Source organism: Pleuronectes platessa, chromosome 5 (genome assembly GCF_947347685.1).
Source record: "Pleuronectes platessa chromosome 5, fPlePla1.1, whole genome shotgun sequence".
Classification (NCBI taxonomy): domain Eukaryota; kingdom Metazoa; phylum Chordata; class Actinopteri; order Pleuronectiformes; family Pleuronectidae; genus Pleuronectes; species Pleuronectes platessa.
This window is the reverse complement of record NC_070630.1, coordinates 17,377,827-17,522,005: the sequence shown is the minus strand read 5'-3', so window position 1 is coordinate 17,522,005 and position 144,179 is coordinate 17,377,827. Positions and strand designations below refer to the sequence as shown.

The 144,179-nt window shown below is 41.0% G+C and overlaps 7 protein-coding genes across 8 annotated transcripts in view; 4 read left to right on the top strand and 3 right to left on the bottom strand.

Annotated features, from left to right (window-relative positions):
- The window catches only part of LOC128440635 (P2Y purinoceptor 3), an 18,706-nt gene extending 2,862 nt beyond the window's left edge, over window positions 1-15,844 (bottom strand). Inside the window, exons 1-3 of one of the 2 annotated variants that reach the window (XM_053423406.1) lie at window positions 15,545-15,844; window positions 1,000-1,436; window positions 1-839 (exon numbers count right to left, since the gene is read on the bottom strand). The exon at window positions 1-839 is cut by the window's left edge and continues 2,862 nt beyond it. In XM_053423406.1, coding sequence (XP_053279381.1) covers window positions 167-839; window positions 1,000-1,436; window positions 15,545-15,637 — 1,203 coding nt within the window. In that variant the 5' untranslated portion in view covers window positions 15,638-15,844 and the 3' untranslated portion in view covers window positions 1-166. Of the gene's footprint in view, window positions 840-999; window positions 1,437-10,221; window positions 10,477-15,544 lie in introns of those variants that run through there. The other variant, XM_053423407.1, reaches the window with a different exon arrangement.
- Window positions 15,845-24,298: 8,454 nt separating this feature from the next.
- Window positions 24,299-51,633, bottom strand: fam168a (family with sequence similarity 168 member A). The gene is made up of 8 exons (XM_053422223.1): window positions 51,434-51,633; window positions 35,361-35,468; window positions 34,558-34,649; window positions 31,763-31,843; window positions 28,810-28,955; window positions 27,966-28,152; window positions 27,625-27,751; window positions 24,299-27,400 (listed from the first exon to the last, which is right to left on the bottom strand). Exons 2-7 carry the CDS (start codon window positions 35,420-35,422, stop codon window positions 27,639-27,641), a joined length of 681 nt encoding a protein of 226 aa, XP_053278198.1. The 5' UTR covers window positions 35,423-35,468; window positions 51,434-51,633; the 3' UTR covers window positions 24,299-27,400; window positions 27,625-27,638.
- Window positions 51,634-52,905: 1,272 nt separating this feature from the next.
- kbtbd3 (kelch repeat and BTB (POZ) domain containing 3) lies at window positions 52,906-59,292 on the top strand. The gene is made up of 10 exons (XM_053422222.1): window positions 52,906-53,230; window positions 53,575-53,860; window positions 53,966-54,131; window positions 54,966-55,148; window positions 55,711-55,884; window positions 56,175-56,450; window positions 57,128-57,370; window positions 57,463-57,753; window positions 57,842-57,991; window positions 58,537-59,292. The coding sequence occupies exons 2-10, from the start codon at window positions 53,586-53,588 to the stop codon at window positions 58,657-58,659; spliced, it is 1,881 nt and encodes a 626-aa protein (XP_053278197.1). The 5' UTR covers window positions 52,906-53,230; window positions 53,575-53,585; the 3' UTR covers window positions 58,660-59,292.
- Window positions 59,293-59,833: 541 nt separating this feature from the next.
- On the bottom strand, window positions 59,834-61,422 carry LOC128440278 (sarcolipin). The gene is made up of 2 exons (XM_053422946.1): window positions 61,156-61,422; window positions 59,834-60,705 (listed from the first exon to the last, which is right to left on the bottom strand). The coding sequence occupies exon 2, from the start codon at window positions 60,566-60,568 to the stop codon at window positions 60,473-60,475; it is 96 nt and encodes a 31-aa protein (XP_053278921.1). The 5' UTR covers window positions 60,569-60,705; window positions 61,156-61,422; the 3' UTR covers window positions 59,834-60,472.
- Window positions 61,423-67,245: 5,823 nt separating this feature from the next.
- Window positions 67,246-78,768, top strand: alkbh8 (alkB homolog 8, tRNA methyltransferase). Its single transcript, XM_053423582.1, has 12 exons — window positions 67,246-67,387; window positions 68,182-68,315; window positions 68,447-68,547; window positions 68,720-68,851; window positions 69,171-69,266; window positions 70,027-70,131; window positions 70,756-70,826; window positions 72,710-72,816; window positions 73,024-73,184; window positions 74,029-74,309; window positions 75,550-75,699; window positions 76,336-78,768. Exons 1-12 carry the CDS (start codon window positions 67,250-67,252, stop codon window positions 77,077-77,079), a joined length of 2,220 nt encoding a protein of 739 aa, XP_053279557.1. The 5' UTR covers window positions 67,246-67,249; the 3' UTR covers window positions 77,080-78,768.
- Window positions 78,769-81,512: 2,744 nt separating this feature from the next.
- cwf19l2 (CWF19 like cell cycle control factor 2) lies at window positions 81,513-98,015 on the top strand. Its single transcript, XM_053423321.1, has 19 exons — window positions 81,513-81,612; window positions 82,582-82,692; window positions 83,117-83,239; window positions 83,469-83,585; window positions 83,752-83,871; window positions 84,063-84,156; window positions 85,494-85,609; window positions 86,167-86,683; window positions 86,814-87,051; window positions 88,136-88,244; window positions 89,499-89,600; window positions 92,078-92,206; window positions 92,628-92,765; window positions 95,226-95,438; window positions 96,425-96,541; window positions 96,690-96,845; window positions 96,962-97,042; window positions 97,202-97,303; window positions 97,726-98,015. The coding sequence occupies exons 1-19, from the start codon at window positions 81,520-81,522 to the stop codon at window positions 97,864-97,866; spliced, it is 2,817 nt and encodes a 938-aa protein (XP_053279296.1). The 5' UTR covers window positions 81,513-81,519; the 3' UTR covers window positions 97,867-98,015.
- Window positions 98,016-104,134: 6,119 nt separating this feature from the next.
- On the top strand, window positions 104,135-142,788 carry gucy1a2 (guanylate cyclase 1, soluble, alpha 2). Its single transcript, XM_053423592.1, has 9 exons — window positions 104,135-104,458; window positions 111,421-111,482; window positions 112,259-112,383; window positions 114,842-115,740; window positions 125,686-125,898; window positions 127,854-128,126; window positions 131,109-131,252; window positions 137,931-138,085; window positions 138,204-142,788. Exons 1-9 carry the CDS (start codon window positions 104,135-104,137, stop codon window positions 138,421-138,423), a joined length of 2,415 nt encoding a protein of 804 aa, XP_053279567.1. The 3' UTR covers window positions 138,424-142,788.
- The last annotated feature ends 1,391 nt before the right edge of the window (window positions 142,789-144,179 follow it).

Below are 144,179 nucleotides of genomic sequence, written 5' to 3'. Positions count from 1 at the left end.
TAGTGCAAGTCAAGACTTAAAAGATAAACCAGTGTCTCTAAATCCATTAGATCCTCTGAGGAAGGTGCACTTCATCGTTACAGTGAAAAATAAAGTCTTAGCAGAATCCTAGGATCCATCACTGGTGAACCACCAGGCCTGCTGCAGAGTTGGACTTTAAGTTCACTCACACACTCGTGCCTTTTTCCCTGAGTGTGGTGACTCTGAGCACAAACCTCCGGGTGCTCTGCCGGTATCGTGGCTGCGTGAAGTAGAACAGGATTGGGTCCAGAAAGCTGTTCATGCTGGCGAACGGCCTGGTGCTCTTATATATGATTGAGAACAAGTTCCTGGTCTCGCACGGCGCGTTGGGCAGGGTGCGTATCACCAGGTACATGGTCTTGGTGAGGTGAAACGGCAGGAAGCTAATGCAGAAAACCACCGCCACCAAGATGATCATCCTCACCGCCGTGTCCCGCTTCTCCGCACTCGCCATGGAGACACCCTGGTAGGACACTGGGCGACAGAGGATGTGGGCCATCCGGCAGTAGCACGCCATCACGCCCATGAAAGGCAACAAGAAGCCGAAGAAGGTCAGAGCCATACCGTAAGGATAGTAGGCCAATGAGAGCTTCGGCGGGCTTAAGTCGTAACACACAGTGCGGTTGCGCTGGATTCCCGTCTCGGCGTAGTAAAACGTGGGTGCGCACAGGATGGCGACGACCAGCCAAACCCCTCCGCAGACGCACCACGTCATCTTGCGACTGCCCCGCTTGTGCCACATCGCGAAAGGATGGCAGATGCCCACGTAGCGCTGCACGCTGATGCAGGTGAGGAAGAGGATGCTGCCATGTAGATTACTACAAGAGGAAAATGGAAAAGAATAAAACAGATTGGTTAAATCTGATCAAACTACTCGACCAAGTTTTCTAATTTCAACTGTAAAGGTCATAATAAGCATTACTCTGAACACTCAGTTGTGTAGAGATAATAAGCCAACATTCGTTTAAATGATCTCACCTGTAGAACTGAAACCTGACCAGCTTACAGGCAAACTCCCCGAAAGGCCAGTAGTCATGGCTGCCGTAGTTGTAAATGAGTAGAGGAAGTGACATCACATACAGAAAGTCGGCTATGGCCAGGTTGAGCATGTAGATGTTGTTCTTGGACAGATTGGGCCTCGTCCTCCATATCTTCAGTATGACAGCGGAGTTGAGAGGGAGGCCAAGCAGGAAAACAAGCGTGTACACGGCAGGGAGCAGGATACGTTTAAAATCTTCCTTATAGGTGCAGCGGAGGATTCCGATCCCACTGAAGTTGCCGATGGTGATGTTGAAGCTGGCCGCTGTGAAGGGGTCTGTGGGGAGTACGCTGGTGGAAAAGGTGTCAAAGGAGAAGGTTTTGGAGATGAGCGTTTCCGTAGAGAGGGAGGCGACAGGATTTGGCATCTTCTCATTCTGGAAGAGAAACAGGGAGAGAGAAAGGCAGGTTATTATTAATATAATGTAGTATAATGTAATACAGTACAATATATCATCCATCCATTATCCATACCACCTTTGAGGGTGCCAATTTGGTAATATAATATAATAAAATGATGGAAGATATTCCCATTGAAAATCTAATATTGGATTAAATGGATGTTTAAGTGCTGACGAAGACAGAACGAGAAACAAAGACTTTCCACAAGAGGGCACAAGAGATAAATATTTGTTTGATTCACACCTCACACCTTCACATCTCATAAATCACAATGAGGCCATCACTGGATTTTATCCACTCGTCTAACTGCTCAGTTACTTACTGTTTGTAAAGGTGCAGCTTTAATACTTCAGAGTGGGGGTATCCCAGTTTAGTCAAAATGCTGTGATTTGTGACTCTCAAGTAAATAGTTTGTATTTATATAGCGCTTTTCTAGTCTGATGAAGACCACTCAAAGCTCTTTACAGTACATTTTTACATTCACCCATTCACTCACACATTCACACAGTGCATCTATCCAAGCACTTAGTTACGCTATGGGGGGGGGCATTCAGGGTTCAGCATCTTGCCCATGGACACTTCGGCACGCAGCTGGGTCAGACTGGGGATTGAACCGCCGACCTTCAGGCTGGAGGACAACCACTCTACCCCTCAGCCACAGCTGCCCTTCGTAAAGAATAGAGAGCAGCTGGTATTTCTGGCCATATATATATATATATATATATTAGGTCTAATTTTATAAAGCCATTAGACATAATATAGCTGTTAGTTACATCTTTACACCTCATGTCATGATGGAAGCAAATCCCAGTGAAGTCAAGTAAAATCTGAGTTTGCAAAAACACCTGCAGCTATCTTCTTGCTGTGAGGTAATAATGCCAACGACCCCCTGCAGCTTTATATTATATTGAGTCTTTGAGATGTCATGGTGAAGTCATACTCATGTATTTTAACCTGTAGTCATAACTCTACGAAATACCTCATTCCTTTAACACCTGCAAACACTGTGTATTTACCAGTAGCAGTTGCTAGAAAAACTGCAACTCGATAAATAGTAACATCTGATAAAATAAGAGACAGCCCATTAGATAATATTCATTTTATCCTTCCATCATTTCAAAAACACAGTAGAATCTGGACAGCTGCATGTTTTGCAATGAGAACCGCTGCAGACTGTCTGGACTCCCACTCCCAATTCACAGTGTCTGGAACACGCTGCTACACACAATCTTAATTACTGCTCCCACCACCAACATCATCCATATCCACTTCTTACAAGGACGCATGTTGGCCAGTGAGCGATTCACTGTAAGCCACTTCCTCCGCAGCCTTGTCAGACTGTGACTCATGGAATTTCACAACTAAAATCTAAGATCTCTGTGTGTGGGGTGTGTATGAGCGTGTACACCTGTAGTGTCTCGTGCAGCTGCTTCAAAAAGAGTAGTTCTGTGTTGTTGTTTTTAAGAAAGCTTTGTGTGTACCATACATTTTGATGAGAACAGCAGTGACGCATTATTTCATAAGTCCTGATAGAGTGGTTGAAAGAGGAGCAGAGTTACAGTGCTTCATAAAACATTTCACTACAGTAAACCAGTGAGCACAGAGGATTAACAGAGAGAAGTGCTCGGCTTTATTTACTGATGACTCACTTATATTTACATGTTGGTGCATCTTTCCTGGTTTAAGAATAATCATAAGATAAACTTTCTGCACAATCTTTAATCCCCATGATGTCACCACACTCAAATAATTAATCTTTGTGAAGTCTGAGTAACACATAAATCACAGCGTGCGTCTGTCTTTGTGATGGTGAAGGAATAGTGACAGAAGGTGGGCTGCTGCATGTTTAGGCCTGTATGCAGCACACTCACCAGCTTCCAGGTAGGTAATGTGATGAGAACAATAGAGCCTGACAGCGAGGGTGTTTTGAGGACATTTGCCGGTATTGATATTTGACCGATATATATATTTAAAAAACTGGCAATGACTCCTAGGATGACATTATCAAACCAAAAGAGATGTCATTGAGACTTTCGATTTTACAGTTACAACAGGATAAATATCTATAATAAAAGGAAACATAATTAAAACTAATTATAGATGAACATCAACCATAAATGTAACTTATTTTTTGTTTTGATATTATTATTATTGGGTATTGATTAATTGGAGAACCTAAATTGACCGTAGGTGTGAATGTGTGAGTGTGAATGGCTGTTGGGGGGGGGGGGGGGGGGGGGGGGGATCTGATCTTAGTTTAATAAAAGTTAAATGGCAAACACGATAATGCAGAAATATGTATTTTTTAAAAAGGCAAGGAAATGGTTCATTAGGAAATCACAACTTTTCATTTTGCCAGATTTATGTCAAAACACCAGATTGAATATTTGTCAGAAATTTGAGGTAGAATTGTTTCCAGTGCTCATTATTGTTGCCTTGGCTCCATTGTTTAAAAAGTCCTCTGTAGAAGGATCGATTATTTTTCTAGCGAGACAACTCCAATACCTGTGATGTTTCTGAAATAACACAATGATGCATAAGTACAAATACATTTTTGCTCCTAGGCAAAGAATGTTAAAAGGAAAAAGGTTCAAATGAAAGACACATGTTCCTCAGTGTAGTTATAGTCTTGACTATTTTTAGATGAGATAATAAGTAAGAACATAGTGTGTTTGTGGGTGTGTGTGTGCGTGTAAAGAAGTAATTTCAAGCCACATGTTGACTCCATCCTGACACCGAAGCCAAACAGTGATTAAGTTATTGCTCGCTGACCTTTGCAGGAGTTGATGTGTCATTGAGGGTGTGAACGAGTCATTTTTAATTTTGCTCGATGACTGGGTGCAGCTTTTCCTGCTTACATGGTTTTGGTATTTTTGGCAGCTTTCCTGAAATGTGTAATGTATCTGCTCTCTAAACCTTTCTGTAGAAAGTGACGCTGGTTCCACTGAACCATTTGAGTTGTTAGGCAGTATTTAAGATTTATGTATAACAGGTATTAGAAGAAAGATTTCCACAGAACAAATTAACTAAATGGTCAGTCAAACATAAATAAAGCAACAATTATATATATGTAACAATGCAAATTGTGTATATAACCAGGTTGCATTATAAACCTATTTATGAAGCATTTCGTTGCCTCTGTACCTGTACTCTGTGTAATGACAATAAAATTGAATCCAATCCAATTAGAAAACACAAAAGACATATATCTAAATCCAATTTAGTCTGGTCAATGCCCCATCCACTAACATGGAGAAGGCAGGATATATGACTGCAGCCAGTCACCACAGGGCCATCCAGACTCATTGGCTTCACTTTTGGGGAGCTGTCATGTCGTCCATCTTTGTAGTTTATATACAGTCTGTAGTTAGACCTGTTAGGTTTAGTATGTGTCGTGCTAAATTTTTGAGTGTTGGTTCTAAAGTGCTACACAGAGCTTGAGAGGACATGTTGATTTAGGGCAGTTAAAGATAATTTTCGCTTAAAACATGTTCAGTGATGCTTTGCCAATATTAACTTATAATAATTATCTATTGGGAAATGGATAATTGACTGCAATATAATAATGAACTCCTTCATCTTTGTGCCAAGGAGTAGGAGGCGCTCCTGTTTATAAACCGATATTTACCGAGTTTTTCTCTATCATTGAAAGTACAGTGGCTGTCTGGGGCCAAACATGTAAATGCAAGGAAGAGCTAATATGGCCTTCAAAGACAGACAGCCATTTATTCACTAACGTGATGAACACAACTCTTCTTTGATTCTCTTTGATGATGTTTCCTCCTCCTCTCTGCTGTCTCCTTGTGCTCATTACAACACCAGACGTAAGGCTCACAGTCAGGACTACTGACACCTAAATCATTCCAATAAAAAATAACCTTAACTAACCCTCTGAACTTGAACTAGTTCATTTTAAGTGTGAACTGGCTCAACGCTGCAAACAGCTACTGTACACCAGTCAGCATTGAGAGGCAGAAGTAGTAGGGCTGGATCATTACACTCCTGTGACCAATCCTGCATGAGACTGCGGTTAGGCCCGCCTTTCTCATTAGCATAAGGACACTGAAATCAAAAAATAAATCAGGGAATAAATCAATAAATGTTCAAATATATTTAAGACATTTATTTAGACATTTCTGTTGTTATTAACTTATTAATTTATTTATTTCTGTGTTAATTTATTTATTTTCTTTTTTATTTATTTATTTATTTCTGTATTTATTTATACTTAAGTCATGTATGGTCCTCCATATAAAAGCAATGTAATATATATATGTATGTCTGCAGTCAAAAGACTACTGGAGAATGCGGGCATCGTTCTGCTACCTCTCGCATGCTAAGCGAGCGCTCTACCATTTGAGCTAATTCCCCTGCCCACTGTCAAGTTCATACGACATCAATTTCAAATTACCTATATTGCAGTCAGCCACCAGAAGGCGATTGAAGTGCTTTGGCTTCACTTTTGGAAGACTTCATGTTGTCCATCTTTACATACAGTCTGTAGCTTAGAATTGTTAGATTTAGTGGGTTGTGTTAAGTTGTTGTGGGTTGGTGATATAGTGCTACACAGAGCTGAGTAGGAAACGCCACTGTTTCCCTAAACAAAATTTAGATTTTTTTGTCTGTCCATGAAAGGACAGTGGCTGTCTGGGGCCCTAAATGTAAATGCAAAGAAGATCTGATATTATACTTCACATTACCTGGAAAGACAGACAGACATTTATTAATTAACGTGGATGAACACGATCTGAAAAATAACGTGTTACTGCAAAGCAGAAGAACCATATGGCTGTTATGTGGGAAACAGTGAAAATTCTACCTGGAGAATGCGGGCATCGATCCCGCTACTTCTCGCATGCTAAGCGAGCGCTCTACCATTTGAGGTAATTCCCCTGTCCACTGTTTAGTTCATAGGACATACATTACCAATGACCTATACTGCAGTCAGCCCCCAGAGGGGCGATTGAGGTGCTTTGGCTTCACTTTTGGAAGACTTCATGTTGTCCATCTTTACGTACAGTCTGTAGCTCAGACCTGTTAGATTTAGTGGGTTGTGTTAAGATGCTGTGGGTTGGTGATATAGTGCTACACAGAAGCGCCACTGTTTCTATAAACAAAATTTGATTTTTTTTGCCTGTCCATGAAAGTAAAGTGGCTGTCTGGGGCCCGAAATTTAAATGCAAAGAAGATCTGATATTATACTTTACATTGCCTGGAAAGACAGACAGACATTTATTAATTAACGTGGATGAGGACGATCCGAAAAATAACGTGTTACTCCAAATCAGAAAAAACATGTGGCTGTTATGTGGGAAACACCTTGAATCTCTTTTTAACTTTTATATCTGTAGAAATCATAGGTAAAAATCCTCTCACCCTTTGAAAGCACTGTACTTTATAAGTCTACAGTCAAAATACTACCTGGAGAATGCGGGCATCGATCCCGCTACTTCTCGCATGCTAAGCGAGCGCTCTACCATTTGAGCTAATTCCCCTGCCCACTGTTTAGATCATAGGACATCAATATTAGATGACCTATCCGGCAGTCAGCCCCCGGAGGGCGATTAAGGTGCTTTGGCTTCACTTTTTGGGAGCTGTCATGTCGTCCATCTTTACATACAGTCTGTAGTTAGACCTGTTAGATTTTGTGTCTTGTGTTTAAGTTGTTGTGTGTTGGTGCTAAAGTGCAACACAGAGCTGGAGAGCACATTTTGATTTCGGTCAGTTCAAGATCATTTTAACTCTTTAAACATGTTCAGTGATGCTTTGCCAATATTAACTTATAATAGTTTTGTATTGGGAAATGGATAAATGACTGCTATATAATAATTGTGGACACATTTGTATTCTCTGTAGTAGGAGGCTCTACTGTTTATATAAACATACATTTTTTGCAGGTCCATGAAAGTACAGTGGCTGTTTGGGGCCCAAAATGAAAATGCATGGAAGATCTGATATTATACTTAATATTGCCTGGTAAGACCGACAGACATTTATTAATTAACATGATGTTGATGCTGTTTTCACAACATATCTGTAGAAATCACAGGTAGAAATCCTCTCACCCTTTAAAAGCACTGTACTCTATATGTCTGCAGTCAAAAGACTACCTGGAGAATGCGGGCATCGATCCCGCTACTTCTCGCATGCTAAGCGAGCGCTCTACCATTTGAGCTAATTCCCCTGCCTCCTAGTCCCAGAAAAAACAGTTTATCAAATCTCACACTGCTGGAGACACCTATGTACTTTGTCCACGTCCCACCCACTGTCCATTAAAGTAGAGTGGCTGTCTCCTCTCTGTATAAAATGTTAATGCCAGGAAGACCAGATAGCAAACGTTACCTTGTCTGAAAAGACAGAGAGAGATAGAGCCATTTAATCATGAAGATGATGAAGGATGAAAGTATTCCTTCATACTGTTTTCAGTAGAATGACATAGATAGGAATCTAAGCACTGCACTATATGTGTCTGCATTAAAAAAGGACTACTGGAGAATGCGGGCATCGATCCCGCTACTTCTCGCATGCTAAGCGAGCGCTCTACCATTTGAGCTAATTCCCCTGTCCACTGTTTAGTTCATAGGACATGCATTACCAATGACCTATACTGCAGTCAGCCCCCAGAGGGGCGATTGAGGTGCTTTGGCTTCACTTTTGGAGGACTTCATGTTGTCCATCTTTACGTACAGTCTGTAGCTCAGACCTGTTAGATTTAGTGGGTTGTGTTAAGATGTTGTGGGTTGTGTTAAGATGTTGTGGGTTGGTGATATAGTGCTACACAGAAGCGTCACTGTTTCTATAAACAAAATTTGATTTTTTTGCCTGTCCATGAAAGTAAAGTGGCTGTCTGGGGCCCGAAATTTAAATGCAAAGAAGATCTGATATTTTACTTTACATTGCCTGGAAAGACAGACAGACATTTATTAATTAATGTGGATGAGGACGATCCGAAAAATAACGTGTTACTCCAAATCAGAAAAAACATGTGGCTGTTATGTGGGAAACATCTTGAATCTCTTTTTAACTTTTATATCTGTAGAAATCATAGGTAAAAATCCTCTCACCCTTTGAAAGCACTGTACTTTATAAGTCTACAGTCAAAATACTACCTGGAGAATGCGGGCATCGATCCCGCTACTTCTCGCATGCTAAGCGAGCGCTCTACCATTTGAGCTAATTCCCCTGCCCCCTACATTCCATAAAAACACTATCTGACATGCTGCAGGACTGTGGGTGTAGACTCTAGGAGTAACGTTACACTCCCCCTGCACTTAGGGTTATCTCTCTCTCTCTCTCTGCTGCATATTTTCTAGCCTCAGTCTCGAAGGCAGGGCTGCATGATTATTTATAATCCATGACTGCAGGAATGGGACTGCACCTCAGGACAAATATAGGACATAAACTACTGAGCAAAACAGACACCACATGTAGAGTTTAAATGATAATTCAGCATTTGGATATGGTGAAATCATGACAGTCACCGTCAGTGTAAATTATTACATTAATTCAAGGTAAAAAATCTTGACTTATTCCAATAAAGTATCCCCTCCCAGCACAGGGTGAAGTGTTTGGTTCAAAAAAATACTTCCGGAGTCTCAGGGGTAAACTTTGCTAGAGCAGAATCCAATTTAATTGAAGTCATTGGTGGGTCCTTCTTCAGACGTAATAAAACAACAGAAAAACCATAACATGCCTCCATACTGCCCCTGTGCTGTCATTTAAGTGACTGCAAGCCCTGACAACGAGGTCATTCCGCATCGTTGTACTGAAAGGTAAGAACACGGAGCTGATGGGGGATGCATGTTTTTAATTGTTGTTATAGATATTTACAGAAGGACAGATGCCGACACCGCTGTGTTAAAATAGATTCCTGAATATTGGCTTGCTATCTAAAATCCCACACAAGCGCGGGAATATCCTGGTTTGTTTGGTTCAGTGCAAGTGCTCCTCTTCACAGCAATATGGCAGAATCTCGATATAAAGGAGCTTCTGTAATATACAGAGATGTAAACAGAGGAGCATCAGCTAAATGTAATAATAATAATGAGGAGGGATGCTGCTATGTTGAGGAGAGAAAGCCAGAAACCATTCATTGCTAATTATTCTCCCTTATCTGAACTGCTGCGTCCCAGGGCACACTAATCAATGATTCATGTGCACTGCTCCTCACTCTCTGGCCTTCTGCAGAAATACAGCACAAATATGTGCACTGACTCACGCAGACAGGCTAACCGGTTTGTTTAATTACTCTAAGGAATTATGTTTTTAGAAAAAAAATTGAGGCACACAAAATGACAGACATAAAATGAGCAGGAAGGAAACTAAAATCAGTATCTGACATACGCACCATAAAAATTAAATATATGATTTCATTACCCAGCAAAGACAGAACACACACACACAGCAAATATCAAAGCTCTTTGTCTTGATTAAATAAAACATGTATCTAATTATCTTAGCTAATGTGCGGCAGGCTAATGCAAGTCTATGAGGCACAAGGAAAGGCGCTTATAGGCCATTACACATGAGACATTGTAAATGAATCAGCTGGAGCAGAAATGGAAACAATGATAATGGGTGAGTCTGGTGTTCAAAATCAGCACACGGTTTATCATATGCTCAGAAAGAGAAAAAAGTACCGGTTGATGCATGAAACCCAAAAGCAAAAAGTCAGGCGTGCTGATAAACGACTTGGAGAACAACACACATATGATGCAAGCAGCAAAAGCATGTACGCTTAAAAAATTCTGTTTTACTCACTGATCAATTTCGAAAAGAAGATGTCCAAAAGCTTTTAAAATAAGGGAATTGCTTCCCCTCCTGTGGTAAAACAAACTAAATGTGAATCCAGTAACGTCTAGTCCACTGTACAGATGGACAGGAATTCCCTGAGGGGGTAACATCGATCACACGCAAGGCTGCAGGTGACAGTAGGCTGCACTCCGCTCGTAATGATTTGCCAGACGTTGTGGACAAAAAGGTGGGGATGAATATTGCTGTAAGGATTTGGGGGGAGGACTTCATGTGGCGTGTTGCGAGCTCAGGCTGTGAGTCTTTGTCAGCTTGTTTCCAAACACAGGGGAAGTGAATGCAGCTCTGATGAAACAAGTCTAACACAGACAGACAGGACAGTGGAGCATCGGTCAATGAAACCTCGATAATACACCACAAGGTTCCTTCATTCATTGAGCCAGGACTCCTGTTCATGTTCACTGGTTTCTGTTTGAGTAATAGGAGGGGGGGGGTACCTTTTTATTCTATATTCTTTGCAATAGCCTCTCAGTAGCTAGAGATATATTCATCGTTCCAATTTGACACAAAATTATGCCGTGATAGTGGAAACTTGCAGATTTACGACTTGTTTCTTTTATCAAGTAATTTTAAGGGGATTTCATTTGCCTGGTTTCCAGCCAGTGTGGATTCTAGTCTGATTATCAAGATACAGTTTCAGCCTTTATTAGACAGTTCACAGAACTGGTGGCTGGCTGCAGTACAGGTAATCTCACATCCTTCATGTAACTAGGTGGGACATGGAAACAAGTAGTTATCAGGGGTATTAGCTCAAATGGTAGAGCGCTCGCTTAGCATGCGAGAAGTAGCGGGATCGATGGCCGCATTCTCCACTAGATTTTTAACTGTGGACTACGGTGACCAAGAAAGCTCACCACAATGAGAACCAAGAAATGCCTTTTTTATTAAGAGAACTTCATTAGTTTGAAGTGACATGTGCTGCAAAAAAGTCACAACACAAGCAAAAATCTTAAATACAAACAATATGTGGGACTTTTTACAGCACCTATGTTGTGTTGAAGTAGTTTTGCACATGGATTTTCTATTTGCATGCATTTCCTTGATATGCATTGAGCTTTCTTGGCCACAGTTAAAAAACTGGAGAATGCGGGCATCGATCCCGCTACTTCTCGCATGCTAAGCGAGCGCTCTACCATTTGAGCTAATTCTGTTCTTCCTTGCATTTACATTTTGGGGCCCAGGCAGTAGACAGCTACTGTACTATGCAGCAGCTTGTTGGTGTGTGCGTGTGTGTGTGTGTGTTTCTGAGATAAGCCTAAGTGCAGGGGGAGTGTAACATTCCTGCTGCAGGACTGTGGGTTTTGACTCCTGCAGCGTAACATGTCAATATGTGTTTTTGTGGACACCAGGGCACAGGGGAATTAGCTCAAATGGTAGAGCGCTCGCCAGATTATTAAAGACCCCTTTCACCCCAGCCATAAATATTTTTGCCTGCTGCCGTCTGGCCGACGGTACCGCAGCATCCGGGCCCGCACCACCAGGCTCAGAAACAGTTTCATCACCCAGGCCATAAGACTTTTAAACTCCTCTCCGTGACATATTTGCATATTTGCATTATTGTTGTTTTATTTTCTCTTCAGCTGTTTATATATATATTTAGATGTATATACTTTATTTTCTATTTCCAATTTAAATTTTGATATTCTATTTCCAATTTAAATTTTGATATTCTATTTTATTCTATTTTATACTATTTCTATTTTATTTTATTTTGGAGGTTGTAATTACTTGAGCATTGCTAGAAGAGAGCCTGAGACTCAAGCATTTCACTGCCAGCGACTGCTTAATGTTATTGTTGTGCATTTGACAATAAAAAATCTTGAATCTTGAATCTTGAATCTTGAATCTCTTGAATCTTGCTGCAGGACTGTGGGTGTTGACTCCTGCACCGTAACATGTCAAGTTGTGTTTTTGTAGACACCAGGGTACAGGGGAATTAGCTCAAATGGTAGAGCGCTCGCTTAGCATGCGAGAAGTAGCGGGATCGATGCCCGCATTCTCCAGGTAGTATTTTGACTGAAGACTTATAAAGTACAGTGCTTTCAAAGGATGAGAGGATTTCTACCTGTGATTTCTACAGATATAAAAGTGAAAACAGCATCACAGAAGAGTCGTCTCTCATCATGTTAATTAATAAATGCCTGTTGTCTTTCCAGGCAATATTAAGTATACTATCAGATCTTCCTTGAATTTACATTTTGGGCCCCAGACAGCCAGTTGAGCCTCCTACTACAGAAAATAAAAATCTGTCCACAATTATTATACATTATTATACATTATTATCATTTATCCGATTTCCAATACAAAACTATTATAAGTTAATATTGGCAAAGCATCACTGATCATGTTTAAAGAGTTAAAATTATCTTGAACTGTCCGAAATCAAAATGTGCCCTCTAGCTCTGTGTTGCACTTTAGCACCAACACACAACAACTTAACACGACACATACAATCTAACAGGTCTAACTACAGACTGTATGTAAAGATCGACGACATGACAGCTCCCAAAAAGTGAAGACAAAGCACCTCAATCGCCCTCCGGGGGCTGACTGCTGGATAGGTCATCTAAGATTCATGTCCTATGAACTAAACAGTGGGCAGGGGAATTAGCTCAAATGGTAGAGCGCTCGCTTAGCATGCGAGAAGTAGCGGGATCGATGCCCGCATTCTCCAGGTAGTATTTTGACTGCAGACTTATATAGTGAAGTGCTTTGAAAGGGTGAGAGGGTTTCTACAGATACAAGAGCACTTTCAGCAAATAAGTAAATGGAATTGGATGAACGACATGATAGCTTCCCAAAAGTGAAGCCACGGCATCGAAATCGCCACCTGGTGGCTAGATGCAGTAAACGTCAAAAGTCCTACCTCCTCCCTGTTAGTGGATGGGACTTCATTTTGTAGATCAGCCATGCAGACAAAATATTAACTGGACATCTCCTGGCCATTTGATTATCTCTTGTTTCTGATTTACACCTGTCTATCATTAGAACTCATACTTGTTGATGAAATCGCTATATTGTTCCAAGGAATGCACAAATATGATTTAGTTCAGTTGCTGTGTCGACACTTAATAAAAGAGAAACATGTTTTCCAACATGAACTGATGCGTGTTGCTGAAACAATGAACTGATGCGTGTTGCTGAAACAGCTGGGAACACACCTTTCCTCATTTAAATAAAAGTCATGAAAGGCTTAACAGAGGGGTAACTATCAGTCAGCATGTGCCCTGTGGTGGCTGTCGTCATGGGTTTCTGGTGCAGAGACATGTGAATGCAACTCGGGTGAAAAGAAAAGCAATGTCTGTCCTGACTGACTCCCCCAATGGATCTCTCACCATCTCTGAGATTTATACAGTATTTGTAAACATCAGCTCTGGTCTAAATCCTATTCAATCCAGAGAGGGCAGATTTATCTTCGTACATTTGCATCAAATCACCGGTTTTAGGGAGCCCAGTGGCTTCAGATTATTTACTCTGTCAGATAATGCAGTGCACTTAACTTTGTCCCTGTTTATGTGTCTCTCAGCCCAGCCATCACTGCCCCGTCTCTGTCTATGTCTCTAAACCAGTGTTTCGTTAGACTGCTCCCAGTCAGACAGACAAACACTCACAATAGCTCGAACTCTGCCTGGCAGAAAGGAATCTTCTAAGAAAACACAGTAGTTGTGCCAAAAGTCCCATGGTCTGTGTGCCAGCTCTTTACACATGACAGCAGTTGTTAACCATTCTGGGTTATTACCACAGTGATGGGACAACGCTAACATTTTTCTTCAGCATTTTACACTGGTGCAGGGGCAGAAATTGTGTATGTGATGTTACATTAACCAAATGTTCCTTAATAAATTGTTAGAGTAATTTTTTCAAGCATTAAAGGGATGGTTCACTGAAAAATGAAATTTCACTCATTATCTACTGCAAGCTTCGCACAAACACACGCATCCTTTTAGAGGTATTGACACCTGCTATGTGCATTGCGCAAATAAAACCCAAGTGCCCTGAGGCAGGCTACACTTCACCTTGCATCTTGCCGACAGCACGTGGAATCTGGTTGTTTCACATTCTTTACTAGAGCAACATGTTCCCTGAGGTTTCTGCATTATTTGAATGCACTGAAAAAATCTCCAAACCAAAAGTCAAATAACTTGTTTTCAGCTGCACACAAGGACATAACTTTCGGTGGAAAATTGGAGAGGTGAGGTCAAGTGGCATGGTTAAATACTCTGGATAATTTCTAAATGATAATTTCTTAGCAATGAATAATAACTTGATATGCCTTAGAAATAATCACCATTAATATGTCAAAACTGCTAGATAATACCAACTAGCTAGTAGCCAAAGTGGCTACGATAAAATACGGTCGGAATAAGTTATTATTTTGTATTTGCATCAAATAACACTGAATCAAGAAAACCAACCATTAATTATTATTATTATATTATTATTTTTCATGCTTTATTACAGTCAATAGTTCTCATTAGATGTTTTAGACACAAACCCAGCCAAATCTCCGGAGCTTTAAATTGAGGGGTATAACATATTCATTTTGCTGCGGGGATTACGTGTTTGTATTAACAGCATATAACACTGGCGTCGGCACTTATCACCAAAAGCTCTGATGACATCTTCGTCAGTGTTTTCTACATGTCTAGACCCTCAGTTTCATTTGGGGGTTTTTGTATTCATTTTTCCATCCGTTTTGTTTGTTTTTTCCTCATGCTCACGGTGAGTCCTGCGGAGGATCTCCTGCTTTATTCTTACATCGACTCATTCGGACACTACCCGGAGCATTAACTGGGGGGGGGGGGGGGGGGGGGGGGGGCCTTTCAATCGGACAGTTGCATTCTCATATACAGCCAGTGAGGAGATTATCCGGAGTTAAGTGCACGTCTAGAAGCAACTATACAGTGTTAGGATAATTCAGGAGGGTAACAACACCCCCCACCCCGTAATTTACACCCATGTGTGTGCACATGTCAAATCTTCCTCCACCACAACACACAGATGTTTGTGGGAGTTCAGTCCCAGATGTTGTGTTTTTGCTTTATTCCGTTTCTTTAAAAAGCTTTTCTTGGATGTGTAACATTTCAATACATGCAAGAGGTAAGAAGGTGTTTAAAAAAAAATATGATTAACACGTATAGCTGACGTGATAAGAGTGGTGCCCAGTGAATACATCATGTGCGTTGGTATTAGTTTGAAACATGGCCCACAATCCTTCAGGGTTTAGTAAGAAACAGGCAAGAAACTGTAAAAAAGAAGAAAACAAACTTACCCTGAATGTCATCAACTTCACTGGCAACATCAACAAGTTGGCGTCGCAGCCATGGCAAAGTCGTCCTCCACACACACACTCACAGACACACATACAGTCACACACACAGAGACACACCAGTCCGGACCCGCGAGGAGTCAAACAACAACACTGAAGGAATCTCACGCGAACGCGGTTTGATATCACAAACACGAGCGCGTGTGTGTGTGTGTTCCCGGAAAAAAATCCCGGAACTATTCTACCTGCTGTGATGCGGCTCCGGTGGCTGCACGCGCTCTCCTCCCACTGGAGCTGCAGCGGGGAACCGGACAACGGCTGCTGCCGCGCACGCGCAATGAGTCCTCTGCGCCGCACACATGTCGCCTTTGTCTAATGTGAATGTTTCAGCACACGTTGTTATTCATCTGAGGGGAGAAAGCTTTCAGTTGTGTCAGAGCAGTGTTTCTGACTGGCTGAGAAGCAGGTGTAGTGTAGCAGGGGCTCAAACCATGGCCGGATTAGCAGACAATAGACCCCTGCGGGCACAATCATGTGAGAGGCCCCCACCACCCCCCAACACGCATGGGAGCAGCTGGGGCTACATCCACACCGCCATGTTTTCATTTGAAAACTATCGCTGTCCACATGAGTATTTCAGCTCCATATCAGTTTTAAACCCTGTCCATTTGAACACGCCTGTAAACGCATATCACCTGACCACTCATGCACTACTTTGGAATTCAGCATTTAGATGTAAATGGCTTGAATAATAGCTTCTTTCCTTGGCTAATGCCAGACGTTCTCTTTCAGAGGAGGCTCATTTGATAGGAGCCACCTCAGAGCTCAGGGCTCGGCCCTCGGAGTGACCTCACGGCCGAATAACCCGAGAGGATAGCATTCTAGTGCAAAGGAACAATGGTTAAATTAGCCAACTAGCCATTGTTTGCAAAAACAGTTCATAATAATGCACTACGTGGTATTTCAAGACACTATGTAGTATAACAGTAATTGGACAATCATATGACTATGATAAAACTACAGTTTTCACTAATGTTGATAAACGGAAGGGCCATCTTGGATATCAAAGTCTGGGATGGTGAGGTTCCTCCGGCCTTCGGAGTGGAAATTCCGAATTGAGGTGGTGCTCCAGTTCAAACTTCCAGCTCGCAGGTCGGAATTTCCAAGGGTCATCATCTTTTTGCAACCGGTGAAGACACCCTCTGCTGGTCATTCAAAATTATACACAAAACAATAAATGTTAGAATACAGGCACTTCCACAATGGCTTCACTTTCCGACCGAGGAGTTTATGTCCATTTTAATAAACAGTCCATGGTGGGGACAGTGATAGACTGAACTCTCGTCCAATGTTTGCCAGAATTGTCTCCAGCCCCTGTATAATAAACATCAAAATCACAAAGACACGAACTCAGTGACCTCAGTGTTATCTGCAGCTTCCGGTATTACCAGAAATAATATTTTCTGGCAGAGGAACATGTCAAGCCTCTGTGTATTGACCCTGTGTGGGTGGGCTGAAGGCGTGCACCCCCACAGGGTCCTCCGCGAATGATATCACGTGCTAAATGTGAGCATCTCTGCTCTGACCCTCACCATGGTCCGACATCTTGGAGACTGATAAATGATTGTTTGCAGCTCGTGAAATTAAACATTGGCAACAACTGGTAAACAAGATGAAGAAACAGAACCAGACTCCATGTGTCACTACATCTGTTGTCTGGATTTTATGAGAGTTTTATTATGCTCTTATTTGATTTTTGCTCTGGGTCCGGCTCCCATCAGGACACATCTGATAAGCTGCGGCCATAAAACTGATTCCTCTCAATTTGGACAAATAATTCCGAGATGTGGCAAAGTGCAAACTGCAGTCAGTGACCTTAAAAGAGAGTCCTGTTGGACTGTGAAGATGAATGTCCTCATTTAATTAATGAATGTCAATTCAAAGAAAACTTTGTATTTATAAAGCCTATTATTATAGATAAAAAATATATATATCTTGACATATATATATATATATACTTTCATATATATATATATATATATATATGAAAGCTCTGTTTATAGATTCAAATCTGTACAATCATTAGGAAATAACTATTGTTTACATAAATGACGGGGCTGATTGATTTTGCTTTCTATGTGGCCATTCGATACATAGATGGAAACTATCACATATTATATATTGATTCCAAAGTAGGTGTAGGTCTCCAGTAGCTTCAAACACACATACAGTGCAAGAAAAGCATTTAAGAAATATGGTGAAAGGCAAGAGTAAAATGTTGATCAACAAATTACTTGTCATAAATAAAGAAATACTAAATTGAAGTGAGTAAGATTTAACAGCAGAACCAAACATAGTGTGCATAGGTTAAAGTGTGTATTTAGGAGGCAGTGCAAGTTGTCAACACATTGGCAGTTGTTATACCAAAAAAGACGTAACTTAAGTGAACATGAAAACATGCCTATAGGAGCAAAAACAAAAATAATGTGAACAGTGGCTAATGTAGCCAGGGACATTAGCCACATCCAAACACATGGCCAGGTTTCAACTCCTCTTATGGAAACCTACAACAGAGGTTATAGTCGTGTTTCGGATCCTGGTCAGGAGATTAGGAGACTAAGAAAACAGTTATTATAACTATTATACCATGTCTGTGTTTTCGCACTCTTACTTTTCGTCCTCAGTGTTGTGGCTGGTGAGTCATGACTGCCCAGAGATCATCATGTTGACTTTCTGTTGTGACTTTGAGCTCACAATGAACCCATCCTTTATATAATAACTAAACTGATGGGCCAAAACCCAAAGTTATTAAAGAGAGAGGTGACTCTTCCTCCTTGACTCTCCTCAATACTTTCTTTATGACTCACTGAGTGTGAATGATTGATTTGAGCAGACTTCCCTCTCTGCAGCCCTCCGGGCCAAAGTGTGTATGCGACCTGAGCCACTATGAATGCTGATCAGACGATATTCATAGTGCATATTGAACTGCAGCAAATCTCACTGGTGCTTTGTTAACCTTTGACCATACACAATATTTTGCACAGGTTAGAAATTGATAACATTTTATTCAGGAGGTTCTAAACATTAATATAACACATAAAAAGACATATAACACATAACAAATGGATCAATCTTATTTCCTCATGTCCCTGGGAACATTTATATATTAAAGAAGGTTTGGCCACTCAAGATGATTACATTTCCAAATCCCCAGTGGGATCACACAGTTGACAAACATCCAGCAGAACTCTTTTTCTGAATTGGCTCATTAATCATGTTGAAACAGAGACGTGTCCGGACTGGGAAGTGTGCAGCGATTTTTTTCCCCATAAACGCGTCACTCAGAGCTTACTCAGAGTATTTCATCAGGATCCTGGAGTATAGTGCAAGAGTCTCTCTGATCCACACAGACACCTCCACCCTAATTTGCTCCGTGTCCTGCAACAGCACAGCTCAGGAAAGATCAAACTTTAGTCTATAAATGGCCTGTTCAGTGGAAGTCGTCTTTTCTCAATGTGTGCATTTCAGGGTGGAAAGTCATATTCTGTAACTGGCGTCACGGTTTTGTCCTCTCACACTGTTTTGATTAGGTGACACCGTGAACAAATATTTGATTATGCATTGCTTACCACTGGACTCATCTTAATGACATTAATGTGACAGTTTCACAGGAATTTATTCCAGCGATCGGGAGCCAAACCAAACAGTGGCCGTGGGTTTTTCCACCAAAATACTTTTCCTGCAAACAGACGAGCATGAGGTCCACGTCTCCCACCGGAGCTCTCTTCAACTCTTCATCGCAGACATTGGAGTGTGTGGCTGCCATTTGGTGTTACAAAGCTATCTGGTTATTCTGAATAACGTTTCAATAGCTGTCAGAGAGAACTGGCTCCTGTCGAAACTAGTTCTGGTTGACGTGGGTAGTTTGACCTGTTTTTAATTAATCAAAGAATGTTTGAAACTCTCAGATGACCCCAACAGACACGGCGGCCATTGTACTCTTGCATCCCGCTCACGGAGGGAGGCTCAACTGCTGTTATGATCAAAATAATGTTGCACTGCTGTGATCCAGGTTTATAAATCATTTAAACAGAGAGTCTGACAAACTGTTTTCGTCTCACAGGTGCCTAAAGATGGGCATAGACTTTGTGACTTCAAAAATGTTGTTTAACTTCACTTCTAACTGTAAATCGGCCAAGATGTAAAGTCAAAGCTCATGATTGATGTGCTCACACTGAGCGGCCGGACAAGACCCGACTGCTCCATTGGCCCAGCTATGACCCAGTGTTTTTGTGAAAGAGGAACACAAAGTCTGTGTACACAAACGTATAAAAAAAGAGGCATAGGCATAGTGAAGAAAGTATGTTGTGGCTAGTTTATTGTAAATTGATCCTCATCTCCAATCAGATTAATGTACTTTATTTACCTATTTTATTACTTGCTTAGCAATTGCTTCCAGCCATAAAATACATTTCCTACTTTTTTGTTTTGCAGTTTCACGCAGACACAGTGAGGGAACATGTCCAGATTTTGAGGGAACCAACTTGTTTCTATTCTTCAACCGTGCCAGAGCCTGATGGCAGCCGATAAATATATCTGACATGGAAGAAATTCATCCGACTGTCCGACGTGTGGTGGGGAGCACCGGATCTCTCCAGGCTCCCCAGGCTCCCCAGTGCACTGCAGCATAGGGAAGCTGAAAATTGGACTCAACAGATCTGCTTACATGATCACTAACAGACAATGATTACCAACTGATGTTAGCATTCAACCACTGCCTACACGAGGGCTGTTTTTGTATTGAAATATCAATGCTATCATAGACATATTGTGAGTAAAATGTACTGGATGAAATCAAGCTAGCAATGAAATGCTAACTGTCTTCCTGGCTTAAATTATTCTGTCTCAGTGGTGCACTGACTTTTCTTGAATGAAATAATTAATTCCCACATAAAAAAAGTGTTCTTAGCAAAGAAGTGGCTCAAGGCAAATGTAAGCTGATGTCTAATGGTAGCTAATGAACTATCGAAAATGTCATTTCACCTTGAACATGGTCCCATGTTGCTCCAGATTGGAACCTTCCATTGTTTTTAGTGTTTGTCTCATTCTTATATAAAAAAAAGAAGCAGGTTTTCACTTCTTTTAAACATCAGATGTGTATCCTCCATGTGTTGCCTATTATTAGAGATATGAAGTAAAACACTGAGCCAGTGGCAGCACAGTGTACAAGAAGTGGAAACAGCATGCGTGTCAAATGCTTATAGAACATATAACAGCATTTCAATAGAGCATAAAAACAATTAAGTACTAATTTATCAAATCAGCTTTTTATTTCCTGCCCTTCAAAAGAAGTCAATACTGTGATCAGAATACTAATACTACTTGGAAAAGTGGCAACATGTTGCCATGTGATCTGTCATGCAAGATCCCATTGGAGGATGAACGAAGTCATTAGTTAGTAATGGACCAATGAAATCATGTTTGTAAACTCTCATTACCTTTACTACTGTTTGACACATTAGAACTTTTGTATGTTCTATTGTTTTATAAATAATACTCTGACTTTTTGTGGGACTTGATACGAAGGGAGATAAAGAAAAAAAAAACTTTCCAACAGTGAACAGTTTGTGAAGACTGAACGTGTGATTCAAACCTGTGAAACTGTAATTTTACGCATTTTCAGAATCTTAAAATGCCTTTTTTTTAAACATTTGTAAATAATTCAATATTCACACACAAGTTGGTTTATATTACACATGAAGAAATGTCATATTAAAAAACCTACAATCACCACGAGACATTCAGACATTGCTTGCACAGCACATTAGGATAAAGATACTGTATGAGGATGTGTGTTTGGTGGGGCATTGTCCATTAGAGGTGTGTCTCTGACTGTGTGTGTGTGTGTTTCTGTGTGTGTGTATGAGCAATGGGTGCTGTTGCTCAACCCAGTCGGATGTCTGTTGATGGCTCCAGAGAGAAGTGAAAGAGTGAGTGTTCTTTTTGCCGTCAGCCATGAAGGAAATAATCGGCCCCCGTTCGTCTATGTCCAAATTGAACATTTCAGCTACTTACCTTCTGCCAGCGTTTGTGTCCTCACACCAACCGGTTCATGAAAGGGAGCAGAGAGCTGGAAAGACGGCAGGGATTGATTTTAGCTTCCAGCGAATTGGACTAAATAAAACCGGTATCTGAGTCATCTTTACAGAAATCGTTACACAAGCTTAACATCAGTAACATACATGCAGATAAATAATAAACATTGGAATAGTATCAATTCTGAAATAAGGACAAAAGATTGGCTTCCTTTTATAGGAAAATTTTAATAGTTATTCAATGTTCTACATTTTACAGTAAATATACAATTACAAACTTGGCTTAGTTATAGTACTAAGATCACTAACTGATCTTAAAAAAAAAAAACCTCAACAAAAAAACATTTAAAAAAAAGAAAAAAAAAATTAAAAACAGATTTACACTTCATATCACAAGCCTGACGCAGGTCCTTCACTCTGGACCAAATAGCTAACATACAATTCACTTCTCTCAACGCTGAACAGACGTTGGGCTTCAGTTTCGAACACAACCTTACGGTAACAGATATACCATAGCATGTGCAAACTGGGTACCAAACTAAAACTTCCAAAGATGGGGTTGTTCCTAATACTCGATCCAGGGCAGATACAAGTATGTTTCGGTTTTTTTGTTTTTTTTTGGAAGACAAGGAATTTCCACTTTTTGCATCACATTTAGTGTCAAATTAAACTTGGAACTGACAAATCAAAATGAAAATAAAAAGCTGCAGCAGAACATCAACGACATTTAAGAGCCTACTATTCACTGAGATAGTAGTGTTTTAATTTATACTGATGGGAAAAGAGAGAACAACTAAGACTTAGCAACTGCAAGGCAAAAGAAAAGAGAGAAGAGAGACAGAGGGGAGGGAAGGTGGAAGGAAAGTAGAGTTGTAAATGTTTCCGGATGCATTTCCACCATCAAGGTGAAGAAGCGCAACATATAAACAGACTGAAAAAAAGAAAAAGAGTATTCCGCTTAAAAAATTACCACCTTTAATGTTTGGAAATGAGAGAATAAGTAACACGAAGAAAAAAAAAGGACCTGCGATTAAGACAACTTTGCAATTCCCCCCCTTAAACACACCAGAGTGTTTTCAATTGTTTTCACTTAAGTGCAAATTAAAACTTAAGAGGCGAGGAATGGAGTGAAATAAGGGAGCAGTTTCACCACCCAGGAAAAACAGAGCCTGCTGATTAGGGAGACACTTACAAATTCTACTCTCCCAGAATGCTCTGCGGGGTCTGCCTCTCTACTGAGCCGCCATATTAAACTGTGTTACAGTTTTAAAGAGTGTTGGTCCACAGCCTAGGAAAGAAAACCCCTCTCTTATCATTATTAACTCAAACAAAAATCAACTTCTCCTGCATGAATCACACTAAAACATATTTGGCTTCTGATAAGTCCAACCTCCAAACAAAGAATCTTAATTTGACACCAAATTGTGAATTATGTAAATGACTGCAAAATAATTTCCTTTATGATTCTGGCTCAAAGCCTCAGACTATGGTGATACCACATCTAGACTTTGTCACCAGTGACACCTAGTGTTCAAAAAGGCTCAGTGGAATATCACACATGCCATAAGTACAATAGATTATCACCAGTAAGTTAAGCAATTTAACAACCTTTGTATAATTCGGTATAACGTTATTTAGATGGGGGTGGTGAGGGTTGCAAAGGTCAGACCGAGACGCACAGGGAGGCCAGAAACATGAGAGCAGGGGGCTGAAGGAAAAGAAGAGAGGGAGCAGAACAGATGATCTGATGACATTGTGCATCCCTCAATGTGGCAAAAATGTGTTTGACAGGATGCAAAATGGCCTCTGAACAGGAGTTTGTGGCACAAAGTGAAAACAAGAGAGTAAGAAACAGAAAAGTGAGACTGGCAATATGCATCCACGACCACGTGAGAAACAGGCAGCGACATGAAACACATTCACAGGAAGCAGGACATAATAAGGACTCAGATTTAACCAGTTTACTGAGAAGAAACTAATATTAACTGAACAATAGTTGGTGAAATATGGCACAGAACAAAGGGCATGGAGGCTGAGGGTTTCTGAGACAACGTTCGGCTCATCTTTGTAGTGGCAAAACAGAAACGGACAGCGAGGAATGGTTACCCTTTTTCACCCAGCCAAAAACAAGACGATCCATTTCTGTTCTGTCGTTCATCCTTAAAGTCTCAAAATCTAGGCAACAATCGTAAAAATGTGGGAATCTCAACAAGGCCCAACTTTATTTACAGACCTTGTGTTAAATAGATGAGATTGAGAATTTATAGTTGTATTATTACGAGAATAAGGTTGTAATATTACAAAAATAAAGTCATCATTTTAGGTTATGTGCATGTTAGAGGGGGAATACCAGAAGATCAGCCTGTTTTGTACTTTCTCAAGAAGCAATGAGATTCGTTCAAGATTTTGGATCCAGGAGAGCAACTCCAGGAAACACCCTGGTTCTTCTTGCTGCTTATTTCTTCTAGGTCTTTATTATCTATTTATTCAGACGTTGCCGCATTATTCTTATAATATTATGGGCAATTTTCTCCATACGGCCTTATACTCCATTCTTAATACCCCCCCCCCTACCACAGTGACAGATATGTATAGGACAGAGATGCAGAAGAGGTAAAAAAAAAATGTAAAAGCACAAACAGTAGCTGCCACACTGATGCAACCATGCTTAGCTAGAAATACATTACTGTACCACTTGCTGTATAAATATACTGCATTTTTTTTTTTTTTTACTTAGAGATCCAATGCTATAGTTAAATACACCTGAATATTATGCATACCCAATATGCTTAATTGACCAGAGGGAAATGAGGAAAAAAAACAAAAATAACGTTTAAAAAACCTAAAACAAATGGAGAGTACTGACAGAAGTAGTGGTTAGTTAAATAAATCCTAATGACAAGTAATTTTACTGCTGTCGCAAGAAAATCTAGCTTCTGTATTTTCTCCGATCCATACGTGGTGGGAACGTTTGATGACCCTCGTGTCAATAACAACCACTTCATGTCTTCTAAAATACAGGGGTCATCATTTAAGATAAGGCTTAAAGATAAACAGTTTCCATCCGACAGCAACATTATTGAGTATTTTCTTGAGAATTAACCTACTAGTGTACAAACATCTGGACTAAGAATACCTCAAAACACTCGATCTTATTGGTTTATATTTAAAAATTACAATATAAATTGCTTCTTCCTCCCATTTGCACTACATTGCCTAGGTACCTGTAACTTAGCATTAAATTGAAGTCCTCAAGTTCTCTTGTGTTGTGCAATATTTCCTCACAAAGTTATTCATTATCCCACATTTCTGATATGTTCTACTCTTCTTAGCAGTTAAGTGTAATAATTATTGAATGGAGGCTGCTTACAGAGCCTGTGATCCATATTTAGAGATTACAACAATAAGCATTTTATTCAAAAATCAATTCAAAACGCTGATAAAATAATTACTGTGTTAAACAGCTGGAGGCATTCCCTCGTTTTATTGCATTATCAAACCACTTCATCTACATACCAGCACAGTAAATGCTTTTGCTAAACCAACCTGTCCTCTACAGAAGTTGTGATTTGATCTTTTTTTATTTTTTATATACTTTTTTTGAGTTTTATTTTTATTTTTTTATGCCACAGGCCTCCCCTGATAATCAACCCCAGCACCACCACAACCCCGCACCGTATATGTCCTCCAGCAAAGGACCAATAAACAAGACTCAGCGAGTGATCATCATACTATAGGATGTAGACACCTTAGCGTGAACAAAACCAGCTGTATATGATCAAGCTCTCACTGGCTGTAATATTGTGCCCATGAAATGACTTTTCATAAAATAAAGGTTGTTGTTGTAAAGAATGAAGAGCACTGTTGAAATGCAGTCAGTAAAACCAAATATGTGTAAATCTCTGACTCCGGCAGAATAAACACGGTATACAAAATAATTTTATTTTCTCATAATACTGCTTAAAGTCTCAAAGTGACTTACTGGCCCCTTGAAGGTCGCGTGGCTCTTTACCTCCTGTCAAGAGAAGCCAACTGGGTTCAAATGAAGTGACAGAGACGCAGAGTCGTCACAATTTCAAGCTCCAGCAATTAAAACACAAACAACCCTGCTTTTTGATTGCAGTCTATTTTTGGCTCTCGATCAGCAACAGAGTTTAAATTTGGCCCCAATTTCTGAGAATTCCAAGCTGCGAATACGACACAGACCAGGTGTATACAGCCTCCTGACTTCCTTATGTAGCACCTGATCCATTAAATCTAATTTGTTCGGCCTTTTCAGAGCACTGCCAAACGGATTAATGGAGTGAATCCACAGAAACACATTTGAATGGTGCATTTTAAATTGAACAATCTGTCTTTTCTGTTTGGTTATTAGTCCTGGTCTGGAATCGAGGAGGTGGAGGACATGAAATGATCACAACGAGAAATCAATACATATTGTGCAAAAATTGCAGAATGTGACAGCAGTTTCTCGCAAGTAAGATGTTACCAACTCAAATGTCTTGTACTTTGAAATGAAACAACTGACTGTGAACGTCATCACCTCCTCCTCCTCCTTCCATGGTTGCCTGCTCCTCAGTTTTGTCCTGCTTTCCTGGTGCCAACACAATCCCTTTAAACTCCTTCTCTGCTGGCTGTGTCTGCAATCCACACCCCTAGAAACCCGTGTGTATGCTTGTGTTGGACTGGGAGGTGCTGTTCAGTAAGTGCCACTATGTGATCATGTGTTTTCCAACACACTGCAGGAGTCAGTGTGTGCGTGTGTACGACCACCCATGCTGTTGACACGGTTAGAATTAATATTTAGCTTTTTCTTAATGCGTTCACCTACGCTAACCACAGTAAAAAAAGCTTGAGGACCCGAACAACCCTGACATGTTCTCTAGCTCTAGGTAAAGATTCCATTTGTGTCACAGCATACTAGCCTGCATAGTATGCAGCATGAAGAAGGCGGTGTTTTCTTCTGTATGTGCTAGGTGCTAAGCTAACGTGGACAGGCTGGGACACGCACCTGGGTGGGCGATGGGCAGCAAGTGCTCTGCTCCTAACAACACAGCAGCTCACATGGAGAAGAAAGGACGACGGTGACTGACAGACTACGGCCAGACAGACAGCTACATGCTGGAAGACCACCGAGATTGAAATAAAAAATGAAACAAATCAGATAAAATAAAGGATGAAGTGGAAGGAATGACCAAGGTAGAAAATAAGAAGTCTACAGGAAAGGTTAAGCAAACCAGTTGAGTGTGGTAAAAACGAAAAATTAAATAACCCCCCCCCCAAAAATCCTAATTATGTTAAAACCCTGTGCTGATATCTAGTCGTTAGAAAATTTGGCAGCATAAGTCAGTAAGTCTTTGTAGTGAATGATGAGAGATGATAACAAGGAGTAAGTGCCCAATATTATCCAGCCAACTGAGCAGCAGCAGGCGGGACCACACACACCAGCACAACACAGAAACAGGAGCAACCGACACCTGTGATTGGTCAAAGAGTCCTTCTGGAGTTCCCGAGAAAAAAAAAAGGAAAAAAATAACCCATACAAAATAAAGTAATGACTGTTGGCAAATGAATAGAGAAATAAAAAAATAAAAGCAGCTTTTGAAAGAATGTTAAGAGAATGTCGCATAATAACAACAAAAATAAGGGTAAAGTGGCTGTTGCACTTTAGTTTTGTTCTTGCAGACAGGTGCGGAGTTCCCGTGGTTACCAGCGGGAGCCCGTGTAAGATTTGAGCAGTTGCATACGATGGTGGACTCCAGACCTGGAGAGAGAAAGAGAAGCAGATGTACACGTTGGCGATGGATTCAAAGAGCGCCTCGGGCCTCTGAGGGGAAAAGAAACGTGAGGGAGCAGTTTGTTCAGGTCAGAGAGAGACAACGGAGGAACAAAGAGAGGAATGAAGAGGAGGAGTGGAACAGGAAGAGGAGTGAAAAATGAAGTTGCGAGGAACATTTCAACGAAAACAGCGGCAGGGCAGACACTCACATGATTGATGGGCTCTACCAGTGAGGTGGTACGTAGCTGTACCCAGGTGTCCCTTGGGGCCTGTAGGTTGGCACAGTAACTGGGTGTCCTCCCATTTGGGGGTGCTGGGGCGTTGTCAGCAGGGTCCCTACAGGAAGTTCACAACGTTACTACTACAGGCCGACCTCTCACCACAGCCTTTACATACACATTCAATGAGTAAACATTTCTGAGCTCAAGTAATAAACTCAAGAACTAATGAAAGACTTCAAATCTGATGTCTTGGCAGCGGGCAGGACGCTGCTGCCTAATTCTGTCCATGTCTAAAAACTGAAGGAAGTGTCCTCTGCGCTGAAACATACCTGCACTCATCGCCATAGTTGTCCCTGCGACCATTCCCATGGCAGCCATGCCATTGTTGCGAGGGTTAGGTACAGGGACCGGGGCCGGGTAGAGGGCTGTGGAGGGCATGCTGTTGGGCTGCACAACAGTGGTGTGATGGATCACATGTGGCTGAGCCGCATACACAGGCTGGGTGTAATACGCTCCCTGTCAAAGTAGAAAAAGAATAAGGTTTGTGAATGTTTGTGTGTGTATAGTTTTATTATATAATATAATGGATTTATCCCATAGAAAAAGGTTCTAGTGCTAATGACCATTTTCTACTGCAGGAACAAAAGAAATCAGAACAAAATCAGCTAATTTAATAATTACTTTGGAGATTAGCATGTTACATTTCTCACATTCGACTACTTATGCATCTATGGTTTTCTTCTTATATTTAACATTACAAGAAGTAAAGCATTGAATAGAAAACAAATGTCCCTATTGTGTGAAAATCTCAACCAGACAAATGTCTAATATGCTGCAAATTCAGGGCCTTTGTTGGGAGATGTATCTGGACAGTTTAACAGACTATTAACCAAAGCAATTCTTTGGTATAAAACCCATCATTTGCATTCAAATAATGTTTCACTCTTGATAAAACAAGTCAAAATGCTTTTCATGTGAAAATATTGCATAAACGGGTTGCCGTCAGAATTGTAAAACTGCCTCATCTCACTGTATTAAATATAGTCTTTTAAAATGACATTGACTGATCAGACACAAACTTATTTACTGATAGTGCTTCTGTTTAGTGGCAACATCACAAGCCTGATCGACTTTTCTTTCTATTATTTTCAGTGCCTCTTTCAGTGTCCTTACCTGTGCGTATAGGTTCTGCTGAGGGTAGGCACTGCGGATAGGGTACATAGCTGTTGGGTATGGGGTGGGGGTCGGGGTGTAGGGAGGGGGTGCTCCATTTGACTGAGTGGGTGGCACTTTGTATTGGGTGCCTGCTGAAGCGTATCCTAGCAAAAAGGAGAAAGGAAGAAGAGAGAAATAAATTTGACACTATAACTGATGAGATGTTTTCTTAAACCTGCAATAAGTGATTTACAGTGCATAAAACCCCCCCAAAAAACATAACATGAGTATTGTCACCTTTTGTAATTCAGAGACGGTATTCTTAAATGTGTTCTCTGCGCTGTAAACTAACCTATGACTTATTCGATAGATTAATGCTGGGTCTAATATCACAATTACCACAAAATGTAAAAATATAATCTGCATTTATGGGTTGAACATGGCTGATGACACCACACAGTTTTTCAAGTAGTTATGGAAATTGGATGGCCAACGTTTTAGGAGACTTCAGCCAAAACCTAGGTGAAGTTTTAATTTAAAAAATTCCAGGAAAGGGAAAAGTGTTTTTATTCATTTGTGAAGCCGTTTAAACTCTTTAGCTGCTCTAGCATGCTGTTTGGTGCTGGGCACGTTCATGCACAAGGTTTGTTAAAGTTCACGGGAAACAACTTCCTCAAGTATCACGATGATGGTGAGAGGATAAATTAAATAAAAACATTAGAAAAAGTGAGTAAATAAGAAGTAAATAGTGAGTAAATATATGTTTTTTTAAAAATTATAATTGCTTTTCCTATGTGTGTTGTATTTATTGTTTTTTTAAGTTTCTATGTTCATGTATGCGCCTATTACCAGAGTAAATTCCTGGTAGGTGTAAACCTACTTGGCAATGAATACTTTCTGATTCTGATTTATGGCATTAAAAAATAGCAATGAGCTTTAAGATACTGAATTACTATTATCTTTAAATACAGCACACAAAGAGAGGATCAGAGAATCAGTAATAATCTGCATGTTATGAAAAACTGCTGCTCTTATATATGGATAGACTGTAGGCACCATGAAGTCTGGGGCAGTGCAGTGGCAAGTAAATTTGTAAAAAATACATTAGTCAGACTAATTTAAAACTTACATGTGAAATTACCCACATTTAAACAGTTTATCTGAGCTTTCAACTGTATGTTTATTATTTCAATTTGGCACAAAATCCACCAGATGGGGCACTGGTGCCGCCTTTTGATGGGAGGCTAAAACAATAAGGCTGAGAGTTAGTGAATCTAAAAATGGCTCATTTCTCCAGTAACCAAGGAGCTTCGGACCAATCTAAAAAAGGTACAGAGATATTCTCTCTAAATATGATTGTTTCTTAGTGCAGCTTTCATTTAACAAATAATGCACATGGTTGAAAAGTAAAGTGTTCTGTTATACAGAGAGGGCATCTGGTTCGGACTCAGTTCATGTCTGGGCTCTGCTCTCCAGAGTGCAGTACTTTTGAACGGCCACTAGGAGGAGCCTGAAGGTCAAACATGCTACTAGCTAGCTGCTGCAGCAGAGCTTATGAAAGCTTCCCTCACACAAGGACAAGCGAACAAAGAGATGCTGGAGCTGCTCTGTGTGTGTCTAAAAGTGTGTATTTGTGCATACTCTCATACACATTCTTTAACATGCATGCAGGGCACTAGAGGACAATGGTGTGTGACAATTACACGAAAGCCCTGCTGACAGAAAACAGTTTGTCTATTAAATGGTCTTGAAGAAATGATGACATTGATCAAGACACAGTTCTAATCAGACCACATCCAGCTCGTCTGAAAAACGGAAACAATTTAATTCTCCATGTATTTAACAAGCCCTGCACAAGGCAGAGAAATATGAATTGCAGACAAACAGCAGCAGCAGCCTTAGGAATGAAGTTGAGGTGGTCTGTTGGAACAAAGCTGTGCGAGCTTCGACGGAGCATACCTGATATTTTGTTAGACTTCCAAAAAGATAAAAACACAACTGGGGGAGGGGATGAGAGGAGAGAGGGGCTTCAAAAGCAGAAAACTACAAACCCATCCTGCCTCGTTACGACACTTAAAATTCAGGAGGATGGGGAACAATTCAAGGAGGTATTTGCCCTCCTGTAAAGAACATTTCATGTTTTATATATTCATAGAAATTAATACATTCCAGGTATGCTGCCATTTAGGTGCCAATCTTTATGGTTTCCAATACATATTTCAAATCCATTATTCGAACAGAATTTTGAAAATAATTTATATTTTTTATTATTGTTATTTATTATATTATGAAACTCAAAAGGACCAAACCACCACCAAGTTCCCAATCTCTATTTCCATACTTTGGGTTTGTTGTTCTCTCCTCTCTTAAACATAATAACCATTGTTATTGTGCCCCAAACAATAACAAGATTCTGCAATTTATAGATTTTTTTTCCATTAAAAATATTAATCTAGGTTTTGAAATCTGTCTTAAAAAATGTCAGTACTTAGAATGAGTTTATATCACTAACAGAATTATAGTCCTTGATAGTTATTTTGCCCCTGAAATGTGCTGTTATCTCAGCTGATTTTTCTACATCATAATCAAGTGATGTAGTGTTACAATTGGGGATTTTGTGAAGTGCAAATAAACAGACAAACAACAACTATGGACAACGGTCCAATATCTACTGAACAGACAGCTTGCAGAGTAAAACATTGTTGTAGTTGAATAATTTAAACATCATTATTAGACTGTAAAATCATTTGCATACATCATTGTGTCTGTGTGACGCCCTTTACGACAATACCCTACACTCTGCTGTGTGTGTGTGGGTTGTTTCTCTTATTTGCATTCTTTGAAGAAAAAAAAATGAAAAAAAATAAAGAACATCCCACTCATTAACTCTACACAAATTAGACATTTGCTCCCAAGATATTACCTTTTGTAAGATAAACAAAGCCATCAAATGGTGTGTGCCAGAGCTCACCTGGTGGATACCCAGGACTACCTGTTTGATACAGGTTGGGGGTATAGGTGGGAGCCGCGGCAGGATACCCTCCTGGATAACCTGAGTGTCATCACAGGAGAGAACACATTAGAAACCAAAGCTTAACAGAGAGAAAACACAAACACAGATTTGGATTCGAGCGGGATGTGCACAGATGGTGCTCATTAAAAAACATGTCTGCACCAATGACATAGTTGGTTCAACGCGCCTTACATACACCTGCCAATATGGTGAGGGTGGAGATAAATCGAGAAAGATTTGCAAAGCACACAAGATATGCCAAGGGGCTACACACACACACACACTCTTGAGTCGCCAATTACATGCTAAGCAGACACGCTGGTTTTTGACGTAAGAAAATGCTTCCACTAATATAAAAAAAAGGTACAAGTTCGTCAGAATGAGATAAAGGAGGAAGGGGGAGAAAAGAAGGTAAAGAGATAGAATGAACCAACACTAAGTGCTGCTCACTGCTTGCATTTACTTGTAGTCAGTTTCCTCAGAATACAAGCTTTTGTTATATCTTTCTTTAGCTGCTTTAGTCAAGATGTGGACAGGTCTAATAAACAAGTTTCAAAGGTAGTCAGCAGTGGTCAGAAACCAGGATAAGATAAGATGCATGTGCACCATTATGACGGTCACTTATGGATTACTCCAGCTAGTAAAAATGGGATTATCAAAACTGGAATATGGGTTTATCCAGGATACTGACCTTTTCATGCTTAATACAGTAACGGCCACTTCCAAAAACCTATAATAACCGTGATACTGATTTGCATGTGAACACAGTTGCTGATTTACTAGCGGCGCATTTCTGGAGCTATGACTGAATTGGTTCAAAATCAAATCTATGTTAAGATTACAACCAATTGTGCTTCAATATTTCCCTTCTTCAATACATTATTTCTGGTGATTGGCTCACTCTCTGTAGTTAAGAAATGTTTGGAGTAGTTTTCATGAGTTGACTTCATTCAACTCCGTTCTGCACAGATGGAAAACAATTTTTATGAAGCAGCTTATCGGTTAAATGCGTCTGTCTTGAGAGGTTTCACATCAATGGACATATGAGATGGACTGTTTACTGACATCATTGACACACTTGCTGCTTCTCAAACTGGGTCAACACATCTGTCTCCTGGTTTACAATTGAAGGTAAACAAAACAGGCTGCATTGGTAATCTCATTTTATGCATCCAATCTCCTTTTTATAAACTCATTGTAATCTAAAGACACAATTTGTAATCTAAATATGAATTGGTCCCGAGTCACCTCTAACCTGCAGTTCTAAGTCTTCTCTCTCCAACACTCCACGTTCACACAGCGAGCCTTAGCAAGTGGCTATGATGGAGGGACAGTGGGGTTGTAGATCTTAAAATAACTTGTTTTGTAACTGCTCTATGTTTGAAAGCATATCAAAATCAAGTACTGTTCATCTCAGCTTCGCACTAGACATGTGTATTGAAAAGAACCCAAGGGACTGCAGTTTTCAATTTGGTGCGATTAAACGAGCAATACGTTCAATATTAATACACTTTGAGAAAACAGGCAACCTACACTCTTTAGCAGCAGCTGCTAAATAACATCCACATAAATTACGTTGCTGATCATAACAAAAGCGTGTGTTCACGTCAACGATAACCCATTCTCCAGTTGAGGGTTCTGTGTACTGAGTCAAGCTTAACTGAACTTTGAATAAACAGGTGCCAGCTGTTTGTGCAGCAGCTTCATAGTTCTGTCGTTATTTACCGCAGCATGCTTCTGCGTTTTCACGGGCCCGCAAGCGCAAGAGCCCTTCCGGGCCCCTCACGTGCTTATGTATCTCTTCTTACGTGCGTCGCCCAATTTTTCTAACTATACAACAAAGCGACGCGAGCCTCACGCAGCCCGCAAAGCTTGTGATTGGTCTGCCTACTACATCCCGTCCGGAGTCTAGTTTCCGGTTTCATGTCCCATAATACCGGCAGAAACAACGGAAGATTTAGAAGAACGAATATGGACCAAATAGAAGAGCACTTGGCAGAAGAGATCCAGTAGTATGATCGCTTGTTTAACCCGTCACTGACTGGCGGATTTGTCCGCCAGAAAAAGGCTACGAGGAGCCGCAGTGGGTCTGTAAATAAACAATCGACGAAGAAGAAAGAAGGCGTCTCTAAGGTCGTCTTCGTCCAAAAACATTACTCCACCTAGTGTTCTGGAGGGGAATTGCTGTATAAGACGCGCAGCGCTTGGGGAAGGTTGGGGACGCATGAATGACAAAGAGTCCTGCGACACAGCTGCGTGAAACGCCGCCGACGCAGTTTCAGAAGCATGCGCCAGCCTTTACTGCAGGTCACTCTTAGGTTCAGAAAGAGAGTTGCAAGCAACATTTCCACAGTAACAGGCCATTACAGACAAATATATTTAGAACAGGTTCTCTAAACGTCTAATCCTGATACAGAATCACAGAAGTGTTTTAGTTGATTGAGGTGAAGCTGTTATTGTGACGGATTTCATGTCAAACTTCAGCTACTGGTTATTTTTATTATGATTTATCTGCACATAACTTTCACCAGTTATCAATATATTTTTTAGTTTTTGGTTTCTGATCACTGACTTTACCACAGTATCCACATCGATCCCGTCTGTAACTCATCAATATACACATTTTTGTGATGAGCAAAGTTGTTGACTGCATTTCCTCCTATGGCAGCCACTTTGTGCGCACATTTAGTAAACAGTACGGGACAATCTGGATATTAGTGGATGAAAAATGTGTATGTGCTGATTAGTCTTACCTGTGAACGCCATGTTCTTTGGGTTTCCATAAGGGGTGCCAGGCTGAACAGGGCTGTAGACTGGATTCATAGCTGAAGATAATCGGTTCTTACTGAGAGAGAAAAGGAAATTGTCGCAAAGAGGAGAGAAGAAAAATGGAGGGGAGAGAGACGTAAGCCACGTAAATTGGAAAAAAAATTGTTACATCTATCAAGCATACATACGCACACACCAATCAACCACACACATTAATCCCAAACTCAAGATTCTCAAGGCGACATCCAGCTGAAGGATTTTGCCAGCATGCAACAAAAATCAAGCACCGTAAATCCTCACCCTCAAGTAGGCTCAAAATAAGCTTGTGTTTAAAATCACAGACTATTGACTGGATTTTTTTTCTGTCAAGTACTGATAGAAAATCAGAGGAATGCAAAAATCCACTGAAAATGTGTGTCTGGTTTCCTGTAAGGTGTTAAATAAAACCAGCCAAATGTTGCACACCTGCAAAAAAAAAAGAGGCAGCAGGAGCTCTACCAGCCTGGTTCCCTCTACAGGGTTGAACGAAGGAGTGGCCACTTAAAATTTAAGGTGCTGGAAATGGATGGGGGGAGAAGTCTTATTAAAGATTTGTTTAAACTACATCTCCCATCAGGTGTCTTTCCCCACAGGTCGCACGATGGCGATGAATGAAACCTCAAAGTGCTATTTCAACTTACCTGTTCATTGAGAATATGGGCATGGGAAATGTGTGTGCATGAGTGTGTCTTTGTATATATGTGTGTGTGTGTGTGTGTGTGTGTGTGCATGCGTGCGTGCCCCGTACCTCTTGTGCGTGTCTGGTTGATACATGAAACTGAATTTGTCTGTGGGATGCCCGCTCGCCATTCTTGCTGTATGCAAATGAGGAAGGAGTGGAAGTGGATATGCAAATCTGAAATTAAAACAGCGAGAGGTCATGATTACAACGAACACAGGAAAAGGGATAAAAAAAAAAAATTTTTTATAATAACAGCAACAAAAAGCAAGCACCAGTGCAACAGCAAATGGTTAGTGATAGCAGCAGGGGAGACAGTGATGTGAGTAGTTGAGGTAACCGGTGTTTAAACACCAATAAATAGATTTAATAATTGGTCGTGAGGGAATTTTTTACTGCCAAAATAATGTCCTGCACTAGCATGTTAGCATCTTTAAGCTGATAAAACAGAAATGAAGACATATTTTACCCACGTGTATGTATATCAAGTCTATATGATGCATGTCTGAGTCAAGTGAAGCTAAAGTGTGTGTACTGTGTCTAACGACTCAAAATTCACAGTTTGGTTCAGACCTCAATTTTTGAGCCACAATTCAATTCTCAATCTTATGGTTATTTAATCTTAAAATGAGGATCACCAGGCTTGTAATTTATATAACGTTAGGGTCAGGGTCATTTGGTCTTTAGTATCACAATAATTTTTACTGTACAAAGCGCACAGCATGAAATAAAGAGTTCGAACTTAAAAACAAAAAACTACGTTTCTGAAAAAAGACAAATTACTTTTTTAACTTGTGTCTGAAAACTCATTCACATATTTTACTGCATTAAAATGTTAAGAGTCCATATACATGAAAATATTAAATATATTGGCCGTAAGATAATAGTGAAATGAAGCTCAAATTCAACATATTTTTGACTAGAGGGCGACTTTAAAATGCATATGAGAGTGTTTAAATCTAACTCATTCATCACCGTTGTATCACTGTTTCGGTCTCGGGTTTAAGAATCATTATACATCTTGTACATGTATATGTGATGTGCTGTACAAAACATTGAATACAAGCAGCAAAGAAAACGTCGAGAGCCAATGAAAAAGCACAACGCACCCAAGTGAGCGTACATGTGACGGGAACAAAATATATGTACAAAAGGAAGCAAAGTCAAGCACCTGGCCATGAATAAGCAGGATCCAGTACACACACACACACAGCGTGGAACAGCTGAGGAATATGTAGAGGCAAGGTGTGTGTGTGTGTGTGTGTGCGCGCGCTGTACGTTTTGACTTCATTTGTATCCTGTGTTGTACAAAGCAAATCACCCAGTCATCATGTAAAGACAATACAAAAGGAATTGGATTGTACCAGAACATGAGTTTCCATCTTAAATCTAAACTGATGCATCCTGGGCTGGTGTTTCATAGCCACTTATTCTGTACATGATTACAGCATCACTGTCACCATGTCTGGCATACACTGTACCCTGGCAATGCCAAACAACACAGACTGACACTTCAAATTAGTCAAAGAATCTTTTCAGCACTGCGTCCAGCAACATGACGTCAAAACGCCTGGAGTCACTTGACAACTGAATACCAGCATTAACATGTGGGTGCCGGTGCTTTCTAGTCGTTTTATGCATGAATTCCTTAAATAAACATATGGATGGACCAAAACATTAACAAGACGACATCAACACCTAATGTAGCTGGAAAGTATGAGGGCAATGTGCAAAATTAAGGACCCTCTCACGGCAAAACACAAACTGACATTTTCCTAACATAATTGCATCGTATTTGCGTGCTGCGTCATGTCAGTTGATTTTGTGTTTGACAAATATGTCAACTTGGAAGGACCAGGGAATTTCCCCAAAAGGCCAAGACACCATTTCAAGTCTCAAAAAGGCTAACGTGAAAAACGAGGTGAGTAGTGGTGAGGGTCTGACTAAAAGAATTGAGATATGTCCCTGAAAGCAAAACATTTTCCATAAGGGGTCTGATAATGGTCACTCTTTACACCAATTATTTTTGTAAGTGTGATGGCCAATGGAGAAACTCCCAACATTCGATGTACAGTCAATGGTGTTGTCTCCATCTCTAACAAACAAGCGTTCACACTGGATCAAACACACACACACTGGATAAAGCGGTAGACCGTGGCCGGTCGAGCCAATAACACGAGCATCAACTATGGTTCATTACTAAAATTCATATCTCATAACAAAATAATGTCCCTGGGGAACTGATTTACCGATTGTTGAACACAGCTCAAAGTACAATCCATATTAATCTACTGCATCTCCTCTGCTTTAATCCCCACCTCCAGCTTCCTGGCCTCACAACTTTCATTCCTCTCTGCTGCTTTTCTTCAATTATTTTGTCATTAGCTTCCTCCACCTCAGTAAATCAGTGTCTCGACATGCAAACAAAGAGTTTAATTATAACCAGATTAAAGCAAAAGCCACAGATTACTGCAAATGCCACATAAAAGAACAGTTTAGAAATACAATCCCTGATTTTCCCAAATGTCAGCCATGCTCACAGAGCAAGCTCAATGGAGTTGATCGGAAAATGTATGTTCAATGACCATAATAGAATAGAAAGCCTTTATTGTCATTGTATCGGCAGAATACAACAAAATCTAAATTGTTGCTCCAGTGATGCGTAGACAACAGCATTAAAGACAATGCACTAAATCCAGCGTACTTAATCAACAAACACACATACTGTATATAATACTAGAGGTGTTGACATGTGACCTGTATCTGATTACATATCTGGTCATTTGGCCTATATAACTGATATTTAAGAGTTTGGTTTCTTGATGTTATTCTCCATTTATCTCCTTTCAGCCAACATTGTGACCTGATCTAAAATGGTAATTAGTTAGTTGGGCTGGTGGACTGCTCAACTGGAAGATTATCATTAATTTTTGTAAGGGGATACTTGTTAATATCTGCGAGCTTTACATTGCATTTTATATGCATGGGATTTCCTAATCCAGATAATGTATCCAGGTTTATGTCACATTTGCATTTTAAGATATCTTACAACTATTTTGTAGTGCATTTAAATTGCATAAATTATCAAGAGTCAAACCGAAGTAACATGTAAGAGCTGCAATCAGAATATAATCGTAATCCTGTGTTTGTTCACATGAACTCAAGGCCAATATATGCTTCTCCGAGTCCGTTACGGACGGACGGACACTTTTTCATTTATAGTTCTACGAGCCTTTTTGTTGTGAAAACAATTCACAGCAGAACAGTAGTTGGCGCAACGGAAGTCAAGCTTAGAGAAGCCTACCTCATGAGGTATATAGAAGAAGTCCACGCTGGTTTATTTATGTCCTCCCGGTTCCTCACACACAGTGAACGATGGCAACTAACAGAAAAAAGCTGTTGATGACGCGACAGTTTTTGCTGAAATAAAGTGACACCCAGCGGGTCAAAATGCTTATGTTATCGTGTCTTAGCGCAGCGGTTCCCCAGTGTTGTTTCCAAACTGCGTTGCTAGTTCAACAGCCGCAACAGCTTGAAGCTACACGGAGGCAGCTAGCTTTCCCCCCAGCTTCCACACACAGTCAGCACGGACACCCGATACTAACTACTAACAAGTGTTTGCTTCTAACCTGACGGTGTTTGAGAAACAGTGTCATGACAGCCGTTGGATTAAAGTCAGCAGGTTTTTGCGCTGTTACCACCGCAGTTAGCATGGTGGCTAGCCCAGTTATGAAAGTTCGTTATAATCGTATGTGACCGTACACACATGCCTTAAGTGCTCTAACCAGCCACCGTCAACCGGACAACGCCGCTGGCTTAACACACTTGTCACATTAATCATAGAGTCGTAGTTGTGATTTAGGTTTATTGTGATTTAGGGAATGAAATAGGAAGTTTGAGGTCCCGAAATGATGTCGTCCCGAAATGCTGGCGTTAGCGGACCAATCACAGCCAAGGGCTATCCGTGGGCTCTCCGCCATGTAGTTAGAAAAATCAGAGCTGTCCGAAAAGCTCTCCGTGGAGCCCCGGAGAGGCCCGGAGAGGGCGTTCCACGGCAAAGAAGGCGGTCCTATCTGTCCGTGTCCGTCAAAACGGAGAAGCATAAATTGGCCTTCAGTCATAATGTGCCTGTTGTAATGTGTAGAGTGAGGGAACAATGGCTTTTAACCGAGACAGGTGGCTAAGCTAGCCCCGAGGCCTACTGCAAACACACACATACCCAATTACAGCTGTGAACGAATAGAAACAGACGGTTTGTCTGAAAAAAAACACTGCGTGTTTAGGCCAAGGTGATGAAAAGTGAATGGGTGAGAACAAGAGGGGCACATCAATGTGTCTAATGAAGGTGTGTGTGTGTGTGTGTGTGTGTGTGTGTGTGTGTAATAGGATGACAGAAAAGCATGTGATGAGTAGGAGTGTCAAACCACAGCTCCCTTTGTTTTCAGGGGGAGGTGGCGATGAGGTGCATCAGGCTGTCGAATAAAACCCCTTTCTAACAATAAGACCTTCTGTTCAAAAGACCACTGTGATTGAAGAAGAGCATTCTCCAGGGGACATTCACAATACAGACAGACAAAGATGGGTTGTATATTTATTTGTAGAACAGAGAGTAAAGGAAAAGAGTCTACACATCTCCATGGTGTGAAACTATTTTTTTTGCTTAAGGCAAAACATAAAACGAGTAACAACTCAACATACGGCTGTGTGCCTAGAATGTCAAAATTAAATACGCACTTACAGTCAAGTAGCAACTACTGCGGACCACTTGAAATAGATTTGGGGTCTGCATTACATAAATATTTATGTTATTTTATTACCTTTTTTTTGTTAGAAACCAAACTGCCATTTTGGGAAAGCTAATATACACAATGAGTCAGATAATATCAATTCTGTCTGTGTAGAGTGGGCAGTTATTCTTATCTTATATCTATACAAGTTTCTTGTTTTAGGGGTTAGGCAACTATGATTTTCATTATTCAAAAATATTGTTTGTTTCGGTCAATTAATCATTTATTTGGTTAAAATACAGATATTTTGACTTCAAAAGAACCAACTATGACTATCGATTTTTTCAATCAATAATCCACGGCCTCATCAATAATTAAATTAAAAGTTTAAACACAAAAAACTCTATCATGCTCTGTAATGAAATAAAACATAACAGGAGGAACAATGAAATGATAAAATGAAAGCATTTTTTTTTTAATGACACTTTGTCGGTGTCTCGTGGCCCCCTTCTGTAAAACCTGACATCTGTTTTCTCAAACTCTCTACTTGATACAAACACGTCGACTTCAAAGATGGTAGGTCAAGCTGCAGAGTAACATCCCTCCGTCAGTACAAGGACAGCTGGACTCCGCTAGTGAAGATGAAACTGCATGTGATGTGAAGCACTTTCATTTATTTGCCGATAGCATTACACATCTGCGAAGGTTACGAGGCTGATCCTAGATGCTGTGCGCATATATAAATTGAGGAGGGTAGTGTTTTTGGTAGCAGCCTTTCAATACAAGATAACTGTTTTCAATCATGGCTCTCCACACTTGCAAACATGGCTTTTTCCACCCTATTAATGGAGACGGAAAAATGTTTTTGTCTAAACTTGACCTCTGGTCTTAACAGACTTAGCAAAACTCAATCGTTTTGCCTATAGATATTGTATGGTGCTGCATTAGGTACCGAAAACAACCGAGCTAACAATTACTTTTGGATTAAATTGCCAATTTCTTGTTTTAACAGTCCAAAACTTAAAATGCTACATTTACTATCTAAATGACAAAATATCATTCAATACTCAGGAGCAAACAAAAGTATTTTGCTGGATGAAAAGGCTCAAATGTTCATAGTTATTTTTCTGGCTGCCCAAATCCTGGCATCAGATTGTGTTGTAAATTCTCTCCTCGTCTCACACATGAACAAACAGCGACCAGGGATTCATTCATCACCGCTGGCTAACATTATTAAAGAGACCTAACAGCTCCACGGCTAAACCAGAGTTATTTTTCAGGACTTTGTTAAGCTTAAACTCGATTAGTGGGACTTCATTTGGGCTGAACTCACAAGCTATAAAGCCTCAAGGCCACGGTAGAGAAATATACAGGGGCTCGATAACCTGTATGCTAATAGACCTGGGGGTTTTGTGTCTGTCTGTCTGTCTTTTAATGTTTTGTGTGAAAGCAGTAAAGTGACAATCATATTTTCCATTGTTTCAGATCTCAGGTCATTTATGTCTGCATATGTTGTTTGCGTCTAAGTATGTGCACATTTCAAAAACAATAATGTTGGTTCCACTCTATAAAAGGGAGATTCTTGCAGCCTATGGGGAGCAGAAGTGGTATTAATGAGGGAGGGGGGGGGTTGGTGATTGTGAAAGAATAAACCACCGAAACACACACACACACACACACACAAAGGGCTACCATTCCTGGAGAACATGTACAATGCAACACAACCCCCACACCAACTCTATCCTCCCACATAATACCTCAGCAGGCATCTACTCTTTAAGCAACTAATCAAAACCGGTGGGCGTTATCACACTTCAGCACAGGAGAGAATAGAACTTAACAGCTTTTTTTAATCCTCCAGAAGGAAAGCATTTCACTTGGGTCATAGGACACTGAAACAGAGAGAGAGAGAGAGAGAGAGAGAGAGAGAGAGAGAGAGAGAGAGAGAGAGAGAGAGAGAGAGAGAGAGAGAGAGAGAGAGAGAGAGAGAGAGAGCGAAACCATTAGACAATAAACTGCTGAGTGTAATGTGGTGTGGCAATAGTGGGGTTGCTGCTATAGATTGTGTTACATGATGTTCATGCCCAACAGCCCCAATGTCTATTTAATTTGTTATGGGTATAATACTCGTAAGACATTGGTAGCGCCTATGTTCTAATATTAAAAAAAACACTACTTTGTAAAATACTAGTTATTAATCGTCAATTATAAACTGAAAGAGCAGTAATAAACTGAGTCACGGCGATTTCGCGAAATTAAAGCGCATACTTAGCATCGTTCCAGTATTAACCTGATGCCAAAATTGAACCTAGTAACATTGATTAGGTAATCTACAAACTTTGTGAACTAGAGAAGGTGGCAGTCTCTGGACGCACACTCTTCCACACCTACAAAATGGGACATACAGAGGGGCAGGTGAAGGGGAAAACTGCCTGTCTGACGCAGACAGTAGAAACTAGGGATGGGCATTCGATTAAATTGTCTTCGTCGATCGTCGGGAGAGTTAATGACGAATTTTCGATTAATCATTAATATTTTCAAGTTCAAAAATTCACTATTTATAAGCTACATTAAAATGCAGAAATGCAAAAAAATCGTGTTTCCTCATTGAGATCTTTATTACAAGATGAACAAAATATGCGCTGCGGTAATCTTAAGCAGCGGAGCCGACAGCTAGAAGCCGGTGCTACTAAACACAACTGACCCTCGTTTTTTTTCTCCAAAATAAAATAATAATAATAATTTAAAAAAACATAATGTTAAACAACAACTACAAATATATAAATACTTAGGTCTGACAGGTTTTGCCAAATGTAACTCAAAACTATCAAACAAGGTACGGAGTCGAGAAAGCTTCATAAAAATAACCAGTTACTCACATACAACTTCAGAACCAGCCTACAGATTTGTGTTGAGAAAGATGAGCATGTTAAACTGCTCTGGGGTCAGACGCGAACGCAGCCTGAGGGGACTGACGTCGCCGTGATACACAGGTAGCTCCGTGCTAACTTGGCTAGCCTGGCCGCGGCTCCGGTGTTTGCGCTCCCCTCGTCCGTGTCAGACAACGCAGGCTCCTCGTCTCCCCCAGTCTCTGGGAAAGCTTCGCAGTGTTGGCAGTGAACCAAGTCATTTTTTAACTCAAAATGGTCCCATGCAACACTTCGCCGTGACCTCTTCATGTTTACTTTGGAAATGGAAATACACGGTAACTCGCAGCCAGTCGCAGGTAACTGAGTAGGACTGTGCCGTTTTTTTCAAACACTGCCCCCCGTGGTCAAATGTGTAATTAGCGAATTCCTCGATGAAATTCCTTTCATCGAGGAAATTCTTAATGATCAATTAATCGATCGTCGATTAATTATGCCCATCCCTAGTAGAAACTGAACGAAAAATGTTATGGTTCACCTCTGACGCGGTGGATTTTCTCTGGGTACTGTTCTTGACTAGGGCTGCAACTAACGACTATTCTAATAGTCGATTAGTCATCGATTATTGAAACGATTAATCGACTAATCGGATTATGAATGACACAAATTCTCAATTGCTCTTATTTAGCCAACAGCTTTTAAATTTAGCTTGAGGTTGTTAAGACGCATGTGATGACTGAAAATAAAGACAATTAATATCGATACTTCATGCAAAAAAAAGTATTTTAATCAACTTTGCTGCACATTAGTGTACCGTTGACACAAAAGCAAAGAAAAATATAGTTTTTGTCCATTTAAAACCAAGGACAGGCAAAGTGATAATAGCAACAAAAAAAATCTAATTTAAGTTTCCCTTTTTCTGTGAACCAAGAACAGGAAAAGTGCTGATACTAAAAATATATTAAATTTCTAAAATCCAATTTTCTTGTTAACAAAAAGGACAGGGAAAGTAGCATCAACAAACGAAACTACAGTCTTCTTTGGACTAAATAATTGTAATTAAAAAAGACGTTTGTCAGGTACAAGGATAAGATTACGCTTTTAAACTCGTAAAAAAAAAGTTTAAACCATATTTTTTGTAATGGATTCTAGAATCCTGCGCACAGGTATACCTTTATGTAGCAAGCTAGCTAACAGGCTATTTTACCAAGGTGAGTCTGCATCGTTTACGTTACGATGTCAAACCTCCTCCTCCTCAAATGCGCGTGTCCGCCATCCCGCTCGGCTGTACGCGGGTCCGACGAGCGGACCAGCATTAAGCGGGTCCGGTCCGCTCGTCCGGCCCGGCTGTAAGCGTTCCGACGAGCGGACCAGTGTACAGCGGGTCCGCCGTACACATAATGCAGGTAGTTTTTTTCGGGCCATGTTGAGGGTGAAGTTCTCCCGAACTATGGTCTTCCTGTTGCGCGATGCTGTTGCAGCGCACGCCGCCATTGGCCAATGTGTTGTCACTACTGCACATGCGCGACTTTCTGAGATAGGAAGGAAGCGAGATGGCTCACTCCTCAGCGGTTTCCATCAGCACCTCATCGACGAGTATATCCGTCGTCGACTACTTTTGTGATCGAATTTTGTCGACGACGTCGACTAATCGTTGCACCCCTATTCTTGACTGGTCAATGCGTTTGTGTGTGAGAAAGAAAGATTGACAATGGGGCATAGAGCACTACATAGATCTCTTCAATGAGCAACAGTGTAGAGCACTAAGTTTGAGTTCTTTTATGTTTTTATGAGAAGTGCCAGACACATTTGGAACATAATGAAACTGTTGGGACAAATGAGACTGGCCGGCTGCCATAGTTGAGGTAATTAATGGGGAAAACCGCAGACAAATAGGATTATTTTATTTATTTTATTTTTTAATTAAATTGTAAGGCATATTTTAGTATCGGCTTACTGTACTGTAAATCTGAAATTATTGACACAATTCACCAGTTGGTAAGACAAGTTATTAATAGATTTTCAATTAGGTACGGGGAAAATGTGGCCATTTTTCATTATCTTCTGATATATTAAATACCAGACAATCACCATACTGGGAAAAGAACCGGCTGCATGTTGGTAATGAAAGAGGTTAGTTGCGGCACTACGGGGCCACCAACAATAAATCTTTATTAAAGCCCGAGGCTTTCTCTGTCACACGAAACATTCATGGCTAACAAAGCAGCAATCAAAGTCAAGAGTTTAACACTCAACACCTCAGCTACTCTGCTTGATCAGGACTGTGTGTGTCGTAGTGTGCAAGAGATTAACAGCAACCTGGCAGAAAGCAAGCCAGCAAGAACTGTCTTCTGATTCAATTTTTTGCCTTTATGCCCCTTTGAAACCAGTGAGAAAAGCAGGGCCAGAAAGAGAAGAATGTGAAATATTTCAAACCGTTATAGATTAGGGTGAAAATCTTGAGTGTAGGATCCCTGCACAGCTGACGTACAAAGGAGAGCTTTTACATCAGCAATCTTCCAAATAGCATGATATCTAACAAAACACAGGCCTCCAGTAGCGCCTGCTATTTCAATCAGAGCTGACATCCATAATCAATTCCAAGACTACATCCATCCTGCTGTAATATTAAAAGGCAGTGTGATGGAATCAGAAATACCCCCCTGCCTTCCACACAATCAGACCTGCCCTGCAGCAACGTGCTTCAAGCAGCCCTGGGCTATTTTAGATCTAGGACAGCATCTCCCCCTTTCTCTGTGCCAACTTCCTCCCCTTCTAGTCTCCTTTCCAAGATCATCTCATCAGTCACACACACCTCATGGGTCTGCATCCCAGGATTAAGTGACAGTATTGTGCTGGCGCCCTGAAAATGGAAATATTTTTCATACCCAGAGTGCCTACCATGAAATGAATACTCTTAAACATTATCCATTTATGGAGATCTCCACCCCTGCTGTGGGCCTGGGGTATTAACACACATTCAGAACGCTGCATTACGACGAATAGTACAGCGGCTTTTCTTAGGCACTGCCACTAAGGTCAGCTCGACAGTGTGATAAATAATTTGATGGCAAAATATCCAACCTTTATATTCTAGTCTATTAGACAATACAAGGCTATTTGTCAATTCAAGAACCGTGATTATTTTTAGTGGCACCTACTACTTACTCTGTAATATGTATGTATTTGTATGTGACCTAGTATATTTGTGGTTCAGGAAGAGAACTAGAAGGACCCACAGATAATGGTGTAAGAAGTAAATAGCAGTATCTTCACTGGTTAAAACGAAAAGAGATGTGGTAAAAAAGGATTTCCTCAACAGACTTGTAAAAAGAGATAATTAGAGGCTTACGTCTACGTTTCTTGAAAAGGGGAGCATCAAGTAATACGAATTTTAATGAGTTCTCACTGCAACTAAGGGATTTTAACACTGACAGTAGAATTGAATGACACTGGAAACAATCCTAGAAGTCTACAGCAACACTGATTTCTACACCACACAGGGAATTGTTGTACGGATTTGCCGAGAGATATCTATAGAAACTATGCTAACATTTACGCAGAAGAACCCGGAAATAATTTTAAGACACTGGTGGAACATTAGTTAAGTCCATCATTGCCAGCTAAATAAACTTTTCGGGGCACTTTCATATTCTACAGCAGTCTCTGTTGATCGAGCTGTTGCACTTTAGTCGTCTTGTGTGGCTTCATATATGGGGCTATGAAAATAAAAAGTACATATAAAGTACAACAGTCCTCAATGCAGAAAATTACTTGCATTACTTGGATTAAACATACATAGAAAATTTTAATTGAATGAGCCAGTCTGTTTGCTCATTTACAAATGAATAGAACTGCTTTGCAGTCAGTTGGTTGTTAACGGTTAAGACCACATGGTGATGATGGGTAGGTACAGGTAGCTGCAGACCTGGAGCCAAGGTAAGGCTGAGTGAGTCGGAGGCAGCTGCCCAGTCAGGCTCCACGAAAACGTAATCTTCGGCTCTCTGCTTTGAAGCTACATATTAGCTTTGAGGGATAACTTTTTGCTAACTGTATCATATGAACATTGCTGTCATCCTGAACATCCCAAAAAATCTTGCATTACAATATACCAAAATGTTTGCATTTAATTGCGAGTGTGCGGTAGGGTCGTAAGATTACTGGGTAAAATATCAAATCCTGAACCCAACACTTTTGTTAGAGACACCAAGCCGGAGCCAGGAACTAGCTAATATAAAGTACATACCTTTAGTCAAGAATGGCTTGTCCAATTTCTGTGGCTAAAGGGAAAAGTTATTTTAACACTTATTATATAACTGTAATTGTGGGAAAATGTGAGACAATAAAGGTGCTGGTGCACATAAATGAAAAGAAGTCTTGAACCCCGGCAGGAAACAAAAACCCAGTGAGACAAAAATACTTGACATGCTCACGCACAAGACCAGACAGCTTTATGATTTAAGACTGGGCAGTTAAACCCTTGATAAACAATCAATACCACAAGGAGATATTAACAATAGACAGGCATTATTGCCCACAGTGGAGGTGCTACTAGTACAGGACTCTATTATATTGTAGGTAAGATAACAACCAGTGATGTTTTTGAAAAGGACCACCAGTCCAACCTTCAACAGTGGAGACCAAATGGTAGAAAATATAGAGTTTCCGTTTGTGTCATGTATTCATTCGAGAATATAAAAAGCTTCACACCAACAACTTTAACATCTTCATAAGATACCGGTAAAGTAAGTGTTTTTGCTTTTTGTTTTGGAGCCTCTCCACTCTGGTGCTTAAACTAGCTAAGACCGGGCCTGCATAATAATTATCACACTGTTGATGTGGTTCAACAAATTTTCACAGTAAGACAAGCAATAGTGATACATTAACTTTGGCCCTATCCTTTGCAGGTGTCCCATTAATCCATGACACTGAGCCAGAATGTCAAGTACCAGAACACTGAAAAAGCTCAAAGAAATTCAACAATTATGCATTGTTTTCTATGCATCACCAAATGCTGGCCTATTAATTTGGTAAACAAGGTGATGCACATCACAATACTGGTTACAATTCAATACAAGACAGATGGTTCACAGCATTTTGAAATTTAAGAAACTTTTAGTATAAAGAACACTGAATTTGTGTTGCTTTTGAACTGTAGTGGGTTGTACTGACATTAGGAACATGTGTTCAAGTATAGCACAGTACACAAGCCTCCAAAATTACCATTAAAATAAGTATAACACATATTTACAGATTCAACATGAACTGAAACCAATCTTCATTAAAGTGGATTCATTGCAGGCCTGTTGGTTTAAACGGCATTAGTTTAACCTAGGTGTACCTATTAAATGGGCCAAATCTTTACTCCTAACTCTAAGCCAAGAATACACATTCCACCAATTATGGACAGAGCTTTTGTCCTGATTTGGAAACGCCATTCCCAATGGAATACCCAGATTTCAGAAACCAGGTTTCCTTCATATGACATTTAAGGAGTCATTTGGGGAAAGTAATAACTAGTGGCCTGGCGGGTAAACACAGTCAAGTTTACTGTATTGAAGCAAAGTACTGAACTTATAGTGAACATATTACAAGGGATTTACTAAGGCATCACCAACAGATAAAAATGTGGATGCAAGGATGCAATCCAAAATATACAGCAAGTCTCAAGCAATGCGAGAATATTATTACTTGGTCTAATGAAAATTAAAAGGGCATTGACTGGTGCAGCATAACAAACGTCGGATGGAGAATCTCTCAAAATAATATGTTGGTGTTGATTACACTCAACAAAACAGAGAAATGTTCCTCTAGTTTCATCTGTGAGAGACAGTGGTGTGAATTTGCCAAATGGCAGCCCAAACCAATGTGAGATTGCAGGTTATTTTATCAGTGTGGCACATACAATTTCTTCTATATTTCTTGACAGGATCTTCCCTTTCATTATAAGACCTGGGTGCATTGCCTAAACAAAATGGATGGAAAAAAAAAACTATACAGAGTTCTCTACCGCTCTGTCTAGAAAGGAAACCTTATTGATTATAATATAAGACATGTCCCCCTGAAACTTAGGTTTAGCATGTGAGGGTAGCCTTTCTGAAGGCGGGGGTAACATGTTCTTCTGCCACAGAGGAAATAAAAAGCCTTGGTGATACAAAATCTTTTTTTTAAATATTTTAATAACACAGCATGACATCATTGTCTGACTTCATAGTGAAGTTTTTCCTTCCATGTGATCATTGATAGGGGTTTTAGGTTATTGGTATTTTCCTGTAGGATGCAGAGATACCCAATAAAAGTATTTCGAACTACCATTATTTTTGGACATGTTTGGCCTTTCTTAATGACATCACTGCATTGTTTTCCATTAATCATCCAGACTGTGGCGGGACTAATCAGACCATGGTGTCAACACAAAAGATCTTTAACTTGTGTTTTGTTCTGTTGCTCCATTGTAGAGCTGTGTGGAGCCCTCTTTGCAATGCTGTTGCGCTCACTTGCTTTCTTGCGCTCTCTCACACAGTTGACCTGTCACTCATGGTCAGACTGACCACCAGTACTGGGATGAATTCTGTTCGCTTTGTCGGCCCCTTAAACATCCATAAAATGTTTATCCGCACCGTCAGACCGTGGTTTAAGACATGCCCTGCAAGATAATAATGTGTGAATCTTGTTTTTTATTATTATGCAGATTAAATATGTTAGGAAATGATCAATGTTGTGTGTTTGACCGGGCTTTAAAGCCATTAATATTATGATATTAGCGAATGAAAAAATAATTGATGTATAACTAGAAAAATGAAATAATTATTGATTGCAGCTACTGTTTAAGCAATGAATAATAACTATTAAAAATTCCATTGGCCTTGGCCCTAAAATCTGGTAACTTTATTGTTAATAATACCTGTGAGGAGCAACTCATTAAGTGGTTCAAACCACGTGTAAATCAAGTAGTCCAAAGACAACGGTCTGTTAAAGAACCACCGACTCTCGTATCATTAAGTGACTCCAGCTTCTCAATCCGGTGACAGTTTTATGGTTGCATTGTAGAGCCTACCATTCATACACTTGAGACTGCGCTCAATACATGCCAAAACCCGATGCCCCCTCCTCTTTTACTTTAGCATGGCAGACAGGGTCACCTTAGATTGAAGATTAAATTAAACTCAATTTAATAGTCAGTTCTGCGTCATCATTTTTATCATTTTCAATAACTAGTTATCTGGCAGTGTATAGATTTGCCTAGAATGTCCCAAAAAAACTGCAGTTTCTTTGTGGATTTGTCAAGGTTGACCATTGTCACTGCTTTTGACATAACTTAATGCCAGATGCCCCTTGATTTCAAAGGACTCTTGAAGATTAAGATTGGTTGTTTGTTATTTGATGGGGTTGGAATGTTTCCAATGGTTGCGATAATAACCAAATAAAGAAAATATAATGTGCTGGTCTGGTGAGGCCTAACAACAATAGAAATCCCCTCGAAAATCCATGGGTGCTTTGGCATTAAATATACTGTGACGACTGTGTGAATGGCAAACATTGTATTGTAAGGCTATTTGAGAGAACAACACTAGAAAAGCACTATTATAAACACAGACAATACATTAGAGATAAAATACCCGAGTGTATAAGATGTGCATTGTTGTACATTTTAAATTTCAATTGGAAAACAAAAGACATTGTCCCTCGTGTCGGGGGCAAACGTGGTGTTTATAACATGCGTCAGTTACTGCACAGATGCATTATAAAACTAGTAGATCAAAAATACACTGCTCCCACTCTAAGATGCAGTTGTTTTGTTCGCATCGGAGGCTGTAGCCTGGAGCGCAGTCTGCAGGCTTTTGTGTTTTCCCCCACATCAGTGGTTAAATGTAGTTATGTCCATCACAGTGTGGCATCACTGGCGGAGTACTGCATTCCTCAGATCGTCAGCATCGACAAAACAGCCGCGGTCGGACGAAAAATGGTCACACTCAAACCAGCTTAAGACACCATTTTGAAAAATCCACCGATTTCTAGATAACAACTCCGAGATGCCATCTTGCCAATTATCGCTAGATTAGCCACCGTTAGCATGGCTACACGGCAGTCCCGTGCAGGAATCCGTGCGGGACGCAGAATACAAACGTTAGCTTAGCTCCCTTGCTAGCCCCTGATAAAGACAAGCCGCTAGCCCGCCGTAGCATCCCCCGACACACGCTGCTCAAAGGGGCTAATTAGCGAGCTAGCTGGGGCAAGATTAGCAATAGACAATGAAAAAACCCTCCCGGCAGGGGAGGGCAGAGAGCCCCGCTACGACAGCGGCGCCTTTCACCGCCAACGCCGCAACAACCATCATCGACCGGACAACTTGTACCAGTTTGAGTCCGCTATTCGAGCTAGCCCGCTTAGCTTAGCCCGCTAGTTCCCACTGTAGCCACCGCCGCGGAGGACAATTGAAGGGATACGGTGGGGGAAGAAAAGGCAGGGAAAAAAACCACGGACAAGTACCGAGTCGACACATGGACATTCCTGTCCGCCATAACAACAAACTGCGGCTGAGACTCACCGAAGTCACTCGGTCGAAGAATTGAGGAAAAAATAAAACAAGATTCTCCGGTGGTGCGTATGTGCTCTCTCCCGTGTGTCTGCTCGGCTCGGTGTGGACTGGCTGTGCTACGGCAGCGTTTTGTCGGGGGCCAGTTGCGCTGAGGAGAAGGAGACAGCTTTCACCCGGAGAGACGGTCACTGGGTGGGGGATGGGGATGCACTGCCGAGAGGGAGGGAGGGAGGGAGGGATGCAGGGATGCGAGGAGAGAGGAGGGGGCCCGACAGACCCAACGAGAACATGAAGTGTGGAGGCATTCATGATAATAATAACTATACAAATAACAACAACTATGATAATAAAACGAATCATAATAATAATAAAGCAGGGAACTTTTCTTTTTACATTGATATTAATGGAGTTCCTCATGCACTCAGTAATGAGGCGTTCATGGTCAATGCAAATTTGACCCTGAATGCGCCATTAACGGCATTGATGATGATTCGAATTAAATAATAATAATAGTAATAATAATAATAAAAGCAGGAAATTGCAATGAGTGAAGGAATCAATAGTCTTTGTTTCTGTTTACGGTCATATTGTAGGAGTTTATCTCATGCACTTAATAATTCTAATTTGAATGCTTTATTAGAGCTATAGATACAGCTTCTACTAAAACGACTACTACTAATAATAATAATAAAAGAGGGGGGATTCTAATGAGTGAAGATACAGCCTTATTTTTTTGCTTACAATGATATTGAAGGGGTTTCTCTCGTGCACTCATAATGAAGGTTCAATGTAAATTTGAGTAGACTATGGGTCATCAAGTTTTTGGATTAGCGTTGATGTTTTTTGGTCTGTTTTCATTTTAACCAAGAATAATTTATTAATATTTTTGCTCTGATATAATCTTTATGTGTATTCGAAATCTATCAGTATGTGTCTGCATGCATATTGTTACTACAAGAGGTCACCCTCACTGTGGTGGTTTTGGTGCATGTCAACAAAGGCCTGCTGTTATGTATCGTTTGGATTCAACACAGGCAGGAAAAGTGGTGGCGGTGACACGGTACTGCAGTAGCTGGAGGTTCACGTTCACTGATTTAGATTCAGTGGTTTTCTTTTCCTGGCCTCATGCATAGCAACCACATTTTATTTTTCCTTACAGCAGGGCATCGCCATCGAGTGGTGAGGAAGTGACTTACACCACATTTTCAATAAAGGAGCAAATGCTTTGTCATCATTGGTGCATTTAGAGCATAAATAAATGAAAACAAAACACTCCCAATCTGCAGAGCACATGCAAACATAAAACTATGGATTCAACAGCAGTCTACTATTTATACTAATTTGAGCATGTATTCACTTATATCTTGCAACTGAAAAAAGCCATTTATATTAGTTATATACAGTTAAATATGAAATTATATATACGACAAAAATATCATATTTAACTATATATATTTACATATTTAGAACTACAGAATACACAAGACACGAATGGGGCAACCTCTTGCCGAGTTTTTAAACCGACCAATGAGAGAGAACTACATCTCCCAGCTGCCATTGCGCCCACTTGTGAAGCAAACAAAGAGCTTCATTCCCGCATGCGTCTCTAGCAGGTGTAAAAACGAGATACATATCGAATCAGTATCATCAACACAACGCCATTTTAAAAAGGATGATGTTAATGAGGAGTGTGAAAACAAAAATCTGTCCAGATCCTCGCGTGACTTCAGGATTCCGGAAGTGTGAATGACCTGAGTAAAAGAGAGAGAGAGAGAGAGAGAGAGAGCTGTCCGAGGTGCTGACACCGTGAGTAGAACTTCTCCTGCTTTAGAATTATTACATATTTAACCTGTATTTTCAAATGATTGAGTTTTTAATGCTAAACATCGTTAAAGGTTGTGTAATATCCTTCAGTGTGTAATATCTGAGTAATTGTGTCACAATACTGGATGTGCTGTAAACTGAAATCTTATTCTTTTAACTGCTCTCAGTGAGAGGTTTGCATTGCAGAGTGGATTGTGTTACAGATATGCTGTAATGAAGTGGATATATCTAATGCATTATCCTTTATTACCACCACTCACCTCTCTCTCTCTCACAGACACACAAATTCCCATTTGACACTATACTGTTATTATTTTCATTGTCAGAATTTGGGAAGATGGATGAAAATCAAGAGTCATCCTCCTGTTTTGCCAACGCCCATGACACCAGCAGCAGTCCGACCAGCAGTGTATCTGGCATAGCTCCACAATGCAACGGGGCCCCGGAGCACCGGACCCTGCTGCGGGCGTCTGAGTCCCACGGACTGCAGCTGCTGGGTGTGCTCAGATCGTTGAGGGAGCGAGGCCTCCTGTTAGACTTCACTGTTAAGGTCCAGGAATGCAGTTTCCCCTGTCATCGTTGTGTGCTTGCAGCTTGCAGTGATTTCTTCAGGTATCTATTATCTATTATTTATTATCTATCATCTATCATCTATTATCTATTATCTATTAAATATTATCTATCTTTTGATGTAATATGAAACTGTTCTGTATTTAGGGCTATGTTCGAGGTGGACATGCGAGAGCGTGATGATGGTTCGGTGACTCTGGGTGACCAGTGTCCAGTGGCGGTGGGTTCTTTTTTGGACTTTGCGTACTCTGGAGAGGTGCTAATCACCGACAGCAATGTAGACATGCTGTTCCAGCTCGCCTCCTTTCTACAGGTAGGGATACATACATGACATTTCTACATTGTTGCTTTTATGTCTCTTAAACAAGCATCATGTCTGCAAGAGTCAAGAGAAGATGCCGTACCAATTGTTGTCAGTCTCTTGTAACAGGCAGAGTTGCTGAGTTTAGAGATTAAGAGATAAAATCAATGTGCTGGTACAAAAGTGTATTCTGACATTCCTGGATGTCATGTTTGACAAAGTGAAATTGTGAATTAATCCAATATTCATCAAACCATCTTTGTAATTTTGTATCTAAATATGCTGTCATACCATATCTTTACACAGTGTTAGTTTAGCCCTCCACACATCTAAAATATTTTCATCAGTTCCAATATTGATAGCTTATAAACAAAGTGTGAAAAAAATTGTAAATCAGTATAGTTGTTATGAAGCTATTGGAAATTGAGCTAACACAAACTTTACTTAAATAAAACAAAGCGAAGCCAATTATACCTACGAACAGATAACTAAAGTGTAAAAATGTAAGGATGAACATCATCCCTTATTTTATTATGACATACACAAATATCAGTCCCCTAAATATTCCAGATTTTTTTCATCATGATCAATGAGTTATTCTCTGATGAAAACAAAAGCCTCTCGGCATAGATAAATGTATAAAATATGCGATACATCGTCAGTCGGCCACAGACTCATCACTAATGTGTTACTTCATTCATTGATACACAGTTTTTTAGATTTTTTTTTTTAAATGAATGCCGCTTAAAGTCTCTGATATAAACTTTCTGTGTACGTACACCATATTTATTTCAAAGCAGCTGTTTCACAATGTGTACATTTTGCCTGTCATTGTCATTCCTCAAGGTTTCAGTCCTGTCCAGAGCGTGCAGCGACTTCCTGATAGGAACCATGGATCTTTGTAGCTGCCTGTCCCTCTTGTCCCTGGCTGAGGCCTACGGCTCCACCTCCCTCCTCAAAAGTGCCAAAGAGTTTGTGATTCAGAACTTCAACGACCTTTCCAAAACCCAGGACTTCCTGGATATGCAGGTGCTACTTAAGTCTTTTCATTGATACACATGAGAAAATCTGTAACTGAAGGTCGATGATTGTATCTCTCTTTCAAGAAGCTTCTGCTGTGTAAAATCAATACAATAATGTAATTAATGATTTTGATTTTAGAAGTGATTGTGTTGTTATTATTTTGCTCTCCATAGACTTTATATAAAGATGGACGATGTGTGTCGACTTCCTCCCACTATCCAGAATGAAGCCAAAATATTCAGGATACGAATGCCACCATCTTGCACATTTGGAGCCAGTAATTTAGGGATTGCACTGCTGTTGCAAGGTTTTCAAAGATACACATGCTCGACCAATCAGGTGTCAATTATGGCATTCCACCTCGTTTTTAATAGTATCAATCAAATATATTTTAAAACTAAAGTTAAAATGTAAGGAAGATAAGAACTAAAATTACCATCTTTGAGAAAAAATATGTACTCTGACAGGGTTTATGATCGAGAGATTGAGACCCTAACCCGAGCCCTCACGTCGTTCATCTTTATATCCAGAATCATTCAGCATTTACTGTTTCGATTGGTCCTTACAGGTGAATGTGTTGGAGGCATGCCTGAGGTCAGACTCTTTAAACATTCCCAGTGAGGAGGCAGTGGTGACCTCCCTTCTCAGATGGGTGCGGAGCGATGTCCCAGTACGACAGAAGCTGTTACCAGGATTGTTTTCTCTAACCAGACTGCACCATGTACCTGCACCTGCACTTCAGGTATAAACACACTCCAAGGACCTGAATGCCTCATCCTTCCTCTGTTACTTATGTCTTACTAAGGACACTGGAAGCAGGGTTGTTGAGGAGGCTGCAGCAATCCCCATTGGCAAGGGGCTGTAACTGCAAGGTAGAAAGTTTTGATTTAACTTTCTAGGGACATTTTTGTGAGTAGCCTAGCAGTAGGTGTCACATACACCTATTAAATCATAATATCTGATTAAAATGTAGAACATTCATTGTATTTCCTGTGTATGATACGTGACACTGACAATTACCTTCTCTTTCAGACTCTGTGTGATTCAGACACTCTGCTCTGCGATGACGAGTCATGTCTCGCCCTGCTGTCAGGGGCCCAGAGCAGACAGACCCAGTACGACGGCCTGCTCGCTGATGCCAGGCCGGCCACCACGCAGAGCTACATCTACATCCACAAGACGGAAGAGAACGGAGAAATCCGTCACACCTTCTGCTACTGTCTGGAAACAGACCAGTGGAAAGAGTTGGAGGGGACAACCACGTTTCCAGACCCACCGGGATCATACTTGACCAGCTATGCCGAGAAGGTACCTTATGGGACTGAACTGCTGCTCTGTAGTGGTTTAGAATGTTTATACCTGACAAAACTTCTCTTTCTTATACTTTGAAACCTCAGATTTATCTTGAGACCCCATTTTTATCCCAGCTTCCTGGATAGAAACCACTAACAGAAACTTACAACCGTGCTTTTAGTGAACATATAGACATAAACCAGGCATTTTAGAATAATGTAGTAACTGTATACATGTGTGGCACAGAACAAAGACAGCTTTTCAGAAGAGGGGTTCCTCATTGGTTTGGAGATGATTCATAGCTTCAGGGACTGGGAAGCAAAAAAGATTTTGATTTCGACTATGAACCCCCACCATCATATGAAAGATTACATAAAGATAATGTGTGGCCATCTGGCAGAGAGTGCATGTGGACCCTGTAGAGAAATAACTATTTAAAGCAACCCAAGTCCAACAAGGTCTAAAAAAAAAGAGATGAAGTGTTATGGATCACTCTAGTGAAAGCCCTGATTTGAATTCAACAAATCCTCAAATAGAATACTACATCTTTTGATGCCAAACTTATGTCCAAAAATAATGGCTTGACAAATCCAGGTCCAGGCAATGAAAGTGATTACAAAATGTAAAAGACCTACATGTTTTCATCATGTTTTACAGTTTGAAAACTGTTCCTCTTCTCTTCTGGATTTGAGATGTTTGTCACAGGCGGTTGTCGTGGAAACTGTTGCCGTGCGATCCGTCTTCACATAGCAGAACCCGTCCACGAGGCCACTGATGAGGTTTGGTGCTTCAATCCTGTGACTCTCACGTGCTCGCCCGCACCGGCCATGCTGAAGCCCCGCACCATGCACACGGCTGTGACCTGCCTGGACAGAGTGTACGTCATCGGGGGGCGGACCAAGGGATCCAGAGGCGGGGCTCCCAGTTTGCTGGAGGTAACAGTGCCTCCTTTAAATTCAATCAAAGGCAAGTTTTTCATTTAAAAATGTGAAGGTCAAACTCAGTTCTTTTCCATCCTATGTTCCAGGTGGAATATTACAACCCTCTGTCACAGACGTGGTGCTCAGTCAGCCCGCTGCCCACTGCCATCTTCTACCCTGAAGCCAGTGCTTGTGGCAGCATCATCTATACTCTTGGATCAGAGGTGGAAATCACAGGCTCATTTAATCCCTCGTTGGACTGTTTTTACAGCTATGACGCCCAGCAGGACCATTGGAGCCGCTTGGTGGCAGAGTTTGGCCTGTTCTTCCATGCCACACTGGTCAAGGCAGTGTCAATTGATAACACACTGCACCTATGCGATCTCTCCACTTATAAGGTTAGGCCATCACATGAGCACAAATGGATGAGTTGAACACTCATTAAATTGGAGATTGTATTTAAATGTATTTTTCTGTTCCATGCAGGTGTACAGTTTTTGTCCAGAGACGAGCGTGTGGAAGGGTAAAGGGTCGTTCGAGTGCGCTGGGTTCAATGCAGGAGCTGTGGGAATGAGAGACAGAATCTACATCCTGGGTGGAGATTACTCTCCTGACGAGATCACAGATGAAGTTCAGGTAGGGAAGAAAAACTTTTAAATCCCACTTTAGTCTTTATTGCGTATAGGCATATATACGAAACTTAAAAATCTTTTTTTTGTAAATAAAATAAAACATAAATTATAAGTTTTCAAATCATTAAGAGCTCAATGCAAACTACCAACTCTGTAAAAGTTAAATATGTGGGTAATTGCAGACATCACACATCAAAAACACACCCAGACATGAACAGTGGTCAGATATAGTACAGGAAACATATGCAATCAAAAATATCACTAATTGTTTATGACTGAAAAAAGACATGTTTGGATAAATCTATTTGTTTAGAGATACAAACATCAGCTCTACGTCTAACTAATATCAATATAAATTATAGGAAGAAAAACACATTTGCCACTTTTGTTGACTTTTGTGGAGTTCTAAGTTTTAGTTTTATGGCGTAATTTTGTTTGTATGTTGTGCTCCTTTAGGAGGAAGCAATTTTCTTTATTAATTATCCAAATTTCTGTGAATACATATTAAATTGAATATTTTGACAATGTGATTTCTTGTTACCTGTGCAGGTGTTCTACAGTGGGAGGAGTCAATGGGAGGAAGTGGCGCCCATGCCCAGAGCGCTCACAGAGTTTCACTGCCAAATCATCAGCTTCAACAGATACAGAGACCCGTGGGGTGACACGGCATGATGCGCATCAGACACTCACGCACATGCACCAGACTAGAGAATGGGACCTACATGTGTGTTATGTAAAAATCTATCCCATGATGTGTCTCCCTTGCCTTCAAACTCGTATGCATGATGGACATCGATCACGTGGAGAGAGAATCACCATCGGCGTTGCCAGATGCACAAATATTTTTATTATTCCTCATTTGGATGATAACATCACCCTTTGTACGATCAATAATACCAAATATCCCATAATGTACGACATTTTCATCATTTAGTGACACTATTTTCAAATTTTCCCTCTGTCAAAGCTGATGACCATCCAGAGTTTATTTTCGACTAATACCACAGCTCCTCTAAGAGATCATCGTAACATGCGAGCACCGGGGCCAAATGTTTTATTTATTGATCTATTTATTTATTTATGAAGCTTTAATCCCTAAAATTGTACATGTGAAGCACCAGCTGTCATAAGCTATTTGTCGTGTCAATCTGAATACGGTTCCTCCCATGGAGGAACCCTTTTGAGCAAAGGACTATTTTAGAAATCCCATTTTATTACAATTTGTCTTTGTCTGATTCATATTTTTCAAATAGAGAATATACTCAAAGAACACACACACACACTCACACACGCACACATGCACACACACACACACACTCCACAAACACTCATGTTATCAGTGAATGTATAAGCTCTCTTACAGACAATATAGAAAAGAAGAGTATTATTATTTAATGCTTTTCAGGATGTATTTCCAAAGATTTCTGTCTCCTTGACTTTTCTCAAATATGATGGTAAATTATTCTATCATATTTTCTGAGGGTGGGGTTTTCTTTTATTATGTTTGTATCTATTAATTCTTGCTGATAGAGAGCTATTCATGTACCATAACACAACTTACAATACTGTGTTAATTCTCTGGGTGGATTTTCACTTTAACAAAAAACTTGCCTATGTTCAGTTTCAGACTGTCATGTCTCCACGCACATGCCCTGTTTCTCCTCTCATGGTATACAGCTTATCACAAGTCTACATTTGACCAGTAGATGCATCACCTGGTCTTCTTCTTCTTCAGCAAATGCCTGTCTGAGCCAAATGCTCAGCTTTATCTGCACCTATAACACTCTGTAACTTCAAACAAGACAACAACTAATATGTTTCAGGATAGCAAAGGAAAAACGTGGGCTTCACATTGGAAAACAGGAAAGTTTATGTTTGGGAAAAACAAAGAAATAATCCAACAACTGAAAGACTGCTTTATGGGAAGAAATAAAACCTAAACATGATGCTTTGTTATTTGTGTTGATGCCTGTTTTCGAGGAGTACATAGAGTATCTGCATTTAACATATTCATCACTTTACTAAAAACAGAGCAATGGACATTACATGCATAGAAGTTCACATGAATGACACACTGACATGGGTTACTATCCTGAGACTGGAGAGTTTTCTAGCAACTTCTTTGCAATGAAATACTAGAGACTCAAATCCCAGTTCAATTATTTTTTTGTCACGTTCCAATTTGTTCACTGATTTAACCTTCCTGGCTTTTGCCAGAATTTCAAGGCCACATTCATACATCTCAGAATACAAGTACGGATCCAAGACGACTTTGTCATTGGCAACCTGCCCTGGATCTACCACTCACAGTTGTTTTTTTAACCTCATAAATGCTATAGACCAGTGAGTGTAGTATACACTAATGCAAAGATGTAAACACTGTGTCTGCACAAAGTCCTACGGTATATACCACCTCAATCCCTCCACATCTACACCTCCATTCCTGCGCCTCTCCTTCATCTCCTCACTTTTATAGCTCTGCGTTTCAGTCCTGGTAAACTCTCACCAGCAGCCACATGAGCAGCACAGTGATTAAGACGATCATGAAGTTTAGGAACAGCTCCTGCACCGAGCGGTCCATGGTCGCGTGACAGGCAGAGGGGACTGGAGAGGGTGAGGAGGAGCAGAGGTCTCTGCTGCCGAGGAGAGGATGAGGAGAAGGATGGTGAAACAACGAAGATTTGTGGTGTGGCTCCTATATGGATACTGATCCTTGACCTGAGAGGAGGCAGAGGTGGAGAAAAAATAACACAATATTTTAGTAAAGGAGGTTTTAAAGAAATACAGAAATAAGCCGAGTATACAAGGAGGCACTAACATGTATTAGTGTGTGTGTGTGTGTGTGTGTGTGTGTGTGTGTGTGTGTGTGTATGTGTTTGTGTGTGTGGGTTGTTGGCAAATCTCCTGTTTGTGTGGGCATGTATGTTGCCTCTCTTATCATAGATTAGAGGGATCAGTCTCTGCTCAGTTTGGTTACTGCAACTGTTCACAGTTACCATCACTCTCCGGGGAGCACAGTCAATATACTGTATCTCCTTACACACAAATATGATGCACACAAGCACACACACACAACACATGAGTCTCAAATGCAAAAAAAGTTAAGTTCCCTCCAATGCCTTGGGTGTCAGTTTGCAGATGTTTTCATTCTGCTCATTGAGCTGTTACCTTTCTTCAGGGTCTCTCACTATGAACGGGAACAGGAGAAAGCAGATGTTTCCGTCCGCTCCTTTCTTGGTTTTGATCTGTGACACAGCAGCTCGTCTTCAGTAGCTCGTCTTCTCACTGGAAACTTCTCTGTTGTGCCACTTCTTCTCTGAAGCATCTACTGGCAGCCGGTCCTGCTCTGTCCAGTGTTCTGCAGTCGCCAGGGGCCGGACCCGCTCCTAAAGTAGCCATCCTCAGGGGACCGCCCATGGTTCACATACACACAGACTGATGTCACACACCAACTAAATGAACAAGAGAGTGTGTTATTTTCCACAATCCCACCCACTGGAGTGTTTCCCAACTGAAACCATACACCACACACACGCACACTCATCAGGTTATTTATAAAACATTATGGCAATTATCAAGTGAATCATATTTATTCCAAACACAATATTCACTGATGGTTATAGGAAACTGTAACAGTATCACTCAGTATCTGTGGAGCAAATATGCACGGGTCAAAGTGAAGAATAACAGAACAATCACTCCAAAATGTTAAACATGAGGCTCCCAGGTTTTCAACCAGCTGATGCCATAATTCATCTTTCGTCTGCCCTGTCAGTTCACGCCTTGTACACAGGCAAAGGAACTTATAGGATACTAAGAAAAATAATGATGACAAATAGAAGACAGCACTTTCTGCCACTGCACTACACCAGCTTTTAATAGTTTCTACTGGTAATTGGAAGTTATTAAGGAGAATGAAAGGACACATAGGTTACAGAGGAGTGACACACACAAAGATTGGCACGTTTCCTGAAACAGAGCGATTTGACCGATGGGTGCGAACAACAACTGGCAGCCAGGCTGAATCAGATTCTGCTCCTGTCAGTGGAGTGCAGACAGACTGACCGGGACCAGTATACTGCAGAGCCTGCAGAGCCAGGGTTTTCAAAGTCTGATATTTAAACTAACCCCCCCTTCCACTTCAGATAATACATTTGTACAGAAATTGTAAAATCGTAGATTGTAATTTGTTATAGCTCTAGTATTGTACTATATACACACAAAATGTTTCCTAAAATTTTGAACAAACTTTATGTAAAACTTTTACAACTAATCAATAGCAATCTGCAGTGCTGTATTCAATGCACAGGAAACAAGCTACACGTGTTCACTTGCTTGTTTCCTTTCTTGTTGAGTTAGATTAGAATATTAATAGTACACTTTTGGCTAAATCCAAAGTGAGCAACTTTTAGCTTAGCCTACACAAAGATGGGAAACAGCTAGTTTGGCCATGGGTTGAGAGTGAAAATCCTTCCACAAGCACCTTGTCTAATGCCTCCTCACTCCGCAGCCAGTTGCCAGAAGAATGATGATGTCCATCTGTCTGTGTGTCAGTCCCATACTTGTGAACACATTATCTCAAGAGGTAATTTCTTGAAATTTCCTACAAGATTTAGATTTTGGTGCTTGAAAGTGAAAAGGTCATGTGACCTCTCATTGTTATGAACTTGATATATCAGGGGATTTCATTACATCTGTTTCATACATTCACTTGGTCTCATGGAAGAGCTGATTAGAATTTGGGTGGTCAAAGGTCAAGGTTGCTGTGACCTTACCTAACAAGTTTTTGGTCTTGTGAACACAATATCTCAGGAACGCCCCCCGTAGGAATTTCTTTCATTTGGTTCAAATGTTCACTTGGCCTGTTAAATAAACTGAACACAAAACATGTTTTGGGGCTGTTGAACATTATATCTTGAGTCTCCCTTTAGGGAAATTCTTTAAAATTCGACCAGTTGTCACTTGGAATCATTAGGATGAATGCCAGACAACATGCTAGTTAACTAGCTTTAAAGGTGCCAACCTGTTAACCTGGCTAGCTGTTTCTCCTATAGTATTTATGCCAACTGCTAGATATGGCTTCATATTTAGGAGACAAACATAAAAGCATTAATTTCTCATTTAAATTCAGGCAGAAATTAAACAAGCATTTTGAAAAGAAAAACTAATAGCGTATTGTAGACATTTTGTGGTTGTGTGCACCCGTTGTATCTTTCCAGTCACCTTCCTCTGCGTTATGCTGGTGCTAAGAAAAGTGTTCTGACAGTGACCCTCTCAGCTCATCTCTCACTTGACAGCTGCTTGAACAGTGTTATCTCTAAACTAGTGTTAAACCCCGCTGACACACACCTTCTCCTGTACATACAGAAGGGTCACGGTGGGACAAAGTGTGTACCAGCTCCCTTGAACCTTTCCATCAGTGGATTCCAAGGTCATTCCCAGAGGATTTATCGGATCAAAACAGCTGCCATTTTATCACCCTGTTGCTCTGCCAGGGTCAGACCAAGAGCTTTTTCACTCGGGATTCCCATTGTCACACAGATCCAGCACGGGGGGGGGAAATAAAGCAGGCCGAGGTGGACCATGACACACTCTGACATCTATGTGTGTGGGGGTGTGTGTGTGTGTGGGTGCGTGTGTGTGTGTGTGTGTGCGTGTCTTTGTGTGTGTGTTTGTTTAGCGTTTGGGACAGAAAGGTGCTGGTAAGGTTATCCTCTAAATCGGTGGAGAGACAGGAGGGTGTCAACAAGGCCTCAGAGACACCATTCCTCAAATTCTCCCCCTCTCTTTGTGTGTGTGTTTGTGTGTGTGTGTGTGTGTGTTTGTGTGTGTGTGTTTGTGTGTGTGAAACATAGAATGTGTGCGTGCGTAAGTGCAAGCAGTATAAATACTTTTTATTGTCAAGAGAAAGGAATAGTTTCAATCTTAGGTGCTTTATATACTATTGCAAAAATGTAACAGAGCAAGGAGAAGATAATTAGCTAATGTACGCCAGAACCAAAGTTCACTAGATTAAAGCGGTTGGATTTAATTTATTTCACTAAAACATCTATGCTTCTAAACTTTTCACCTGATGAATGTAGATTCATATTTAGTTTACAAACAAGCGATATCTAAAGTTCATCATTAATAAAGGGTAAGAAAAATGACTGACAGTGACTCTAACAACACAAAGTAACACCAAGCACAAAGACTGGAAACAGGTGAGAGAACCACGTCTCACTTTTTCTCTTCTTCAATAAACATAATTTGTGCTGTGGTTTAGCCTGCACTTTAGTCTACAAATAACTGGCAGTGAAAAATGATTTAGCCTGCAGCTTTGCTCATTTTAAGTGATTAAATATTTTTCCACTGTGGCACCAGAGGTTGGAGAAGAGACAGGAATTCATCGCAGTTGACTGAGAGATGATAAACGCTATCCCTTTTATCTTTGTCTAATATCCATTATTAGTTGCCTTTTAATCACAAACCGATCTTGATAATTAGTCTTCTCTTGCTGATACCTTTGTAATGGAAGAAAAACTTTGGCTGTTTACATTTTTATACCAAAAAGCTTCTTAAGTTAGTTATATTTCATTTTTAACTATATTGTCATTACTTTATATGGTATTATATTGTATTTCAGATGTTTCAATCTCTAGAAAGAGTCCATGAAAAACAGTCAAGCGACGATTGGTGCAGAGTAACAGAATTAGATTTCACAAATGCAGTCTTTGTTATCATCTGTTCTATCTGCCTGCTTTATCACTTCTGTTTTTATAACTATCATTTTTCTGCAAGAGCATAGTCTCTAGAGGGCGGCAGACATCCGAACCAATATTTTAAAAAGCAGGATCTAGTTTCTTTATGTGTTCATCTCTGTCTTGCAGTCTCCAGCCAATTATAATACAAAGATGCCAGCAACAGAAGTTTGGCTTCTGGCTGTCATCCCTGCATTTCAAAGGTTGATGGCATGCCTCAGGGTGCACGAATGGTTCCACTCTACTTCTCACCATTACGGTACTTTTTTCTAGCTTGGCTGATGTCTGAGGTGAAGCTGCCCTTGTGCACTGGAAAGGAAAAGTCCTTGCCTCGTGTTAATAGCATCAAAATGACACTTCCACTTTGTACATCTATAATTTATTTATTCACATTCATTCTTCAGGACTTTATGAAAAGCTACCGAGCTCTGAATTGGATTTTTAACATTATACTCATGAGATCTGGTTAAAAGTTTGTGTCTTACACAAAAAGTACTTCAGAAACAAATCTCACTCTACGGTAAAGCTTTTGTCACATGGTCTCCATTAGATCCATTAGATCATCATCATCAAACTTCTAAATTACTTTTAGTAACAGTTTTCTAATTTGCTGCCCGCATTGTCAGAAATGAACTATAAACCTCCTCCTCCAGAGTGTGTGATATCAGGGTAAATAAACTGGGGAAAGAAATACAACAAATATGATAAACCTCTTTTGAGTTTCCTCATTGTTCTTGTAGGGTTTTCACAAAAAATGGGCCTACACTGTATCAAATATATTGTATTCAATTTCGGTGAATGCAAAAACCCCTAAGGCCATCTCATTTTGGCTGTGTCGTCCAAGGCTCATAATAGAGTGAATATTCAAGTTGTCTGTTTTTGAAAACAAGATTGGAGGACATTGTTGTTGTCATGGCGGAGAGGGCAGCCGTGCGTTCTCCTCTCTGACCAGCTGTTGTTTTGCGGGCTAAACTGAGCTGCGCTGTAAAGACGACAAAGGGTTCCCACTGGCCAGCAGCTCAGCCTGGCACTGTAATCACTGGGATGGCTGAGAACAGGTGAGGGCCTCATTACTCAACACGCCCTTGTATAAATGCACACACATGCACGATCCACATGCACAATGGCACACAGACACATACAAAGATGTGCACATGCACGCTTGAGCACACACTGGCACCCAGAGGGGCTGTGGAGTCATTAATCCGGCTGCAGAGGAATTCATACACAGGATCTGAGCTAATTGGCTCTTTTGAACGGGGAAGCAGACAGAGAGCAGGGCAGGCACTGTGCCAAAGACAAAACAATACATTATTCCATTGTAATTCTGCACTCATGCCTTGAATGTGTTTGTATCAAAAGCAAGCCAACGATTCCTTTTCAAAACCGCGTAACACCAGATCACCTGAATTTGCCAGAATTAGAGTCTGATGATTGCAATGCATGAAAATGGAACAGCAGTCTCCACATCTCCTATAGCCACTCTCTGCATTTACATCCCCTGACGTCAAGTTAAGGAGGCCTATAGAGTGATCCATGGGGAATTTTAGTCCAGCCCTTGTGAGGAGATTACAGAGGCACGCAGCATGGATTTAGCATAAGGGTTTAGGTCCTTTACAATGGAGTCCCAGAAAAAAAACACTAGTCATCAGTCAGACTGGGACGTGACTTGGACAGAAAGAGCAAGAGTAAACCCATGAAAAGTGTAAATACATGCCACATAACAACAGCTGGAATGTGAAAGAATGTTATAGCTTGATTACCCATTTGATACTCCTAAGGGAACAAGATGTTTTTTTTCCTGCTTGTATTGGTTCTCATATACAATATAAGGGAAACACATGACAGTGGAGTTAAAGAACAAACCAGGGGTGAGTTGTGATCTGAAATGATGAGAAGATTAAACAATTGGTTGATCAACATCAATAGTATTATTGTTGGCTACACAAAACTACAATATAATAATTCCACTTGTTTGAATTGCCATATCTACTCATATATGTATGTTGTATGTATGCGTATGCGTTTATATATATATATATATATATATATATATATATATGAATGTATGTAACATATGTGTTTGTATGGGAAATTCATACACATATGTTACATGCCTGTTTGCATCAAATGTATAGCCTGATGATTCATAGCTTTAAAAATTATTTTGCGAATACATATATATATATATATTATTTGCAAAATAATTTTTCTGAAATAATTTTATTTTGCGAATACATATATATATGTTTTCGCAAAATAATATTTAAAGCTATGAATCATCAGGCTATACATTTGATGCAAACCTTAACTGGGGTAATGATTTAGAAAAAAATATATAAATATAAACAATTAATCAATGAATGAATGTTTGAGTACTTTTAACCACTCCTAAAATACAAACAAATTCAACATAGAAACTTTAAAAGGAAATTGTTGGAGCTGGCCCACTCTGAGGAGACTCCTCTGGAACCATCAGTCCTCAACCCTTGTTGCACCCGGACAAAATACAGTGGCGGACCATGGACGGTGGTGAAGAAAACAACGTGAAGGCCGTGAGAAGAAGCAAAGAGGAGAAGAAAGTTCTCCGAAAACAAATCAAAACGAGTCACACTTTGCTGAAACATGAAGGCATCAACACGACGCCACAGCCTAACAAGGTAAATAGTGATGGCATTAATGTTTACAGGTTAAAAACCGGAAGTGTGAGAGACATGTACCAGCTTCTACTTGTTTATATAAAGTCCTTTTTGCAGCTGTCAGAGGAGGTGCAATCTATAAAAAGCCGATTTTTAGCTACAGTGCACCGCTGTCAACTCCAGACACTGTTTACATAGTAGCGGTTAAAGAAAAGATGGATACCATCAGTCCATGAGTCTTTTTGGGATTGTTTCCTAACATGAGCCTGAATCAGGTTGAAACACTGAATGGATATATATATATATATAACCCTCATTATAGGGTCCTATATGTGTCCTTGAATGCAACATACACATATATATATATATATATATATGTGTGTGTAGCATTCAAGGACACATGACGTATATCCCTCCAGATCTCCTTTTCAATGCAAACGTGCACCTGTCACTTTTTGACGTCATTTCAGTTGTTTAATCAAACGTTGGAGTAGCATTGGATATTTGTGTTGAGCATGACAACAAAATAAAACATATGGTTAAATCGTATTATTATTGTCATGATTGATTAATGGCAGTGTTGTTAAAAAAGTACATTTACTTCATTACTGTACTTAAGTATAATTCTCATTTATCTGTACTTCACTTAAGTAGATATGTTATTCACTTTTACTTCGCTACATATATAATCAAATATCTGTACTTTCTGCTACATTTCTATAAAGTATTGAGGTACACGGTCACATTTGCCTCCTTCAGTAGCAGCATCACTGATGAAAAATGAACCAATCAGTCTATGTGTGTCTCCTCCGCAGAGTTTGGTGGTGGCTAACGGCGGCCTGGGGAACGGCGTCAGTCGAGAGGAGCTTTCTGCTGCTCTGAAGGAGATGGGGGAGATGGAGTCCCTGATGATGCCTCCGCACAAGCCGTATGCTTTTGTCACGTACAGGTGCAGTTGCTGCATGGACAGTAGTTAGTCACAACAACAACTTATTTTATACTTTCAAAACCTTTTTGTTGATCACTCCTGAAAAATTACTGTTTAAAACTGACACGCCTTTCTTGTCATACTGTTCCCAGGTCTGAGGAGAGTGCTCGCAAAGCCCTCGTCCACCTCAACGGACACAAGCTGCAGTGTGGAGACAACGGTGTCACACTCTACCTCGGTTATGTCAACTCAGGTACTTCATCACTGACCAACACACACATTACTCTGATACTTTTGAATGCATGCATTAAGTTTACTACAGGCATTGGATTTGTTCATGTGCTTGTGTGTCGTATATAGGAAAACAAATTTGGTAGCCAGTAGTGTGATCCTTTATTGTGTGTGTTGTGTGTAATTGTGTACAGTGAACTGTGAGGAGGAGAAGGCTGCTCCTTTGCCGGAGGGATTAGTCTTAGTGGAAGATTTTGTTTCTCCAGAGGAAGAGGCCCTGTTGCTTGCTGCTATAGACTGGTCATCTACAAATGATGATGTCACCGGTGAGGACCTGCATTATGTGTTTTATTTGGTTTGGGCTGCTTTGGATATTCTCTTCAAGTTCTCTATCTGTTTAGATATCATGTGAGTTGAGAAGAAGAAAAGAAAACCAGATTAATACATTTTTAAATGTATTCTCAAGGTAGCAATGCATCTTTCCAATCAGTCAAAGTTATGTTGAAAATTCATATTAATTATAAATGTAAAAAAATGTAAGCATCACTCTGAATGAATCAAAATGACTGAAATACAAAGTTACCCTGAACAGTTCAGAAAGAATTACATGAATTTAAACCTTTTTCCAATTTCCATCACTTTTAGCTCAGAAATCTCTGAAGCACAGAAGAGTCAAACATTATGGTTTTGAATTTCGGTACGACAACAACAACGTGGATAAGGACAATCCATTACCTGCAGGTAATACATTTTTTTCCCCTTTTTCTTATGGATTTTGAGTTTTATTAGTCACATTTTGCAATGCTGAGATTGTTGCAACATTCTGTGATTTGCTCTTAAGGTGCTAGTATAGCAGATGTTAGAAAAAAATCTTGAAATCCTCCAAATATTTGTTGTCATCTTGTGGGACATAAGTTTAGGTTTAGCAGAGCACATACCTCCACCAATGCTGAACAACCCAAACCATCTCATTCTTACTGTAGAAAAATCCAAGTTCAATCAAAGTGGTCTGATGACCTGAGTCATTGGGTGTATATGACCCAATTAAAGGAGTTTAAGTATCTTGGGGTCATGTTCATGAGTGAGGGGAAGATGGAGTGCGAGATGGACAGGCTGGTTGGTGCAGCGTCTGCAGTAATGTGGGTGCTGTGCCGGACCGTTGTGGGGTGGCTGGGCTCAGTCTTAGAGAGTTGAGGTGGTTTGAGCATCAAGTCAGGATGACTGCTGGGTGTTAACCGGAGGTTGAACAGGTAAACCCAGAACTCGCTGGATGGACTACATATCCCACCTAACTTAGGAACACCTCTGGACCCCCCTACATATGAATTGAATGGGTTCTCCCCAGGTCCGGGCCCTATCCCTGCACCAAGTGTGGTGGAAATTGGTTGAGTAGTTTTTGTGTAATTCTGCAAAAAAATAAACCATTGATGAAAACCTGACATCCTTGGAGGCGTAAAAACGACCTCAGAAAGAAGTAACTGAGGAGGTGATGTGTAACCAGGTCTTCCTGAGGAGTGTCTGCCTGTTCTGGAGCGCTGTGTGAGGAACGGACACATCAACTTCATGCCGGACCAACTGACCATCAACCAGTATGAGTCTGGACAAGGTGAGTTATTCCAGTGCAATGCTGTATTGAAGATTACTCAATCCCTTGAATTCAAACCTAATCAATCAATCAATCAATCACCCAATCAATCAGGAAGTTCAAACATGTGAAAGTGGTAAAGAAGCCTTGTAGAATGACGTGAGAACCACTGGATTATAAAGATAGATGTTAAATTGATTAAGTGCTGGGTGGTATGTATTTCAGAGACTTGTTAAACTAAACGTCGAGTCACAGCTGCTTATTCAAAATGATCTTTTCTGTCATTTAAAGAGAAAACAGAATTAGAGTTTACTGATCATCACCACTAGGTGGCAGCAGAAATCTTTACAGAATGGCTTCACAGGAGTTTTAAACTGTTGGTTGTGTGAAAGTTACAGCAGTGACCTTAGCTGATTGAAATAAGTGTTTAAGGAAGGAATTTAACAATAACAATAACATGAACTTATAATTTTTTTTTTAATGTGGGAATGAGTTGAGTGATGATCAGCAGCATCCTTCCAAAACACTGAACCCTAAACATTCTTATATTACAGAGAAAACTGATGGGCATTTGTCTCATACATTGCATTCTACATGTGTGATCATCATCATAATAATAATAATACTTATTACTATATTTTTCAGGAATCCCTCCTCATGTGGACACGCACTCTGCCTTTGAGGACACCATCCTGTCTCTGAGCCTCGGGGCAAAGGTAGGAAGTCTGTCCGTCAAGCAGCATGAGCCAGTCCACAGACATTCTCTCCACCGACCTGTGGGTTGTTAATTAAACCCAAATGTACAAAGTCATCAATCAGCTTGCGCGGCGAATAACGATCAGTGGTACTGAAGGTGCATTTATCAATAATTAATAGGAAGGTTACACGACAGCAATGTGACAGTTGGAGGTCAGATGTAAGTGTGAAGATTTTGCTGATGATTCGTCTTTCTGTTTCCTGCTTTGATCAATCAAATTAACCGACACTTAACTAACCAGATTGATTCATCTGTCCATAGGGCACACCTGTCACCAGTGTGTGTGTGTGTGCGCACGTGTGTGTGCGTCTCCTAGTGATTTTGCTGAGAGCATCTTGTCACCTTGCTTGCTACGTTCCTTCTCTCTAACACACTTGAATCCTATCACTCTCTCCTGCTCACTGTGGCCTTCTATTAATACACTTTCTTTAGATTTGTCACTTGGCTTGTTTCCCACTTTGTAAACAAGGAATGATCAAAAGAAATGGTGAAACCTATTTTGAGAAGAAATGTGTGTACAACTTAAAACTCCGAGTAGGAAGTGCAATCAATCAATAGGTGAAATGAAATGTTTCAGCCCCTAAAATCAATATTCTGTGCATATGACAATATGATGAGTATGATGGAGTCATAAGATGGAGTCATATGATGAAAAATAAAATCTTTTATTTCGAGAATAATATTGTAATGTTAGGTCCATAAAACAAGGCAATTTCCTCCAAGTCCATGTGGTTTATTGCATAATCTTTTCAAAGTGCTGATACTTATGATAATGTGTTGCTGATGGGCCAAAACATCTATTATTTAGTTATTTTGTGAAAACTGAAGTATAATTTAATAAAATGCACATTCCACCAGCGTCATTATTTGGCTAATACCTAGATTGGAACAGCACCGTCCTGTGTGTGCTCGTCTTTGTGTGAGAGAGAGTGAGACCGACTTTCAGTTGTGGTTTGAGGGAAAGATCGGATCATTTACCGGTGTTGGCTGTATATTGCTTCCCCACAATCGTAAACCAATCTCTCTTTCTCTCTCTCTCCATACCACACACACATGCACACACACGCACGCCCCTTCTTCACAAAATCCAATTTTCTTGCTGTCTGAAGTTGGAGAGAAGCAGTTTGAAATAATGCAGACGTAATTTCCCTATAGAGCTCATGCTGTTACGTGTTGTATGGAAATCTTCGGATCAGCCACTGAGACGCCCCTGCTGGTCGTTAGTGAGAGACATACGTGGGGGGGGGTTTCTCTGGGTGACATCGCTCTAAACGGTCGAAAGATGGTTTTATATTTGGAAATGCTATTTGTATGTGAAGTTTAAAGGTCTGTAGTAGTTTCGAAAAAAATGATATTGCTGCTGTTAAACCAGCTTTTGTTGGATGTCTGATTCAGCACAGTCACACTTTAATTCTGCCTGAGCAATATCCATGGAAACTCAATTTTGACGTTTAACTAGAGCATTATTGAAAGTCAGAGTGAGTATAGTGGAGACCTCCGTCTTACTTTCATTCTAAAAAGTTCTAAAGATAATTTTTCCCTTCCATACTTTGCAAAATGAAAATGGTTTTTATTGTTGTCACATCTCAAACAGCTGAATAACAACATGGTAGAATGGAATAGGAAAGGAAAGGAACAAATTCAAATCAAAGAATTTTCCTCTGAACAAGATGTGAAGATATAAACACCACTTGGTTGTTACAAAATAATTGAGTTTTGTCGAATCTTCTTTTTTTCCTTTTCTCTTTTTCTCTTTCTGTTATACCACGTAGCTGTGTGTGATTGGCCTCCTCCCTCTTTGTTTTGATAACAAAGTGAATGCTTGTCCACTTGTCTCTACAGACGGTGATGGAGTTCCGTCATCCTGATGGTCGTCTCGTTCCTGTGGTGTTGCCCGGGCAGAGCCTCCTGGTGATGAAGGGCGAGAGCAGATACCTCTGGACCCACGGGTGAGCTGGACTCTGGGTGACGGATCAGTCCCTGCAGCCATGAGACAGTTAGGGATGGAACATGAGTTTGAGTCCTTTCACAGAGACGTTTCAAACTTCCTCTGTTGTAGAAATCTTCATACTGTGCTTTTCTACAATACAGTCTGTGTTTGACTTTTTGTGTGTCAATGTCAATAAGTACAACAACTGTCTCTTATCTCTGCTCAGGATCACTCCTCGGAAGTTTGACATGGTGCCAGTCTGCGACCCACAATCCTCTGCTCATTCAGAGTCCGACATCGGGAGCAACAGCAACCTTACATTAAGCAAAAGGGGCACACGCACTTCCTTCACTTTCCGCAAGATCAGACATGACCCGTGCCGCTGTGGTGAGAATCTTCCAAGTGCAAAATAAAACAAACTGAAAACTAGCTGGTGGAACAGAGTAGGGGAGAGCGGGGTAATGTGGGACATCGGGTGATGTGAAACACCCCCTGTATCTAGGCAACGGAACACATTTGTGATCATGTGACTATTATGTTTAAAAGCCCCTCCCATTCCCCCCTTGCAATGAAGGATAAGTTGGTGCAGGTGCTGTGGAAAGTATGTTTTTTCACAAAAATTTGTTTTTTTGCATGTAAAAGTAAATTTTCTTGCTTTGAACTTAATCAACTGTTGTGTCAAAACAAATTGATTCAGGTAGAAAAACTTATATCATACATGTTGGTGAACTTCCAACATATAAAACCATGTGATTGATGCTAGCTGAAGATTAGCCTGAATTGAAAAGAGATAAAAGTAAGTGGACCACTTTACCCCGTAGGTAAAGTGGGACACAAGACCACTTTTTTTAAAACAACCATATTTTCACTGCCCTTTGTCCTGAAGACATTCTGATCATTTCCATTGCTAGAAAACATCCTGAATTAATGGGAAATGTGTACATTTCACTGATATATCATTTTAGCTCGTCTAGAGGGGAGCAAATGTAAAAAATGTCCCACATTACCCCGCTCTCCCCTACAGGCTGGGTTGGTTTTCCTGTCCAAACCCGAGCAGGTCAGAGATAAAAGTAACAGAACCTGACCCATGCGCGACAGGGATTCTGTTTGTGGGTCAGAACCCAACCTGAGCCTGATGTTTTGATGGGGGGGGTTGACCAGGAACAGTATGTGTGTGTGTGTGTGTGTGTGTATGTGCTGCCCTTTTTCTCACTTTTCTTCCCCTCTCCAGCTTTTCCCTCGACCTGTGACAGTCGGGGAGCTCTCTCGACACCCTCGCCTTCCCCGCCGACCGCCCCTTCCCTTCCCTGTTGCCATGCCGACGCAGCCCGTCTGGAGGAGGTGTACGTGCACCGGGTGTACGACGCCATCGCCTCCCACTTCAGCAGCACCCGCCACTCCCCATGGCCTCGCGTTTGCCACTTCCTGTCCTCGCTCCCGCCCGGCAGCGTGCTGGCTGATGTGGGCTGTGGAAATGGAAAATACCTGGGTGTTAACCCGGAGGTGATAGCGGTGAGTGTCATCATATGTTAGAATCATTTTTGTAGTTCTGCTGTTCTCTACTCACGCCTGCTGGGAAATTACCTTTCTACATTAGTTTTTTATTGCCACCCTCTCTTGTATTATCGTCTCAGTGAAAAACCACACATTCTGCTGCATTCCCCCGAGCTTAATTTTTGGGTATAACGGGAGGAAGAGGAGACACACGGTCCGTTACATCCATAAAACACTTGCCATGTGTATCTGTAAAGGCTCAAGGACGTGCGTCGACAAATTATAATGGGTTGGGACAAGCGAGACGTTCAGTATTAACAAACTTTGAATAAACAGGTGAGCAGCTCTTTGTGCAGCTTGGTGGTTCTGTGGACTGAGTCCTGCTGCGGCTCGATTACTGCAGATCACTTCAACAGTTTGCAGAAACAAAGCTGCAGCCAGCATCACCACAGGACAAGCACACAGCCCATTCAACACAGGAGATTTACAAAAGGAACTGCTTTAGTATTTTAATTGGTCAGTAGCTAGTTTGTTTTACGTTGTCTCTACATTTAACAGAGATAACTCATATATTGTACCTCAGAATATAACTATCCTTGTTGCTGCTCCCCTCATTTCTGCTTGTTGTCATCGTGCGTGGTCTCTGTTTCCATGGTGATACCCTAAATGTTGTGTTTACGCATGCACACTGGGATATTAATGTTTGGGATTTGGAGGTGCATGTAAGCAGCTTATCCTGACTCAGACTGTAACTGTGATAAATCCCCCCTGAGAACACTGTGATCAGATCAGCAATGACTTTCTGAGTCTTCTGGTTTTTTTCTGTTCCCGATCAGATTTATTCTCGGTGCACTTCACTTCTCACCTCGCCACCTTCCCCTCTTGTTCTGTCTCTCATTGCAGATTAACACTGTTTAACCTTCCCAGTGTTAATTGAAATGAAAAGGGTTTCAACCTTTTATTTTGTTTGTGTTTGCATATCACTAACAGATTGAGCATGTGTGCAGTGTTGCTCACTGTCTGTTTATTATCACCTCTGTCTCATTTGGGAAGAGATCACATGACTCATGAAGCCTGATTGAATTGCTCCTTTAGACAAGATGTGCTGAATATTATTCAAATAATCCCATCAGTCCTTTTTATTTCCCCTTGCTGGTTTTCTGTCTTCCAGTCCATCTACCTACCACGGTTCTCTACGTGCTTTCCCCACATTCGAGTCCCTCTGTTTCATACTTCCTCATGTTTTGTGTCTGTTCAGGTTGGCTCTGACCGCAGCAGTGCCCTGGTCCAGATCTGTGCAGAGAGAGGTTTCCAGGCGTTTGTATCTGACGCTCTCAGTGTCCCCCTGAGAACGGCCTCCTGTGATGCCTGCATCTCCATCGCCGTCATCCACCACTTTTCCACACAGGTACATGCAGCAGATGCACGCACAAATAACAGGGGACACTTCCATCTCTGTAGAAATAAATTTGTTACTTACCCAGTGAGAAACACACAATAAAAAACTGTCAAACATCTCTTGGGTGATTTTAGGAACACAACACAGGTTTCAGCTCAATTTTAACTTTCATTCCTGCTCCATAAAAGGTTTTGTCCTCAATGATCTACTTTACAACTAGAAGGCAATTCAGAGAGAACAAAATCCAGGTTAGACATTTGTTGATTTCTGAGAAAATAATTGATTGGTCGTGAGAGAAGAAATCTGATGTTTAGCTGGCTGATATTTGTGTTTGTCAGGAGTTTGGAGCAGATACAAAGAAAAGTCTAGATCTAGTAAATTTAGCCAAGGCACACAACTGAAGTTATGCCCCTAACATCTGCTGGTGGCTGCTAACACCTGCTAACATCTACTGGTAGTTGGTAACTTAAATTCTGCAGAAAACATTCAAACGTACAAGCTTCATTCACCATCTTTTCCTATTTTCTAAAAACAATATAATAGACAGATTTACCTTGACATTTAAAATACAGTGGAAAGGCAAACCCACATTTGAGTCTCTGGAGTTTTCAGTTTCCCGGCTGATTGAAAAAGTTTGTGCTGTAGGAACGTCGGCTGGCAGCAGTGAGGGAGCTGGTGAGACTTCTGAAGCCTGGAGGTCAAGCGCTCATCTACGTTTGGGCTTTCGAACAAGAGCACAACAAGCAGAGGTCAAAGTACCTCAAAGGTCAGAACATAGGGCAACCGGGGAACCTCAGCCCAGTCAACAGCCCAGCAGAAGACAGACAGGAGCCTTGTGTAGAAGACGGCGACAGATCTGTTGACAGCATGCAAGATGTTAGCAAAGTGACTGATGGCAAACTAAGTGTTCACACCAACCGCACCGCCTTCAACACCCAGGATCTTTTGGTTCCCTGGCATCTGAAGGAGGGGAAGAAACGAGGGGAGGAAGAATCCAAAAAGGATGGGAAGCAAAACAAAAGGAAGGAGACGTCCAGAAAGACTCCAGGTGACTTTTGTTCACCCTCAAGTTTGAGTTTCAAGCCCAAATCGGACTCTAACAGTGCATCAAGCCCAGGTTCTGACCCCAACATGTCCTCTGGATCGGGTCCTGACGCCAGCGATGCCACTCACGCCCCTGACTCTGAACCTAGTGGTAACACCACACAGACATCCAGTTCACCTCTGAAGCCCGAGTCTGAGAGCGGCCCAGCACCCGTCTTCCACCGCTATTACCACGTTTTCCAGCAGGGGGAGCTTGAGCAGATGTGTGGTCATGTGGCTGGAGTCAAGGTGCAGAGCAGCTACCACGATCAGGGCAACTGGTGCCTTATATTAGAGAAAGCCTGAGGGAGACACTTGCGTCATTTAACAATACATGAACTCTACAATGAACCACATAAATAAATAAATTGTTAAAACTCATCTGTTTTAATTGTAACAAGAAGAATAAGGAGGAAAGTGCTGTAAAATAAAAAATGCAAGGGTTTGATATAATGTTGTCATTGTTGTGGTCTTCCAGCATAATTTTTTGACAATGGGTCAAGTTGGAACCTTATAAGGTCACAAAGAAATAGAATAGAGGTTATATTTTTTGTCAGCAGGATTACGCAAAAACAGATTTCCACGAAACCTAGGTGGAAGTTTGGAACATGGGCCAAGAAAGAACCCATTAATTAAATTTAAAATCCATGCACAATTCTTGACTCAGTAAGGTGCTCATTAAAGTCATTCCTTGTTTACTGTTAGCTTTATAGCTTTGAGCAAAATCACATCATTGAATATATTTTTGAAAACTTCCATTTTTAACCTAAGAATAATTCTTAAATTGTCATGTTTATTGTTATTAAGTGATTCATTTATTAAAGAAACACTGATGAGAGGACAGGGGAACTTCAAGGGCCATCAGATTTGACCTGGGGCAATCTTGATTTAAAAGATTAGTCACCTTTAGGGAACTGATATACGTGTTTGAACAATTTGGTGCAGCTTCATTGAATTTAAGCGACATGTTGGACCTTGGTGAAGGTGTGTGGTCTACTGACTGCCATTGTAGTGTTGCAGATCGCATTATTTTTGTCCCACTCCTTGATCTTGAACCATGCAGCTGCTGCTCTAAACACAGTTTTATAACCAACTTCAAGCTCAACTTAAAACCTGGAGGCACAAGGGATCCTCTGACATAGAAGAGTTTGTAGAGTTATTTATTTGTAAAGGTAAGACTGAACAATGACTTCATCACACATGCTCATGCTACATCCTATTTACAAGTATTTACCAGATAGCTGTGTAGACAGAGTGAACTGTGGGATAATGGGGTATTGATGACGGTGGAGTGGAGCCTGATAATTAGTTATTGTTCCTCTGTGGCAGGTTTGGTAATGGGTCAGCGGCTCCTGGTAAATTACCCCAGTGGCTCCTCAATCCTCTGTGACAACAACACACAAACACACACACTCTCAGACAGGAGACAGTTTGGTGGTTGTTATTGACAGTGGTTTATTGATTAAGGTGAAGCAGACATTGTGTACGTGTGAGAGACTTCTTTTGTAGTATCACGCACAATAGTGTGTGTGTGAGTGTGCAGAAGTGTTACTCTGCCTGTCTGCAGATTTGTGCCTGGCATTTGGGAGATAATTAAAATTTAAAGGTGTGCCTCTCCCAGGGGGAGCCCATTGATTCGACAGAATAAAAGACATTTATATTCTTCAGCTATCATGAGTCAGGAGACATTTATACTGAAAATAACGTGTATCTTCTCTCTCCCTGATGGATTCCTGATATGTGAGATGTGCTCTGTTGAACGGGGGGTAATTACAGGGTGAGATGTAACGTCATAAAGTCAGTCATGTTGTTTCAACATTTGGTCTGGAGTTGTTTTTCAAGAATAGGGCTTGGTCCAATATAGGAGTTCTTTAATGATGCAAATTTGTATTTATTTTTGAAAATAAAAGAAATCAATAAAAAATCTGGTGCATCAGCCTATGTTAAAAAATATGTAATAAGTTAAACATCAATAAAGTATAAAATGTAAAAACATGTAAAGTTCTATCAGTAAATCATTATTCCCCATAATGAAGTTAAAAATAAGATCACATCTTTATAAAACCCCCATTAGCTTCACACTACAAACCCTATGGGGGGGGAAATGTTTTTTGAGAGAAGATTCCAGATTCATTCACTAGACTGGCACTCAGTAGAGCTCAACAGAGCCGTATAGGTTCATCTCTAATCCATGCAGCTTCCTTCTAGTAATTTGTATGGTTACTGGTCCAGTAGTTTATTACATAAACCTGTTGACTGACAAATCAGAGGTGAAAACATAACCTCCTTAGCAGAGGTAATAAAACGTCCACCCATTTACCAAGGAAATGTCACCAACATTAATAATTATTAGAAACACAACAGGAAACTTAAAGTAGAATGAAATGTTTCCAGAGTATCTAAATAGTTGACGGGTAATTTTCTGCTGGTCGACTTATCAATTCATTTATTAAAGCTCATTTTCCCCTGCTACTTAGTCTATAGGGTTTTTATATTGTGTTTTATTTACATTGTATATATTTCTTTATTTTTGTCATGCATTGATTGCTGTTTGTACATCAAATTGCCCTTGAAGGATATTAAAGATTTTCTTTTATTGACAGCTTTAGTTAATCACAAGCTGCACAAACCAAGCAAGAGCAGCAGAGGAACCCAGCCGCCAGCAGGACATCACATGGAGGCTTCCGAAGACAAGGTTGCAAACTACTGGGTTATTCTCTAACACTAGGTTTTTAAAGTATGTTAAATCATCCAGTATCTAAAAGCCCAAAATATAAAAGTAACTTTTAAGTAAGGCTGTCAAATATATGTAGTAAAGTAGAAAATATTTTCTCTGGAGTGTTTTGTCCAACTTCTTATACCGCTTAGTTCCTCACAGCAATTAACAGGTGGTCTGGCCCCGTCGGTGAAGTATTGGTTAGGCAACAAGAAGGACTCGGGTTCAAATCCCACTCTGTCCCATTTTCATTCTGGCAATATACTGAACTCTTAAAATTGGCAGGATTTCTCCTATTAATTGCTAAATATCTTACACTATGTAAATTTAAATTAGTTAAATATAAAAACTGAAAAAAAAATAATAAAAAAAAACTGTGCAATTCCTGCGCAATGGGCTTTTGCGCAGTAGGCTTCTGCGCAGGATGTGCGCAATGTGCGCAATGGGCTTCTGCGCAGGATTTTTTTTATATTTAATTTAATTTAATTTAATTTAACTTAACTTAACTTAATTTTTTTATATTTAATTTTTCATCATCATCATCATTTCTCTGCGCTGGTTCAGGGCAGGGGCGTTTCTAGGATTGAAAGAAAGGGGGGGCTTAGCCCCTAAGGATGCTGGCTCATTTGGGGCTGCGGATATCCATGTTTCATACAGTTCATAGATTGGTTCAATCAGAAAGAGTGTGATTTTTCTCTGTATCTTTGCTTGCATTCATTCATAAGATAACAGAAAAGACAGAATTTCAGGGTCATTGTATAATATGAACTGATTATAAACAACAACATTCTATAGGCACTGATATTATTGTTTGAAAATACTAGAGATAGATATTAATGCAAAGAATAGAGAGCTGTCGATAGTTATTTCTTACATTTCAAATTTGCTCGTTCACACTCTTGCTCACTGGAGACATTTTCTAACAAAATAGCTAGCTAGCTAGCTTAGTGTTAACATAGCTCATTACAATATTCCCTTTCATTTGATTCAAGTAAACCTAAATTTAAGCAGGTAACAATCGTTAACAACTACAGAGCCTTTTCCTATTAGTTGCCATCGTTCACTGTGTGTGAGGAGCCGGGGGGACGTAAATAAACCATAGACTGTAGCGTGGACTTCTTCTATACCTTATTAGGTAGGCTTCTCTAAGCTCGACTTCCGTTGCGCCAACTACTGCTCTGGCGGTGAATTGTTTCAGAACAAAAAGGCTCGTAGAACTATAAATCAAATAGTGTCCGTCCGTAACGGACTCAGAGAAGCATATATTGGACTTCAGCAAATACATCCGAGATCCGATGCACCTTATCTGAGGGATTTTTACACACTGTCTCATAAAGATTCCGACAGTAAAGGCAGTGATGGATAAGGTTTTCTTTAACAAGTTAAGTCTTTCATTCTCACTTTGCACCTTAAAACTATGAAATGAACTGAACTATGAACTAGTTCAGAATTTAAACATGTCCGGGGGTCTTGGGGAGCCTTTTGGCAACGCCTATTGAAAATTCTTCTAGGAAATGTAAATTGTATCCACTTTCTAATTTTCTGCAAATTTTGGTAAGAATTTGAGCATGTTAAAGCCCTCAAAAAGCCAATTCATTTGCCTGAATAATAATAATCCTTACAATTTCAATAGGGCCTTTCCCACTGTCACTGTGGGCACTGTCAATGCCTGTCAGTGCTCGGGCCCTAACAAATAACCCCCTTGGTTGAAGTAACAAACAAACACCTGAGGCAGACTGTTTAAGACAGTTCTGACATTTTTTATATAACGATCCATCATAGATGGATTAGGTATGATATTTGGATTTATGAACCTATATCCAAATACTATACTACGTATACTTGTATTTTATTTTCCTGTTGTACGATAATATGTTTCACCTAAGAAGCGTTGGTTTGGTGACATTTATATTTGCTGGAGACGTCTCGTGCGGAACTGTCTTTACTGGACGACAATAGCCACAAAGCAACAGTTGACGTAAACGGCACCGATTTGCGACAGGTAACAAAAAACACTTGACGGCAGTGTCATGGCGGCGTTCGGAGCCAGCTTCGAGAGCACAAGCAGTATCGAGGAAAGAAAGGAAAAAAAACGACAGGCCCGGCGAGAGGTCACAGAACAGGTACGAACCGAGACAAGTGGAAACGATCTCTTTACTTGTGTGAACCTGGTTTTGGTTTCTCTGGTGTTGGTTATGGCGGCAGTGAGGACCGGACCGAAGGAAAGCCAAAATGCTAACTAGGCTAGCATGTAGCTATAACGTGACGTACGGAGGGTTTTAGCGGCGTAACCGCATATTTTCACATTTGTGTTCTCGGCCTTGATGTTAATGACTTTCTCTGAATCTCAGAGCGTCTGTGTGTCTTCTGAGTGTGTGTGGGAAGAGATCCAGCAGGACAAACAGTGAGCAGTTCAGATAGGAGACCTGCATCTGTTTCTCCTGGCTCTATGTCCTGGCCGCAGCTGTAAACTGTGTCCACCTCACAGATAAGCTTGTTGTAAACACGCCATGTACGCACACGCGTTTCTACCTGTGCGTAATCCCTTTAGCTGTGCAGCTTTGTTTACACTTCTGTCCCACACACAGGCCAAGCATCTCCTGGAGATTAACAGCTGTATAGACATTATCGGCCCGGATCACCTGTGCATGAAGCGGCCAAAGCAAAGAGTGCAACCGGGTCTGCTTTATTGTGACCTGGTCTGAAGAGCAATCCGCTCATAATGATCTTAGTTTCACTGCCATTGCATCTCAAAGATAAATGTGAAGCTCCACACAGCTCTCCACAAGCACTGGCTAGTCCCTGTATCCTTTAATTTTAGTTGTTCTCTGATTTGTTTGTGTACATATTTCTTGTTCCTGTAGATGCCATGACCTTATGCCTACAGAGGAAAAGTGCCTATGCTGTAGGATAAAAAAGTGTCCTGAAACGATACCTCAGACAAATGTTGTGTGATCAAGTTGGAGGATCTCCCCCACTGAGCAAACAGGATGTGCTTCTGACATTCTTCTCTTCGCATGAAAATGAAAATGCTTTTGTCCCCTTACTTTCAACCGTTTTACTGATTTTCTTATTTCTTTCCCATCACCCAGGCCAAGCAGAAGTATGAGAGAGAAGTGAGGAAGAAAGAGCTGAAGAGGCTGAGAGGGGAAGACACTTGGATGCTGCCTGAGGTCAACCAGAGGCTGCAGGAGATAGAGCACGTAAGATGCAACGGTTTTCTTCACTTTTATTTGTGCATACAATCAAAAGAGTATGTTAAGCAACCAATAACTTTATTACACCTGAAAACAGTGGTGACTGTGTTACTGTCACAAGCATTAAGTTAGAGTTCCACACTTTTATAGTAACAGTATTTTATAATAGTATTTTATCATTTATCTACACATTCAGTGCCATTATGATTTAAAGTATATTGAAGCAATTATCCAGAGGATAAAGAAGACCATGATAATGATTCTCAAACACTGAGATGTCTTCAATCATACTTAAGACATTCATAGTTATTCTGCCATTATTGAGACATGAGAAAAACATGGAGCTGAATCATAATTGCTGTATGATTTATATCTCAGTGACAAACAATAGCAATATAAATGAAATTCATGGAACCTGAATCCCCTACAGGAGGGCAGTTTGAAGACCAAGAAGAAGAAGAAAGAGAAGAAATCTAAAAAGAAGAAGGAGAAGAAGGCCAAGAAGGAGAAGAAGACAGTAGGAGCAGTAGATGGCTCCAGTGACAGCTCAGAGGTACATTAATTAGATTTCCCTCTGCAGCATACCTTTTAAAGAAGGTCTCAAATTGAAGCTAAATCTAGTTAAATTTGATAAAAGAAAACTTTTTCATTTTATAGAGATGGTGGTTTTTAAGATTTAGCTTTTGGTCTTGCCCTTTGTTTATTTTATATGATAATCTATACTTTCTCTCTTCATCATCATCTATATCTCACCTACACTTTCCCCTCCCTGTCTCTGTTAGGCCTCTGGGGATGATTGGGTTGAGGCTCAGCCTCAGATACAATCTGCTAAAGCCTGGCAGGTTCCTGATGAGTCCAAACCTTCAGAGATCGCCCTCAGCCCATCCCAGAATGTTCAGGTAGCATTTTGCCCAGATACTGGATAATGATATGAACAATGTTTGGTTTCACCCCAAATAGTATCTATCAATTTTCTTTCTCTTTATATTTACTTTTATTTTGAATTGGGGTTGGTTTTCTTATCCCGTCTTTGAACCTTGTTTAAGCCTCCTCACTGTCCTACAGAGAGACGAATGGATGACCTTTGACTTCCTGGCGATGAAGACCACATCCACAGCAGAGAAGAGGGCTGAGAAAGAACGGCAGAAAGATGAGGAGAAGGCAAAGGCTCAGGCCATTGAACAGGTCTGTTTGTTTTACACTTTTTAATATCTGTCTGCTCTGGTTTTTGTTGTCATGTGTCTCTGATGCATATCGCGTCTTTATTTAGTTTCATTTTGCTGCATAGGGTTGTCTGGATGTTTATCATTTGCTTCCAAGTTAAGTTTTTTTAAATGTATAGAAATGATTCTAGTTTGTGTTTGTGGTTCCTTCAGGCTGGCATACACAAACTGGAGCTAAATCCATACTGGAAGAATGGAGGAACGGGGCTGCCCCCAGGGGAGAAGGCTGGTACTGCTTTAAAGAAAGGTGATGGTCATTTGAGATTACAACTCCCTGTCAAATCATTTTTCCAGCCATGTAAAATATTCCACAGACATAATTGGTCTCAACACCTCAGAATAGTTTTCACCAGATTGTATTTATTAAGTTATTTTCACTAACATTCAAGCACAAGCTAAAATATATTTTAGAACAGGTAGAGATATGTGTCTTTTCACTGAGAGTTCTCAATATATTTCTTGATCAAAGGGAAAAAAAGGTAAAGGACTAAATGCATCATAAATAAGCACATGAATAGTGAGAGTAAACCAAACATTAATATCAGATTTGGGGACACCAACACCTATCAGTAAAACATGTGTAACACGAGAATAGTTCAAAAGTAAAACCAAGGTTAAAATCCGGTCAATAGGCACAGCCGCCTAACAAATACAATCTTTGTGATTTGCACAGTCCAATAGAGTCCCGGTGGCAGAGTCGTGGTGCAGAGCAGCTAAAGGCTCTTGCATCCATAGTCACAAAGAGAGACAGAGAATAAGCAGCGCTAAGCTGACAGGCACATGCAGGTATGTGTGCCTGTGTCCTTTATCTTTACATAGTAATTACAGTTCCCACAGCATGGCCTCTCTCTGTTGGAAGATTTGCTTTAACAGCAAAGCAGAATATGCTGACGCAAACCTCTCTCACATACACAGCATCAGAGCCAGATGGAAGTGTTGTCCACTTGTGTTGTTGTAATTATGGTGTTTCAGGGGGTACTGGCTGGTTTCTGTCTCAATATATATTTTTAACATAAGATGCTTTGTTTAGTTAAGAAACAATAGTTGGTCAAACTTTGTGGTTAACAATCAGGGGAAATGCTCCAGGAGTTAAGCAGGTGATAAACAGTTGAAGTTGAGGTGGTGCAAAAAATAATAGTTATATTTTATACATTGGATAACTTTTCCATATTGAAAGGAGATCAAAATTACATCAAGAGTATTTCATCTTTTGTTTGATTGCCTCCAGTTTAAAAACGTCATCAATACCCTCTTCACTCATCATAGTCCGTCACTTGTTGTTCATTTTCATTGGTCACTGCTTTTATTTATTAAATTCTACCCTAAATAATATATTGAACAAGTAGATGATTAAACAGTCACTTCTTTAATTTCTGCATGTCTCTTATGATTACTCTGTAGTGAATTGGCATAATCAACATAACTTGATTTCCTACCATGTTATCATCTTTTGAGTCGTTAGTCACAAGTTAATGACAATGTGGAAAATATGACTCACTCTGGGGCTTAGAATTAGTTAAATGGAGCAAACATAGTATCAGTATGAGTTTCTGTTGAACTATTTTTCTCCATCTGTTCCTTCAGGCTCAGTCGTCAATGATGGAGGTCTGGGCTGGCTGAGGAAGAGCTACCAGAGGATGAGGGAGCAGGCAGAGAGGGAGCAGCGCAGCGTCAACGATGTGGTGGCTGAGAGATATGGGGTGAGAACTGATGGCACACTGGAAGTGGCTCACACACTGGCAGCCACAGTTTAGCAGGCACATATGGTTATGCAGATCAGGATGTTACACACTGCTGAGTTTTTTCTAAATGGAGATTTCGATGTGTTGATTTTAATATTGATTACATTTACTCTGACTTACAATGTCGGGGTACATGCACTCGATAGTAAAGGATTTTTACACACACACACAGTGTGACTTGTTTTGATAGTTTCAACAGTATCTTCATTTTTGTCTTCAGTTGACAACCTAGCAATAAATAATAAAAGTGATGTAAATATTTTTGATGTTTTTGACGCTCTCCAGATCAATGCACTATGGCTTGCTCTATGCTTATCACTTACACGTTGAACTTATCATAATAATAACCTGCAGAATTCATATTTATATTCCTGGATAAATGGGACGTGGCTTCTTCTGCCACAATAAAGTTAAACTCCGCCTGAGAGGAGTATGTGAGACCATGTTTTGTATAGATCTCAGCTGCAAAACCTGGGAAAGTATTTTAAATTGTGTTTTGTTTCTCCTTCTGCCAGTCAATGGAAGACTTTCAGCAGAGACTTGCCGAAGCAGAGGAAGCTGCGTATGAAAAGAAGAGAGGAGGAGGAAGAGAAGGCCCATCAAGAGACGGAAGGAGGGAAGGAGAGAATGATACCCGTGAGAGATGGAGGAGAAACGAGGGAGATGCAGAAGATGAAGGCCGGTGGAGAAAAAACGAAAGACAAAGGGACTCATCACCTCGAGACCGAGAGCGATACCGAGCGAGAGGAGAGGAGGGGGAGAGGGGAGGAATTCGAGGGGGAGGGGAGGAGCGAGGTCGAGATGGAGACAGGTACAGAGAGAAGGACAGAGACAGAAACAGGGATAGAGACAGAGAGAGGGAGAGAGATGGAAGAAGAGACAGAGAGAGGGATGTAGATGGGGAAAGAAATATAGAAAAATATCAACCCAGTGCCTCATCATCATCATCTTCGTCTAGGAGTCAAAGCGCCCTCTCTGGTTCACTTAAAGGTCGGTTCCACAAACCCTCAGAAGACGATGACGGTGTTGAAGGTGGGTTGACGTAGAGGCCTTATCTGATACCTCGGGGTCAAATTTAGCAGAGGCAAACACGACACCTGTAATTTGACACACTAAGCCTCTTGGAAGCTTTAACATGCTTTGTAATGTCTCTGCTGTCCAGCCCCAGAACGTCCTCGCCCGACTCGGCCCTCCACAGGCTTCCTGAAACCCAGCTCCGATGATGAAGACTCTGGTTCGCTTAACGCTGGCGTTCCACCCTGGAAGAAGAACAGCAAACTGGCCCCAGAATCTGACCGCTTGGAAAAACTACAGCAGGAGAAAGAGAGGATTGTTGAGAAAGCTGTAACCCCTCCTCAGGCTGGTCCATGCGGTGACAAAGCTGCTGTGACGACATCAAGGTTTTAATCTTTTAAAACTTTTGCTACCTTCAAAATAGCTTCTGTGACATTTAAGGCAGAGTAATGGACTGAGTGTTCTAGATGTAGCTGTGTTTTGATGGACATTACAAATTATTCTCTTCATGGCATCAGTTGTAGCTTTTTTTAAATGCAAAAAAAACTCTTTAAACCATTCGTCAGCTGCCTTTAACTCTTCAAACCATTTTTAAAAGACAGCGTTTTCTAGGAAAAAACGATTTAGTTTATTTGAATTCTATAACTGTTGAAGTTACTGCAGTTTGTCAAATACAAAGCTAATGGAAAGGGAATACATTTTTCATAAATAATTAATGTTAATACGTTTAGTTATGTATTCTCTGGGGTTTTAACAACTATTTGATTTAATAACAATCGATTATAAAAGTGGTTGTCACCCTTCTTCTTTCGATCTTATTGATCTTCCTCTACTCCTCCTTTTCTCTCTCCCTCTTATTCTCGCCTTCCTTCTTTGGATCCAAGTCAAACGATTGCATCAGAAACGTGGCCATCCAACATATAGCAGTGTCGTGGGCCAGATGTCAGAGGATCGCTGCTTCCTCAAGCCTCCTTAGTGCAGTGCTGTGCCTCATTAGGCTAAGTTGTTTGGGTAAACTAGCACATGGAACCCCTGCAGCATGAAGTGAGTCTTGAAGTGGGGTAGCAGAATGAAATGAGGCTATGAGGAGTGTAATAGACTAGAACGCTGCAGTTCAGATTCTCACAGACAAAGCTATAATGATCTCTAGGGGGCACAAAGACTCAACGGAATCAAAACAGATAAACACTGTGAGAGCTCGGAAACAAACAACTACAAGGTTAGACAAAAATAAACTTCCCAAATAAGTTTCCCGGTAGTGGATTTAGGGTTATTGCCAGGGAGGATAATGAAGTCACTAAATCCTGCTGTTCAGAGGCTGAGTTGTGGTAGAAAGAGTTGAAGAAGTTCTGAGCTAAGGGAGTCGTGGTAATGGTATCTCTGGGAACTGTTTGGTCTTCTCTCATTTTTCAATTTCCTTTACTACCTTTTGTGTTGTTCTACCCTTCACATTGTTTTTCTTTGTCCCAGGATTGAGAGTGAAAGTGAGGAAGAAGAGGAAGAGATTCCTCTGCTGTCAGAAGAAGAGATGAACAGACTGGCAAGCGAGTTGGTGAAGGCAGAGATTAGGGGCAAAACAGTGAGTAATTTATCGTTATATAACTGCTTAAAATCTCAGGATGAAAAAAAGAGTATCCGTATACATTGAAAGACACAGATAAAGATGTGAACTTAGAAAGAACATGTGATTCAAGAGCCGTTGCTGATTAAGGCAACGCTGTAAGCAAAGCATGTGATTTTCACAGCGGAATTGATGCTACATGTCCTCTACCCAGGTGCCACCCTTTACCTGAGCACTTCAGAGATTTGTCAAAGTCCTGACCCCATCGTGCGGGCATTCTCCGGAGTTCATGGGTGGTTCGGATAGTCATTATAATCTCCTTCCCTAACCACTCTGCCTTCACCCTGACAAGGTCAAGAAAAGATATGAAGGATAGTTTTTTATGAATTAGGAAAGGAGAGTTGCAATGTAGAGATAATTTACTTTTTGAGTGTTAGTTTTGAAAGGTTGGTTGTAAACAAGCTGCAAAGATACTAAAGTAATCACCGATGAAATTCACAGTTTACATAATAATTAATATATCATATTTCTCTCTTTACAAAAAAGTATTTGATTTAAAAGAACTAAAGGCCCTTCAAGCCTCAGTTTTCATTGAGCTTTAACTCACTGATATTTATAGACGATAAAATAAATGTGTTTGGTGGACTGGCATAAAACTATCTTTAGCTTTACAGTTGATTTTATTTTTCAACACCTTTCCTCCCAGTCTTTGCATAGGTTTAACAGCACGTCATGGGATCCATTAATTGATAGTGTTTATTGATCGGTGCACTTAACGCACCATCTGCCTTCACTTGTCAATGCTAAGAGTGCTATTGGGATCTCTTATAGAGGGGGTCAAAGGGCTGACTGTCAAACAAACACACTTTCACACACACTTAGATACACACACTCACACCTATAAGTGTTTTCAACCTGACAGCCAGCATCTCCCTACACGACAAAGCAATCAGACCAATACTCCCTAAAGTGTGTGTGTGTGTGTGTGTGTGTGTGTGTGTGTGTGTGTGTGTGTGTGTGTGTGTGTGTGTGTGTGTGTGTGTGTGTGTGTGTGTGTGTGTGTGTGTGTGTGTGTGTGTGTGTGTGTGTGTGTGTGTGTGTGTGTCAAACAAAATTTAAATACTCGGCAAAAAAAATACATGATATAGAAAATCTACATATTGCAAATTAGCAGTCTAATATTGGTCATTAATATACCGTATTCTGATTTTATTGGCTTATTGGCTTTAAAAGATGTTTTATTTGTCAAATACATAATTGTGTCTGTTGCAGACCCTGGTTGAGAAGCTGAAATCACAACTGGAGGCAGCACGGAAAGTCAAAGACGACCACTGCGCCCGAAAGAAGCTACTGGACACGGCTGCATCAAACCAGGTGTGTAGATGGTATCCAGTAAGTTAACAGAGTCGTTGTCTAACTAATTTACAAGTGATCTGGAGGAAAGACAAAAAAATTGACACATTTCGCAGTATAACAAAATATACTTTAAGACATTTCAAAGTATCGTCTTCAAAATGATGATTAGGTTTAACATTCCCCCCCTGAACAGCGTTTACATAAGCTGATGATTAACTTCAGTGAAGGCAGGAGTTGTTGCAGGCTGTTGAATTAGACTACATTAGTTTTTATGTTCGGTAAAGCAAGATTTTCTTTAGACCCCGATTTAACTGTACAAATAAAACAGTCCTTTCTCAGGTCAAGAAAGATGGAAGAACTTTTTTAATTGGAAACTGTTTTCCTCTCTCCATTTCCCCTCTTATGTGTTTTTCTTATCTAAATATGTTTTTGACCTTGTGCTTATCTACACAGTGTTGTTTCACCTTTATTTATCACACACACACACACACATACACACACACACACACACACACTTCATACACGTTACTGCAGATTTTCACATTAATTCCCAAATATACACAACTAAATTGGGTATAAGCATAAACTGCATGCATACTCATGATAAGACACACAAACACACACTGAATCTTGTGCCATTTATCTGCTGGCTGCTTCATTGTTCTCTTCCATCGTATAACAAAAAAAAATCCAACCACGCAAGCCTAAATAAAATCACTTCATGCCCTTCAAAGAACCCTCTCAACCTGTGAGAACCTGCTGCAGTGTCTTCACAACGATAGTTTTTCGATTTTTTCCCACAAAACTATGCAAATACATTTATACTCATACATACAGTTGGTTTCTGCAACATCCACCTCACACCATATAGGAAGCAGGAAAAGCGTCTCACACAAACTCGTCATCAGTTGAAGAGGAATTTACATCTGACTGCTGTTAAAGGAAGTAGTTTGTGTCTCCACCATGCATCTGTGTTTGTAGTATAAGCCATCAACAGGGAGCATTGGCTGTGTCCTGACATCACACCAATACTTTATCTCCACTTACTGGCTTTTCTTCTGGCTACATACACACAGACTCAAACATATATTTCCAGATAAACGGCAGCGTACTTCCGACATGAGCAGACTCAAGACATCTTCATAAACATACAGGAAGCAGGCTGTGATTATTTATATAACCTGATATCATAATTTGTAGGTTTGGCCAAATGCATCCCCAGTAAGGCTGTCCTGTCAAATTTAAATACTAGCATGAGATCCTCCAAAAGCTTTCAGAGAAAATGTCATAATTCTTATGTTTTAGTGCACTTATCAGCTGAGAGGTACTTCGGCTCTCTTAAAGACGGAGTGCTGTTGATTTGCACTCGTTCGGGGTCCTTCCAGTTTGTCTCGTTGTGGACGACTTTTGGCTAATCGTCACTGTTCAGTGATCTTACTCCTGATGCATGTCTAGCTCACATTGTGTCGAGCCTCAGGTGAACCGACCAAGGCGATTGGAGCAAAGAAATCTTCTTCTCACTTTCTGTTTTGACTGTTTCTCTTCCTCTGCTTCTTCAATCTTCATCTTGTGTCTCATCTGTCTCTGTTTGACAGTAAGTCCAGTCTGTTTTTAGGCCGTCTAATCAGTCAGTGGCTGCAGTTAGGTTGTTTTTCCTCCAATAAATGTATTCAGTATTAAGAGGGCTTCATAAAATGATGAGATACTGTGTTATTCTAACTTTAGCGCAGCTCAGATTGCAGCTCCTCATAACAAGGCCAGAAAGAAAAAAAACGACCTTTTGTGCTTCATTTTCACCGAGTGAACTGAGTCAGCAGTTTTATCAGAACATTGTACTGCAGGAACAAAAGCTTCTCTTCTCTTTTTGTCCACCTAACTAGGTAATGTTCAATTATGCAAAGATTTCCTAGACAAACGCACCACTGTTATTCATAAATACTCCCAACGACTTTAATATAATCCAAGTAGATAATCATACTTGGGAAGCATAAATATAAATCTAACTGTGTTTTAATACAATATTTCATGTTAACAAATTAATCCCAGATAATACCCAGCGTTTTCAACACTATAAGTCAAAAAGCAAATGCTTCCTCCGTCCTTGAGGCCTTGGTTTTCAGGCTAAATCCAGAACATTGCCAGATGGCTTTTGTTGAGATCACATTCAGCCAGTCAGTCCACCCAGTGACTGACAAGATAGCTCAATACATAGTGAGTTACAAGACTAATTAAAACACTCAGTTTCATGTGTTTTGGACTTAATAAGGTTTGGGCCTCAGGGCCCTTCGAGAGGGAATTAAAACCTGTGCTTAGTGGTGAAGTCATCCAAGCTGTTACAGGCCAGGTCGGCAAATGCAGCATTTCTGATCTGACATTTGTTGGAGACATTGGATGATATCAGGCATTCATTTTGTGTGTATGTCTGGTGTAGAAACACACTAGAAACAAGTCTTTCAGCCTTCTGGTCTTGACCCGACTGTGTTTTCTCTCTCCAGGTCCCAGGTCGCTCCACTGAGGAAGAGGAGGTCCTGCTGTTTAGAACGGATCATTCGGGTCGGGCCTGGCCAGTCAACGCTCCCTCCGGACCTCAGGAGCCCCATGGAGGACGACGGAAAAAGAAATCGGTAAAGAGAGCGAGAGGGGGGTGGTAGGAAAGTAGGGGGGAAATCGTTGTTTTCAATTAGAGTGTAACAAGAGCAGCGACTTCAACTGACTCTGAGTTTAAATGTTTGTAGTATTCATCCACGGACCACCTCCATAATAAATGTCTCCCTAACTGTTTGTCTCACCTTCTGTTTCCTCTGGATCAGTCTGTCGCTGCTCTGTCCATTTCTGTATGTCAGAGTCCATCTGTCTAGGTTGTCAGTCTTTTTTCCCTGCATACATTCATCGTGTTCTTCCTCTCTTCTCTCACTTTCTCATTCCTCCTTTTCACTCATTTTTACTTCTTTTTTTTTTGACCAATTTTCCAATGGATTTTCCTGTTCACTTGTCTGTCCCTCCTTCCATTGGTTCACAGTCCTCTCTCTGTACCTCTCTCCTCAGATCGAGACCCATGCTGATGGGGAGCGTGTGCGCTACTTCCAGGATGATGACAATGTTGGTCTGAAGGAGATGGTGAGGAGGGAGAAGATGAGCTCAGCACAGGATCAGAACGCCCTCTACTCCCGCATGGCTGCTAAGGTAAGAAGACAATGGTTTTACCAGTTGGCATCGCTGCACACCGATTGGATACTAATAATTTCCAGAATGAAAAGTGTGATCCATGATGTGTCTGACCATAAAAAATTACAACTTGTTCTAGTAGGGCACAGATCAGTTATTCTGAGTGCGTGACAGGACTGTTCGTACCCGCGTACAAGTATGTCAGAGGAGGTTGGCTTGAATTCTGACTTCTTTCAAGTTGTTGCAGCTGCTCTTACTAAACATGGAAAATGTGTCCAGCTCGTGCTTAGATTTACTCTGCACTTAGATATTTTGTTGCTTGGACAGATTTTCTGCCCTCTGCAGCTCTTATCTTAAAGGGCACATAGTATTCCCATTTTACCAAAGTTGATATGGTTCCTTGGGGTCTTAATGAAATGTCTGTAACATATTTTGGTCAAAATACCACAAGGATCATTTAAAACAACACCCTCCTCAGATTGACCTGTTTTGAGTGCCCCCCCAAGAATTAGAGCTGGATAAAGGATAAGATAAAGATTTTCTTATCTTATGTTATGAGAATAACCAAATGATGACGGGGGCTTTCAGCAGTTTGAGCCAAAGACCCAGAATGAAATTTTTATAATCGCTATGTTCCCCTACGAATGTTTCTAATAAATACTACAGTAGTGTGTGATGGCTACAGATTGTTGTAAAGTTGAAAATGTATTACAAGCAACAGACATTAGGAATGACACCCAGCAGAGGTTGAAAAAAAGATTATGTCAGTGAGAAGAATGTAGATATAAAAACAAACTCACTCATTACACTTGCACACATAAGTGCTGCACCAACAAAGAGTGACACTAAAAATACATCTTTAGTTACCATGGCAGGGCTTCTATAAATACTACCTCTCATCATCAAATTAAAAAACATAGAGCAGATGATCATCACTGAACAGGTTCATACATGGACGCTGCACGAGCCTTTGTACTCAAACTTGCTCTTAAATGAATCACAAGGCTATTGTTAAAAGTGTTTTAAAGGTTCACTGTGTGGAATTTAGTGACATCTAGCGGTGAAGTTGCATATTGCAGCTGAATACCCCTCCCCTCAGCCTCCCCTTCCAAACATGAAAGAGAACCTGTAGTAACCTTCACTTTTCATAAAAACTCAAAAGATGTTTAGTTTGTCCAGTCTGTACTACTGGAAAAAAACATGGCGGTGGTAATTCAAAATATAAAGCTCCCATTTTAGGGTAAAGAAAACAACAATTCTTATAATTTAGATGAAACAAACTAGTTAAACAAACGGATCCCTTTCACGTAGATCTTACTTAATTAAACTCAAGACCAAAACAAATTCAATGGTCCTTCAGAAGCTAAGTTAAAAAAACCTGAAGGTATCTGTACCGTTTTCTGTTTAGCAACTGGAAGTTGTATCCACTGGTCAGTGACAGATCTGCAGATTTTATGCTGTGTATTTTTTATTAATAAATCAGTAGTATGCCAGCAATGCAGTATGTAAATCCCTTCCAGCTCTCTGCTACAGCAGAATTCAAAATCTATTATTTAAATGAGATCAGGAATGTGTCCATTGATCATTAGCTGACACTTATGTCAAGAAAAGACCATGAGCAGTGAATATTAAGACTGACGGCATGTATATTGATTTATTACCATATTACAGCTAATTAGTGTGTGTGTCATGTGACTTAATGTGTGTGTGCAAGAAAACTGTACGCCCCTGGACACCTATGTGCTGCAACACACATGTACACACACTCCCTCCCACACTGCCACTAAACTAATCCAATTTTCACTCTCTCGTACATGGCGAGTCATGCCCACACACACACCACTTCATCCAGGCCGGCCTCTTGCTCTCTCTCTCACGCGCACAGATTCCAACCTGTTACCCGGTCGCCATGGTGACAATGCTCAGGCGTAGATACACTAGATACGATACGCAGCGTCCTGCCACACACCGTTAACACATCGAGACCAACCTACATGTAGAGTGCAGTTCAGGCACATTGCGTGCGTGCGCACGCACACAAACACACACACAAAATAATCCGTGGAAACGGCACAGATGGTAGAATTGCGTCAGCAACTACATAAACCACTTAGCAGCCACTTTCAAAGCACGGTTAGCATCTCTACAGAATTTTTCTGATGATTACTTTACCACTTTTTAAGAAGTGCCACCATAGAACTGTTTAAATTTCGTCTACCTTTCATCAAGCATGTCTCTTAATTACAATAATATCCCACAAAGAGTGTGATTATTTATACTGTAGCATGTTCTTCCCACACTTTTGATTGGATAGAGAAAACACACCAGGTTTGGTCAATAACGATCACATGCCCGTCAACTGCTGTGCTCACTCTCTCTCTCTTCTTCCCTACATCTCCATCTCCTCATCCACTTCTGTCTCGTCTGTCTCGCCCATTGCCTCCATTGCCACCACTTGTGCTCCACTCGTCTCCCCAGATGATGGGGAAGACAGACGGCGACAACTACACGCTGGATGACATGTTTGTGTCGAGTGCAGCGCAGCGGGAGGGCGAGGGGACGGAAGAGGAGAGGATGAGGAGCAGAGCCATCGGGGAGAGTAGGAGGATGGTTGCCTCTCTGGAGAAATGTCACCACTGCTTCAGCAGCCAAGAGCTCCAGAAGCACCTCATAGTGGCAATAGGCAGCAAGGTAAGGCATTGTGAATGTGGGGCTCCTTTTAGACGAGACGAATGAGCTTTATTCATTATTTCCCGAAGCTTTTGTCTTTCAGTGCATCGTTTATTCGGATCTACGGTGGCAGAGACGTGTCACACAAGTGCAGAAAAAAACAGAACAAATTTATGCAAAATCTTCAACGCAACTTCAACCTCCACAATACAACTGCATAAGCCAGAACTAATGAAAAAGTGACAACACAACTACAAAAGCTACAACTTGACTACAAAAAACTGAACACAAATGCAGAAATGACAACACGACAAAATAAACACAACACAACAGAAACTATTATGTTGATAATGAAACACGCAGATTTAATTACTGCAGTCAAGTGAGCTGTCTTTCACTTAAAGGTTCTGTGTGTAGAATTTAGTGACATCTAGTGGTGGGGTTGCATGTTGCAGCTGAATACCCCTCTCCTCACCCTCCCCTTTCAAACATGAAGGAGAACCTGTGGAAGCCTTCACTTGACATAAAAACTCAAAAAGGGTTTAGTTTTTCCAGTTTGGACTATTGTAAAATAAACATGGCGGACTCCGTAGACAGGACCCGCTCCCAATGTAAATATAAAGTATTTAAATATAAAGGGGCCCTTCTAGGGTAAAGAAAACAACACATCACTTTAGATGAAATATACTAGTGAAAACATCACAAGCATTATTTTATATGAAATTTCGGCCAATAAATTTTGTGTCCCTTTGTGTGGTGTGGCTGTTGTAGTTTAGTTCTGGCTTTTGCTTTTAGGTTTTCCATTAATAGGCTTGTGCAACTCAGTATACACAGTATAGATTAGCAGTCCAATTCAAATGACACCATGTCCACAATTATAAGATAAAGATGTGATGTTTGACAAATAGTTGTCTATTATTATTGCAGGTGTTTTATTTTAGGTGCCTAAAAAATATATTTGTTATACTTTGCTATATGAACAGAATGAGTTTGTGACTTGTGTGCAGGCGTACCTGAGCCTTCCTGTGGGAGTGTCGATGACGGAGGGCCACTGTCTCATCTGTCCCCTCCAGCATCACTGCTCTGCCACCGGATTGGACGAGGATGTCTGGTCGGAAATGCAGGTCAGCCAATCAGTCTTCCCTTGTAGTTTGGCAAAATAACAACTTCTATGATTGTTGCTGTACAGCAGTGGTTCATAAAGAAAGCCTGATTTCACTTTTTCAATGAATAAAACTTAATACGAGTTTCCTGCTGCTTTGCTGTCCCCAGCTGTTCCGGCGTACTTTGGTCCGTATGTTTGAATCCCAGGAGCAGGACTGTGTGTTCATGGAAACACACATGAACCCACGCAGAAGGCAACACATGGTCCTCGAGTGTATCCCACTGCCCAGAGAGCTGGGTGATATGGCACCCATATATTTTAAGGTTTGTTGTTTCATTGTTGTGATGAAGCACATTTATGGGATGAAGGCATAGGTTACAGTGTAAGGCAGGAAAATCAAATGCATGTAGAATTATAAATGTTTACTGTGTGTCTCCAGAAAGCCATCATGGAGTGTGATGAGGAATGGGCCATGAACAAGAAGGTTGTCGACCTCTCTTCAAAAGACGTCCGCCAAGCTGTATGTTCCTTTTTTTCACCGTCTTTTTACCAATCTGTTGTTGATCATTTTTCTCTGGTTATTCTTTTCTCATTTCTTGTTTTTCCTCACTTTACTCTGCTCTTGTATTTTCTCGTTCTTTTTAAAGTTACAACATTTTGTGTGTGTGTGTGTTGCTAGGTTCCTCGAGGTCTGCCCTACTTTGCCGTAGACTTTGGACTCCAGGGAGGATTTGCTCATGTGATAGAAAATGAACAGAAGTTCCCTCATTACTTTGGCAAGGTCAGTTTGTGAATTAAGGCTGTTGCTTCTCGTACAGTTTCATATTGTTTTTGTATCTCTTAGCAAGAAGAAGTCACTATCATTTGGTTCCAGTAACATCATTAAACCTGCACATGTGTGACAGTGGGTCGCAGCCCCAAATCAATCCTACAAAGATCGAGGAGGATCTCACCTCACTTTACATTAAATCAGTCACTTCATGACAACAGAGATTTAAGAACATGTTTTTTGATAACTGACGATACAATGTTAATAAATTGTTATTCAGGCTTACAGTAAAGCAACTACTGTCAGGTCAAAGATGCTTCATATGAACCTTGTTAGGATTTTGATATTTGATTGTTTTTCTACTATAACTAATCAATTCAAGCAAATTGTCACTGCAATATTTCAAAAACCATTAATCTCTCCTCCCCTCTCAGGAAGTGGTCGGAGGCATGATGGACCTGGAGCCGCGGCGTTGGAGGAAGTTGATCAGAGAGAACTTTGACGATCAGAGGAAAAAAGTGTTGCAGTTTGCACAGTGGTGGAAACCGTTCGACTGCACCAAGACTGAGAGCTAACTGAACACAGACAGACGAGTGTGCATGTTGGATTTGACTTGGGAAGACGACAACCTCACAGTCCTACAACCTGGCAGGCGTCAATACAATTTTAAATGTATTATTGTTGGAACCTTTTTCTTAAATAAAAAACAAATCATCTGATTTAAGCAGTAGCTGTTATTTGTGTGTTACATAAACACGGAAGAAGTGATTACTTATAAACATGTTTCCAAAAGCTTTCGAGACAAAAATCGTATCCCCCATTATGTAGTATTACAACATATTTAAACACTAGTTTGTGTTTCAAGTTATTGAAAGTATTTCAGTGTCAATTAAGGCTTTTTTTTCATAGTTTGAGTCAGAACTTGTTCAGAAATCAACTAAACACAAGTAGACATCCCATTCTGATTTACAAGTAATTCTTTAAGGCACCAACAACAGTATTTATATTCCAAAAATGGGCATAAATGAAATGTATGAAGAAAGAAAAGTGATAATGTCTATGCTCCTATATGCACCTTTCCTGTAAAACTGATTCTCAAACTTGGGGCAGGGTGTAGACTGACACCATGCTGCATTAATATGATTCACACAGCAAAATAAACATAAAAAGTCTGACGATAAAACTCAGTTTTAAACATTTTTTATTAATTACTTTCCCTCAATCGTTCTTAATGAGTGATATAAAACAATTTGTTGGGTCAGGGGGAGTTTTTTCTTTTGTGGCTTCCGAACCACCACTGCTATAAAACTACACTGTGCAAGAGGATCATTGTGGGTGCAAGACAGTGTTGTGTGTCTTTGTGTTCTTCAATTTTCCAACATAGAAAACAACAAAAACTCACTTTGATATGTTAGTGGCAGTCTGAATTGTGGAGTCGAGCGCCTCCACTCTCTATTTTCCACGCCTCGCTTTTCGCAACTGCTGTTCTCCAGTCCAGGGATTTAATTTCTTACTCTGTGGCCTCCTGATCTGCTGCAGCTGTCACTTCATTTTAAGAGGTTTCAGTGTCATCTCAGTCAAACCGGGGCGAGTGTGTACACACGCACACCCCGCAGCATCGCAGCCCTCACCCCCCCGGCCCGGCCTGCTGCGCATACACTTCCTCTCATGAGCAATCAGCCACCTTGCCCCGGTGTGAGACCCCATCTGTTTTTTTTTCAGTCTTGCTATTGGCTCTTTGATTAGCTCATCACTTCAGAGGCTCACCTTATTTCCAGGATTCATCTCAGACTCCATGTGGTGCATGGGTGCCGCCAGTTAGTGCTGAATCTGTGTGAATCACAGAAGAGGTGGATTTCATGTTGGTGGGTGTTGCACTGTTATGTGTATTTGGTCACAGAGAGAAAAGGGACATGCCTCAGAATTATAAACCTAAAAGACATTCAATCAAATGATGAGTTCAGGTATTTGTGTTATCGCAGTTAGATCATTGTTCTGTGATCTGGTCCAACACATCAGGTATTGATTGAAAAAGCTACTACATAATTGTTGCCTTTTGCAGTAATCTATCATTGTACTATGTAGTAATATCTTTTTTTATCAGACAGTTTATTTTACTCATTTAGTTATCAAGCAGTTGTGGCCTGGAATGTTCTTTGACATTAGAAAACAACATGTTTTTTTTTTTATTTCAGACTTTAGCCCTTTAGCCCTCCACGACTTCCTTGTTTATAGATTTACTTGAAGATGCGATGTGGATGTAGAGAGCCATTAGCCCATTTGATCATTTGAAGCCGTATGGTTCAAATTAAGGGGAGATTTATTTATGATCTTTAGAAGCTGCTCCCTGGGACCGTGCACCGTGCAATTTATATTGTGCAAGTGACAGAGAGGCCCAGGTTCATGGTTAATAGCAGCAGAGTGGCGTGGAGTAATATATGGTTATGGCCAATTAGATTGGCTGGGGACAGATTTATGATGGGGGCGGCCATTTCTTGTTCCTCTCTGCCTCTACCTAACACACACACACACACACACACACTTACACACACACATACATGTATTTTTCTAGAGGGATTTCGCCACCTCTCTCACAATGCTGTTTCCTCCTCTGTAGCTTGGTTTCATTAATTCATTCATTCGCCCTCTCTGCCTCAGGCTCCTTTATTTCTTCTCTTTTCCAATTCCCTAACATTCTCTCACACACTCCTCATTATGCATCATTCACAGGCAGGAGACAGAAAGATGAGGTGATAACGCAGAGACGTCATGAATCACAAAATCCGAGCTGACGGCCTCCTTAAAAACTTTACACACACACAGAGGAGAAATTAAAGATTTAGTACCTCTAATGACCGTGCACAGCAATGAAAAGCTCAATGTGTGTGTGTGTGTGTGTCAGGCAGGTCCATGAATGTATAATGGTTGTTTCATGTTTGAGAGCGTCCTCTACATATCTCTGAGGGGATGGCACCTGGTTATGACTGGTTACCATGTGACGGAGCTGAACCTCTTCTTATCTCGCTGCCTTCAACCAGCTACACGTGTGTTTGGGGTTTCGATTCCGTAAACTCCTCTCGGTTTGGCTGGAGGGTTTTGTCTATATATGGTGTTTTGTCCCGTTTGCCTGCTTTTACGTGATATATCTCCCGTGAGTTCCAGGCTTTTAGAGTTCACCTAAATATCCAGGGTTGTACCTGAAATTACATCGTATATCTATTTGAAAAACACGCTGGTTACTTCCTCCCTCTCCTCTCTTAGCTTTTTTTATGGGCCAACTTACTACAGTACTTTAAAATGTATTTCCCGATATTTAAGGATACCATTAAGACTAAGAGACAATTCCTCGATTGCTTGCTTATATTTACATTTATATTAAGACAATGCATAGACTGTATATGAGGATGGACGACACGTCTCCTCTTCCTCCCAGAAATGAAGGCAAAATATCCAGGATGCAAACATCCCCATCTGATGCATTTGGATATTGAAACCATATCCATGATATGAGAACTACCTAAAATGACAGAAATCATCTTTGAGAAAAGATTTTTAATTGTTTTGTATTTTATATTTATTATGAAGGAGGAAAGGTTTATATCCGACTACCTCAGTCAGACACAAGGGGGCGATCAAGATACTTTTGCTCCACTTTTGGTTAGCTGTCATGTCGTACATCTTTATATACTGTCTATGCAGCAAGGCATAACACCTTTTTATGTTATGAAAACAAAGGGCAACAATAAGTGCACACACCTTTCGGACTCATTATAGGAAATATATATCATATTGTTGTAATATAAGCTAAATTATATCAAGAGCCATATGTAGCAAGAGCTACATATGGTGATGATACACCCCCCCTCCTAACGGCCCTCTCGTTGAAGCTAAAACAAATCAACGTGTACGCCAGCCTATTGATTTTATTTCAACTATTTTCATCTCATGTGCAATATTTTTGTCAATGTGTTGTAATATCCCGCATTTCATACTGATACTTATACTTCAGTTTTACATTCAGTTGTATTTTTGACATCGTTTTTTTACTGTGTTTTTATTGAATTATGTTCTATTTATATTGTTCTGCACTGTAATATTAATATAATATAATTGTAGCAAGCTGTCACATGAATTTCCTTTTATAAAGTATTTTCTTATCATATTTATTGATTGAGGAATTCAACATTAATGATAAAAAATTCTCACCAACCACTCCTTTAAAGTTCCCACTACATAATTGCTCCATCCATTCCAGGAGCACTGCCACTGACAGAACAGGATCAGAACAGTTAATGTTATTTTGAGATAACAAAGTGAATTTGATGTCATCCATGTTTAGATACCTGCGGGATTCACGTGTGAGGTGGGGATGGGGGGGGGGGGGGTGCATCATCCTTCCTATCGGGCTTACTCTAATTTCCTGACAGTTGTTGGTCTGTTTCCCTGTCTGCAGGCTGTGAGCTCACGGCCGTCCCTCTGTCAGTGGCCTTATCTCCTCTCAAACATGATTTATTCCACTGTAGCGTTGGTTTTATTAAATGCCCACATTATTACTGATGGATGGCCGACTGATCGCTAAGAGCAAGCGACCTGATAAGGGAGGCGAGATGGAGACTGTGTGTGTAGTGAGAGAGAGAGAGAGATAGAGAGTGGGTGTGTGTAAGAGGAGTGGAATTCTATGCAGTGTATTGGGGTCATGCTGCTCCACAAAGTCAAATGAATTAGTAGGCACCTCCAGGAAATTACACTGCAATGTGTGTGTGTGTGTGTGTGTGTGTGGTGGCCCATGCACGTGCACGCCCTTGCATGATGCATCATGGCTGTTTGAGTGCCTCTCTGCTTGTCCCTTTGGGGCCCTTAATGAACAGACATCCTCTGCCAATCAAGGTCAAGGTCACGGCCGTGATTAGTGCCAGACACAAGCATAGTCCTGCTCTCTGATGAGAGACAGCGGCGGTGCACCATGTTGCCAGCTCCATTATCTGCATGTGCAGCCATATTTGTCCTTGTATACCCATGTTGAGAACAGTTGGCCCAGTGCTGTGAACTTGGCTCATTGGCCATGACTGTCGCTTGATGAGCGTCAGATGTTGCTTGATTGCTTTTTATCAATTACCTGCCAACATGGCCCTATTGTGAACGACACTGTGTCAAAACATATAAATATATTTACTTAACATTTCCACCAAACATCGGTAATTTGGTTTATTTTGTTTCCAATCACATTTTTGAAACAAACCTGAAAGAAACAAAAGGTCTCCACGGTGTCCTGTGCATGGGAGACTCTATGAGGCCCCTGAGGAGCACAGGTTTATGTCTTCATCATTGTGTCTGGGAATTTAAACACAAAAAAGGTGACGGAAATGTTACAATAGAACACACAACACGAACCCAGACACACGGGTCTGCACAGCTCTCCTTGTTAGGACTTCCATTCATTGCAGACATTCTAACCAAATCCTCCTCCTTAGCCTTAACCATGACCAATTCAAGCCTAACCCTAATCACTATTGGATGCATGGTTGGATAGAGATAGAAAGAACTATGTTGAGTCTATCTATCTATTTATATATCTATCTATCTTTCATCTGTTTTTTGTCCGATTTTTTTGTCCAAATACAAAGCAGCACAGCGCGCCGTTGCACACATCACAGTGCGAGCTCGCAGACCTCTCTCTCTCTCTCTCTCTCTCTCTCTCTCTCTCTCTCTCTCCCCCTCACCATCACCCTATCTCTCTGTCTCTCCCCCCCCTCACCCTATCTCTCTCTCTCTCCTCTCATCTCACGCACCTCCACTCTCACGCGCCATCTCTCAGCAGCAGCACACAGGCCCGCGGGAGGGGACGACGACCCCCAGAAACGAAACGAGACGAGACGACAATAAAGCTGAGCGCTGTGCGGAGACAGGACAGCTTGTCGGCTGACAAACACACACACACACACACACACACACACACACACACACACACACACACACACACACACACACACACACACACACACACACACACACACACACACACACACACACACAAACCCACACACCGGAGCAGAGAGGACGAGGACCGGGGAGAAGAGGAGGAGGGGACGGAGAGCAGCGCTGGAGGAGAAGCGGACACATCTGCCTGACATGACTTCAGAGGATTTTCTCTCCGGTGGAAACAGAATAAATGAGGGAGACGCAACCTTCTTCGGAGGAGGTCGGGGTGTTTAACATGTGTCGGAATTACCAGTGAGGACCAACATGTTGTGTCTGCTCCACCACCTGAAGACGCATCAGCAGCAGAAGACCTCCAGCCCGTTTATCTGTCACATCTAGGGGTCCAGGGTGAGTCGGGCTGTCTCCCGTGGAGTCGGCGGAATTGGTTTTGGGGGGTAAAGGAGGAGGAGTTTTTTTTTATTTGTTTTAAAGAGGCGACCCCCCCCCCCCCCCTTACATAAATGTTTGCGTGCCGTCAGTGCTCCAGTTCTCTGTCGACCACCCCCACCCCCCAACCTCCCCCCTCTCTCCCCCTCTGAGTAGTGAGTCTCACGCGCAGACAGACGCGTCTCATATGCGCACATAGTCACAGACAGACCTGACCCGGGCATTATCCCACGCGCCTGCACGCACGCACTCAGACGCGCCCGCGCACACACATACACACGCACATATTATGCATACATAATTTTATGGACATAACCCTCCCATCCTCACCCCACCCCCCCAACATCTGATGACTCCCCGGAGTAGAGGTGGACGTGGTACGGAACCGGCTGGAGCTTCATCATCATCATCATCATCGTCCTCAACGCGGCCACTGTCATCATCCCCAACCTCCTCCTCCTCTTCCTCGCTATCACCATGTCCTCGTCGTCGCGCAAGATCTCCTCCGAGTCGTTCAGCAGCTCGGTGGGCTCGGACTGCGGGCTCGAGAGCCCCGGCGGGGACGCGGGGGACGGCGGTCCTGAGCCGGGGGAAGAGAGCCGCGGCTGCCCCTTCTCCTCCTTCCACTCTGCCCCCAGGGCGGTGATCTGGAACGGCCGCAGCCTCGCCGAGAGGCCGGCGTGCCCGGCGGGCGAGGAGCAGCAACTGGGACCCGGCGGGCCGCACAAGAGGGTGACCAGGAGGAGACGGGTGAACCTGGACTCGCTGGGGGAGAGCCTCCGCCGGCTGACCTCACCCACGGTAGGCGAGCAGCTCACTGTGCCCCCAATGATATATAGGCTGTCATTAAATAGGCGTATACCTTAAGTAAGTTAGTGCTATTACATAATAAAGCCGCCCTCTCTGCTATTATCCAGGACTTTACAGTGTCTGGTGACATTTATGATAATATCCTTCACCTATAAAGCAGTCTATTATCTTCCACAAAGTTGTGCATCATTCTTCTAAAATCTGTTAAAATGGTTTGGGTCTGGTTTGTTTGTTCAGAGCAGGACATTAGGGACTTGGTCTGAAGATCAGAAGATCCTCAATATGACCAGGATTAGGGTTAGCCTGAGGCTCCAGAGTTCAGAGGGAACCCAGCATCGGGAAAGAGAGCAGTCAAACCACTGTTTGGTTCTTCGAAATCCCAGTTTATCTTTTCCCACATGGATGTGGTGTGCTGCCTAAAACACCCCATCTCCTGATAGCTTCAATCATCTGGCACATTATGCCATTAAAACGTTGTTGTTACGATGAGAGATACACATAGAAAGAGATTCCCATGCCATGTCTGTGTTTATGTAACGGTGTGGGGAGTGAGACAGCCTGTATCTGTGTGTGTGTGTGTGTTTCGGTTTTATCCACGTCTCACTTGTATTACAGGCTGTAATGTAATGAAGCAGCTATTAGAACTGAGCCCAATTGTGATAGATGGCATGTGATTAGGGCATTTGCTGTTGCATTGTTTGGATTTGATTGCATCTCCTGTAATGTGGCCCCTGCTGTGTGGCTGCTCAGCTCTAATATATACAGACACTAGACAGACAGATGTTCAAGATGTGGACAAAACAGAGATGTCACACCAGAGGGGGTTTTCACTTTTGGTCATCCCATGATCATAACTATGAAGATACATAGTCAAGAGATATTAAGCTGAATGCAAATTAGCAGTAAGTGTAACAACATACAAGACTCACCACTATGACCATGGCTTAATAATTTATATCATATTCGTTTTCATAAAGAGACAGGTCAACAGCATATAATGATAATAATCATATTCCACTACAGGATAAATTGTAAAATGCAAAACTGCATCAGGAACTTTTGGCTTCAAATGAGTAAATCCTAAAGTTATAAAATGTAAAATCGTCAGAAAATGAATGTTTCCCAACTCTGACGTTATGTGACTATTTAATCAAGATACCAAAGACCTGACCGACGAAGGGAAATCATAAAGAAGACAAAATAATAATCTGGTCCCTTATACCAAGGATATGTTCAGTAATATCAAGGTAAAAACAGACAAACAGAAACATACATACATAGACACTTGCAGTGTTACAAGAACTAGCAGTGTGCATGTTTTTAAAGTGATTAATTCTCTGGTTAATAAAAGAAAAACTTTTAGATAGGTAGATAGTCTCATAAAGATGGATGACATGATTGCCACGCAAAAGTGGGGAGAGCGTGGCCTAGGGGATAGAGCGGGTGTTCTGCAACAAAAAGGTTGCTGGATCAAATCCCACTCTTTCCCAGCTGCATGCCTAAGTGTCCTTGGCAAGATACTGAACCTCTAAATGGCCTCTCATAAATGTTGAGTGTACTAAAAATGTAAGTCGCTTTGGACAAAAGCGTCAGCTAAATGACATGTAATGTAATGTGAGTAATGTGTGTAAAGTGAAGCTAAAACCTCTTGATCACTACCTGGTGGTTGGCTGCAGTATAGGTCATTAATCACCCCTCCTCCCCGTTAGTGTATGGGACATGGATCAAGTCAAAAAGTCAAAGTAGGCTATAATAACAGGGAGACTGTGATTGGTCATTGTTGGTACCTCAATTTTTGACCACTAGGGTTCTCTAAAACCCACTCACTACATTCAACATTTTCCTGGTCGGAAAGTAATGGTTACGATTTTAGCTGCCAACCTACACATCCAACTCAAACAGAGCAACATGAGCCTTTCAGTGTCATCAATGTTACTGTCTCAAGCTGTAGAGTGTATGAGCCTTTAAACGTTGCGGCTGAAAGTTGTGTACTTGTTCTGGTCACATGCTCACGGTTCCGTTCATGAACAAATTTGGGTCCGCTTAGTCTGGAGCATAATGCATGAAGACCTGATCCCATCACCATTTCCATTCATTTTCAATAGATGTATATATTTTACCCGGGGCATGAGCAGTCAATGACAACAGTCAGCATGCTCACACATTTTGGGCTGTCCGTGGACATCTTAGTGGACGGAATTTACATCACAAGGACCATAGTGGACCACAACGAACTGGTGGACACAGAAATTATGAATTCTCCTTTCCAGAAGATCTCCCACATGTTTGCCCTCTCATTAGTTTGTTAAGTGTTCTTCAATAGCTACTCGTAAACCTGAACAGTCTGCAGTTTCATACTCTGCATATTATAAATTATAAACCAGAGTTATCCGTTTAGAATGAGGGGATATTGTTTTAGTTAAGTCTGTGCAGATAACCAAAATAAGAGCTGAAAGTGTAAAGTATGGTGTTCTCAGTGGAACCAGCGGTATTAAGGCTCCATTTGCAGGACTGTGTGTCAATTGATCAATGTCAGCATCGACAGTGTCACTTCTGATGTACCTTAGTTTTGATTTCCCCATTAATGAGTTATTGAGTATAGAGAGAGGAATGTATTGCGGTAGTGTCTGCTTGATTGACAAGTTTCTCAGCCTATCAAAGTCAGAGGTAGTTTGTGCCTTTAAATACTCACTAGATCAAGGGGTTTTATTTGGATCCACATTGAATTTCAATGTGCCTAAACATTTTAATCAAGATACTTGAATTAATTGAAGATTCATGCCAATGGTGAATAAGTTCTTCTCTGACCAATGTCCCATCCTTCCACTAAGTTTCATAGAAATGTGTTCAGTAATTTTTGAGTCATTCTAATTACAAACAAATCAATAATCAAACACAAAAACAAATGGACAGAGGTGGAAATAGAACCTCCTTGGAGGAGGTAATTCATTAACAGAGAAAGGTTATTTGTCCTTTAATTTGCTTCTGATCTAAGAATCTGGATCTCATGTTTGTTCCAGGTTCACAGTATTTATGTTTGTTCCCCCACATAATAAGTGAACTTCTGTGTTCAGTAGACCACTGAAAGTTGCGGGAATAGGTTTCTCCAAACTGCGAATGCTCAGACCCTGCGGTCTCGTTCCTGGGGGAAATAGATGTTGAAGAGAAATCGATAGAGGAGTGCAGCCACTGTCAGTGTCTTTGCTGCCCATGCACAACCTTGCAAAAATAATGAAATTCAACAGCACAGCTTAAAATCTGAAGTTAGTGTATATTGGACAGGGTCAGCGAGAGCCAACCTCAGTCCTCCACTGCAGCTCTTATACTCACCCTGATCTTTGATAGAGCGACTGAATAACAGGGTAAGGGGGACACTTAAAGACAGGGTTGCATCACACTCACTTGTGACATCCTAAATTTTACATATGGGTAGGATTGTGGATGTGTGTCTCCGTCTGCATGACAGCACATTTACGTGCAGTTACAGACATCAGCTGGACATAAATAGAGGCTTGGAAAAATAACTAAATATGTAAGGGCCATTATGGTGACGTGCTTTGGTCACACGGATATGAAAAAGGGTAAATGTATATGAGAGTAAATGTGGGTTAATAGTGGTGGTTCCATCAAAAATATTAATTGCTGCCATGAGTAGGAACATGCAGAAATCAATCTAGCTTCGCTCACGCACGCACTCATGCACGGATGCACGGACGCACACAGCGGCTGCGTGCAGTGCCAGTGCCTGTTGTTGACTGCAATGGACCATGACAGAGAGAACAGAGCATGCTCTCTCTGTGGTTGTCTTCACCCTGACCACACTGACCCAGAAGCAACAACACACACGCACTTGCATGTGTGCATTCACTTTCTCTCCCACTCCCGGTTACATGGAAGGTCGCCATTAGCTTGCTGACCCAAGATACTGATCAAAAGGCCCAGAGTGTTGGCCACAAATATGACAAGTGTGACACAAGTGTGGTATGATTACTCTGGTAAATGATGAATCTGTGGTTTCATCTTCCGTCTCAGGAAATTATCTCATTAACATTTTTAATAAAGGCTCGCTCCACCTTGCTGGATTCACAGATTGGTCATTGTAATGCAGTTGTACACATTGGAAATGTCTTTGTTGGAATGCAAGATTTCCTCTAGGCTATACTCCCCCTACAGGTGGGATGCGTAAAACTAAGTTGTAATAACCAGTTGTGGTCTGAGCCTCCCGGTGCTCAAAACTGTACACACACTCATTTGTTCACAAGTTGATGGAGAAGAAGCAGGAGGCCCTCAGAAGCCAAAGAGCCATGTCGACAATAGCATAAAAGCCAACAAGCTAACACAGCAAGCAAGTAGCCGATTCAGTTATGTACAAGCATGTCGGTTTAATTCACATCGAAGTTTGAGGCTAACTTGCTAAACCTCAGAGAAACTTCAACAAGCAAAAGTTACGAGTTACTTTTACAATAAAAACAACGTCAGTTCAGCATCTGTGCTACATCTTTTGGCCTCTTTTAGCGCTCGAGTGAATTATGCTCCGATATTAACTCTTGTTCTGTTTCTGCGTTCGCTTTCTCTTCTCCTATTCTTCGTTTCCTCAAATGATGTCCTCCTCGGTTTCTTTGGTGGCTATGCCATGATGTCCATACTGGGAATGGCGAGCTACTTGTCTCTTAAAGCCGTAAAGCAGATTGTAGTGTTCCAGCACAGTAGTGCAGCTCAAGGCGTCCAGGGGGCGCTGTTGCAATGACAGACTTGACATCCTCACTATTATAAGTTTGTGTACCATCAAAACGATTTTGAAGCTTTTATTTTAAGGTTATCAAAACTACCTAGAGTCTCTGTAGGGAGTTCAAGTTCTGTGAAAGAGGTAAACTGTCCATAATCAGAAAAATCGTGTAAATTTCATATAACCCAGGTATTTGTGGGCAGCTGTGGCTCATACGATAAAGCGTGTCTCTGACTTATCAGGTTGGTGGATTGATCTCTGGTTCCCTCCAGTTCACATTTCATAATGTGTGTTTGCCCCAAATTTCACGTTCTGATTTTGCGATGCTTTCAGTCAAAACCATGCGCTTGCACTCAGATTTCCTTTGCTCCAGCTTCAGCTCTTCTGCCCGGGCTCACGCTGGTTCTGTGCCCACGTGAAACTTCTGCCCTCAGGTTTCTCCTCTGCTCTTGTTATGATAGACCATGCCAGTATACACGAATGGAAATTTGGAGAACTTCTCCACTGCACTGTGTCTATGTGCGCTTAATTTAAAATGACTCTGTTGTTCTCAGCGTTGATAATTTGTGCTTTAAAAACTCACCATATCCCAACAACCAGAGAATCGTGGCCGACCAAATCCTTCCGTCTCAGCGCGATTGTTGTGTGACTGAGTGAGATTAATGTGTGTGACGGAGTACGAAGTTGTGTGCACAGTAAACATGCCAACGATTGTAACAATGCAGACTAATGATGATGTATCGGTACAGTGTGTTTGCACATGTGTGTCTGTGATAACAGTATTGTGCCTGTGTGCCTGGTCCTGCTGCAGAATCCTGTGTGCACACACTGTGAAAGCTCTGTGGTAAATGAGTAGCTGAATCAAGGATGCTGAGGTCGACTGTCATGAGAAAACAGCTCCTCTACTCCACTGTATACTGTGGACCTTCACACCCATGTGTCAGAGGGGAGCTGAGTTCTCTCTCACAAATAGTCTGAATAGCCCACTGAGTATTTCCCAGCTATAAGATCTACACAGTAGCTTGTGCCCATCTTACTCTGGTTGATGCTAAGTTGAAGTGTTGCTGTCGCTGTAGCTACAAGTGTTTCTGTGTTAATAGGAGTTATTTCCAGTGTTGTTGAGAATAATCGATGAACATACTATCTACTAAATGCAGAAATTGGGTGTGATCTGGACACATATCTTCAATATTAATACACTTTGAATGAACTGGCAAACATCACCTTGATGTCTGTGCGGCAGTGGGGCGTGGCACTGTGCCTTAAGAGGCAGCCTGCGTACCAAGTTGAACATGTCCTCCTCTATGTCCTCAGATACACAACAAGTACGGGTGCTTTCACTTTCTGTGATGAGTTATGAGCACGATCAAATTACCTACAGGGACGCGACACTCAATGAAATGGTGCCATACTAACTCATACCACTGGCATATTTCTGAAATCTCAGTCTGTCTGTCTGTCTGTCTGTCTGTCTGTCTGTCTGTCTGTCTGTCTGTCTGTCTGTCTGTCTGTTTGTCTGTCTGTCTATCTGTCTGTCTGTTTGCAATTTGGACTCGCAATACAATCAATATTAATAAACTCTAAATTAACAGGCGAACAATGTTGACGTTGTCAATCACAACAATGGGACATTCACAACAACAGGCGCATTGACGGCAGCAGCAGCTGATTCTCCAGTTCTGGATTCTCAGTCGAGCTTGAATGAACAGGCGAACAGCTCTTTGTGCTTAGGGGGTAGTTCAGCTTCAGCTTCTTTACTTGCTGTAGCTCAATTACTGCAGTTTATTTTTTTACAGTTTCATAGAGAAAACAGCATTAACACAGGCCAAGCTAACAAATTACTGTATCAGTGCAGAATGGGCGGCGGCCTCAGAATGACCTCTCCAGCTGGCACTCTATGTTCTAGTATTGTCACTACAGTCCGGCATTTGAGCTGCATCACAGATAATCACATTGGTCCCGCCCTCTCAAGCTTAGGCTGTCAGTGACAAACGCAAATCACGCCAGCTGTGGACACACACACACACGTATACACACACACACACACACACACACACACACACACACACACACACACACAAACACACACACTCGTATTAAAATTATTTTATCAGTAGGAATTTTAATAATATGTGCAATACGGATGTTTTAAGGCAGATAATTACATTTGTGATGTAAACGCACACAAACACTCACACTTGTCTCATGCATTGACTTTTTCTTACAGACGCCGATGGTTCAGGAGGCTCTGCAGAGAACTCTACAATTCTACAGACAACAAGAGATCAGGTAAGACTGTTGCTGTCTGTGTCTCTCACTGGCTCTTTTTTTGACTCTCGTCCTCTTTTGTCATTCTCCACACTCAGCTACTCCCCCTGTCACCCGCTGTCTACCTGGACCGGCTTCCCATCACTCATTCTCTCCCCTCTGCGTCTATTTCTCCTCACTTCTCTGTCTGTCTGTGTGCCTGTCTGTCATTTCTGTCACTCATGCACCCAACACACACACGCACTCTCTCTCTCTCACACACACACACACACCAGAAATTTTAAGGTAGACTACAATTACATTTGTGAATAAATCCACACAAATCAGATCAGTCTCTGTGAGGCATTCACTGTCTCTACTACCCCGTATTCTCGCTGCCTGCCTGTCTTCTTCCTCTCTTTTTAAGTCCCACAGGACACACACACACAAACACACACACACACACACGCATACACACACACGCCCACAACTCTCAACCAGGCACACCTTGTTCTAGCAATGTCCATGAAGCACATATAGTGAAAAAATGTGTATATATACAGATGATACATTAGCACACATAATTCATTTCTGTCCTGGGGCCTCCAGCATTGTAAATGTGTCTCTTTGGGGATGTGATCGACTTAATACTTCATATCATATTTCAGTGTGTGATTATCTCACAGATATTATATTATTACATTATTATATTAGAGATAAAGCTTCGAGCTTATTTACTCTTCATTAGCTTGCCGTGATCTCATTGGCTAATCGTGGCTCGTCCAGCATGTGAATGTTTTGATTTGTGTCTTTTGCAGGTGTCAGGAGGTCTCGAGTGAAGAGCGGCGACGAGAGAAGAAAGAGGAGAAGTGCCCGTTTCTAGAAAACTCGGGTTCCGAGGAAGATGTCTTACAAATCCTACAGTACATGGCTACCATACTGGGTAAGTCTGTAAAGCATTACAAGATGTGTGTATGTATTAGGGGAGAGGAGAGATAAAGGGATTTATGCAAATATCAGCTCCTCAGAAATGAAGCCAAAGTGTCTTTATCGTCACCTTGTGGCTGAATGCAGTATGGGTTATAAATCCCACCTCCACCATGTTAGACGATGGGACATGGACGAAACTAAAAAGTACACCATCATATATTTTTTACTCAAAGATGGCATCTGTCATTTAAAGTAGTTCTTATCATACTGATGTGTTTTCAATTGTTATATTGCGTTTGGTTTAAATTAATTATTTAAGTCTATAAAAACAGGGTGAAACATCACAATTGACAGCTGAAACAGATTTATGATTGATTTGTGGGACCATCCCCCTATCACTACAGGACAGTCTCAAGTGAAATCATTGGTGCAAGATGTCTTTTGGCTTTATTTCTGGATAGTGGGAGGAAGTGAAGATTCACAACCATCTTTACGTGCAGTCTACGGTGTGAACACTTCCCACATCCACCCAAAACCATCCCCCAAAGGCTTCACCTCTAAAACACTCACTGTATACACTTTTGATGAAAAAAAGGTCCTAGGTAGTGCGCATGCAGACACAAGTATACAACTATTTACACATGCAAAAACACACACACCCAGCATGACTCACACTGGAGGCTTCTACTGTCTCTGTGGCTTTTCATGAAAAAAACGTATCACACACATGCACACAGATTGTCCTGGTGAGTCACCCAGTGCTCCCTCTGTACCATCTCACATCTCTTCCTGCCTCTATCTAAAGCATTTTACCTCTTCCTAGACCTCATCCTTTGTCCTGTCTTGTTGTGCAGAGGTACCTCCACTGCATTAACTGTATTCATTTCTCTTCCGATCCAGCTCCGTCACTCTCCTTCTCAGCTTTCCACTCTTGGTCTCCTGCCTTTGCCTTCAGATCACCCTTCTCTGTCTCCATCTCTTTGTACCTTCCCCGCTCTTAGTTGTGATTGAAAAACCTTAGGTCCATGTTCAAGTAAATCAAAGCATAGAGCCGATTTGCGCTGTGCAGGCCATTCAATGTGTAATTATACTGCATGTTTTTGCAGCTTGTTATAGCAACTGGGAGTTGGGAAGTAGTTTATCCATTTATCCATCCACTTTATGCTGCTTATCTGGGTGCTACTCATGCTGGCAGGCTAGCCAAGCAGCTCAGACATCCCTCTCCACCAGCCTCATCTTCCAGCTCTTCCTGCACGGGAACCCTGATGGCATATATAATCCCTACAGCATGTGCAGGATCCACCCAGGGATCTCCTCCCAGTTGGATGTGCCAGAAATACAACCCCAGAGAGGCGTCCAGGAAGCCTTAGTGCCGAAGAAGGCATCTGTGCCTATGACAGCTCAACGTAATCCATTCAGTTTAAACAACAGCAGTTCAGCTCTGAGCTCCTGTCGAAGGTCCTTATTTGCCCCTAATGTTGAGCAAATGCCTTTTAGCCACTTTTTGACCAGAGATGAACATTACAGTTCCCAATGCTAAATTGAAAGCTTGGCAAACAAAACCAAACTCTACATCAGCCCGGCTCCTATCTTACCTCTCTCTAATAGGTGTAAGCCGCTATAAATACTACTAGTGCAGTGGCTGTTCTTCACCTGCCTTTACGGAATTGTCTTTTTGCTTGGCCTATGTTAATACTGGTTGCAGCTAACTGTCAAAATGACCTGCAGTAATTGAGCTGTGGAAAGACCTGCTGGTGGAATCAATCCGCAGAACCATGAAGCTTCCCCAGAGCTGTTTGCCTGTTTGGTGAAGCTTGACTCCGTACGCTGAAGCCCGAACAGGTTGTTGTGAATGCGCTGTTGTTTTGATCTACAGTGGTTACTTACGTTGATGAGTCCCAGCCGCCGCTGTTACAGACCTATTCAAATTGTATTAATATTAAACATATTGTATGTCCAAACGCACCACACGCACTCCGACCTTGGGCCCTTAACAATACACAGGCCAAGTGTGAAGCTGAGAAGATCAGGGATTCTCGACACATATGAGCCACATACAGATGGACAGAGATTTCTGGAATAAGTAGATGCACCATGTTAAACTAACCTGAGTGAGTTCAGCTAGGAACAGACCAGTTGTGATGTCTTCATTAGTGCTTCCAAAAAATGTCATATTTTATCACATTTTGGTATTTATATTTTCTCGTTGTTTGTTTCTATTTATAAATAATATAAATTTTAATAATTGAATCCTATCTTTACCTCGTAATTCATTCATATGATTATTTCATCTAATTAAAATTGATTCATAATTATTGCACAGCTTTGATGTTTGATTGCATTGCTTTTCTGTGGTTAATATGTTGAAATTATGTTTTGCTGCATTTAAATCTTAGCTTAAACAAACCATGGAGCAGAGGTAATGGTTTTTGCATTGCACACATTCATGTTTTACGTCCTCCCTTTCCCAGGATTACCATTCTGTGAGCTGCGGGAACATTTTGGAGAGGAGTTCTTCAGCCTCTGCTTTGAGGAAAATGAACGAGTGCTACGGGCTGTAGGTGGTAACCTCCAGGATTTCTTCAACGGCTTTGACGCCATTTTAGAACACATTCGAACCTCCACAGGACGTCGGGCCTCATCGGAGAGCCCCTCCTTCCAGTGCAAGGATCCCCATGAGGAGGAGAAAGGGAGAAGAAAGTTGGACAACGCTGTAGAGCGAGGAGATGGACAGGGAAAGGTGTTGCTACTTCACTGTTTCAACCCAGCTCCTGTTGTTGGATTGGTCATGCCAGGGTTGATCAGAGCAGTCGCCAGGCGGATCTTTCATTCAGAGGTTGAGGTGGAGGAAGTGCCACCACTAACTCCTTTATTACCCAATGAAGATACAGAACACCCCGACGGCGACTCTACAACCCCGACTCCAACTGCGTCCCCCACTGCCTCACCCACCTCGTCTCCGTCCCCTCCCTCCCCTTTTCCAACCTCTGTCCCCACTGTGTGTCTGTCCTTCCAAATCCAAGAGACACGCCCTCCTTCCCTGTCCTCCCTCCCCAATGCTGCTTCAGTGAGCAGGCCTCCCCTCTCTCTGTCCACCAACCCCAGCGACCTGCGCATCGCCATGGCCACGTTCTGCCGTGCCTTTCCGTTCCACCTCGTCCTGGGGCCTCGCATGGAGCTACTGCAGCTTGGAGAAGGACTGAGGCGACAGGCTCGCCTAGAGCCTCACCGGAACCTCTCCTTCAGGGAATGTTTTGAGATTGTTTCGCCCAAGATGGAGCCTTCGTTCCAGGGCATCCTGCTGAGGCTTGCCTCCCCGTTTACCATCCGCACCAGGCCTGACGCCTCACAGACTGGTACCAAGGAGAAGGTAAAGATGTCACACATAACAGATGACACTGTACAGATCATGCTTTTTTACCATATACTAAAGAATATTATTGCAGAGACAGTTATACAAGGTAAGAAGTGGTTTGTACAACTGGCAGTTCGACCATTTTGGAAATCAAACAATTTCCTCACCTCTGCATAGCTGATCAATTGTGGCATGAAGATGGTGTGAATGCCGAATTGATGGTTTTGAAAAGGCAAAGCAATGGCTGGGTGCACGCCCCCTGATGTGGGGGGAGGGGGTTTCTGAAGCAATATGGTCATCTTACAAGAAGTTCTGATGTATGATGTGTTCATGGCCGGATAAATGCATGGTAAACTGAAATCCAGACATGCCACCACGGAGCTCCGCTGTCTCCACTGTCAACCCAGAACGCCTTAAAATGATAAAACATGAAAGAATAATACTGTTGCAGTGGCTGAAATGGCTGGTAGGTCATGAATAACATGGTTTATTAAAAATATGGTTTATTTAAAACATGGTTCTAACAAAGAATTTTAAATTAATGGCATATCGCCAAATATTGAGAGGGCTGCTCTTGGTGATCTTTTGTGTATTTTTCTTATTCTGTGTACAACAGTGACATTCTGGACCTGCATCTTATTATATGCTAATATCAACCTTTAGCTTCACGGATGATACTTAGTAGTAGCAGTAAGTTTCCACAGTGTTATCCCAGAGAGGATGTGTAGTGTCTGATGCCTTGTCTGTACAAGTGCGGCTGTCTTTTCTAACAGATAACTTCCACTCTGTTAAAACAAAAATGATCTTTCCACATGACCCTCGTTTTACTAAATATCTCAGTCCAGATGAGAAAAAAACCAACGACAATCGCTCAAACAAGCATGCCGGGGCATTAGGTGGCGATAAAGTCTATATCAAGCATCTGCCTAACAGCAGAGTAGAACATTGTGTTCCAGGTAAATATATTGGGTGAGGCAGACGTCTGTGTAGCAGTAATTTGGTGCAGTGGTTCAGCCTTGCAGTGCTAACAGACGAAACATGCTCTTTACACAAAGCAACAGTGGGCATGCACAAAATAAGCTGTGAAGACATTTGTCATGAACACAAGAATACAGAGGACTGGACAAGACCAGAGTATGATTAAGGTGAAAATATCAGATATTTTCTTTTACGCAGGTATAGCAATGTTGTTGCCCATTGATAATATGCGTGTGTCACATCTTGAATGTAAAAGAGAAAGAAAAATTCATTCCACTAAATGTTACATCACAACCGCAGGCCAGTGATGTTTTGCAGGCGTGAGATTTGAACTGGTTCCAATTTGCCCAAAACAACGAAACAATCGGAGTTGTGTGCTGTATCCAGTTATGTATTGATCGGATGGTCTCTGCAGGCTGTCAGTGACAGCACCAAGCAGCCTGACGCTAAACAGAACTGACAGAGGAGAAATTGATCAGTCCGGCTGCGGTGCAGGATTGTGTGTCTCTATGTTTGTGTACGTGTGAGAGAGCCACATGCATCTTGAGCTCAAGTCACACGCAAAAATAGGTCTATTGTTCAACTTTAAGTGTTGTCTTCTTCCCTCATGATGACTAATGTATACAGAGTGATGGAGGAAGCACACTGACCTGGATATTACAGGGGGAAAAGGAATTTGTTTACAACTGCAGATTCAGGGGCAATCAAGACACTCTTTCTTCACTCTTTGGGGAGTTGTCAAGTCGTCCATCTCTAAACACAGCCTACGTGTCATTCTGATCACATTGCATTACTGCTGCCTCACTGATCAAAACACTGGACCTACGTGGCCATAGCTTGTGTGCTAGTCTTGATAAACCATTTATAATGTTTCAAACTTGTTCTATGCTAAATGAGTGGGAGTTTCAGTCACAGCTGTTTTCAGCTCAAGGTTAGCTGAGGTGTCTGTGTTCTGGTTCTGTACAGTGGCCTCATAATCATCTGTCTACCTCATCCGTCCCATTTACTGCCCACTGAATCAGGGCAGCTTCCCATTCTATTCCCTGTTCCGTGTGTCACCAGTGATCGGTCCTGGCGTCGCTGAGGTTAAAGTTAGACACTGCCTCCGAGCACCAAACACTCTCTGCTAGACACTTGAAGGATTTGCGTTGCAGCGTGTGTTTGCGGAGTGGTGGTGGGCGGACTCTATTTTTCTTTCTTTTTGCCGTATGAATCTTCTGTCACCTGGGCAGAGAGGCGGAAAAGGGACAGAGAGAAAGAGAGGGACAGGCTGACATTTTCACTTGAAAGGGCAACGAGAGAAGGCGACATGCCAAGGTAAAGAGGCCACATTCCCCTGTGCTGCACTGTGTGTGTGCATTTGAGTGGCCTGTAGTGGAGTTTCAGTTTGACTGCTTTCCTGTCTTTGCCCAGGGACATGAGCTGTGCGAGAGACATCCGTAGACCTACTGAAAAGGTCAAACGGCCTCTCTCTCTGTCCCTCTGCTTAGTGTGAGTGCCGGGGGTCAGCGCATAGGGGCGCGTTCACAGGGTGCACTGTCAAAAGCTCTCCTCCAACCTGTGCATCATCTCATTTCCCCTCACTCTACAGTCCCCTGTATATTTCATGTAAATCCTCCTCACCTAGACTTGCTGTGTCTCTGTCAGACAGAAGTGGAGCAGGTTTAGATTTTGAAACAAGAAAAAGTGGTTTCATCATGATGTGCCTAAGTGCTGAGTTGTAAAGCAAACGTAGAATCACTTATTTGCCATCTTCAGCTCCATTTACCAGTTGGAAGGTAGCAATTGGATTTTTTATATGAATTTGAAGCTAAGAGCCGTTGTTTTTATTGGTTGTCAGGCATGATAGACGAGCTGTGTGGAAGTTAGCCTGCTTGATTTGTGTAGAGGACACTAACTATCCTTGGTATTTGAGCCAGGAGCAAGTCTCATTCATCTCACGGTCAATCTGCAGTAGCTAATTGAATTTTCTATCTTTAAATCAAGCATTTGGGGCATTTAGAATTTCTTTTCAAACTAATGCTCGTCACATATCCAGTGTTGCCTCAACCCAAGTCTTACATCGGCATCAGCATAATAATTTGCCTATCTCCCCTGGTCTTTAGACCCTAACCCTCCTTGAAAAATGGTCCCTGGACTAAAACCTTTGCACTTTTGGTCGAGCTGTGGCTTATGGTGAGTGTTAGATGTTTAAACAAACATGTAGAAAGGGTTCAAGCCTGAACCAGTGCGCTGTTTGATCAACAACTGCTTTTTTGAGTTGATGTTAACAAAGTTGGATGTTTTTAATATTTCAATTTAAGCACGGTGGAGCCAAGAAGAAACGCTCTTGGTTCAAATTCCTCTCTTTCTGCATGTAGCTTTTCTTCAGTGTTCATCCTCCTACAGTCCAAAGACATGCAGATTAAGCTTGTCTGTGTATGTTGGTCCTGCGATGGGCTGGCACCTGTCCACCCACCTCTCACCCAATATCAGACTGAGATTGGCTCCAGCTCCCCCTGCGACCCGAGAAATGAGAAGCTGTATAAATAACAGATGGATGGAAATTTTAATCCTGCTTTTTTTCTCATTTTCGCCTCATGTCGCAGGCCTGTTAAAATGGAGATAGAGGACAAGGAAGATTTTTGACAGCCAACAAATATATCTTGGTTTAGGAACCAACAGGATACTAAAATCTGCTGTGTCACATCTGATGTTAAAACAAATGCTAGTGTTGTGTTTGTAGGGGTTTCTGTATCTGCATGTGTGCACCTGCGTGTCGGAGTACAAAGAGAATCTTGACATTAGCCCCACGTTTGATCTGTTTCTAGATAAATCAGTGCCGTGGCGGTTTGTTTGTTCACCGGAGAAGGCTTTGAAAATCACTGCCCTATGAACCTCTGTCTACTCTGGATACATTTACAAACCAGGGTGGAGGAAAATGTAAGAGAGGAGAAAAATAAGTAATAAAGAAATAACAGCGCAACAAATCAACTTGGTTTTAGTTTGAAATATCTTGCGTTCATACTGTTTTTATTTAATATACTCTCACATTGGATGGATGATTTCTGCCATCTCACAAAGGTCTGCTTGTGTTATTTAGTACATTTAGTTACCATCTTCATTTTTAGATTTCTAAGGTGGTTTGAGTTTCAAGTTCTTCTTCTTTAAGCCAGGACAAGTTATTGGAGGGACTTTACACACTTTTCACATAGGGAGAAATCGGAAATCAGACACATTATGTTGACCATCCATTACTGCTAATATTTGGGATGTTGCTTCATCAATTTTGATTAAATACTTGGGCATAGTTGGCATTTTGTCATTTCTCAATTCGTTTCCCAATTCTGGCCTCAGAGCCGTATTTCCATATCTGTTAAGTCTAAAATGTATATTCTAATTGAATGACTTTTAGTACATATAGGCCATAGACTGAAGATAAAGATGGACAACATGACAACTCCTCGAAAGTGAAGCCAGATAAAATCTCATAAATCCCGCCTCCTCCATGTAAGTGGACCAGACTAAACAGTCAAAGTACACGTCAAACAAATGTTTCTCAAAGATGGTGTCTGTCTTTTTATTATGTTTTTACATACTGTTGTTTGTTTCAGTGCGATGTTTCCAGCAAGGTGGGTTTAAATTAGTTATTTGATGCTATAAAAACAGAGTGAAATGTTATGATTGACAGCAGCTCCAAAAGATGTCAAAAGGGCAAGATGGCTGGAACAGTAGAAGGGATATTTCGAATACATTTTTGTACAACGGAGCTTGTATGGACGATAGAGATGGAGATGATTTGAATATCTTTATATAAAGTCTATGATATCAGTCGTTAATGTTTTTCTAAGAAGAAACATATAAGGCTTTAAATTGATTATAACTTATGTCTGTGTGAGTTTTTTTTTTTAAAGGAATCACGAAACTACATGACTGATGTTCCAGTGTGTGAAAGAACTGAAGAGTTTATGTGTGACTCAAACAGTCCTAGTAACCGATTACTTTCAAATTTACAGTGTATTTAAATGTGAAATCAGCATTTTAACCTCCTGCCGACTCTTTAAACTGAAGCAGCCAGTGTCCTTGTGCCTTGTGTGTGTGTGTGTGTTTTGTAATGTGTTGTGAGTTTGAGCGCCTGTGCTTGTGCACATGTTTTTCTGTGAGAGTGAATGTACTGTGAAAGTGCCGCACAATACAGCCGGGGTCTCACAAGATAAGTGTGTTGTATCTTTTTGTGGATTTATGTGTGTGTGTGTGTGTGTGTGTGTGAGGGAGAGAGAGAGAGAGAGAAGGATGAGAGAGGCTGACTCATTGACTCGTTGCTGCTCAGTGCTTGTTCATGCAAATGAGAGCCTGTTGACATGCCCGAGTCTGCTCACAAACGACAATCCATTAGCTGTCCGTTCCACCTTCCACCTTCCGCTATCCTCCTCTCCTCCTCTCCTCCTCTCTTTCACTCGTACATCCAGTGCATCTCCGTCTCTTCATGTGTGTCTCTCTCTCTCTCGTCACCCTCTGCCTCTATTTCCATCTCTGGCCCTTTCAGCCTTTTTTCCTCCCTTCCCCTCCCCTCACTCCTGTTCATCCTACTTCAGCTCCCTGTTGCCCATGGCACTAATAACCTGAATCTGTACATGTAATACATCCGTCATATGTCAAATGTGCAGCACACGTAGCGTAATGCTCAGCCCTCGTGATTACAAGGTACGAAATCATTATACAAACTTGTGCATGTACACAAATGTCAAGCATACATGAAGAGAAAATAAACACAACTATGCATAGAGAGTGACCTAAAGGGGAATCAAGGCAATTCTGAAGGGCAGGTCATGAAGATTGAGGACATCAATCCATAATACTTATGATAGATTTGATTATTACACAGCTTCCATAATAATTTGATAGAGAAAAAAAGGCATTGACATATTTTTGGTCTCGCTCTACATGTGATTAGTAGTAGTTGGGTCTAAATCAGTATTTGTTGATATATGCATCTAGCTGAAAGAATACTGATGAACTTGCTTTTAAGAAGATAAAGGATCTTATATTTTTTTACTTTTGCTGCACAAGCGCTCCATTAAAAGCTGTGCTGATGTCCCGTTATATAACACTCGAACAAGAAATTTGTCTGTGAAGATTTCAGGCACAGAGCTACCTTGAAATATTGTTTACCTCCTCGTGATGACAATCCAGCGACCCTGAAGAAAAGCTTGGTGTAAACGTGTAACAACCTGCTACAAAGAGTAATCACGCCAACACACCGGACTAGGGCAAAGCATATTGTTGTGTTTTTATCTGCTCTTAGTTTCTCTACATTCTGCCTCCCTAAAGTACAGTCAAGTCTTTTATCGAGTTTTCTTTCAGCACGTGTTTTATGATGTTTTTACTCCCCCGACAGGCTTTTGTCACGTCTCCAGTGCTACTATTTTCCCTTCTTCGTCCTCACGTCTTCTGTGTCACTCTTTTTTTTTTCCCTTCACCACTCTGTTTCCTTTTTCACTTTGTTCACTCACCTCCTCTCTGCTGTGGTGACAGAGATGCGGGCAGGAGAGAAGAGCGCTGAGTTAAACAGAGACACACAACTAGGCCAACACAACTGTCTCCAGGGATGTGTGTGTGTGTCCATGTGTGGTTTGTATCTGTGCATCGTTGTGTGTGTTTGTGTGTGTGTGTGTGTGTGTGTGTGTGTGTGTGTGTGTGTGTGTGTGTGTGTGTGTGTGTGTGTGTGTGTGTGTGGGGGGGGGGTATGTGTGTGAGATAGAGAAAGGGTTTGTGACAGGAAAATGAGAGTGACAGAGAAACAAACTCAGAGATGGTGAGATGTTGGTATAATTAGACCGACTGTACATGATCAAAAAGCCAAGAGTTAGATGGTTTTGCAGCAGAGACGCAGTGAGACACAGTAAAACAAACCAGCACAGCCGTAAGACGAGATGCAGGACGGTTTGATGAGGTTTCCTGTCTGAGGTTGTGATGCAGTGCAGTCCTCATTTGAGACATTACAGTGCGCACAGGAAAGTCTGGACGTCATAGATTAGTTACCTTTGTTTTGCCTTCGGTTTCAGGTTGGCTGATCCAACTAGAGTGCACCTACAGTAGCATGTGCCAAGTATTGTAGCTGAAGTAGATATAAAAGGCTATTTCCTGTTTATTACGTGCTTGTTTCCATCATTTCTATCTGTCTTTTTTCAGATTTCATTATTTCATTCTCTTTTATACATATCTTTCTATTTGTTTTTCCATGTTCACTTTAATTTGTTTGAGCTTGCCAACTAAATCTTAGTCCTTTTTTTAAATTCTGCCTGTAGTGTTTCCTGGTTGGTATTTTGGGGAGTTGTGCATTGGCGGCTGGGCTTGCCCGTGTTTCTTCTGATGGAGACGTTTCATTGCACAGGTAAAGCGACCAATGCACGCTGGTCGGTTGGGGCTGAGGAGGTCTCATGGATGGGAGGTGGGGGGGGGGGGGGGTCTTTGAGGGGTGCAGGTGGGTTCGGTCGGCTAGGGGCTCTCGTGCGTGTCCTGAAGATGGGTGAGATAGTTCTTGGTTTTTATGTGAAGCACCTTGTGTTACATTCGATTGGATGAAACGTGCTCTAAGATATAAACAAAGTGTGATTGATTGATGATTATTTTGACGTTATAGGAGACAAGTTAATTCCAGATCTCATTGTAAGAAGCTTTCCTGCCTGTTTAAAGGCAACGTTTTTCTGTTTCTTCTCTTTTCTTTCTTGTTGGAGATGACTGTGACATTTGAGCTCATCATTTCAAGAGCAGCCATCTCAAATACTTTGTTTACTGATTCCAAAGAGTGTGATGTTGAGCTAAAAAGACGTTTAAAGACCCAGCAGGAACCGAGAATAGTACATTTCTACAAGGACGGTTAATCATTTGCATCTGGCTCCTGGCTTCCCTGATTTTACTGTCTCCATGGAGATGGATGATAGTAAGCTGCACATTCCTCTACTGCAGATGTACATGCATGTATATCCTGCACAGTGAGGAGACCTGTGCCCATTTAAATATATATCCTCATTCATTTATATATGTGCCACACAATGTGCAGAAGTCCTACAGTTACAGTAGGCATGTACTTTTACAATAGGTAACTGTACCTGCTAGCTGAATCAATGTGTCTGTCAAATAGTAGTTTGTACTCATCACACCAAGTTGTGTTCCAGGGGATAAACGCGTTTTGAACTCTGACCCTGATGTTGTTATGAAGCTCATGTGCATATTCTATACTGGATGTTTCCATGTATGCGTATATTTATACATATTTCTATAGTAACACACACACACACACACACACACACACACACACACGAATGGCAGTGTCAAAGGCAGTGTGTGTGTGTTTCCCTGTTGGATGTATTCTGCGTAAGGGAAACACTGTGTGTGTGTGTGTGTTTGTGTGTAGACCTCTGTGTGCAGACTGTATGCATTATGCAGACATAGGAGAGCCTTGTGCTATAAATAAAACAGGGCTACTGTGTGCTCACTGGCGGAATAATCTATCTGACACTATGGAGAAGGAATGGGGGAGACAGAAAGAGGAAGAGCGCGGAGAGGGGAAGAGACAGGCAGCCCTGTAAGACAGGTGGAGATGGAGAGAAGGGAAAAGAGAGCAAAGGAAGGAGCAAGGAGGGAGAGACGCTAATGATGGGGGGGAGAAGAAGAAGAGCGGTGTATCCACAGAGCCCCAAGCAGAGGTGGTTAGCAGAATGAAACACCTAAAAGTCATATTTAAAAGGGCAGTTATGTCTTTTCCCATCATTTCCTTAGATAATTCCCCACCCAAGACCATTTCACTGTTTCTCTTCTACATACGAGAAAGACGAGGCAGTCCGTTCAGTTTGTGCTCATTACACCTCTGTTAAGCAGGTCCTGCACATTTGTCATTATGTGCAGGTGCAACCATGTGAAACGAATTCTTCGTCATATCTTTCCGGTACTGTTGGAGACAGTGCTGTTTGTGGAAATGCTGTCTTGTTCGTGTTTATTTAAAAACACATGTCGCACATCTGATAGAGATATCTGTACTTCCCTAGCAGGTTTGCATCTTAATTCATCCTACACCCTCTCAAGTATATAATCTTGAAAAAACATTACATGAATTATTATAGGTCATTCAAGGACATGGCCTGTGTGAGTCAACCCAGTGATTACGACAATGACAGGATTGTCTACTAGATTTCTAGGTCACCAGTTTACCCAGTTTTTACAGTCCCTCTATGTGGGTCAACATGTTCCGCCTGTGCCTGTGTGTATTTTTCTCCGGCTTCCTCCACAGTCCGAAGCCAGGCAGACAGGTTAGGTGAATTGGCTCATCGAACTGGGTAAATTATTGTTTGTTTGTGTCTGTGTGTCAGCTGTGTGATGGACCGGCAACCTGTCCGGGGTTTATCCTGCCTCTCGTTCCAATGTCAGCTGGATTTCTTCCAGCTCCAGTGCGACCTTGAAAGATTAATAGATGATGGATGGATGATGCCTTTTTTGTTTTCTGTGCATCCCTATCTCTTCTTAAATCTCCAGAATAATACTCTCTTGAGTATGTTATAATCAAAACGACCTCTGGTTGTAGAAAACATAAAAAACTAATAAAGCAAATTCAGTTTCATTTTATGACAAACATTGACAATAAGATCTTCACTGTAGATAGACCAGGTAGGATGAACACAAGCTTTTGAACTTCACCCTGAACCATAAACTGCTTATGAAAAGCTCTGCACACAACGTCCAGCACCAAACAATGACAAGTGACAGAATATTGTAGAACTGTTTTAGGAGGACTCCCTTATGACAAGGAATAACACAGGACAAGTAAACAGGCAGATTTAGAACGGGGACTGCGCTCGTCCATATTAATGAAAGCCTAAGTATGAGCTTGTGTATTTCTGCATAAACCCAGGATAATTGTGTAAAACTTATTCTAGAAAAACTCATCAAAAAGCCTGACTTTCTGAATTCTCCTTCTTATTCCCATGTGATTTCTCTCCCTGCCAGGTCATGGAACTGAAGGGTCAGATGATCCACGTGCCGGAGTCCAGCTCGCTGATGTTTCTGGGCTCGCCACGTGTCGATAAGCTGGAGGAGCTGATGGGCAGGGGACTCTATCTGTCAGACATCCCCATCCATGATGCCACACGGGACGTTATCCTGGTGGGGGAGCAGGCTAAAGCCCAGGATGGACTGAAGAAGAGAATGGACAAACTTAAGGTAGAATGGTTTATCTCATAAACCTGGGTGTTAGAGTATTTACAGAACAATACCATTGTTGAAAAATGGGCTCATCATATTGTTTTTTATGAGACAATTATGTGAGTAATGCATGCAGTTTTAATGGAACAGTTTGACCAGCATATGAACGATATGAACTCAAACATAAATGATAATTAGAAATACATTTTAATGTGATTATTTGGGCAGATATTGCAACTGTGATGAGTCATTTTAGGGAGATTGGTAGTTTTGTTTTCACTTAAAAATATTGAAAAATAACAATGATGATGATTTGGATGTTGCACTTCCCCACGTTGGGTTATATGGGTTTTATTGAAAATGTTCCTTAGCCTTAGAGAATGGTGTTACATATATCTACTACTGTATGTACAGGTGGAAATCCAGGGGTGGGACCAGGGGGGACTGACCCTCTACTGTCACTACTATTTTATTTAAATACACAAGTCACTTACTTACAATATTAACAATAAATATGACATTTTGTAAATAAAAAAATCGTAGTTTTGTTGAAGTACAAAATGTGCTTGAACGAAACTGATAATTAAATGTAAAATATGTTCAATAAGGATGTATAATTATATATGCAATTGGCCCCTACGTGTGTTAATTGTGGCCCCTTAATGGCCCCTTATTTAGAAAAATCCACCTAACTGACTGTCATGGCACAGGTAGAACTGATGACAGGATTTGAGGTTTGGTTTAACTGATTTAATCAGCACTTTACCAGTTATCAACAGGCCACAACATACACTAGGGACCCCAGGGTCCTCCCCCTGCATCTCCAACCTGCAGCTTTGGTCACGTTAAATAGTTTAACAGCAGACTAAAATACTTGACAGTCATATTCCATTACTGTCTACAGTTCTTCACTATTGACCACCAATTTAAATGACAAATTACAATAATAGACATAGTGAAAATATTCTCCACATTTTGCAGCCATGTTTGGAGTTCTCCGTCATGTTTGAGACCACACACTGATTTTAAATCCGGTGCATCAGCTGTAGTGACAGGTTGAACCTCAGTGTAGCCTGCTCAAATCCATTCCGGCTGGAAGATGGAGGCTCCTGGGACTAGATCTTATAATTGGCTTTCAAAGTACCCTTGAGCAAGTCACTGAGTCTTGACCCATCCATCCTGTGCATGTGCTTACTACATCCCTCGCTCGCTGCAGCTACTCCCCCAGGCCGCTGTTATTTATAGCAATTTCTTAGTCGACATGCCGCTTCAACAATGGTATGGCCCCGAGTTGGCATCAAGAAGCTCGCCCTTAGACACAAATATTTACATAAGGTTACACAATCAAAATAAAACGTATTCTTTCTTTAATAGCAATATAAAACATATGTAAACATAGAGTTCATCGATTGCTCAAGCAGGTTTAGAGGTATTTTTGACTGCCAATGAGATCGTGTTATCTCTCCACTTGTTTTTTAGTTTGTTTGACTGACAGCAGGTTTGCGCAAATACAACTGAGTGATACTTGGTGGCAGGATGAATTCATAAAAAATAACCCTGAAAATCTAGTTGTGGATCCAAAGGGGCAGATCCAGGGAACTTTTTTTTTAGATAGGACGTTTCTTTTTTTACGTTTTCCCAGATTTCTCAGGCAATAATTCATGGATCTTGATCTAAGAAACATATGGGAGACTTATATTAGTGTGTGCAATTTGTTGCAGCTTGATTGAATATAAGAGAACTCTTGTGGCTTGGCAGAGGTGTGCACTCCACTGAGTTATACTCTAGTTTTGAATGATTTACCTAGACTGACATATATATTTGTATATAACTGATATAATGTTTTTTTTATCATGATATATATTTAGCCATGTCATCAGGCCCCAGGTGCAGTACTCCCACATGCTAACAATGTCTTCATCGAAGCAAAACCAAACCTGTTCATCTCCCTCTTTCCCTCTCTCCTCCACTAGGCCACATTAGAAAGAACTCACCTGGCACTGGAGGAGGAGAAGAGGAGAACTGTGGATCTCCTTTACTCCATATTTCCAGGTGACGTGGCACAGAAACTGTGGCAGGGTCAGCCGGTGCCCGCTCGCAAATTCGATGATGTCACCATGCTGTTCTCGGACATCGTGGGCTTTACTGCCGTGTGCGCCCAGTGCACGCCCATGCAGGTCATCTCCATGTTGAACGAGCTTTACACGCGCTTCGACTACCAATGCGGCATTCTGGATGTTTATAAGGTCAGTAGACGGAAAGATTCACGCGTCTGCTTTGTCTGATGCATTGATACTGTGACCGTGACACAGTGGGATATCAGGGAGGAAGGCAGGTTGATTCAAAAGGAGGGTCAGAGGAATTACTTCAAACATTTAAGGGATTATGTGGACACGGAGGGCACATCATCAAATAGTAATTGTTTCCAAGGAAGTGACAGTTTCCCCGAAAAGTCGAGCCTTGGTTTCTTGTGTTCTTTAAAGTGTCACTGTGTGTGTGCACTGTGTGTGTGCACTATGTGTGTGTCCTGTCTGTGTGTGTGTGTGTTTGTGTGTGCGTGCTTGTGTTGTGGAAAATGTATTTGATTAATGGCCAGTCTGTGGGAGTTGAACAAAGATGTGTCAATATTGTCCATGTGACAGTGTGGCTCTGGGCCCTAGTTACAGTCATCGCTGTGGTCTGCTGCCGTTCCCTCTCTTTACCCTCGTCCTCTACATCCACTGTCATAGAGTCAGTTCTTCTCTTCAGTTTTACTCGTTCCACATTTCCTCTTTATTATCTCTTAGAAACTTGTCAGATGTCTCGAGAAAAGGGAGAAAGCTACAGAGAGGACAGCAGACAGATAGAATAATATGTTAGAGGGTTGAAGTGTGTAGCAAAGGACAAGTGTGTGTTGTGTATGTTTGTGCATGTAAAAGAGCGAGCAAGAACAATACTGAGCCTCAATCTTCCCTCCGCATATGGTTGCCTCGTTGATGGTGGAACCCATATGTTCCCAGTGTCATGGTAACTGTCGAAACAATTTAGCCGGTGGCGAGCCTTTAAACCAGAGCAGTTTGTCTCCTAGTTTTCTTTTCTCCCTCCTTTTTCTCCCCCTCTGCCATTTGCTCTTCTGTCTTCATGCTGTCCTGACATTAAGCTCACTCGTTCAGCTGGAAACACAGCAACACATCCCTGAAAGTGGCACTCATTGTTGGCTTTATTACCACTTGCTCTTTTAGCTTTAAGTAGATGGTTTTTACTTCATTTCGAAAGGTACTCGCCACCACTGCAGTCTCTGTTTTTTTAAGCCCAACCAGGGACTGGGATTGACTCTTCTTAATGCTGTTATAAATCTAAGGTCATGTTGTGTCTTACTATTGCTTTATTAGTTGTAATAAGTAGTAAATTCTCAACTGAGATTGTTTCACAATGGAACTACAAAAAAGCCACTGATACGTTTCTATGAACTGATAAAGAATGCTCCAGATTGATTCGTGAAAGCCATATCTCAGAAACACCTTGAGGGAATTTCCTAAAATTTGGTACAAACATTCATATGCACTCAAAGATGAACTGATAAGATTTTAGTGGTCAAATGTCAAGTTAAGTGTCCTTACCCTTCTCTGTTTTGATCAGTGAACACTAAAGAACACCTGAAGAGAATCTTTTCAAATTTGGCCTAATTGTTCATTTTAACTCACAGATTAACTGATTAGATATGGGGGCGGTCAGAGGTCAAGGTCACGGCCTAACAACAGGATATATCTAATTCTGCCTTCAGGTAATTTCTTATGACCTCATGTGACTAAACTGCACTGGTTGGTTTACAGTCGCAGTGCGGTATTTGTAATTTCATTCATATCATAAGGGAATTTGGTCATTTTCACCAGTTAACACAATTGAATTACCTTATTCAACTCTGGTACAACTAATAATATGTCAAACATTAATTTAATAAGACAAGATTGACACTTTTATTTCTTACTGTCATCAAATCCTATTAAAAGACCAAAACCAACAAATCACACTGACTGTCTGTGAAGCCAAAGCCTGCTACGTATTAATATTCTTTGCCATTGAGCTCCATTAAACGATTAAAACACATAAATAAGCCACAGTGGTTGACGTGTTCCTGCATTCGCATTAACATAGGCATAGTTTTTTTATAAGTAGGTCTGCTGCTGTGAACTTATTAAATATGTATTAATCTGCTCCTAAAAATAGTTCCCAAAAAATCCACTATGAACTCCTGTTTGAGAGATATTTGATGTAAGGTACAAAGCAGGCTGTTTCAGGACATTATTGAAAATTTTCTACAGTATTTTGAATTCAAGTATACAGTTATAGAAAACCATTTTTAAAGATTGATGCTTTTAGTAGGAACTAATGGGCTGAGGGCAGAGAGCCGCAGATAGGGTAAGGGAGTCATAAAATATTGAGGGATGGACTAATATTGCACATCGCTGGCTTTGACCTTTTCATGACATTTGTTGACAATAAGAAAAATATGGAAGAGCACTATTCTTATCCTTTAAATATCATTCAAGGTTTATCAGAAACAAAATAAGATAAACTAAACCTACTGCTCATGCCTTTTATAATGTCTTGTAAAAGTTTAACTGACTCTCCTTGGTGATTACTGGCTCTCAGTATGTTAAAACAGATTAGTTTTTATTCGATACACGAGAATATATATATATTTTTAAATCAAATTGAACCCAGGCTATTCCCACTGCATGTGTTTCCTATATCTTTCCAATCTCAGTGTGAAATTATAAAACCAACGCTATACAGATGACCACTGTCAAACATTTCCTCTGTCTGTATGGTTCTTTTGTCGGAATAGAAACATTCTTTTCAAAGTCCTGATACTTTAGATAATGTGTTGCTGATGAACAAAATGATTAAGTTATGTGTGGAACCTAAACTAAAGTAAAACTTAATAATAAAAAATCATTCTTCATTTTAACACAGGCACCCATCTTCTGATATCCCCCCTCTAACATTACGACTTAAATCTCGTAAATTTATGAATTTTCTTGCAATATTAAAACTAAATTAGTCTACAACTCTTTTGGATAATATTATAACTTTATTTTTTCTAATATTATGACTCTAAAATCTTAGAATTGTGTCTCTTCTAGGTGACCTTAATGCTTCATCATACAAGAGAGAAAACAGTCATATGGTTTCTAAGTTGTTTTTAATTTCGGTGTCTAACCCCTCCTCCTCCATTTCTGACGCAGATCGAGACAATAGGTGACGCGTACTGTGTAGCAGTAGGACTTCACAAGAAGGTCGACAGTCACGCCAAACCAATCGCACACATGGCCCTGAAGATGATGGAACTTTCCGAGGAAGTGCTGACACCCGACGGGAAACCCATCAAGGTGAGTTTTCCTTCATCCGTACATGACACATTAAACTGGCATGAGGACGCCTGGGTTGGTTCTCTTCACGATCACTGAAAAGAGCATGCAGGAACACAAGAGCCACACATGTCTAGATGAGAAAAGATGCAGTCTCCAGCTTTTAAAGGAATCAATAACAAGAAAAAGTCCAATCCCTATGTTCCCAACACCACTCTGCTTTTACAGGAATAAGCTTCCTTCCTGTAATATACACATTTATTTTGTTGCTGGAAACAGTAACTATTTATGATTTTACAAAAAAGGATTTTGTTGATTGTCAGCATTAAGTTGAATAACCAGTTCCTGCTACAAAGAGATGAAGATAAACTAAAACTGGTGCTAAGGTGTAAGATGCTCACTTGTAAGGTGACATCATTTGATACTGCGTTTTCTAATTCATGCACGTGTGCGTCTGCATGCTTATGTCTGCCCTGCCTCTGTGGTTTTACTGGTTCAGAATATATTTGTGTTGGGATTTGCACATTATTGACGTTCTCAGAATGCACAGTGACAGTCAAGGTTACAGCGCTACAGGCTGTGTCATGGAGATATGCCATGGTGACAACAGAATATGTTATTGTCGGGCTGGTTTTGTGTTGTGATTGACATATTTTGGATGATGGATGGATGGGCTGATATGAGTGAGGAACATGAGTGATATCTTTGTAGGACATCTGAATTGACAGGAGGATGGATGATATTTCATTTTTTGCTTTTGCAGTTCTAACTTTGTGTTGTGGGGCAGCTACTTGAACCTGATCAATAGTATTTAGGGATGAGAAATAATCAACAAATTGATTAAGATTTTGATTTTAGAAAAACCAGAAGGAGGGTTTTGCTATTATGGTGTTTAAGGTATTATTGTGCATGTGCCATTCAATCAAAGCGGTTGAATTTGCTGTATTTTACCATAGCACTGCATAATATGCAATATAACACGTTCCCTCAGCTCTATTTCTTTTACTCTCATGGTTTAATTTTTTGCGTGTTCTCAATGGGACACTCGAAGCAGTTATGTAATGTTGGAACTGTCGGTTTTTCACCACATGCTCAGCAGCCGGTGCTGTGAGTGTTGATCCACCTTCAGCAGGTACAACTGCTAAAATCTATTTTCAAGAAATAAACTTACCCTAACAGGTTTTTATCTGCATCTAACAATGCTAGTGCAGTGCCTGTTGTAAACCTGCCCTTGTGGAATGGGCTGTTTGCTTGGCCTATGGTGATGCTGGTTGTAGCTTTCTTTCTGAAACTGTAAAAGTGACCTGCAGCAATTGAGCTTTAGCAAGTAAAGACAGGGCTTCGTCCAGAGATCCCTAAAGTCACGACATGGCTTCTGCACAAAGAGCTGTTCACCTGTTAATTCAAAGTGTACCATATTTATATTGAATGTATCATGTGTCCGACACATGCCAAGTGTGGAACAGATAGACGAATGGCTCTAAAGACATATTAGTCACATACAGACAGACAGATATGCCTGTTATTACTTTGTGGACTTACAGAGTCATAGTCGATATTACATAAATATCAAATCAAAAGCCAAGTGAGTAGTGTGTGACTTCAGCGAGGGAAGGAAAGCTGCACAATCCAGGGAAGTGAGTTTAAACCTCTCATGTAAATTCATTAGAACGAAAAGGGAACACAGGATATGATTTATTTATGTCTGTTCTCTATCCAGGCTCTCTCAAGGTCACCATCTGTCTTTGGGCTGACTTGGTATTGTCGTGGGTCTTATACATGGAAATCAATGCCCTAATATGAGTCAACATCATGACCTAGAATAAGTTGCATTTTGTATCTGGCTCAGTGAAACATAAACAACAATTGTAGCATAGCAAGGGAGGAAGACCATTAGGTCAGTATCATTGTTGTCATACTGTTTTATTGTATTTGGTCCTATGACAGGACTAGACTGGTGTTCTATATCTTTCATCCTGTGGACAACTCCAAGGAAAAAGAAATAGCCTTTGGTGTACCGTGTTCTTCTGTTCGAGCAACTCTTGAACACAGGAAAATATTGTTGCTTTTGGTCTTTTAATGAAACTGGAGACTGAGAAAAAACATTTATAGATTTTGTTACCGCTACGATCATTTGCTTTTGACTTGTTTAATAATAAACTTAAAGAATGTCTTGGCTGGAGCAAAGCGTGTACGTGTGTGAGAGAGAGAGAGCAGCTAAGACAGATAGCTGCTGAATAACAGACAGGACACTGTGCTGTGTACTGCTGTGCTCCTAACATTGTCCATTTGTCTCAAAATAGATACGCCTTGCCAAGCATTTTTGGCCTGCTCTCTTGCTCTTCCCCTTTCTCTGCCTCTCTCGTTCCTCTTCCCCTCTTTATCTGTCCCGCACCTCCACACTTTCCTCTGCAGCCTAAATTCACCCCTTTCATTTCACTCTGCAGTTTCACATATTGCGCTCTCTGTTTTGCCCTCCTCTCCTCTTTTCTTATCTATCGTCTCTTCATGTTGGTATGAAGGAGAGTTATAGGGTTATTCAACACTACAGCATGATAAATTCTGTTCAGTGAGTGCACTCAACTCCAGTTATACAAACCAGTATGAGAGCTGTGATAGAGAGCTGAGGGAAAATGTTTAGCGAGGGAGAAACGTGAGAGAGAGAGAGAGAGAGAGAGAGAGAGAGAGAGAGAGATCCAGGGACACAGAGATAAATATACAGAGGAGTGAAATGTCAAGAGAGAAACACATACAGAAACCAAACATTGATCATTCTTTTCATGTGTGTTACTGCTGCACTTTCAGTCTTGTAGCATAGTGTCGATAAAAATTCTGCAATACTTTTAGCACTGTAACTATAATTCATAATAAACTGATTAATCAGATTATTGTATTTTAATTTTATGTATGAACTGCATCCATTAGCCCTGGAACAAATCCTACTTTAATAGACGGTCTATCAAGCTCTAATGCAGAATAATGTTGTACTGCTTTATAAGTCATATAAACGTTCGACTCTCGCAGATCCTTTCACAGTTGATCAGCAACTGAAAAGACAATAGATAGCTTCAAGGACATGAGTCAAGGTTAGATAACATAGTTTATTAGCAACCATTAGACAACAGCCAAGATTACCATTCCACCACTGTCTAGCCACGAGGTCTGTTTTTATATTGAACCATCGATGCATGTGTTGGAGACATTTGTTTAGGACTGTAAGTTAAATGTACTGGCTGTAATCAAGCTAGCAGTTTAATGCTAAATCAGTAACGTTAATTCACATTTTGCTCACGGGAATGTTTCTGTTTAAAGCTCGTAAACTTTAACCTACCTAAATTCACTCACGCTCCTCTGCTCCCTTCACCAGTTACCAACGGCTGCCCGCATCCGTTTCAAAACACTAGTACTTGAATACCGTGCTGCAAACGGATCGGGTCCAGTCTACATCCAGGACATGGTCAAACATTACACCACAGCCCGTCCATTCCGCTCTGCATCAGCCAATCGGCTTGTTTCTCCCTCACTGCGAGCTAAATATTCAAAAATATCACAACTCTTTGCTGTCATGGCTCCTTAATGGTGGAATGACCTCCCCAATGACATCAGGACAGAAGAAAGTCTATACATCTTCCGCCGCAAACTAAAAACACATCTCTTCCGACTATACCTTGAATATTTTTTTTTTAAGTAGTGCTTTTTTTAAATTACACTTACCTAGAGCACTTAGTAGTTTGGCTTTCTTGAAGAAAATTTTACTTTCTTGATTCTTGTTGCTCTGGTTGTTTGTACCCTCATAGTTGAATGCAATTATTATAAGTTGCTTTGGATAAAAGCCTCAGCTAAATGAAATGTAATGTAATGTATGTAAAACAAAAACTGAACTTTGCAGCCTTAACACAAGTATGGTTGTCTGCAGGACTGGGTGTACCTAATAAACTGGTACCTGAGTGATCGAAACAACAATGACTCTATAACAACTTCCTCCTCTCTTTGCCTCTTTCTATCTCTGTCTCCTCATCCGCCCGTCAGTTTAGCCGGAGGCTGGACTCTGATTTGTTGCCGCACCATTTGCTCATTGGCTTGCAGAGCACCATGTGCTGTGGATGCTGACTCACAGCAAAAGAGGAGGGGAAGAGTGTATGAGTTGCTACCGTGTCTGCGTTTTGAGACCAAGAAATAAAAGAGGAGAGTGGGCGCTGGATACAGACTTGTTTGTGTGTCTGTGAGTGGTTGTCTGTTGTGGAGACAGACAAGTGCACGGCCATCTGGAAGCAGTTTAGCTGAAAATAGGTCACAGTGGTGCACCTACCAGCTCGTGCGCCCTCGCTTTCTGTCTCTAGCGGTTTCTCTCTCTCTTCCAATGATGTCTAGGTTTTCCCCTCAATATATACGTTTAATCTCTCTCTCTCTGTCTCCATTGTCTTTCTCTCTGTCCGTCCATCCGTCTCAGCTCTTTCTACCTCAGTACCCCCATCGCATGTTGTTGCCATGACTACCTCGTACTGTGCTGGCATGCCGACAGTGGCGTTGGTTGCCGAGGTGATGGGATGCTCAAGTGGAGCTTTAGAAATCTACTGGGGGCTACTGGCTGTTGTGCGTGCACAACCGTGTGTTAGCATGTGTGTGGTGTATATGCATATGTGATGACTAGTGGATGAGATCAATAGGTCGGTTCAGAACAAAATAGCCTTTGTGCTGCAGGAGAATGTCATCAGTTCATTTCAGAGAGATGATCTAACACATTATTATTCACAACAGAGTCAGGTGTGTTGTTGTGGTAAAGGTTAGTTATCTTAGATGACAGGAGGGATTCAATTCATGCACTGAACAAGAGTTTGCTGACATTGACTAACAGTGAGAAAAGATCAGGACTACAAGTAAGGATTGTCTTTAACAATGGAAGCATGTTTGAAGTAGCCTGACTTTGTCATACTCACAATTCTAGTCAGAATGTGAGTCTGATACCGCTCAATTGGGCTGTGATTATGGGGCGTGTTTCAACCGAGCCAGGAAATAAAATTCCTCTTCGCTCAATTGGATAGACCTACAACCAATCAGAGCAACGTAGTATGTGACGTATGTAAAGCGTTGCATAGTTTTTTTCAACAGAACTCAACTGCACGCACGCTGGAAGAAGTAGAAGAAGATCAATAAAAACGATTTTTTTCCGGGGTTGTAAAAAAAAAGAGAGAAACAGTTAATGTAACAGCCCCCCCCCCCCCCCCCCCCGAACATGACGCAGAGTTTCTCTAATGATGGCACACGGCTCTTTATTGTTCACTTCATCATAGCCGTAAATACACCATAAAACTGGAATGACATTAAGTATACGATATTTTAATGCATAAAACCAAACACAAACGTTAAAATACAATAAACAAACAAATCACCACGAGAAAAGTCTGATGCGTTAACTTGACAGCGACTCCCGTTCCGCGCTACCTGCAGCAAAGTAAATGGGACCAGCTTCCTTACCTCGTTTCGCTGGCGAGGGGTGTTAAACTATAGTTTTTGAGAAATGCCGCACAGCCGGCGTCCGGCCGTTGTTTTTGCTCCTATCCTTGTGCCGGTGCTGTACGGCAGGTGTCTTATTGCACTGGTCCGCAAGCGAGGGATCTGGTGCGTCTATTAACATGGTCCGCTCCTTAAACTGCAGGTATTTATGCGAGGGGAGTCGCTACGTGTAAAACTAAATAAGCCCAACACAAAATAACAGAATAAAACAGTATGCATAAAGTGGCAGGTGTAACAGTCAGTTACAGTAAAGGTGAATGCACGTACGGACAAGTTCTCTGTTTAGGATTACAGCTCCACAACATATCAAACAAATCGTATCGCATTTGTCGGTCCTGTAAGAACTTAAAAACACGGTTGGAACGCGACATTCCCGTGTCCCATCTTCTTCGCGACCATCGGGGCCAGCTGATAGATTAAACTTTTTCCGAATCCCGTAGGAAGGACGGCTAAAACATCTTTGCGATCTACAAATGCCTTGATCGCGTTTCTCTGTTCCTCTTTTAAAATGAATGCACTGTCGATGTCTCCTAAAACCGACTCAATGGCAGCATCTACACATCTCAGCTCTCCAGCGGCAGGCATGTTTGTGGAAAACAAAGTCAACCCAAGCGCTCTTTAATGACTTAGTTGATTACGTTACTGTTGATCATCTGTCAATCATCGTATAAAGCCCGCCCTGACAATCTGATGGTCCGGTCGATTTCGAACCGGGCATAATTTCTCCCCAACGGAGCGACTCCAGACCGAACTTCCCGACCGAACTTCCCGACCTCAAATGTTGTGGGCGGGGCTAAGTTCGTCTGGCATCCAGGCTATCTTTGAAGCAGCTGCTGATCAGTTTCTTGATAAGTCTATAGAATATCTAAATGTGGAAAAAGCAAGGAGGGGCATATTAAGCTTAGATATATAAACTCAAATTCAAACCATCAAATCACTTATTGTTAGGACCTGGTCCTAGTTAATGTAGTGAAGCCACAATAACAACAGGAACTGCATAACTTCTATTTCCAGGTCAAGGGCAGTATTTTCAAACATATGAATAAAATAATATTTTTACTCTACTTTTTTAATTGTGCTTATTTCCTTATTGCTCTGACCCATCTACATCTCTTCTACCTCTTTCTTTTTATTTCTCCACAATCTTCTCCCACCAACTTCTTCCCCCTCCTGTATCTCCTACAGCTGAGGATAGGTATCCACACAGGCTCAGTGCTGGCAGGCGTGGTCGGGGTTAGAATGCCACGTTACTGCCTGTTTGGGAACAATGTGACACTTGCCAGCAAGTTTGAATCGGGGAGCCACCCGAGGTGTATTAATGTTAGTCCCACGACTTACCAGTAAGTACCTGCAAACATACAATCCTCCTGTATACTTATGGTATTCACATTATCATTATGTTTACATGTTTTCTTTTAACGTATCCTCTCCTCTCCTCTCCTCTCCTCTCCTCTCCAGGTTGCTGAAGGATGACCGTTCCTTTTCGTTCATCCCTCGCTCACGGTCGGAGCTCCCTGATAATTTCCCCAAAGACATCCCAGGGATGTGTTACTTCCTGGAGGCAGGGACGTCTCACAGCCATGCGTCGCTGACCAGCTCCCGCTCTGCTCCCCCAGCCTCTATGAGGAAAGTCTCCTATAGTATCGGGACCATGTTTCTAAGAGAAACAAGTTTGTAGGCCTCGTACACAGACTGGGGTGCGCAGGTATTCAGTATGCGAGAGGCTGGATTTGGACATGCGGAACACGCAGTGGATCGATCGCTCGGATCTTTGGATATGCAATATGCATAACATAAAGACTTGGATTCAGGCCTGTGGGACGGCCTGTGTGAACTTAAAAAAACATGCCCTCATATCCCCCTGTGAGAGGGAGACATGGTTCAAAAGACTTGAGTCGCAGCAACCTGGAGCCTTCCCCAGGGAAGTGTACTGATTAGTGGAGAAACCTTAAAATAAAACTTGGTGTCCAGCTGGATTCCTCGGCTTCATATGTGGTGTCCAGCTCTCTCCAGTGGTCCTCTCTCCTAAATGCTACCAGTACTTGGATCTAAAGCTTGGAAAACAACCTGGAGAGACACCATTTACATGACGAGTGTTGCAAATCATTAACGTTGGAACAAAGCGGACGCTGAGGAACGAAGTTGTTCCGGACATATGGTAGATAACAACATGGCTTCTTGTATGAGGATGACCACTGCTGACGAACACTACAGCTCCCCTTACTCGCCTTCCAACTGTCCCTAAATCATTTCATGCTTTACTAATCATGCTCCTAACATCTGCTGCTTGTTACACCCATCCGCCAACCTAGGACCAGGAGCGGAGAGAGACTAACGAGAGGCATGTTTAAGGAGATAGATTTGAAAAAAGGTCATTAAAGGATCAATGCCAAAAAAACACACAAAACAACTAATGCTGATCTTGAGAGCCTTTTCTGCTTCTAACCCACAGCAAACTGTAACCAACAATGACCCAGCCATTTCATTGCAGGTAATATGTTTAGGACTGAAAATTATTCCCAGCTCAGTGCCTTTTTTACTGCTCAAATCAGGACTTAAACAATATGGATTAATTTGTAATATTTGAAACGGAAAAAAGAAGAAGGAGCGCTTCAAATATTTTGCGGTTCCCAGAGAATGCGTCTACGTGTGATTAGCTACACAGGAGAGTCATGGATTTGTATGAGTGAATGTTATGTGCCAAACTTTATGAGCCACATTTAAACCCTTGATCTTGCAAGTCACTGGTACCTTATCCCAGCAACCTACTGGGAATCCCAACAAGCTGTGCATTTTATTTTGACACAGTCATCGTTACTATTATTGAGTAGCAACATAAATCAAGCGCTCCTCAAAGTGTTCAATATTTGAAATTCGATCCATCTGTTTTAGTCCAGATCAACCAATAATACACACAATATAGTACTAATAATACAGTACTATACTAACTTGTACATGTAGTCACAGTATGCACGCTTGACACGGCTCACATTCACAAGTATAATCTTTTTTAATTGCATTGTTTTTTACCACATGGATACAAAAAAAGCATATACCAACCCCTTGCAAATATAACAGGATTCAAAATTCAAGTCTACTGGTTTATTGGTAGAATGAAGATGACTTAATCACCATAGAAATTACAAGCTTTTCAAATACTTCAGCGTAGCTAAGTATCCGACACACTGGCCAAAAAAATCAAGTTTTTGAAGGGTTAAAGTTGTCTTTGAATATTGTACCGAATTGCCCACTTGGGTAAATATTTAATGTAACTTGCTTTACATTGCTTCAAAAGTGAAGTACAAATCAAATTTCAATACCAGAGTTCGAATGAGCAGTTTACAGGCTGACAGAAAGTTATATTACAATTTTAAATGTTTAATGAAATGTTTATATCATCAAAAGAGGTACACAGAGAGTTTTGAACATAACCTAAATCTAACTTGTTGTTGATGACTAAATCATAATAGATAGACAAATATTTAATTAATTCAAATGATTGATTAAAATGGCAGTAAAACCCTTTTGAGAGTGTGAGACATGAAGAACATGTTGCCATTTGACTACATTTTTCCAAATTACTTGCTGGTTGCTGAGCCTCTAAAAGATATCATGTTGCCGGTAGAGAAAACCCTTTGTCAACCCACTGATCCGAGGTGGCAAAATGATCATTGTTTGCTAGCTTAACACATCATAGCAGGAAAACATCAGACAGGTAATTTACTTCTGACACAAAAACTAAAGCCCAACAACAGCTGAACGTTTCACACCCTAAAGAGCGTTGTGTCCGCGAACTGAGACACCAGCACTTCAATTTGCAAATATAAGAGGGAATTGTAGGGGAGATAGAGAAGTCAAAATGATCTGCCATTGTGAGGAAGTATAATCGTCACTTAAAAATAAAGAAAATCGGATTTTTTGAGAATCAAGCTATGATATTATGAGAATAAAGTTGTTATATAACGAGGAATCTAAATGTGTAATTTTACAGTATAGTTGTTATATTACGAGAGAATGAAGTGATACTGTTATGAGGATAATATTGTAAGAGAGATAAATAGATGGAAATTTAGGCTTTACTCTCATAATGTTATGATTTATTTATTCAAAATTATATCTATATTCTTGTAATATTACAAATTTACTCTCTTCGTATTAGGACTTTATTTCCCTTGTAATATTACAACTATATTCTCATAATCTTATTTCTTTATTTTCCGTTGTATTACTACATTATTTTCTCATTTCTGGTTCTTTGATATAGCCCGACTACTTCCTCATACAACCAGAAGTTGGTTCACTATTGATTAGATCAGACGATTTCGATTTATTTATCAGATAGCATCAAACAGTAGCATCAAAACGCTTTCACTTTTACATCACATGCTCTTTGAAGATCTTGCTAGCGATGAAAACAGACAGCTTTGCTAACAAAGAAAACAAATATATTTTTGAGAATATTTTTTCATGTACCCATACATACTCATAATCCCATAAACAAAAATAAGTCAAATCCAATATTTAGTTGTTTCCTATGGCTTAAAGTATACTATGCATTATAGAATTAACAATGGACAAGTCAATAAATGCACCTGAAGATAAATCCAGTCAGTCTTTAGCTTAAATTTATCAGGAATTGTGCCAGAAATCAAATGTGTGCAATACATCTTAACCAGGTTACATCGTTTTGTGGGCCAACCTTGACATTTTAAGCCAAGGGATTGAATCTGTCATCATCTCAGAAAAAAAAAAATGCTTTGTGGGTGTTGCGAAGCCCAAGGAAAGCAACGGCTAAACACAAGTCCAGAAGCCAGAAAAATAAATCCCGCTAGCTACCGAGGAAACTGAAAGTAGATCATACAAGTCTCATGCGCATAACCTATTCACAACCATGAGGTAAAATGAGGTGTAGCTGCAGGAGGCATACTTTTGGGCCAGTGACGTCTGTGAAAAATGTTGCGGTGCGGAAAAAGGATGAACATTTTGTGTACACCAGGTTGTCTTGTTTACTTCACTGCGGATCAGAGCTGAGGCCATCTGGCTTCACAAACCTGAAGTCTTTACGTAGTTGTTTGCTGCGATATTTAAAAACTTGTATATATAACCTTAAAGGCAAGTGGCAACTCAAAAACGTAATCATTAGATTATTTTTAGAGGAGGCTCCATTTGATGAAAGCAGAATCATTTGAATCCTTTGCAGCAACAGAGACAAGTTCCTGAGACCAAAACGTTCAGTAACATTGATACTTTTTGTGCTAATATAGAGAGCCAGAATTTGCATCACCCACCTGTGACATCAAAAGTAGCTGATCATAAGGTAATAGAATAATTGCCCCTTATTAATGTGGATTAAACCAGAAATACATGGTAGGTAGCAATTGGAAATTATTGTGGAAGATGCATAGCAACAGAGCTTCATATCCACATTCTGAAGAAAAGAATAGTTATTATACAAGATTATTGAAGAATGATGAGTACGTGCAAGATAATGTGAACAGTGATAGCCATCATTGCTATATTTGGCTGCCATTAAAAGACTTGAATTAAATCAACATTTTTCATAAACAATTGCAAAACATGTTAAATATACAGTGGGATAAATGGAGCATGGGCACTACTATTTTCTTCCGTCTGACAGAAAGGGCAGAATTTCCTGTAGGTCCTAACACAGTAGAGTAGGTGAAGCAGTCTTAAGTGTATTTGACAGTTGAGCCTGCGGGGTTGGTCTTTTTTCCGAGGGATGATTTCCTATATAGAGTGTGCTCTCCAGCTGTCACCCTGGTACCATTCTACACAGCATACATGCATTAATGTGTACGTTATAAATCTGCTGTAGCATAAATCTAGTGCAGGTGTCATTTACACTCAACTTCAGCTGGTGTCTGATTTCTGCATCTAGGCTAAATAAAGGATGGTACAGCAGCGTTACGCCCACTCAACTTGTGTCCAATGCTCATGTCTCCAAGTGTGTAAAAATCCTGGCGTAAGATTAGACATTTGGTCAAAGCTTTCACATCTATGCTGATGCGGAGGTGTTGCAGTTACTGGCACACAGCGCAGTCACAGTGGCAATACAACCAAGCTCTGCTTTCGAAAACTTTGTCAAACACAAATGTTGTCGTAAGCCTGTCGTGAGTGTGGGTGGGGCCAGTGTCGATTGAGACGAAGCCATGAGTGCAGAAACTCTGTGTGTGTCAAACGCTATAAGAACCATAGACTGAATAAAGATGGACGACACAACAGCTGCCGCATTAAAGCTGGTTGCATAAATCCTGCCTCCTCCATGTTGGCGGATGGCACAGTCAAATTATCCGTTATTTTATGCTATAAAAATTATAGTTTTAAAAAAAAATCTTTATTCAAGAGCACTCTTTGAGAACAGGACTTTTTCACGTACAGATTTTGTAACACTCTCACTCAAACCCCTGTGCTTGCACTCAAATATATCCTGCTTGTTCTTAGATTTCCTGCACTGCAGATCCAGCTCCCCGTGCTCACGCTGCATCTGTGCGAGCGGGAAACGTCTGCTCCTGGATTTCTGCTCTGCTCTTCGATATTTTTCTTGTGCGCTTGGAATTTATTTTTGAGTTTTTAGTGAAAGCATTGCAAAATCTGAAGGTGAAATCAATAAGTCCTGCTCTCAAATTGAAAATCAATATGAAATGTCATGATTGACGCCATCAGTCAATTGTTACTGTGCAGACTTTGGCTCAAAATGGGCTCGTAACCAGGATCATTTTTTTTTATTTGTGGATAGTGGAAAGAAGCAGTGACGTGTCGTGTCATCCATCTTTACATAGAGTCTGAGCGCATATTGAGTTTCGCAATATACAAACGTAGAATAATGGCCTACTGTACCTGTATTTAATATATTAAATCTGAAAAATGAAAACTGTAATAAAATGATATGCTATATTTCTTTGGTATAATTCACAAAATGATTTGAGATTTTTTACATTTTCCACTGGTTTGTCTAATTTTGCAGCCAGTACATTGTGTCAGTATCTGTGCCATCTGGAGTAAGGCTGGTGTTCACGACATCCCAATGACACACAGAACTGTCCTACCCTCGAGTAAAGTCCCTTTTTTTTATAATCCAAGACAATTTGGGGATTTTTCATTGACACTATTGTAATAGTTTTCATTCTAAATCACAATTCTAATGATTTTCTTTATCTTAATGAGCATGACACTGTCATTTTAATTGAAGAAAAAAGTTCCTTATCATGTGTTTTCTGCAGGACATTGTTATAAAGTGTCTTGATGCCAAGATCCAGCTCATCCCCACTGACACACGGTGCAGTGGGACTGGTCCCAGTTACTCTGACATTAGCCTCATTTTAATAGCAGGAACAAACATTATTGATGCTTGTTGACCATCACATGAGAGCAGTAGCTTCTGACATTCGTTCTTCAGCTTAGGTTAAAACAAAC

Coding starts and splice junctions, on each gene's coding strand:
- kbtbd3 (XM_053422222.1), top strand. CDS start 53,586: ATGGATGAAAATCAAGAGTCATCCTCCTGTTTTGCCAACGCCCATGAC. Junction 55,885..56,174: donor TACCTGCACCTGCACTTCAG/GTATAAACACAC, acceptor CTTCTCTTTCAG/ACTCTGTGTGATTCAGACAC. Junction 57,371..57,462: donor GGGCTCCCAGTTTGCTGGAG/GTAACAGTGCCT, acceptor CCTATGTTCCAG/GTGGAATATTACAACCCTCT.
- gucy1a2 (XM_053423592.1), top strand. CDS start 104,135: ATGTCCTCGTCGTCGCGCAAGATCTCCTCCGAGTCGTTCAGCAGCTCG. Junction 115,741..125,685: donor AGACTGGTACCAAGGAGAAG/GTAAAGATGTCA, acceptor TCTCCCTGCCAG/GTCATGGAACTGAAGGGTCA. Junction 128,127..131,108: donor GCATTCTGGATGTTTATAAG/GTCAGTAGACGG, acceptor TTTCTGACGCAG/ATCGAGACAATAGGTGACGC.
- alkbh8 (XM_053423582.1), top strand. CDS start 67,250: ATGGACGGTGGTGAAGAAAACAACGTGAAGGCCGTGAGAAGAAGCAAA. Junction 68,316..68,446: donor TATGCTTTTGTCACGTACAG/GTGCAGTTGCTG, acceptor TACTGTTCCCAG/GTCTGAGGAGAGTGCTCGCA. Junction 75,700..76,335: donor TCCACCACTTTTCCACACAG/GTACATGCAGCA, acceptor TTTGTGCTGTAG/GAACGTCGGCTGGCAGCAGT.
- LOC128440278 (XM_053422946.1), bottom strand. CDS start 60,568: ATGGACCGCTCGGTGCAGGAGCTGTTCCTAAACTTCATGATCGTCTTA.
- fam168a (XM_053422223.1), bottom strand. CDS start 35,422: ATGGCGAGCGGGCATCCCACAGACAAATTCAGTTTCATGTATCAACCA. Junction 31,844..34,557: donor AAAGAACATGGCGTTCACAG/GTAAGACTAATC, acceptor GATGACACTCAG/GTTATCCAGGAGGGTATCCT. Junction 28,956..31,762: donor TAGTCCTGGGTATCCACCAG/GTGAGCTCTGGC, acceptor CCTTTTTGCTAG/GATACGCTTCAGCAGGCACC.
- cwf19l2 (XM_053423321.1), top strand. CDS start 81,520: ATGGCGGCGTTCGGAGCCAGCTTCGAGAGCACAAGCAGTATCGAGGAA. Junction 83,240..83,468: donor GCTCCAGTGACAGCTCAGAG/GTACATTAATTA, acceptor TGTCTCTGTTAG/GCCTCTGGGGATGATTGGGT. Junction 89,601..92,077: donor ACACGGCTGCATCAAACCAG/GTGTGTAGATGG, acceptor TTCTCTCTCCAG/GTCCCAGGTCGCTCCACTGA.